Source organism: Salarias fasciatus, unplaced genomic scaffold, assembly GCF_902148845.1.
Source record: "Salarias fasciatus unplaced genomic scaffold, fSalaFa1.1, whole genome shotgun sequence".
In the NCBI taxonomy this organism is placed as follows: Eukaryota; Metazoa; Chordata; class Actinopteri; order Blenniiformes; family Blenniidae; genus Salarias; species Salarias fasciatus.
The window spans coordinates 97256-238818 of NW_021941387.1; the positions used below are offsets into that span (position 1 = coordinate 97256).

General features: G+C 52.3%; 5 protein-coding genes across 15 annotated transcripts in view; 1 reads left to right on the forward strand and 4 right to left on the reverse strand.

The window, feature by feature from the left end:
* Window positions 1-13343: 13343 nt before the first annotated feature.
* LOC115385454 (pannexin-1) lies at window positions 13344-40608 on the reverse strand. Its single transcript, XM_030087463.1, has 8 exons — window positions 40495-40608; window positions 38828-39065; window positions 38615-38727; window positions 38175-38362; window positions 35251-35529; window positions 34658-34886; window positions 21022-21262; window positions 13344-14814 (listed from the first exon to the last, which is right to left on the reverse strand). The coding sequence occupies exons 2-8, from the start codon at window positions 39006-39008 to the stop codon at window positions 14726-14728; spliced, it is 1320 nt and encodes a 439-aa protein (XP_029943323.1). The 5' UTR covers window positions 39009-39065; window positions 40495-40608; the 3' UTR covers window positions 13344-14725.
* A 3060-nt stretch (window positions 40609-43668) lies between these two features.
* Window positions 43669-65484, reverse strand: rsf1a (remodeling and spacing factor 1a). Of its 10 annotated transcripts, none has more exons than XR_003931135.1 (19): window positions 65281-65484; window positions 63110-63201; window positions 62926-63018; window positions 62644-62849; window positions 62442-62575; window positions 61780-61875; window positions 58804-60052; window positions 58512-58707; window positions 58200-58439; window positions 54536-54640; window positions 53556-53635; window positions 53413-53461; window positions 49219-49328; window positions 48788-48852; window positions 48544-48721; window positions 48251-48468; window positions 45507-45704; window positions 44276-45411; window positions 43669-43841 (listed from the first exon to the last, which is right to left on the reverse strand). XR_003931135.1 is itself a non-coding variant. In XM_030087453.1 (18 exons), exons 1-18 carry the CDS (start codon window positions 65432-65434, stop codon window positions 44636-44638), a joined length of 4215 nt encoding a protein of 1404 aa, XP_029943313.1. In that variant the 5' UTR covers window positions 65435-65484; the 3' UTR covers window positions 43669-44635. The 10 variants fall into 10 exon arrangements, 4 of the variants coding, with proteins under 4 accessions (XP_029943313.1, XP_029943310.1, XP_029943312.1 ...); XR_003931130.1 differs by having other exon boundaries at window positions 43669-44209; XR_003931134.1 differs by having other exon boundaries at window positions 43669-43926; window positions 44125-45411.
* A 12135-nt stretch (window positions 65485-77619) lies between these two features.
* Window positions 77620-119268, reverse strand: LOC115385451 (calpain-5-like). Of its 2 annotated transcripts, XM_030087455.1 has the most exons (14): window positions 119156-119246; window positions 110733-110886; window positions 110436-110596; window positions 106394-106525; window positions 91863-92071; window positions 91587-91779; window positions 91189-91382; window positions 86478-86555; window positions 86130-86325; window positions 85785-85907; window positions 82381-82577; window positions 79710-79831; window positions 79176-79312; window positions 77620-79082 (listed from the first exon to the last, which is right to left on the reverse strand). In XM_030087455.1, exons 2-14 carry the CDS (start codon window positions 110755-110757, stop codon window positions 78906-78908), a joined length of 1944 nt encoding a protein of 647 aa, XP_029943315.1. In that variant the 5' UTR covers window positions 110758-110886; window positions 119156-119246; the 3' UTR covers window positions 77620-78905. The 2 variants fall into 2 exon arrangements, with proteins under 2 accessions (XP_029943315.1, XP_029943316.1); XM_030087456.1 differs by lacking the exon at window positions 110733-110886 and having other exon boundaries at window positions 119156-119268.
* On the forward strand, window positions 94573-101197 carry ompa (olfactory marker protein a). Its single transcript, XM_030087457.1, has 2 exons — window positions 94573-94641; window positions 100766-101197. The coding sequence occupies exons 1-2, from the start codon at window positions 94573-94575 to the stop codon at window positions 101195-101197; spliced, it is 501 nt and encodes a 166-aa protein (XP_029943317.1).
* Window positions 119269-133235: 13967 nt separating the features above from the next.
* The window catches only part of LOC115385449 (DCN1-like protein 5), a 9464-nt gene continuing 1136 nt past the window's right edge, over window positions 133236-141563 (reverse strand). Inside the window, exons 2-10 of the mRNA XM_030087449.1 lie at window positions 137442-137494; window positions 137314-137356; window positions 137117-137216; window positions 136341-136506; window positions 136180-136271; window positions 135997-136105; window positions 135657-135761; window positions 135459-135561; window positions 133236-133492 (exon numbers count right to left, since the gene is read on the reverse strand). Coding sequence (XP_029943309.1) covers window positions 133440-133492; window positions 135459-135561; window positions 135657-135761; window positions 135997-136105; window positions 136180-136271; window positions 136341-136506; window positions 137117-137184 — 696 coding nt within the window. The 5' untranslated portion in view covers window positions 137185-137216; window positions 137314-137356; window positions 137442-137494 and the 3' untranslated portion in view covers window positions 133236-133439. The remainder of the gene's footprint in view (window positions 133493-135458; window positions 135562-135656; window positions 135762-135996; window positions 136106-136179; window positions 136272-136340; window positions 136507-137116; window positions 137217-137313; window positions 137357-137441; window positions 137495-141563) is intronic.

Sequence of the window (141563 nt, forward strand, 5' to 3'; positions counted from 1 at the left end):
CTGGTCCACTGTTCCACGACCAGGACGAAAACCACATTGTTCCTCCTGAATCCGAGGTTCGGCTATCGGTGGAATCCTCCTCTCCAGTATCCTGGAATAGACTTTCCCAGGGAGGCTGAGGAGTGTGATCCCCCTATAGTTGGAGCACACCCTCCGGTCCCCCTTTTTAAACAGAGGGACCACCACCCCGGTCTGCCAGTCCAGAGGTACTGTCCCTGACCGTCACACGATGTTGCAGAGACGTGTCAACCAAGACAGTCCCTGCACATCCAGAGACTTAAGATACTCAGGGTGAATCTCGTCCACCCCCGGTGCCTTGCCAACGAGGAGCTTACCAACCACCTTGGTGACTTCAGCTTGGGTGATGGACAAGTCCACCTCTGGGACCTCAGTCCACCTCTGGGACCTCAGCCTCTGCTTCCTCCACGGAAGACGTGGTAACGGGATTGAGGAGGTCCTCGAAGTATTCCTTCCATCGTCCAACAATATCCCCAGTTGAGGTCAGCAGCTCCCCACCTCCACTGTAAACAGTGTTGGCGGAGACCTGCTTTCCCCTCCTGAGGCGCCGGACGGTTTGCCAGAATTTCTTCGAGGCCGACCGATAGTCTTCCTCCATGGCCTCCCCAAACTCCTCCCAGACCCGAGTTTTTGCCTCCACAACCACTCGGGCTGAAGTTCGCTTGGCCTGCCGATTCCTGTCAGCTGCTTCGGGAGTCCCATGAGCCAACAAGGCTCGATAGGACTCCTTCTTCAGCTTGATGGCAGCCCTTACTTCCGGTGTCCACCACCGGGTTCGGGGGTTGCCACCACGACAGGCACCAGAGACCTTACGACCACAGCTCCGAGCAGCTGCTTCGACAATGGAGGTGGAGAACATGGTCCACTCGGACTCAATGTCCCCAGCCTCCCTCGGGACATGGGAGAAGCTCTCCCGGAGGTGGGAGTTGAAAACACCGCTGACAGAGGGTTCCGCCAGACGTTCCCAGCAGACCCTCACAACACGTTTGGGTCTGTCAAGTCTGTCCGGTTTCCTCCTCCACCAGCGAATCCAACTCACCACCAGGTGGTGATCGGTCCACAGCTCTGCTCCTCTCTTCACCGGAGTGTCCAAGACACGCAGCCGGAGATCAGATGACACAACAACAAAGTCGATCATCGACCTCCGACCTGGGGTGTCCTGGTGCCCAGTGCACTTATGGACACCCCTGTGCTCGAACATGGTGTTTGTTATGGACAAACTGTGACTAGCACAGAAGTCCAATAACAAAACACCACTCAGGTTCAGACCAGGGAGGCCATGCGATCCAATCACCCCCATCACAGGTCTCACTGCCGCTGCCCACGTGGGTGTTGAAGTCCCCCTGTAGAACAATGGAGTCCCCAGTCGGAGCACTGTCCAGCACCCCTCCCAGGGACTCCAAGAAGGCCGGGCACTCTGCACTGCTGTTCGGCCCGCAAGCCCAGACAACAGTGAGGCACCTGTCCCCGACCCGAAGGCGCAGGGATGCAACCGTCTCTTTCTCTGGGGTGAACTCCAACACATGGCGCTGAGCTGTGGGGCTTTAAGCAAACCCACACCAGCCCGCCGCCTCTCACGGCGGGCAACGCCAGAGAAGTGGAGAGTCCAGCCCTTCTCGAGAGGTTGGGTTCCCGAGCCCAGGCTGTGTGTGGAGGTGAGCCCGACTATATCTATCCAGTACCTCTCAACCTCCCTCACAAGCTCGGGCTCCTTCCCCGCCAACGAGGTGACATTCCATGTCCCTATAGAGCTCGTCTCTGTGTCCCGAGGATCGGGTCTCCGGGCACCCTGCCATCGGCTGCCACCCAGTCCACACTACACCCGGCCCCTACGGTTCACTTGATGGGTGGTGAGCCCACCGGAGGTCAGGCCCACGTCGCCCCTTCGGGCTGAGCCTGGCCGGGCCCCGTGGGCAAGGGCCCAGCCACCAGGCACTCGCTTACGAGCCCCAACCTCAGGCCTGGCTCAAGGGTAGGGCCCCGGCTGCGCCATACCGGGCGACATCACGACCTTTGTTGTTTTCCTTCTCATAGGGGCTTTTGAACGGCTCTCAGTCTGGCCTGTCACCCAGGAACTGTTTGCCATGGGAGACACTACTAGGGGGCATAAAGCCCCCCGGCAACATAGCTCCTGGGATCCTGGGCTCTCAAACTCCCCCACCACGATAAGGTAGCAGTTCTAGAGGGAGCAACGCAAAGTGATGAACAGTAAAAAAAGCAATAAAAACAAAAGTATAAAAACCGTACCATCAATTAGTATACAACACACACACACACACACACACACACACACACACCAATTTACGCTCAGCTGGAGCATTGAGGCTCTCCTACTCGGGGCACAAACACTAGTTTGCAGTGGCGCGTCTCGTGTAAGGACAGCATGTGGAGCGGCCTTCATGCAGGAAAACTAAAGTTTGCGTGTAGAAAAGTAACAATTATTTTAATTTAACTTAACCTTCTAGGGGGGCGGGGGTTTCCGTTGGGGGGGCGGGGCGCCCCCCTAATATAATGGTAGGGGAAACACTGGGGCTGTATCATGCAAAATTCACTTTTTGTATGTTTTAACCTTGTTATATAGTTATGTACTCACCAAAAACACCCCAAAAGGGTTTTGTTGCTTCGTGCCTGTGTGTTTGAGCTTTCCTCGGTGTTGTGCTGCTTGGAGAGGCAGCCCCTCCCACACCGTGAAAACGCTCTGTTTCCCACGTTCACGTCACACGGTGAAGATGGCTCCCCTGAGCCCCCCTCCTGCAGGCCCTTGGCAATCAGCGTTGCTGCTTTTTGTAACCAGTGTTGCCAGGTGTACGATAATTATCGTATTTGTACGATAATTTTGCCCTCTGTACGATGTACGATCAATAATCCCAAAAAAGGCCAAATATACGATAATTTGACCATTCCGTGAAAGTGTGGTTGTAATTGGTTGTAATCAGCCTGTCGCCACTGTCTGTCGGATTTTTTTGTGAACCCTGAAGGCATCTCTTTCCACGTGACAAGTTTCAAGCCAATCCAGCTTTTCTAAATGTGAGCTGGCCTCAGAACTACGGTGGCCCTGAGGTGCAAAAAACACAACGGCAAATGAGAAAACACGACACAAAAAGACAAAACACAACGCCAAATCAGAAAACACAACACAAAAAGAGAAAACACAACACAAAAAGACAAAACACAACGCCAAATCAGAAAACACAACACAAAAAGAGAAAACACAACACAAAAAGACAAAACACAACACAAAAAGACAAAACACAACACAAAAAGAGAAAGCACAACGGCAAATCAGAAAACACAACACAAAAACAGAAAACACAACGGCAAAAGAGAAAACGGAAATCGGGTGACGTCAGTCTTCTTCTTCTAATGATTTCCGGCAGGCTGTACGCTTGTTTAGCGCAATGCTGCCCCTTCAGGTTAAGTAGTGGGTGACATCAGTCGTCGCTGATTGGACGAAAGAACTGGTCCGTCCTTTGAACCGGAAAGAGTCACAGTTTGCCACTAATCCAATGCCTCGGATCCTTAAGATGCAGTAAAAAACGCCTGTTTTTTTAATAAAATGCCGTAAAAAACGTGCGTTTTAAATCAGCAAGACGCGCGATTTTTACGTCGTTTTATAAGATGTTACTGAGCTCTGCCCTCTGAAAAACACAGCCAATAAGTTTAATTTTTCTGAAGCCAATCAGCAGAGAGCACAGCGACGCCAAAACAATGGATCCAAGACATTGCCAGCTCCTCTGCTAGAATAAATGACTGAAATTCAGAGGGTTAAAATATCGATTTGCACGAATTATAATCACCATGGCTGAAAACGCTGTGCTGAAAACGCTGTGCTGAAAACGTGTGGGTAGTACAAAAAAACAAAACAAAACAACCCTTGATCATCACATTTTCAAAATGTATTAAGTCCATATCTGTACATACTTCTATATATTATAGCTCCAGTTATATTTTAGTAGTAGTAGTGTTATATTTTAGATCTGTTGTATATCAAGTTCAATGTTTTCTTCTTTTTGATTTCGATTACTCTTTATTTGCAAATGTCCTCATTTATTTGCACCAGTTTGTTCTACGAGCCTCCATAACTAAATGTCTTCATGGTGAGATAAATAGTCTATTCTGTTCTTTATGAGGCACAGATCTGCTCATAACTGGGTAAAATTCATAAAAAAAAATTCTGACAGACAAAACAGTTTGCTGTTAAAGGTTTAATTTCAAACCAGTCTTAGGAATTGTGCAGAGACTACATGCTTGTCAACATGAGGCCAGCTCAGAAGAGTTGGTTGATGACAGGAGAATTGTTTTATAAGGCTGTACTTAGTGACAGTGTTGTTTAAAGCTGTAACAGGGTAATATTAAATCAGTACTGGCTTCTCCCTACATGTAGATGATACTGGCTCCACCTTACCTTTCGCTCTTCAACTGCAGTCAGACTGAAGTGTGTTTCCATAAAGCACCCTGTTACTGTAACGTCTCGCAGTGCAGAATTGTCTGGATTGAAGTTCATGATAATCACCACGTAAAATATTCAAAACACCACCATGTACATCCCTTACAAATGGAGTTATTTCATTTCCATTCAGCACCACGACTTAGAAAGAAATGCCAAATGCAAAAACACTGCTGTGCTTGTGTTGAGCAAGAACCAGTGAATTCAGACACATATGGGTGTGAAAACGGTTTTTATTGGAAAGGACATCAACACCACCAGTTGTTGAGTTACTCCTGTGGGTTCTCGGGGTCTGGACCTGCAGAGAGACCTGCTGCAGGGACATCTGAAGGCCTGGCTCTGCTGCTGCTGAGAGGCCAAATCAGCCTCATTCAGCCTCACTGCTTTGCTTCATCTTCAAGGAACTGCAGGTTCAGACGCTGCTCCTCCTGCTGCTCCTCCTGCTGCTCATGCCGTTCATCACGCTGCAGCTCCCAGCTCACCTGAAGCCTGAATTTCTCTCAGGGGCTCCGTCAGGTGTGGTTGGTGCTCCAGCCTCCTCCTGGGTAAAAAGCAAAGGGGGAAATAGAGCAGTTCAGCAAAGACACTACCACCCACACCCTGCCTCCACCCATCAGACCCTGTGGTGCAGCTGGTGGAGACGTTCCTGGACAGTAACATTGCTGGATGTAATTCCCAGGGTGTAAATGCAGTGTGACCTATCAACTGACTGCTCTGCTCTTCTGTAATGGATTAGATATTATCTATTGTCGTTTGTCCAGCAGTTTTTGCTACTTCACCAGTTTGTGTTCACTGTAACACTGGACGAGAGACAGCTGTTCAGCGTAAACATCCACAGTTCACAGAGCAAACTGGAGCTGCAGAAACAGCAGCATAGATTTATTTCACTACTCTGCATCAACAGTACTGCACACTGGGCCCTGTATCCAGCTGGAGCAGCAGTGGTGAACGTATCAATGTGATACTTGATAGAATTCTACTTGATAGAATACCAGTATAGATGCTGAATCGTCTCCTGCATTATCTACAGCATGAACAAGGCTGCTGCTCACCTCCCAGCTGCTGGGGCTTCATAACACAGGAGAGTCCGGCTGGAGGTGGATGCTCCATCCTGACGACGCTACATCTCTCTCCTCCACCCCTGGGCCCAGAGGAGGAGGACTCCTGTCCTCCTGCAGAAACGTTACACAAACCACATGAAACACCACAATGCTACATGGCTGGGTGCAAAGCTATCTAGCCTCGCCGCGTGCTAATGCTAACCAGCTAGCGCGCTGCGTGGATACACTTTTAAGACAAAAACCTCAGATTTCAGTGGTGGATAGCGGCATGGTAACACTGGTGGTTGTACAGTTCAGAGTATTAAAACTTACCATCAGCTCCTCCTCAGCCGCAGTCCACACAGCCTCCCCTCAGTTTCTTGCATTTTGCGCGGTGCTGACCGGGTCTGGAGCCGATAGGGAGCATCCGCTCGGAGACGACGGTGTTTTTTTCCCTTTTTTTTCCCATTTGCGGTGATTTTTTCCCCCCTTTTTTCCATTTCTAACGGCACCGTTCGGTTCCGTTGAACCTCCTCTGCAGTGATGGAAAGCAGCCGCTGCTCCTCCGGGGAAGACCGGTGTTCAGTAGACTTTTTGGAAAGGTTTGCGTTGCTGTCGCGGTGAGACCGGTGGAACAGATCATCAAAGATGGCTGGCTGCTTCGCGGGCTAGAACGCCGCATATCCGATCCGAACTGACCAGACCTGAACCGTACCGACACTAGGCACGTTTACATGGACCACGTATAAGCGGATTGTACGTGGAGCGGATTGTAAAATGTGTCATGTAAACGACCGAGTGGATCCGCTTCACTCGGAGCGGATTGTAATTTGGAGCCGATTGTATGAGGTGGTCTACGCCGATCGATAATCCGCTCCGTGTCCCTTATAAACGAGTCTGACAGCGGAGCGGATTGAACTGGGGGAGTGTTTGTTCTGCGCATGTGTTCCCTCATAGGTAGTGACGTGTGATGTGCCAGTAAACAGGAAGCAGCACAGTCAAAAAACCAGCAGAGGTGGTTGAAAAACACTTTTTTTAGTAAAAAACCCCGACAGAAAAAACAATGGAGAGGCGAGATGGAACCAAATCGCGCAATAGCGAGTTGTATAAAGAGCTCTATAGCAGAATACAAGCGATCGCCGGCTGGTGTTATGGATTAACTGGTTCCCGTGTTAACGAATGACGGCGGAGGTCTGTGTAAACACAGACTGATTACAGCAGTTGTTAAAGTAAGACTCAAAAATTACTTTAAACGTATACACTCACTGTAACTGTCGATAACCGACGTTCGCCAGAACGACTACATTTTTCAATCATGTATTGGTCACAAGTTAACACGGACACCAGTTAATTCGAAACATCGACACGCGGAGCAGAGGCAGAGCTCACAACAAGACGTGCCGCTCGGTGCAGCGGTGCTGCAGCCAGGGGAGCAGCCGCTCCTCCAGCAGCGTATCATGGACTTTTGGGACATTATTTGAGCAGATATCAGCAGATAAAAACTCTCTGCTTGGCGCTGAGGACTGCTGCTGCGGAGCTAAAGACCTACAAGTTCCTCGTGAGACTTTGTGCGCATGTCACAGCACGCTGTATAATCCGCTTCACCCAGGGTCCTTGTAAACGAGGATTCATCGTGGATCGCTTTGTATGCTGTACATGTATACACTCCGTTTAATACGATTGTTTACAATCGGATTGAAAAAAACACCCATGTAAACTGGGCCACTGTGGAAAAGGGGCTTCAGTGGCAAACTGTGACTCTTTCCGGTTCAAAGGACGGACCAGTTATTTCGTCCAATCAGCGACGACTGATGTCACCCACTACTTAACCTGAAGGGGCAGCATTGCGCTAAACAAGCGTACAGCCTGCCGGAAATCATTAGAAGAAGAAGACTGACGTCACCCGATTTCCGTTTTCTCTTTTGCCGTTGTGTTTTCTCTTTTTGTGTTGTGTTTTCTGATTTGGCGTTGTGTTTTCTGTTTTTGTGTTGTGTTTTCTGATTTGGCGTTGTGTTTTGTCTTTTTGTGTTGTGTTTTCTGATTTGGCGTTGTGTTTTCTGATTTCCCGGTGTGTTTTCCCTTTTTGTGTTGTGTTTTCTGATTTGGCGTTGTGTTTTCTGTTTTTGTGTTGTGTTTTCTGATTTGGCGTTGTGTTTTGTCTTTTTGTGTTGTGTTTTCTGATTTGGCGTTGTGTTTTCTGATTTCCCGGTGTGTTTTCCCTTTTTGTGTTGTGTTTTCTGATTTGGCGTTGTGTTTTCTGTTTTTGTGTTGTGTTTTCTGATTTGGCGTTGTGTTTTGTCTTTTTGTGTTGTGTTTTCTGATTTGGCGTTGTGTTTTCTGATTTCCCGGTGTGTTTTCCCTTTTTGTGTTGTGTTTTCTGATTTGGCGTTGTGTTTTCTGTTTTTGTGTTGTGTTTTCTGATTTGGCGTTGTGTTTTGTCTTTTTGTGTTGTGTTTTCTGATTTGGCGTTGTGTTTTCTGATTTCCCGGTGTGTTTTCCCTTTTTGTGTTGTGTTTTCTGATTTGGCGTTGTGTTTTCTGTTTTTGTGTTGTGTTTTCTGATTTGGCGTTGTGTTTTGTCTTTTTGTGTTGTGTTTTCTGATTTGGCGTTGTGTTTTCTGATTTCCCGGTGTGTTTTCCCTTTTTGTGTTGTGTTTTCTGATTTGGCGTTGTGTTTTCTCTTTTTGTGTTGTGTTTTCTGATTTGGCGTTGTGTTTTCTGTTTTTGTGCTGTGTTTTCTGATTTGGCGTTGTGTTTTCTGATTTCCCGGTGTGTTTTCTGATTTGGCGTTGTGTTTTCTCTTTTTGTGTTGTGTTTTCTGATTTGGCGTTGTGTTTTGTCTTTTTGTGTTGTGTTTTCTTATTTGCATTCGTGTTTTCTCATTTGCCGTTGTGTTTTGCACCTCAGGGCCACCGTACAGAACAACGGTAATGATTGACTGAATAGTCCGCCGCGCCCCATGAGTGAGGAAAGGGAAAAAAAAAATAGAAGAAGAAACTGAGCAGGTCCGCGGACGGCTGAAAAGCGCAGCTTCTGTGTTTCTGCAGCAGTCTCCATCGGGCTCAAACAAGTTTGTTTATGAACATCGAGCGATGTTTCTATGTGTTTGCATTTGATAGCCTCCTGTACGTCCAGCTGCCTTGTTCTATATGTTCTTTTTTTCGGCACCAAAATTACTAGATCGCTCAACAGAGTGATTTGATCCCAGGCAGTGCTTTGTACGGTTTGAAAATTGAGTAAAGGGACATTATGTGAAAATCAGCTTATTTTGCCTGCCAAAAACAGATTCACGCCTCTGGTATTGTATACAGAGGGATATTTTGCCCCAAAATTATTTAATATAACACAGCAGAGTCAGATTTACAACATTTGAACACAACCAGTACTTTATACCACTTGAAAAATGAGTACAGACATTACAATGTCAAAATCAGGTTATTTTGCTTGACAAAAACTGATTCCGCCTCCTGGAAATCACTTTCTGGAAAAATCAAGTTTTGGGACGACACAGGTTAAGTTTGCAAAAGTGTAGTTTTTGTTTATTTTATGAACTGTTTTCATTGTGAGGACAGAGACAATGTTGTTTCACTGAAAATAAAATTTCAATACTTGAAGCCAGACCTTTATTTCCTTGTCAGTTATCATGAAAACTATTTACCTTTTAAGCCTGGTGCTATGTCTATTTCCAGACATTGGGTGGCCTCCAGGCCTCATGGTTTGGCTCATTAGTTCCCACCCGTCATTGTTTATAGGGGACATATTCGCCTAATGCAACTGTGGAGCTGCTGATGAATCCATTCAGACGTTCTTTAATCCATTCCATATTGGTGCAAAGCCATGAGTGCCTGTTAGACACTTTTCAACACTAGAGTGACTACAGCGCATCAATAGACTTGTTTAGTTTGATTATGACGGGTGTACGATAATTTTCCTCAGAATACGATAATTTTATGTCTCTGGTACGATAATCCTACATTTCCCACCTGGCAACACTGTTTGTATCTCCGATTACGGAGATAAACTTTAACCATCGTCTGAAAGCAACAGTCAAGCAAGAGCAAGAGTCTGAAGGGTCTGGAGGGTCTGGAGGGTCTGAAGGGTCTGGAGGGTCTGGAGGGTCTGAAGGGTCTGGAGGGTCTGAAGGGTCTGCGCTTGGTGAGTTTCTAACAGGAAAAGACGTTTTCGCGTGTCTTTGCGTGTAAAGAAGCTAGAGCTAAAGAGCTAAAGCTAGCCAGCGTATTTGTTTTGAAGCGCTGATTGGTTGAAGTAGCTGTCAGTCAAAGTCCACAGGGGGAGGCGGGACTTTCAGTGAAACAGAGCGTTTTCTCTTCCGGGTTTCAGAATTAGCCCCAGAAAACCTTTTATTTCACACAAAATTACTTTTCCTTAGCGCCAAAAATAAACTATTACCATGTTAATGCCATTTCTAGGGTTTGGACTAGCTAAAAAAGCAGGATACAGGTCCTTTAAAAGAGAATGGTCTATATATTTAGAAAATAACGACTTGCCAGATACTTCAGCATGTGTTCTTTGGGAGGCAGGGAAAGCGGTGATGAGGGGAAAAATAATTTCCTTCTCCTCACACAAGAAAAAGAAAGAAGCTTCAAGAACTTTAGAATTGGAATTAAGAATTAAATGGCTGGAGGAGGCTTATCATGTCTCCCCACAAGAGAACATACTGAAGGATATAAGGAAAGCTAAACTTGAACTGAATGAAATTCTAGATAAAAAAACTCAATTCCTGATCCAACGAGTCCGTTTAGAGAACTTTGAGCATAGTAATAAATCTGGAAGATTCCTGGCGAATCAGTTAAAAACAAACAAGGAGAAAAACAGGATTTCAGCTGTTAAAGACTCAGAAGGAAACATCAGCCATGACCCGGACAAGATCAATAATATCTTTAGAGATTTCTATCAAGGATTATACCGATCACAAATAGACACAACAGATGAGGAAATTAATACTTTTTTTAATGATATCAATTTCCCAAAATTGCAAGATGAAAATAGAATAGTGTTGGATTCTCCTCTTTCAGTGGATGAACTCCATAAATCTCTGCAGGATATGCCCAACAATAAAGCTCCAGGTCCACATGGCTATCCAGTAGAATTCTATAAAGAATTCTGGACCATGTTGGCTCCCACTTTTCATAAAATGGTAATGGAAATAAAAAATAAACGAACAGTACCCTCAAATATGAACTTAGCCAAAATAACTTTAATACTTAAACCAGGGAAAGACCCCACACTTCCGTCCAGTTATCGTCCTATTTCATTCATAAATGTAGATCTCAAAATAATCAGCAAAGCCCTATCCAGAAGAACAGAAAAGATAACCCCTCTCATAATACATCCTGACCAAACAGGGTTCATTCAAGGTAGACATTCATCCATTAACATGCACAGATTAGTTAATATAATAGATTACAATACATAATCTAGAATCTAGGGGTGTCCTCAGATAGTCGACGATTCGATGATTCGTTCGAAGGGGCCTGATTCGACTACCAATCACGCAGTCGAAGCATCGAAAAAATGTGGTTATTAAATGAGGACCATTCCATCACAGCTGTATGGGGGTGCTGAATGACTGATTTTACATAGTATTGCTTGTTTTTTTTCTCAAATAAACATGATATAAAGCCTATTTGATATACATGTTAGCCTATCAAATACACTGTGGAAAAATTTACTTAACTTGTACTTTTATTCAATATTCTATCTATTTACTGTTTGTGAATGAACCACCATGGTGAGTGGCACAATCCCATTTTGCGCAGAGCTCCGTCACAGAGCAGCATCTCGGTGGTGATTTGGCTGAACTTTAAAAGGCTCAAAATGTCAGAAAAAAAAACAGAACTTCAGACCAAGTCAAAAATGATCCAAAAAAGGTCAAATGCAAGTTGTGTCCTTTCATATCACTTCACAACAACATGGCTTTCCACCTTAAACGAGTCAGTAGCCAGATCATTGGGCTAATAAAACACGGTTCTGTTACTCAATTCTCATTTTTAATGCTGACTTTTATTTCGTTTAATTGTAATATTTTAGGCTATTATTATATTATTATTTTTATTTATCTAAAAGGCTAATTCTATTTAATTTAGTGTTTGTTTTTGCATGGATGTTGCGCTGCGAAAGGGACCGACACAGTGCAATTAAGCCTATTTCATTTAATTTGAGCAGATAATGTGAGAAATTGTTTAGCCAAAAAATGTGAGCTTATCTGCAGAGATTTTAGATAAAAATAAATGACATGCCCGTTTGTTAGAAGTGGGTTTGGTTCTGGTCATTTGAACTATACTTCATTTGTTTGATGTTTAGAGTCACCGACACTTTGTTCCAGTCTGTGTTTCAGTGTGTAGGAAAAAAATAAGTGTTGTTTTACCTGGCTGCACTGCTTTCTTTTATTTATTTATTTATTTATTTTTTTTTATTATTCTTAGTGCAATCAGGGCTGGCTGTAGGCATAGGCGCGCCGACACTCCGTGTACCTTGTGAGCACCGCTCTGCACTGTGCTGCGCTGCTCCGACGCCCTGTGTAGGCACGCTCCGCAGCCCCCGCGGCTCCCCCCGCTCCACCAAAAAACATGATAGATTCGACTATTGGAAGAATCGGACAAATCAGATTCGACTATGGAAATTCTTAGTCGGGGACACCTCTACTAGAATCCATAATTTCTCTAGATGCCGGAAAGGGCTTTGATCGAGTCAACTGGAGATTTTGGTTTGTAACATTAACCAGATTTGGGTTTGGAACGTCTTTCATAGATTGGATTAAAATCTTATATAACAACCCAGCTGCATGTGTGAAGACTAACGAGCAGACTTCTCCAAGCTTCTGTCTGCAGCGAGGAACCAGACAGGGCTGTCTACTCTCTCCTCACTGTTTGCCATCTTTATCGAACCTCTGGCAGCTGCTATAAGACAAAATAAAGACATCAGAGGGATCCTGGCTAACAATAAGATAGGACATAAAATAAGTCTTTATGCAGATGATGTATTGCTTTTCCTGCAGAACTCTCCATCTTCTATCTCCCAGACAATCACACTTATTGACAAATTTTCACTAATATCTGACTATTCTATCAACTGGTCTAAGACTACAGCCATGCCTATAAATGCGCTGGGCTCTCGGCTCTGCCCGCCCCGGGCACCCCGGGGGGGCTGGCTCCCTGGGGCCGGTCCGCGGGGTTCCTCTGCCCTCTTCGGGACCAGAGTGTGGGCGTCTGCCTGGGGGAGGGGATCGGATCTGGGCTTTTGGATGGCCGCCAGTTATCTGGGCCTGAGGGCCTCTCTGGCCTGCTTCTGGCCTTCGCAGGGGTGAGAGGTCATATATGCATGAAAACTATCACCGTTTCATTTGCATGATCACGCTGATCTTTAATCACTCTTCACATTGTACTTGTGGAATTAGTTAAACTGTTTTCCTGTGGTGGGCTAGACTAATGGTGATCTGTTGTAGGGAAGGAAAAAAGAAGATGCCCTTTCTCATACCCCTTGTAGTAGTAGCTTATTGTGCAGTGTTTAACTTTAAAAAAATAACCTGTTCAGGTTCTGTCAGTCCTGGTGTTAGCTATCAACTTTTTGTCTGTCTCTGGTTATAAGTGCTGTGGTTATGGATTGTTCTCTGTCACATGTGATATGTTGTATTGGGAAGGTATACATATATATGTTATGCTACCCCCCCATCTTTATATACAGTCAATGAGAACGCTATGGGGGAGCCACGCTAGCTCCGCCCATCTTTAATATACCGTCAGTGTTCAGACCCTGGTCGATACTGTTGACTGATTAACTTCAAGATAAAGTTGAGAAATCGGTTTCTTGGGACGGAATAGAGACAGCTGAGATTAACTCTTTTATTCCCTTCCAACTGGAGATCATGTGTATCAAAACACACATGGCAAAACCTCACACACTTCTAAACGTCAAACACATGAATTCATTTGAGAGCAGACAGTCAAAACTGAATGTATTTTCACATAGAGAATTTCAGCAATATGTTACGAGTTTGTCTACAGACAAACAGGAGGATTGAAATATTTGGCAACGACATGAACCACAGCAGAACAGTTAATAAACACAATTTTATATCTCCAAATGGCAGCACGACACATTCAAAGCACATAGGCCACATAGTAATTCCCACCATGACAGTTTCATCCCTGAGACCGATCCAAACAGGAAAAGATTTGATAGTTTACTTTAGAATTATTTTTTTTAACCACCATTAAAAATAAATCCACATGCATATCATTTTTTATGCTATCGTACCAAAAAGAACATGACAGAGGAAACATCCAGTTGTAAGCCTGGTAAAGTTTGAGAGTTTTCATTGATGACAGGAGAACAACATTTCCGCCTCCACATCACAGCCCCGACAGTCCTGAAATGTGACCGACAGACTCAAAGCTCCCCAAAAAAAAAACACTCCCAACAGCAATGTGTTTAAGTTCAGATCAAGACTTGTGGGTTAGCGTTATCGAGTAGTTTTTCCTTTTGAGACAGAAAACAGTTTGGACAACACCCAAATCGAAGGACGTCCACCTCAAACACCAAATCAACCTAACAAGGGCACTAACAGCAATAAGCTGTGTTGGAGGTCCAAGCAGAAACGCAGAAACCAGACCAAAGATGCATGTTTCCCGCCGTATTCAGCACTGACCTCTAATTTCAGTGGACTTTGTTCATCTGACTCTTCTACACTCAGTGAGAAGATCATGTCTGTTGAAGCTCTGGAGAAGTCCAAGTGGAACTTCCTTCAACACTGCATTCCTGTGGCATGGTAGTAACGTTGCAGTGAAAACCATTTCACATCGATGTGATGAGGCCCGCTCGCTGGACTGTGTTCCAGTTTGAGGTGGTTGGAGGGCAGCAGGAGAGAGATCTGAACTAAAACATGGATCCAGTCAAATCTCAATCTGACTCAACCAGCTGACCCACTGTCCTCGTCAGTCTTGTGAAAGAGTTGGAAAATGTCCCACTGTGACTTTTTGAAAGTTGCATGGAAATAGGGTCAAAGCAGAACGGTCTTTAAAACAGTCCTGATGCGTCACATGACATGAGTTTCGTACTGTTGGAGGAATTTTCTGTCCTCTTATGTCCGCTGTAATCTCCTGCTCTCTTTATTCACTAAATTCAAAATTCCTCTGCTCCACAGGAAAACTACAACATGAGCAGAGTGGCTGGAGTGCGTTCCCCCTTCAGGAGGTGCTGCTTCACATCGGCCTCTGCCGGAGAACCCCTCCGTCCTCTCCAGGTCTGCTTCCCGTCACGTCGCAGTTCTCCGATAACAAGGGTGCCAGCTCTGGAAAGACAGAAAGGGATTGCATTTCCTCATATGTGTTAAAGTCATTACTGCCACAAAAGAACCATCATCTGAAAAACGCTGCAAAAATCAAAGTTTTACTGAGAAGACAGGATGCAGAAGAGCTTGTCCTGCGTTATGGATTTGGTTTAATACTCTTAGCGGATGATTGTTGTTCCCGTGTCTTTCTGGTATTGATGTATGTGACAGGGCTGGAGACCCTGCAGCACGGTGGACGCCAGCCTCCTTCCTCAGTGTTTCGGTCCTTTTATTCCAAAGTACGTGAGTCAAAAATGCTGAAACAAAACGCACACGGCCCGGAGAGCCTCCCTGGCTGCTCCTCTGCCTGCCGTTAGCCATCGCCTGTGTGGCTCCTCCTGGAGCGGCTCTGACTCTGGGAGAGGCCATCAACACCGATTCACAGGTGGCTTCAGCCCCCCCCAGCAGCTCCCCCCATCCTTCAGCAGCTCCTCCTCCAGCATTTATTCTTAACAGCAGGGAACAACACATTCAAACAGAACAATGCATTAACAAGGCTAATTTAAGGTTCACTGAAACATGAAAATAAGTAAGTGCAGTGTCTGTTAGAAGCAAAGCAAATAGAACAAAAATGAAAGTGACTTTAACTTGAAAATAAATTAGTGCACTGTCTCTTATTTAGCAGTATAATAAAATGCATGAATCTGAAAAGAAATGACATCTGGCTGAAGAAGGATCAATATCTCAGTTTCAAAGAAGCAACATGTTCTTGATCATGTTCCTGGAGAACCTGGCCTTCATCTACGAGGGGGGACCCAAAAGTCCCCGGACTGTGGTTATAACTTATTTTTTCATGTTCACATTCAATCAACACTGTCACCTTCACAGTCCTCTCCTTCGGCTTGAACCCAGCGCTGCAGCCGGGATTTCCACTGCTCAGAACAGTCAGCATGCTGCTGCGTAACGGTCCCTTTAAGAGCGTCCTTCGATTTTTTTTTCACCTCTTCCACGTCATCAAAGCTCCGCCCCTTCAGTTCCGTGTTCATTCTTGTGAAGAGACAGAAGTCTCACGGGGCTGAATGGAGGGAATACGGCGGATGGGGCAGCAGGAACTGTTTTACCGCAGAGCCCTGTGCGCTGGCGCCTTGTCGTGATGGAGCCACCAGTCCCCCTCCCCCACAGCGCCGCCGCTTCAGCCTGACCGCCTCCCGGAGCGCCGCAGCACTTCCAGGTAAAAGTCCTGGTTGACGGTTTGTCCCGGCGGCACAAACTCGCTGTGGACCGTCCCTTTGACGTCGAAAAAGCAGATCAGCTTCGATTCTGCGGACATTGTCCTCTGTGCGGGAGGTGGAGGGTCGGCCGGAGCGAGGCGAGTCTTCGATGGACCTCTGACCACCCCTAAAGCGCCCATAGACCTGTGTTCTCCCCAGAGCCTCATCTTTGTACACGGTGTGGATCATGGTGAGTGTTTCTGTTGCCGTTTTTCCCAGGAGGAAACAAAATCGGGTTCCGCCATTTTCGCATTTTTCAAAGACGGAGGTAGTAAGATAAACACTGGCTGTGAGCTGCCTGTGCGTCTTTGGGAGGTGAAAATGTTCACAGTTAAAGGCTGAAGGCTACGCTGTGGCGACATAACGGCCGAAAGTCTGAAATCATTCCTGGTTTTTTTTTTTATAACCACAGTCCGGGGACTTCAGGGTCCCCCTTGTACAACCCCAACCCCCAAATTCCACCGGACGCCAGAGCGCCGCAGAGCGCCGCAGAGCGCCGCCGCAGAGCGCCACAGAGCGCCGCCGCAGAGCGCCACAGAGCGCCGCAGAGCGCCGCAGAGCGCCGCAGAGCGCCGCCGCAGAGCGCCACAGAGCGCCGCAGAGCGCCGCCGCAGAGCGCCACAGAGCGCCGCAGAGCGCCGCCGCAGAGCGCCGCCGCAGAGCGCCACAGAGCGCCGCAGAGCGCCGCCGCAGAGCGCCACAGAGCGCCGCAGAGCGCCGCCGCAGAGCGCCACAGAGCGCCGCAGAGCGCCGCCGCAGAGCGCCGCCGCAGAGTGCCGCCGCAGAGCGCCGCAGAGCGCCGATGCTTAAGTCAACACACACTGGACTGTGAGCACAGCGCAGCACCGGGCCGTCCGGGTGGGGGGCTGCTCCTCTAGAGGAGGGGGGCTGCTCCTCTAGAGGAGGGGGGCTGCTCCTCTGGAGAAGGAGGAGAGGGGGGGGGGCTGCTCCTCTAGAGGAGGAGGAGGGGGGGGGGCTGCTCCTCTAGAGGAGGAGGAGAGGAGGGGGCTGCTCCTCTAGAGGAGGGGGGCTGCTCCTCTGGAGAAGGAGGAGAGGAGGGGGGCTGCTCCTCTAGAGGAGGAGGAGGGGGGGGGGCTGCTCCTCTAGAGGAGGAGGAGAGGAGGGGGCTGCTCCTCTAGAGGAGGGGGGGGGCTGCTCCTCTAGAGGGGGGGGGGGGGCTGCCCCTCTAGAGGAGGGGGGGGGGTGCTCCTCTACAGGCTCTCGTCTCTCGATATCACACGAACAGATCATCTAAACAGAAAATAAAACACCTCATTTAGCTTCTCCAAGGTCGCTCTGCTCGTCCAGTGTGGGAATTAGTTTTATTTCTAATATTCTTATTCTCATGCTGGCCTGCTTACATACGATATTCGAGGGTAAAGTGCTATAATATGAATGCAATGGCTCCGCTCTGCTTCCACTCGGCGTGCACCACTCTACATGCTCATCCCGTATGCGTGCACAACCCTCCGGAGGAAACACAGCAGAAGCCACTTCGACTCTTTTTTGTTCAAAATAAACGGCCGCTTCGTCTCAGTAAACCAGATGTCACCTCGTCGCTACATGTTCAATGCAGACAGCAGCTTGTTGCTCCTTCGGCTTCCATGCTGGTCTGTTTACCGGTGTCGTGCACGCGCTGAAGACGGCCTGGCTCCGCCCCCCTGCTGCTGCGCTGTGACTGGAGCAGAGAGGGCGTCACGCTGAATCCTCAGGCAGCGCTTTGCGGGGCCAGATATCCAGAACACGCTGAACAATGTGTTTTTTTTTTCCACAGAAATGTAGCATGGACTTGCTAGTACATGATGTGAAAAGCATTTTTCTCGTCGTGGTTAAATTAAAATGGTGGCTAGCGCCTTTAAGTAAAAGCAACTCCTTAGTTGGTTTAAAGTTTAAACCTTAATACCTGTTCAAACTGCAAGGCAAGCTAACTGCAGCATTTTTGGGTTGTTTACAAATGTTTGTTCCTACCACTTGCACTTTAAGTTTGTGTCATTTGATTGATTTATTTTTTGTTCTGGTCAGTGATGATATGTTGAAATGAAAAATGTTGTGTGTCATTAATACAGTTTATTTGTTAAACATGTGATCAGGGTACAACAGGGTATTTCACAGGTGTGGAGATTTGCACAAGCTAGGTTAAAAAGATGTCCAAAATAGGTGGTTAGAAATAAAGAAAAAAATAATCACGATTAATCGAAACAATAATCAATAGATTAGTCGACAACAAAAACAATCGTTAGTTGCAGCCCTACACTGAAAGCCAGAAGTCGTCAGGTCCTTATTGTACATCTTGATTTTGGGATCCAGAAAGGCTCAGTGGGAGGGGAAGCCTCGGCCGGAGCGGCACGGTGGACACGGGCAGAAGAGTTTCACCTCCACACCAGCCACACTGCTCTGCGAGTCATGGACGATGGTTTACGTTTCGATTTCAAACGAGAGCTTTTCTTTATCCAGAACTTTCTTTTGTCTGGTTTATTCTACATAAAAAAGGGTCATTTCCGCGTTTGCTGCTGTCTCGGCCTGTTGACCTGATGCTCTCCTCCCGAGGCGGCGGAATAACAACATTTAGGAAAAAAGTTAACGTCCAAGAAGTCGTGCATTGCGTTTTATTTTGAAACTTCCGGTTTAACTTCCTGTCTGCTGCTTTCTCAACGACAGTGAATTTACGAGGTTTAGAAGTGGCGGCGCAGAAAATAGAACTGAAGCAAAACTCCAGCGCCGTGGCGCCGGCGCTTCTGGGACGCGGCGCGTTCGGTGGAATTTGTCTGACAGAAGAGAACGGGTTGTAAGTGCTGCGCAGTACGATTCAGGAACACGGCGCTGCGTGGAGCAGCAGCCTCACTTCCCTCTACTGATCCTCTGAAGATAAAAACAGCTGAGAGGAGAACAACTCCACGGTGGAACCAACAGCTGAGAACCTTAAAGAACCAGCAGGAGAACCAGAGATGGAGTCTGACTCAGCTAGAAGTGTTTCCTGGACAGGAAGTCTGTTAACCTATAAAACCCGGAGCTGAAGACCAGCAGAACCAGTCCAGGGTTCTCTTTAGCTCTACAGCCAGGCTGACAGGAAGTCCAGCTCTGGAACCTCAGATCCTTTAAATCAAATCCAACTTTATTTGTAGAGCACGTTTCATATTTACACAATACTTTCATATCATATTCATCTGCCCAAAGTGGAGACAGACGGACCAATCACATCCTCAGATCTGTCAGGAGAACCGGACTCACAGCGATCCAGCTCCATCCTGTAGAACTCCGAGTTCTGCATCCAAACCTCGAGCTGGGTGATATATCGAGTTAATTCTCAACATTCTCTTACAAATGAGAAGAGTTCTGTCTTCCTGCCCCGCCGGGGTCAGAGAATGCCCGGCCCCTCCCCCACCGGTCCGGCCGGATCTCTCCCGGCGCCACGAGAATCCCACCGCCTCAGGCAGAGCGTCATTAAAGCGCACACGGCCGCGGCGCTTTTAACGGTGAGATACAGTCCATTCCACATCTTTACCCATAATGCACTGGGCTGAATTATCGGAAAAATAAAAAGGTAAAGGCTGATATAAGGCACAAAATGAAATAAAGAGCGCAAAGATGATAAAAAATGAAAATGAAACTGAAACTTCAATCGTGTGTTTTGCCGGTGCTTAAATTTGATCTGTGTGGGATTTTTTATAAATTCTTTTTCTCCAGTTTTCCTTTTATTTACTTGTAGTAATATGATTTTCCGAAGGAGAATATTCAATTTTCTGTTATGTTTGAAAGATGTAATAATGAGGAACGTATGTGTTTTTTGGTTTCATTAAAGAAAAAATAAGAATATTTCATAAGTTGTGGTTAAAAACCCAGATTAAATATTAAGAAGATTATAATTTTGTGTGAAGCCTATTTAAGGGCGTATTGTTTGACGCTGGGGGGGGAGCAGACCGGAAGCACGACGCTCCGTGAGAGCGTCTGGAGAGCCGGTCAGACAGACACGGAAGTGTGCAAGCCCGCTACAGGCTAGCGTGAGCGGAGCTCGGTTGGTGTGACGGCCTGGCCAGTGACTCCTGTCGTCCCGCGGGCGGCTGAGGAAGACTGACCGCAGCTCGCACCGCGGCGAGAGTCAGTTGAGCCGACAGGACCCGATCAGTGTGGTTAAGGTAGCGTGTGGCTAACACCACTACACCGAGCAGCCTCGTTAAGCCAGAGCGGAGCTGAGGGACGCGCTGCTGTCTGGTTGCTTGAACTCACCTGGGTAAGAGATCGCAAAGAAGAGGGATCCCCTGCGCACCGTGACTCCAATCCGAACTGGAGGAGGTTCTCCCAATCCACTGGTAGGATTACGCCATCCACACAATCGCTGGATCAGAGCTCCAACGCGCCAACGAATCTCGCAAACTCGCGTCAATTAACCCCGGAGTGAACGGTAAAAGGAAAAAACTCCGGAACTGAATTTAGTGAACTTGATGAATATTTTTTTGTTTAGACCTTCATATTTTTTTTTTGTTTATCTGAATATTGCTTCAATACAAAGAATTATCTGCACTGCATAGTGGCATGATTTTTATTATTATTATTTTTCAATGAAATGTCTCTTTTGCCTTAGCGTGTACATTGGGAAGGAAGTGACACTCACTTCCCTGTAGCGAGGCAGCTGGGAAAAGGGTTACATACTTATTTTAATGCAGTGCCCATGCAAGTGTTCTGTTAAAACAACCTCAGTAATAACTTTATTGCCTATACGGTTAAATGCTGACGTTTTAGAATTCAATGAAAAATCCTATTTTTGAAAAATGTTTAATTGTGTTTCTTTACGCAGAAAAAAAAAAGATTAAAATCATTTATCAGATTTCAAGCAAAAACAAAAAAAAGGGGAGATTTAATGCTTTGGCTGTATCGACCGAATATGCTTGATCCCACTTGGTTGACTGTGGTCTGGACAGGTTGGTCCAAAGCCTTTCTGTCAGTACCTTGTGCGTCTCACCTTTCATCTCGGTGTCCGTCGCGCCGCTGTTTAACCCGCCTGGATTTAAACGCCCGGGGCCGAGGTCGGCTGCTTCTTCTGCATCCGTCTTCTCTGGGCTCTGGTTTTGTGCCGCGGCCGCGGCCGCCGCTCCGGTCCCGTCCAGCGTGTCCATCTTCACCAGGCAGAGCGTCTGCAGCAGACCCATGGCGTCAAAGTCCTCCCCGGCACAGTCGCCTCGTCTCTTGAGCAGCTCCAGCACCTGAAACACATTCCAGACACACTCCTGAGCGCAGACACCTTACACTCCCACACCAGTACACAACCGACTTCCTGTGACATATTGAGAGACAACAAGCCAGCAACGCTGCACACATGGTGAGGACGGATCTGACGGCAGAACGTTCCAACACGGGGGTTAGGAACTAGTCCCCTGAATGTGACACCATGCCAACGGCAAGCCAACAGTCCCTCCGCCACCCTGAAGGGGGCCGACTGCGGAACTCCTGCCTGCAACAGAGGAAAGTAGAACTCCTGCTTTTCTCCCTGCTCAGATATCTCCTGATGGCCAACGGCACGGCATGCATGCCTCACACAGAGAAGATCCTGGGCTCAAATACCAGCCTGGACCGTGGGAGGAACCCGGAGTACCCAGAGGGAACCCACGCACACACCGGGAGAACATGAAAACTCCGCACAGAAAGGCCCCGGGTCCCGGCCGGTGTTTGAACCCAGGACCTTGTTGCTGTGAGGCAAAAGCACCAATCACAGCGTCACCGTGCGGCACACGCCAACCGCGCGGTCATAAAATACTGAATGTTGTGCTGCTTGTTTGGCAACCTCAGGAACTCGCATGTGATTGGCTCTGAAAGCCAGACGTGTCAAGGTCTCGCCTCTCGAGACGGTACGATCAAAAATGACTTATGTAAGTATGCAGAAGCACTACAGACTTCTCTCCTGCCATAAAGACTGCCCCGAAGCCACTCAGTCCTCACAGTCCAACATCCATCATTTCATAACAAAGTTCCTCACTGGTAACTGGAGTCGTGCTCTCTGAGATCTCAGACCATTTCCTTATATTATTTCCTGACCTTCCATGAGGCCGTTACTCAATCCTCTTAAAATCAAATCAGGAGTATTTAAGACATCTTAAGACACCTGAGTGAAGATCTGCAGCGCCTGGATTTGCAAAGGGCTGCTATGCAGTCCACAGCTATAGTGAAGCTATTTTTGTATCCGACGCTACGAACCGATTTTAAACCGATTCTTGGTTGCATCCCTCGTCAAACAGGTTTAAATGTCAATCATACCTAAAAAAAGAAAACAGATTCGCAACGGCTTGTAAACAAAGGACAGCGCTAGCGCTGCATGATTATCGCAATCACAATGTCAGCACGTGCAATTACGTAATCGCAAAAGGGGTGCAATTGTGCAATTATTAAAAAAAGTGTCAAAAAAAACCCCCAAAAAAAACCCTAACCCGGAGAGAGAGCAGAGGTCTGCTGCATGTCGTCTACACTCGCTAACAGGACAGCCGCAGCGCAGCTGTTTGGGTGCATTTGTGCATTTTCACAGTGCGTCCCGACGTGGTGTGGGGTTTGTTCGCTGCGTTTCATTGGTCAGGTCAGCACAGGGTGCGCTCGCGAACAACACCAGCGTGTCCAGGAGAGGTGGAACCATAATGGAGGACGCAGAGACGAGCGGCTCCGGGAGTGAAGCTAAAAACTCAGGTCTTTTTTTCTTACACATTGTGAATTTTTTTTTTTAAACAATTGAAGTTATATAAACCAGAGTTTAAAAAAATAAAACGGGACAATGATAAAATGTGACATTTTGATTATTTTTAACCAATTATTTGAATTTACAGGGGAAAAATACATACGGTGATATATAGCGTTACCGTGATGTGAAATTTCTTATGCCGTGATACAAGATTTTATTCATAGCGCCCAACCCTCTCTGTGGTAAAGTGTTGTGTTATCATTCCAGTGTGTGTATCACACAGAAGATCTTCACACTGTTTTCAGTTTACAGAGATGTGCCTTTTCAGTTTGTACAATGCATAATTGTGCTATTTTGAATAAAAACAAAACAGTACTGTTGTTTGTATACCATAAGTTTGGATATTTTGAGAATTATTACACAATTAAAATCCTCAGTAATCCATCACTGCTTTTTCCTTGATTTGTTCTCCGTGATAACCAAGCAAGTCTGTAGACTCATGATGAACCAATTGTTTTTATTAAATCGCAAGCACAATCGCAATATTGTCCACCTAATCGCCAATCGCACCTTTTCCCCAAATCGTGCAGCACTAGACAGCGACATGTAGGCGTTGTCATGTGTTAGTGAGGATTTCCATATCATGTATATTACTTTGTTCAGTGTTATTGAGACAATAGAAAATTGCAGTTTGAAACAAGGACAAAATGGCAAACCTCAAAAAAAAATAATAATATATATATATATATATATATATATATATATATATATATATATATATATATATATATATATATATATATATCCAGAACTGCCACCTTATCGTGGTGGGGGAGTTTGAGAGCCCGCATGTTCCCAGGAGCTATGTTGCCGGGGGGCTTTATGCCCCCCTAGTAGGGTCTCCCATGGCAAACAGGTCCTGGGTGACGGGCCAGACTGAGAGCAGTTCGAAAGCCCCTATGAGAAGGAAAACAACAAAGGTCGTGACGTCGCCCGGTATGGCGCAGCCGGGGCCCCACCCTGGAGCCAGGTCTGGAGTTGGGGCTCATAAGCGAGCGCCTGGTGGCCGGGCCTTTGCCCACGGGGCCCGGCCGGGCTCAGCCCGAAGGGACGACGTGGGCCTGACCTCCGGTGGGCTCACCACCCACCGAGGGAACCATAGGGGCCGGGTGCAATGTGGATTGGGTGGCAGCCGACGGCAGGGTGACCTGCGACCCGATCCTCAGACACAGAGACTGGCTCTGGGGACATGGACTGTCACCTCGTTGGGGGGAGGAGCCCGAGCTTGTGAGGGAGGTTGAGAGGTACCGGCTGGATATAGTCGGGCTCACCTCCACACATAGCCTGGGCTCTGGAACCCAACCTCTCGAGAAGGGCTGGACTCTCCACGGCGCTGGCGTTGCCCGCAGTGAGAGGCGGCGGGCTGGTGAGGGTTTGCTTACAGCCCCACAGCTCAGCCGCCATGTGTTGGAGTTTACCCCAGTGAACGAGAGGGTCGCATCCCTGCGCCTTCGGGTCGGGGACAGGTGCCTCACTGTTGTCTCGGCTTATGGGCCGAACAGCAGTGCAGAGTGCCCGGCCTTCTTGGAGTCCCTGGGAGGGGGGCTGGACAGTGCTCCGACTGGGGACTCATTGTTCTACTGAGGGACTTCAACGCCCACGTGGGCAGCGACAGTGAGACCTGGAAGGGGGTGATTGGATCGCACGGCCTCCCCGATCTGAACCTGAGTGGTGTTCTGTTGTAGGACTTCTGTGCTAGTCACAGTTTGTCCATAACAAACACCATGTTCGAGCACAGGGGTGTCCATAAGTGCACTGGGCACCAGGACACCCCAGGTCGGAGGTCGATGATCGACTTTGTTGTCGTGTCATCTGATCTCCGGCTGCGTGTCTTGGACACTCCGGTGAAGAGAGGAGCAGAGCTGTGGACCGATCTCCACCTGGTGGTGAGTTGGATTCGCTGGTGGAGGAGGAAACCGGACAGACTTGGCAGACCCAAACGTATTGTGAGGGTCTGCTGGGAACGTCTGGCGGAACCCTCTGTCAGCAGGGTTTTCAACTCCCACCTCCGGGAGAGCTTCTCCCATGTCCCGAAGGAGGCTGGGGACATTGAGTCCGAGTGGACCATGTTCTCCACCTCCATTGTCGAAGCAGCTGCCCGGAGCTGTGGTCGTAAGGTCTCCGGTGCCTGTCGTGGCGGCAACCCCTGAACCCGGTGGTGGACACCGGAAGTAAGGGCTGCCGTCAAGCTGAAGGAGTCCTATCGAGTCTTGTTGGCTCGTGGGACTCCCGAAGCAGCTGACAGGAACCGGCAGGCCAAGCGAACTGCAGCCCAGGTGGTTGTGGAGGCAAAAACTCAGGTCTGGGAGGAGTTCAGGAGGCCATGGAGGAAGACTATCGGTCAGCCTCGAAGAAATTCTGGCAAACCGTCCGGCGCCTCAGGAGGGGAAAGCAGGTCTCCGCCAACACTGTTTACAGTGGAGGTGGGGAGCTGCTGACCTCAACTGGGGATATTGTTGGACGGTACAAGGAATACTTCGAGGACCTCCTCAATCCCGTCGCCACGTCTTCCATGGAGGAAGCAGAGGCTGAGGTCCCAGAGGTGGACTGAGGTCTCAGAGGTGGACTCGTCACCCATCACCCAAGCTGAAGTCACCAAGGTGGTCGGTAAGCTCCTCGGTGGCAAGGCACCGGGGGTGGACGAGATTCACCCTGAGTACTTTAAGTCTCGTGTAGTGTGCGGTGTGTTCCGAGAGATTTTTTTCCAGTTGGAGCTTCTCGGGAGGCGTCGGAAGGGGCGATCATAGATAATGAACATGTTTAATATTTCTGATCGCAAATCCTGTGGTGTGCGGTGCGCTCTGAGAGGCGCTGATCAGCTCCGAGTAGAGCTGCCCACACCCTCGAAATAAAGCTCCCTGATTGGCTGGTGCTGCTGCTTAAAAAAAAAATCCCCTACACTACACGAAGATCAGACCCGAACTCATTATCATACTCCCGACAGTCGGACCTTGTCGGCTTCGGTCGGGAGGAGAAGATCGGGGAAAAAATCCGGCCCGATACTTCTGTAGTGTGTACTGGCCTTAAACTGACCCACAGGGTCCCGTGACCCGCCCACTTTCCCGCCGACAAAAACCAAAACACAGACGATAGAACTTCCGGGTCACGGAGATCAAAGAAATTAAAAAATCACATTAAAGTCTGCTCTGTGGCCGTATTTCAACTTTCCTATATTTGATCCGTCTTAACAAACGGGATATTGAAAAACAAACCAATTTTCATTTATTTGTTTTTATTTTAAAAATGAAAAATGGAAAAATGACTAATTTTTCAATATTTTGTTTTTTGATTAATTGAATATCAATTGAACGAATGATACACGGATTGGACTGTCTTGGTTGACACGTCTCTGCAACATCGCGTGGCGGTCGGGGACGGTGCCTCTGGATTGGCAGACTGGGGTGGTGGTCCCTGTTTAAAAAGGGGGACCGGAGGGTGTGCTCCAAATATTGTGGGATGATACTCCTCAGCCTCCCTGGGAAAGTCTATTCCAGGGTACTGGAGAGGAGGATTCGACCGATAGCAGAAGCTCGGATTCAGGAGGAACAATGCGGTTTTCGTCCTGGTCGTGGAACTCTGGACCAGCTCTAGACCCTCCATAGGGGCTCGAGGGTTCGTGGGAGTTGGCCCAACCGGTTCACATGCGTTTTGTGGACTTGGAGAAGGCGTTCGACTGCGTCCCTCGTGGTGTTTTGTGGGGGGTGCTCCGGGAATACGGAGTCCAGGGCCCCTTCTTCAGGGCCGTCCGGTCTCTGTACGACCAGAGTAGGAGTCTGGTCCGCATTGCCGGCAGTAAGTCGGACCTGTTCCCGGTGCATGTTGGACTCCGGCAGGGCTGCCCTTTGTCACCGGTTCTGTTTATAATCTTTATGGACAGAATTTCTAGGTGCAGCCAGGAGCCGGAGGGGGTCCGGTTCAGGGACCAGGGGCCGGAGGGGGTCCAGTTCAGGGACCAGGGGCTGGAGGGGGTCCAGTTCAGGGACCAGGGGCCGGAGGGGGTCCGGTTCGGGAACCACAGGATTTCATCTCTGCTTTTTGCAGATGATGTTGTCCTGTTGGCTTCATCGAACCCGGACCTACAGCATGCACTGGGGCAGTTCGCAGCCGAGTGTGAAGCGACAGGGATGAGGATCAGCACCTCCAGATCCGAGGCCATGGACCTCGCCCGGAACAAGGTGGTTTGCCCCCTCCAGGACGGTGGAGAGACTTTGGCCCAGGTGGAGGAGTTTAAGTATCTTGGGGTCTTGTTCACGAGTGAGGGATGGATGGAGGTGAAATTGACAAGCGGATCGGTGCAGCGGCTGCAGTGACGAGGTCGTTGTATCAGTCCGTTGTGGTGAAGAGGGAGCTGAGCCGAAAAGCGAAGCTCTCGATTTACTGGTCAATCTACGTTCCCACCCTCACCTATGGTCATGAACTTTGGGTCATGACTGAAAGGACAAGATCCCAGATACAAGCGGCCGAAATGAGCTTCCTCCGTAGGGTGGCTGGGTGCTCCCTTAGAGACAGGGGGAGGAGCTCAGTCACCAGGGAGGAGCTCGGAGTAGAGCCGCTTCTCCTCCACATCGAGAGGGGCCAGCTGGGGTGGCTCGGGCATCTGGTTAGGATGCCTCCTGGACGCCTCCCTCGGGAGGTGTTCCGGGCATGTCCCACTGGGAGGAGACCCTGGGGAAGACCCAGGACACGCTGGAGAGACTATGTCTCTTGGCTGGCCTGGGAACGCCTTGGGATCCTCCCAGAGGAGCTGGAGAAAGTGTCTGGGGATGGGGAAGTTTGGGCCATTGGGCTGAGACTGCTGCCCCCGCGACCCGGCTAAGTGGAAGAAAATGGATGGATGGATGGATGGATGGATGGATACATATATATATATTGTAGCAACCGCGGGGGGTCGCTAGGGGGCGCCAGAGGGCCGCTGCCCTGCTGACTGTGTTGGAGCCGCAAAGGCTCATGGGAAGCGGGACTATTTGGGCCAGTTCGGGTCATATTTGTGTGTTTTGTGTTTATTTGTGTTCGTTTTATTATGGGGGAGCTGTGTTTATTGTTGTGTGCTGTTGCCACCCGTTTTGTGTTGTTTTATTTTCATTTTACGTGCACCGTGGGTCAGGGAGACCTTTGTGGGAGGGACCTGGCCTGCGCGCCTCCGGGGAGGGCACTTTATGCACGGGGTCCAGTTGTTCTCACAATAAACCTTGTTGCTTATGAACTAAAGAGCAGATTCTGTCCTTCCTCGTTCTCGCCGCCGCTCAACACATTGGTGTCAGAAGTGGGATGGAGTCACGGCAAACTACAGAGAGAAAACGTCTGGAGATCACAGGAAGGATTGCCGCGAAGTGGGGGACACCGAGCCGGCCCGACGGATCGAGCGATCGGCGGAAGCACCGTCCAGAAGCGGCAAGGATGGCCGAAGATGGTGAAGATCGCGTGGATGCGGGAGCTCGCCCACCCAGCGCCGCGGCGAGAGCTGCCGTCAAGCTGCCGAAGTATGACGGCGCCGGCTCACTGGAACTCTTCATCAAGCAGACACGAGTCGCCGCTACGCACAATGGCTGGAGTGACCAAGACACCGCCGCGCATCTAGCCCTGGCCTTGGAAGGCAAGGCCCAGCAAGTTCTCCTCGATCTGGCGCCGGGAGAAGAGCGGGTCCTCACCGCGTTAATCACCGCACTCGAGCGACGCTTTGGGCGGCGCACCGTAGAGGCTGCTGAGAGAGAAAAACTGAGTAATCGCTGCCGCCGCGAAGGAGAGAACTTGGGCTCCTTCGCCGCTGACGTCCAGCTATTGTGCTGGAGGAACTGGCCCTCCACGCATTCCTGCAAGGACTCACACCCGAGCGGCTGCGTCAGCATGTGCAGCTCGTTACACCGCAGACTTTGGAGGAGGCCCTCCGGGAAGCAGAACGAGCCGAGGCAATCCTCTCCACACCACGGGTCGGCGCCAAATCACCGCCCTGCGTTCGACTGGCTGAACCCGCAGAAGAAGAAGCCGAATCAGCCCTCCAGGCACAGCGCTCCACATCGCCCCAAACAATTCGTCGGAAACGCCATGAAGATGACCGCTGTTACCGGTGTGGCGAGCCAGGCCACGTCGCAAGAAACTGTCCGGCGCCCGCCCCAAAAAGTCAGGCTCTGGGGAAACGGGAGAGGAGCGGCGCAGTGAGGAGGTCGCCGCTCCCCGCTCCAACCCCTTGCCCAGACCCGTGTCCGCTGGTGGGACAATGCGGCCGCGCAAAAGGGCTGCATCTGTCCTGTCACGTAAACAATCAACCGTGCCACGCCCTCGTCGACACCGGCTCCACCATCTCCATCGTGCGGCCTGGCTTCCTCCCCGACACGGCGGGCCGACCCTCCGTCGACTGGGCCCCCACCGACGTCAAGCTGATGACCGTCTCCGGGGAGAAGATTGACTTGGCGGGGAAGAAGCAGCTGACTGTCCGCGCCGACGACCGAGAGATAAAACACGAATTCTGCCTCGCCAATATCCAGGCCCCCTGCATCATCGGTCTGGACCTGCTGAGCTGCTGGAGAGCCAAGATCGACGTGGCCTGAGGCAGCATCATCCTGGGGTCCCACTTCCTCCCGCTCCAGCCTGACCGGGAGAAACACTGCCGAGTGGAGCAGACCGACGACTCCGCCCACTCCGAAAGGCAGTCGTCAACTACGTCCGCGGAACGTGAAGTCAACTCCGTTCCTACAAAGCGCGCACCAATCATAGGGCGGGAGCAGAGCTCCGCCCCCTTCAAGAAGCTGTCTCCAACGACGTCCGCCGTCCAGAGACAGCGCCTCGCCGAGTCCACTGCCACCTTCCTCTCAGTCTCCGCTGCTGAGTTACAGGCATCCCAAGCGGCGGATGAAACGCTGAAATTCCTCCAGAGATGGCTGGAGGCGGGCCAGCGGCCGGAGTGGGTCGAGATGGCTGGCTGTGCGCTCGAGGTGAAGGCGTACTACTCGCAGTGGGGCTGCTTCGAGAGCCATGATGGACTGCTGTACCGCCGCTGGAAGGCGCCGGGTCGAGGGCATGACCTGCTCCAGCTGTTGGTGGGGACCGGACACTCCGGCATCGCCAAGACGCTGCGGGCTCGATTCTACTCGATTCTACTGGCCGGGCTGCCGGCGGGACGTCGAGCTCCACGTCCACTGCTGCGACACCTGCACTGCTCAGAAAGGACCAAGTCAACACTCTCAAGCGCCGCTGCAGCGACATCTGGTGGGGGCCCCCATGGAGCGCGTCGGGGTGGACATCCTGGGTCCATTCCCCATCACCGAGTCTGGAAACCGGTATGTGTTGGTCGCCATGGACTACTTCACAAAGTGGCCCGAGGCGTACGCAGTTCCTTACCAGAGTGCCTCCACAATCGCCGAGCGGCTGGTGGAGGAGATGTTTTGCAGGTTCGGCATGCCGGAGGAGCTCCACAGCGACCAGGGGCGGAACTTCGAGAGCCAGGTGATGGCGGAGGTCTGCAAGCGGCTGGGAGTGAAGAAAACTCGGACCACACCGCTCCACCCCCAGAGTGACGGGTTAGTGGAGCGCTTCAATCGCACCTTGGCCACACAACTCGCCATGCTCACCAGCCGCCACCAACGAGACTGGGACCGCCATCTGCCCCTGGTCCTGTGGTCGTACCGATCCGCGGTACAGGACTCCTCCAAGTGCACGCCGGCCGCCCTGCTTTTCGGTTGGGAACTGTGGACCCCCGTGGACTTAGCCTTTGGGCCACCACCAGAACCAGAGCTCGTTGCAGGCCCCGAGCTGGACTACTTCCAGCGCCTGAAAGAGCGCCTGCGTGTGGTGCACGCTTTTGCCCGGCAAGCCCAGGAGGACGCGGGGCTCCGGCAGAAGCGGGCGTACGACACCCACTGTCGGGGGCCGCCCCTCACCCAGGGACAACGGGTGTGGGTGTACGGCCCCACTCGGAAAAAGGGACTCTCTCCAAAACTCTCCACCCACTGGCGTGGACCAGCCGTGGTGCTGGAGAAACTTTCCGATGTGGTCTACTGGGTCGGGATGCCTGACCGCAGGCACCCGGTGGTGCTGCATCGGGACCGGCTCTCCTCGTACCGGCCTTTGGAGCCGCCCGGGGGGGGGAGAAGCCGGCACCGAAAGATCCAGGACAGACGATGCGGACCCCCGGCCAGGATCAGCGCCGGAGGGTCTGCGGCACTCGTCACGCCACCGGCAGCGGCCGGGACATTTGGACTTGTTCTGTTCGTGGCTCCAGGGTTTCGGGGACGTTTAAACCCCTCGGGTGGGGGCTATGTAGCGACCGCGGGGGGTCGCTAGGGGGCGCCAGAGGGCCGCTGCCCTGCTGACTGTGTTGGAGCCGCAAAGGCTCATGGGAGGCGGGACTATATGGGCCAGTTCGGCCCATTTGTGTGTTTTATGTGTTTATTTGCGTTCGTTTTATTATGGGGGAGTTGTGTTTATTGTTGTGTGCTGTTGCCACCTGTTTTGTGTTTTATTTTCATTTTACGTGCACCGTGGGTCAGGGATACCTTTGTGGGAGGGACCTGGCCTGCGCCTCCGGGGAGGGCGCTTTATGCGCGGGGTTCAGTTGTTCTCACAATAAACCTTGTTGCTTATGAACTAAAGAGCAGACTCTGTCCTTCCTCGTTCTCGCCGCCGCTCGCCACTACATTTTTTATATATATATATATATATATATATATATATATATATATATAGGGATGGGTACCTTTCACATCTGAATCGATACGATACCGATACTTGGTACCTGCGAATCGATACTGGTATTTTTTTCTTTTTTTTGGGAGGGGGGTATGCATTTGGTAATTAAAGTTATTTTGTATATTTAAAAAAACTTGTCAAAACTTCAGAATTTGGACATTTATGCTTCAATAACATCAAGTGAAATAACTCCAACATAGAACTTGAGAAAAATGTGTGTGGGGATAAAGTAAATAATTCAAATAAATAATATAACAAAATAAAAATAAATAGACTCAAAATAAATAACTGTATGAAATGTTTCACATTTGCACCTGCTCCCTGTACAGTAACAAACAACTTTCAAAATAACTGTAGAAAATGTTTCACATTAGCAGCACCAGGCACCTCTACAGTAAACAAACACTTAAAGGTTTACTGGAGGATCCTTAGAACCAATCAGAATTGTATGGTTCCAACTCGTGATTGGGCAGTCATAATGCCAATCAAACGCCACGTGGGACCGCTTTTGCGTGATGACCTATCATGTCGAGTCGCCGCCTCGATGCGCGCTCTTGCTTCGAGCCGCGCATGCGCAGAGCATTTTTTAGGAAGTGACATGCAGCGGGAGCGACCATCACAGAAGCCGCAGAAGCGGCTTGTTCCTCCCGCGAACACCTCCGAACAGGGCGGGGTGGCCCATAGACATATTAAAGATTTAATATGTCTATGGGGTGGCCATCAGGAGGTTTCCCGAACGGCCGGTGTGTTCCGGGCCAGTGGGGTCTATTCCGGCCGGCAGCCACAAGCGGTGATCTTTGGCTTCATTGTATTATTTAAGAATTATTCTAACAATAAACTAGGGATGTGAAAGTAGCGATACCAGGTATCGGTATCGGGCCGATACTCAAGGCAAGAAAATCCCAGGCACAGTAAGCCCTCCCCACCAGCAGGTGGCAGTAGTGCGACCAAATGGGACGCAAGCAGCCGTTAACATGAAAGAGGAAGAAGGCCTCCTCTCCAGGAGGGGGCGCTGACGGACTGAGCTCCACTGCAGCGAGTTGATTCTCCATGAGTCTCATCCAGAGCAGAGACAACAGGATGAATCCAGAACGCTGCTCGTCTCACCAGAACTTCACCGGAGTGGAAATTCTTTTATATCAGAGAAAACGAGCCGAGCTTTGCAGAATGCCGACTCTGCAATGCTAAAATAGCTGGAGGAGGTGGCGCTCTTCTCCATTTACCTCCAGTAATTTGTTGAAACACCTCAGAGTGAAGCCTGTGGACGAGAGGCTGACGCTGTTGTGCTGGAAAAAAAAACTCCTGCAGCAACTCGACGGCAAACTCTGCAGAAGACCGAGAAGCTGAAGAGCAGCGATCCGAGAGCAGCGCAGAGAACACCAGCAGCTCTGAGAGCAACTCTTAACACTCTGGGTTGTTCTATCTTTGACTTTAGTTCATAAATAATCATTAAAATGAGAACATTTAAAAACTTTAGTTCATGTAAAGCGTAAAACTCAGAGAAAACTGTTTTATCTTGACTTTCGTTCATTTATAGAACATTAAAATAAGTTCATTTAAAAAAGTGTATAATTTACAGTTTGTTTACATCTTGCACTGTTCATTAAAAAAAAAAACTTAAAACTCAGAAATTGTTTTATCTCGCACGTAATTTCATTTAAATGAGTGTAAAACTGAAAGAGTTGTTTGTTTTATTTTTCAGACGATTATTTTGGACTGAAACATCGTGGCTGTGCTGCCTCTTTTTAGAAATAAAAGTTATTTTTCAAAAATGATCTGTCACTGCATTATTTTAAATTTTATGTATCAAAGGCATCGGTATGAGTATCGGCGAGTACTGGAGATGAAGTACTCGTATTTGGTATCGGTCTGAAAAAAGTGGTGTCGAACATCCCTACAATAAATGGTGACAATAAAATGACATTATTTAATATTTTTAGTTATTTTTTTAAATAACCAAAGATTTGAACTTTAAAAGTGTTAAAGCAAGAGAGAAATGTGAGAAAATGTTTCTGGCTATCTAAGTATTGTGTGGTGAGGGGTTGAGAACTGAGAACAACTGAGAAAAAGTAAAGCTGACTGCTTTGCTGACTTCGACTATTGCAGGTTATTTTTTGAATGTAACCTCGCGATACAGAAATAAACTTACATTATAAGAAGGAGTAAGAGTCATCACTACGTAAGCTCGCGGGTCGACCCGCTGACTATCAGCTTTTAGACTCCTTCCCCACCTCCTGCAGACCCGGGTCTGACCACCTGCAGGCGAGCTGCGTGGCTGCGTTTGACTGACGGTGTCCCACGTTGATGACATCATCAGCGCGACGCAGCACAGCGAGGTAAACAGTGCAGAGGAGCTCAGTCCCTGCTACCTGTGGACGAATCTGCTCTTCCCCCGGATCCAGAGAAGCTCTCTGGTCTCACGCTGTGTCCAGAAACAACAACTAGTGCGCTAACGTAGCCACGCTAACGTAGCCACGCTACGGCGATGTCGTCACGTAAATCACCGCGTCGGCCCGGCTGTGCCTTTCACACTAAAAGCAGATCGGAGGCGAGCCGATTGAAACCCGGGTCAGTTGCAGGGTTGATCGACCCGGGTCGAAAACCCGTCTAAACCCTTTCCCACTGCCTGAGGAGCCAGCGGGGTGCTAGCGGGTTTAAACGGGTTTTTGGCCAGTGGGAAAGGGGTATTAAAGATATTACAGGCTGACTGAGGAATCCTGCAGAGTGCTGAATAAGCTGGTCTCAGAACCAGAACAAAGAACCAGGAGAACATGACTCCGGTGCCGTCCCTCTCCACGGGCTTCCGGCTCGGTTCAGGACTGACTTTAAGATTCTTTCATTTGTTTTTAAGTGGCTGAACGGGCTGGATCCAGATTCCTGATCAGACCTTGTTGAAGTCCATCAGTCCTCCAGAGCCCTGAGGTCTGCTGACCTGCTGACCCTTGACCCTCCTACAAACTTGATCAGGTAGAGCCCTTGTGGTCTTGGCTCCCAGACTGGAACAGTTTACCTCTCAGTACGGTCTGTGGACCGACTGGGTACTTTAAACCAGGCTAGAACCCCCCTGTTGATCCTGGACCCTCAGACCCCCCTGTTGAGCCTGGACCTTCTGTGGGTCTGATATTCTCCCTCAGTGTGTTCCTGCACTGTGACACACACAGACACACACACACAGACACACACACACACACACCTTGATGTACTTGTAGGACTTGAGTTCGCTGACGTTCTCCTCCAGGAAGAGCAGATACAGAGACAGGTCATTGCACTGCCCGGCGCCGGTGGGGGAGGGCAGGACGCTGACGGTGGGCAGCGACTGGTAGGTCTCCAGGAAGCGGGCGTGGCCTCGGAGGAGCAGGGGGCGGAGCCCGGCAAAGACCACCACAGGAATCAGACCCAGGAAGAAGACCAGGTTGACGAGGCTGCGAAGAGTCACACGAGCAGCTTCACCACAAAGAAAGAAGCGAAGCAGGTAACGGTGAGATCGGAGCGCAGAACCAACGGAGCATCAGAGGTCAGCCCCCAGCCACACAACAACGCTTCACGTTTGTTTCGTTGCAGAAAAGCCTGTTTAGAAAGTGACGCTAACTGGAGACGGCAGGCATGCCGAGAGCTGTGTGGTTCTACTGAGTGAACTTGTGGATGTCTGTCGAGGTTTTAGGAGCCAGCAGCCTCAGAAACCAGCCGAGCCGTCTGGCTTCTGCTGACAATTAGAAAGAATCAGAAGTCGTGGAAAGGTTTAGGTGGAGGATCCTCCAGAAGGCCTCAGCGGTGAAGAGATCCTACCTGAGCAGGGAGAAGACGCCCACAGCGATGAGCTTACACTGCACCAGCTCGGGCACGCTGGCGTCCGACTCCAGCAGGCCCACGCGCAGCGAGCAGCCGAACTCGTCCTGCACGGACGCCAGGCGCAGGTAGTAGCCCAGGTAGCAGCAGGCGCACAGCAGCGTGACCAGAGTCAGGCCGCGGCACAGCAGGTAGTACAGCAGCAGCGTCCGCGAGCAGCGCTTGGTGGTCAGGAACTTCTCCACCAGCGGGTAGTTGAAGCAGCCGTCGGTGGGGTCGCTGGGGGGAGGACAGAGGTCAGCTGAAGCTTCTCCCTGTGCAGGACTGACTTCACAGCTGCCAGTCCAGTCACCCTCGTGTTAAGTACAGCATCTTATCCCACCACTCGCCAAACACTGAAGGTGATTGGTCATGTCTTCACTATAGACCAGAATCAAATGTAACACAGATCAAACCAGGAAAGTCCAACTCGGCGAGTTCAGAGGCCACGCAGAGCCTCTTTTCATCTGCAGTGCAGCAGTCAAACAGAACCACAAACATCTTTAAACTTTAAAGGTGCATTGAGGAGTTTTTCATCTTTAAAAATACTTATTTTCCACCATAAATATGTTCCAAACATTCAATGATGTCAACAATGTCCCTGACATATTCACTGCTAGCACCGCTAACGGCGCTAAACTGTCACTTGAAAGTCACAGTGCCGGTCCGGCTCCAGAATGTTTTTGGGGAGAATTTGAGACGATGTGACGTAATGCGCCTCCCACTGGTCTGATTTAAGTTTGGTTTTGTCCGCCATTACTCCGCCAGATGCTCAGCGAGCAACAACTTGAGGATGAATCTTCCAGAAAGTCAGAACAGACCGGCTTCCAGCGCTGCAGCTCCACACTGACCCACCAGGCAGAAGAAGCTTAAATCTTACTCCAGCACTACTAAAAGAGCGAGGAAGGAGTTCCCCTCTTCAGTGCACGTACATGGACGCAAGCCACAGGCACGAGCGTTTCACTAAGCTGCAGTTACACCCAAGGCCTGCAGGGGCGCTGTTTCACATAAAACATGCAAACTCCTTAATGCAGCTTTAACACTGAAGCTTCTCTTTTATATGGTAAAATGTCTACTTTCATAAAAAACAAACAGGATCAAAAACGACTCCAATCTCAACATGAAACTCATTTTAATGAAACCTTGGGCTGTGGCCGATGTGGCATTATGGGTATTTTCCTACACTCTCCTTGACCACATGGCTTCAAGGCTATTTTGACAGCAACAGGGGCGCTGCTGAGCGACGAGCAAGTGGACGCACTCACCTGCCACTCAGCAATTTCAGACAAAAACTCCACTTAAAACAAAACTGTCCAATACGAGCGTCAGGGAGGTTGTCAAATATTGCGTTGAAAACATGAGTGAGAAAGGAAATACCGGACACGGACAAGGAGGAAAACCTGCAAGAAGCCTGGGCCTGAGCTGCAGCGGCAGGAGCCAGCGGCGCCAGCTACAGGCTGCATCACCGACCACGCCCATCCCAGCTGACCACGAGTCAAAGCAGCGCCAGCCTCCACTGGGAAAACGGCAAGATGAAGCCCACGTGCAAAAAAGGTGTATTCTAGGGACACTCCAGCAGGGGGCGATGCTGGTGTTTAAAAAGAGCCCGGGTCTCATTAGAACCCATTAGAACCATTCAAAATGCTGATTTTCAGAGAGCAGATAAACATATAGAGCTCCGGGGTCCAGACCAGGTCCTGGTCTCGGTCTGTGGCTCTCCAGCCTGCTGCTTCACCAGACTCTGGTTTTCACATCAATCATCTGTTGGTTTTATATTACGAGTTAAAGTTCAGCATAAATCAGCCAATCACAGCGCCTCCTCTGTCCACGTGATGCGGTCACGTGACGGGCTGGACCAATCACATGACATTTGGTTTCTGATGTTCAGTGTGGAGACGTCCTGCTGGACTGGCTGGAGTCTTCAGAAGGGCATTTGTGACGCTGTGGGGGACGTCAGGACTGCTCCTCCATCGTATCTACCATCTACGGTGTCAAATCAGAGATCGGCAGCAAGATGGAAGCAGCAGCATCAGAGGAAACCTCCTCAAGAGGCGAACTCGAACACACTGACTGCCCAAAGTGACACTGCAATATCGGCACTTCAAACTGAAATGAGTGTGCAAAGGAAAACTCTGAAGGAGTTAGCTAAAGCTGCTAACAGCGCTTCGGACATGCTGCACGAGCTGGAAAGAAACTCTATGGGAAAGTTGAACCAATGTCAAAAAAGTGCCTCGATTTAAAAGATCACTCCAAGTGGCAAAAGTTGAGATTGGCCCGGATTGGAAGGGAAAGAAAACGGCCAAAACCCCAGAGAAATTATAGCTCAGCTGTTAAAACGGGCTCTAAACCTGGACGATGCACCAGCGGCAGACCGAGCCCTCAGCCCTGCCAGAGCCAGTCGGTGGACGAGCGTCCCCAGCGCTTTACTGCAAGGACACGTCACTGCCATGCTCTTGAGGACATGGTGTCCGTCACAGAGCCAGTGTTCCGGGTGTAGTGGGAAAACTGAGAACCACAGCGAATGAAGGAAGAGCTCACGTCTGAAGCTGCTCAGAGCGACCATGGAGGACGGCAGAGAGCGGTGGAGGAACGCTCGAATAACGTTCAATGAACGAAAACTTCAGTGGTCAGAGACAAGCCTAACCCTCACCCTCTGATGAAAGTAGTAGAAAAAAAATCTATGACATTTAACCAGTGAAAGTCAGACATTGCTTTTCAACCAGGCTTCAACAGAACCATTTTAAAAAATAAACTCAAGAAACAGGCACATTAGTTCAACAAATTAGTTGAGCTAGAATTATTTTACCAGAATGTATTTTCAAACCTCACGTCAAAAGCAGATTCTGACTTCCTGGTGCAGGATGTGGCGTGCTGCGGCGCTCTACCTGTCTGGGGTCAGCAGGCCCGCCGAGGCCATGCGCTTGGCCAGAGTGACGGCTCGGTTGTAGGACCGGTCCAACTCCTCCATGATGAAGCCCAGGTCCGACTGCAGCAGCGGCGCCGCCAGGAACCTCCACAACAAGGCGGGAGTGTACATGAGCACCGCCACCAGCAGCAGGATGTAGGGGAAGAACTGCGGAGAACCAACATTCATCCGTCACCCATCCATCCCTCCATCACAGATCACAGTTTGATTGTCTGGAAACAGTTTGGCTTCTTCACCCACAGAGAACTGTCACCGAACCAACTTTCAAACTGACTTCCATAAACTGGAACTGCGTAAGTAAAATCTATGAGGCGCTTTTCACAGACCGGCAGCACAGAGTGCTTCACACATCAGAAACAAAGCATAAAGGGGTGTGTGTGTGTGTGTGTGTGTGTGTACCTTGTGCAGCCACAGAGGCGTGTGTGTGTGCACCGCCGCCCAGCAGAAGGAGTCCACGTACGCAGCTTGCCTCCAGGAGAAGTTGGAGGGAGCGAAGCAGCTGATCTGACTTCCTGCAGACGGCAGCAGAACGGTTCCTCAGCTCTTTTCAGAGAAGCGCTCAGACACACTCTGGAAGTCACTCCGCCACGACACACACACACACACACTCACCAACGGAGACTTCCTGAGCGAAGGCCAGCGAGATGAAGAGCAGCGGCAGCCCCACCGCCACGCACGTCACCACCTTGTCCACCGCCAGCTCGGTGCGGACGCTGCGGTACCGGGCCTGGCTGGGGTCCTTCAGCAGGAAGTCGCTGAAGACGTACTCTGTGGCCACGTGGGCGATGGCCATGTCTCCGCCCTGCTCTCCACCTGCAGGCAGACGTCACTGCAGGCCAGGGACCACTTCCTGCAGCACCGGGAACTAGCTTAGATGTCTAGTTGCAATGCAAAATGCAGAAGAATGCTTTATTGACTTTATTAAAATGTGAGATGCACTCCTGTTCTTTGTATGGTGTTTCCAAACCGAGTACTGGTTACTTTAAAATTCATTCATTCATTCAATTTCTGCCGCTTTATCCCTTTCGGGGTCGCGGGTGGCTGGAGCCGATCCCAGCTGCTGTGGGCGAAGGCGGGGTCGCCCTGGACAGTTCGCCAGTCTGTCGCAGGGCTGACATATATAGACAAACAACCATTCACTCACACATTCATACCTAGGGGCAATTTAGGGTGATCAATTAACCTACCATGCATGTTTTTGGACCGTGGGAGGAAGCCGGAGTACCCGGAGGGAACCCACGCACACACGGGGAGAACATGCGAACTCCACACAGAAAGGCCCTGAGCCCCGGCCGGTAATTGAACCCAGGACCTTCTTGCTTACTTTAAAATTGAGATGTGTGATTTTGAAAAAATGAAATAAAGAATTACCAAAAGTCTGGATGACTTGAGAATATAAATGAAGAGTGATTCGTCAAAGAAAACAAGTGTTGGCAAACGAGAGCGTCACACAGAATCTGCAACCTGAGTCATAAATATAATGATTCAATTAATATAACGAGAAAAAGTAATGCAGAGAGAATCCTGTCACGAAGCCCGAGGACCCCTCCAAAAAGAGAGGGGTTATCTCAAGGGGTAAATGAATACTAACATTAAGATGTCCATTACTTACTTCAGAATCTACTGGGTGTTATGTTTACTTCTAAGGACAGAAACAGATGAAGTTCATTTCCAGGTAGTTTTCCTGTTGTCAGGAATCTGAGAGACGTTCTTATTCTTCAAATGTGAAACTATGAAGCTGCAGAAACCTGAAAACGTTCCGGCTTGGTCCAAAGACCAGTCTGCAGTTTCTGAGTTCCTTCATTAGCAAGGCAAGGCTGCGGTTCCCGCGTTACTGAGAGTAACGCAGTATGCTCCAGAGCCCCGTCTGGGTGTCCAGGGATGCAGCTGGTCCTGGAATAGATCTGGAGCCTGTCCGCCCGGCCGGTCCGGGCTTTAAATACATGTGCAGGACTGGACTTGTTGCAGCGTGAAGAACGCAGCAGCTGCTCTGTGCTCCAGGAAGAGGACGGTCACTGTGAATCAGCAGTCAGGAGGACATCTGGCTGAAGTCACACTGAACCCACCGCTCCGCCGCGCTCCTGTCTGGCCGTTTTAAACGCTGTTTCGGGGGTTTTCAGCACTTTGCTCCTCGTGGGCAGGCTCACTTTCGCTTAAGTCCTCGGACGCGGTTAATGAAGAGGCAGCTCCGTCGCGAGCGCAACGTCCAGAGTGGTTAAAGAAAGAAACTGTTGCTTAATCAGTAACGACGGCGTTACTTCTGCGTCCGTTACACTGACCTGAAGCTACGGGGTCATGGCGGACGGTCTCCACGGGAGTCTTCGGTGCGGCTGCCGGACCACGACGCTGCTCTCTGCTCGCAGCTCCCGGGCTCCACTGACGCTCGCGCGCCTCTGCTTCCGGTTTCAAGCGCACTCCTTCCGCCATCTTTACCCTGCTGGGGCGTTCAGGACCGCTCGGACTTTCTGCTCTCGTGATGCCTTCAGAGGCAGCTCGAGAATTCAGCTCGAAAATCAATCCTGTGTAAACGTACCGTACTTTATTCAGTGGCGGCTCGCCAACAGGGGGCGCTGTCCCACAGCAGTAGTAATTATAACAGCAGCAGTATCGACGGAAGTAGCAACATCAGGACCTATCAGTCGTATCTGTAGGAGTGGGAACCCACCCTCTTCAGTTCAATGTTTATCTAAGTGTGTGTGTGCGTGTGTGTGTGTGTGTGTGAGAGAGAGAGAGAGAAACCCCTTTTGAGCTGAGCACCACATGGTCTGAGTGTCTTTGTCTTTGTTTTGACAGTGAAAGTGTCCACATGTGTCTGGGGTGGTCTGAGGCCCTCGTCTTCAGTCAGACCCAGGTCCTGCAGCCAGACCTAGGTCCTGCAGTCAGACCCAGGTCCTGCAGCCAGACCCAGGTCCTGCAGTCAGACCCAGGTCCTGCAGCCAGACCCAGGTCCTGCAGCCAGACCCAGGTCCTGCAGTCAGACCCAGGTCCTGCAGTCAGACCCAGGTCCTGCAGCCAGACCCAGGTCCTGCAGTCAGACCCAGGTCCTGCAGCCAGACCCAGGTCCTGCAGTCAGACCCAGGTCCTGCAGCCAGACCCAGGTCCTGCAGTCAGACCCAGGTCCTGCAGCCAGACCCAGGTCCTGCAGTCAGACCCAGGTCCTGCAGCCAGACCCAGGCCGTAGAGTGAGCCCTCCTGTCCATCACCCTGACCTGCACCGGACTGACATCCACCACACGCCAAAGTGAACGGGGTCCCTGGTTCCTGGAGCTGCTGGGCGGGGCTGGCAGCTTTCATTTGGTTTAGTTTAAAAGAGAAAAACGAGGCGCAGACATGAGCAGACTGAGAGGAGACGCCCGGAGCTGCTTTAATAACTTAGAAAACATTTATGTTACAGCAGAACTACAGGAACAGTACAACAGAGAGCTGGGAGAGAGCCGCCTTCTCCATCTGAGACACACACACACACACACACACACACACACACACACACACACACACACACACACACACACACCACACACACACACACACACACACACACACACACACACACACACACACACAGAGCCTTAATCGACTGAAGTATGAAGTCTCAGCAGGAAGATGTTGAAATCAAGCGAAAACGATGCGACTGACTCCAGGAGGTTTCGGCTCCTCCAGAAAGGCCCCGGCTGTTTCCTCAGGTACCTTCCTCACTCATCCCACCTGTCTGCAACTGTCTTTGTTACTAAAAATAATTCTTCCATTAATTACAAAATAAGGCAAAAATAAACTTTGCTGATGATGCAGTGACTTACTTTTGTAAGCTGGTTTCCCGACAGGCAACACTGAACATCCGGTGTTTTCTGTCAACCGTCGACCGGTCATGTGATCTGAGTGTACTCCTGTCTTTTCTCATGATCCCCCTGTCCCACTGCAACTAGCGGGTCGACTCATGTTTTCGACCCGCTTTTGTGTCCTTTCCCACTGCCTGCAGACCCGAGTCTAAACCGCCTGCTGGCGAGCCGTGTCGCTGCGTCTTCCCGCGCTGATGGTGTCCCACGTTGATGACATCATCAGCGTGACGGAGCAAAGCGAAAGTAAACAATGCAGCGGAACACAGTCCCCGTTACCTGTGGACGAATCTCCTCTTCCCCACGGATCAGGAGGAGCTCTCTGGTCTCGCTATCTTGCCAATACTGGGTCATGTTGACGAAAGAAATCTCACGCCGTGTCCAGAAACAACAACTAGTGCGCCAACGTAGCCGCGCTATGTCGACGTCATCACGTAAAGTACCGCGTCGACTCGCGTCTGCCTTTCCCACTCCCTTTCGCCCCTCCCACTAAAAACCCTGGTCGATTGCAGAGTTTGAAGACCCGGGTCTAAAAGCTGATTAAACCCTTTCACGCTGCATGAGGAGCCGGGGGCTAGCGGGTTTGAACGGGTTTTTTGGCCGGTGGGAAAGGGGCTTAAGTCATGGTTGCTGTGGAGTCTGGAGGATCGTGCTCTTTGTGGCTGTTGACTGTTTAGTGTTGAAGAGTTTAGCAAAGTTTTCAGAGTTCTGATTGTAGCTGAAGGTGAAAAAATATCATTCCACACAATAACTTTAATTCTATAAAACATCTTAGAATTTGTTGGGGTTTTTCTACTTGTCTGTCAAATGAATTTTAACTCTATTTCCATCAAGTATTTACACTGGACTGACACACATCAGCGTGAATGGGAAAGAAGCGGATCTGTAACGAGCTCCAGTCTGCTGACCAGAGGCTTCTGGGAGCGCCTCTTCAAGCTTTGATAGATGTCCTGTTTTCACGAAGTGACTTTGAACTGGAAAACACATTCAAATCGTTCCGAACGTGCTGGTGAAGTCAGACTTCAAAATGAGCGGTGACAGTTTTTTTAGTGTACTGAGATCACTGCGTGTGTTTCACCATCAGGAGTTTTTCAGAGAAGCAGACGTTTGCAGCGGGTCAGCCGTGCAGCTGCACAGTGGAGAGAACCAAGTTTCCACAAACTCAAAGCTCTGCTCCTGTCTGAAGCCTGGTGCTTTTCCTCTGCAGAACAGGAAGTGGGACATGTTTTGGGGCCTGTGGCTCAACGTGGGTTCGATTCTCACCAGCAGAGGGCAGCAGCGTCTCTCCTTCATATAGAAAATATAACACTATATTTTACAAGAGGACTAAGAGAACAGAACATCTATTATCTTACAAGGAACAGCGTACAGGTAGACTTATGTACAGGAAACATGTGGACCCAACAGAACCAACACTTCACTCTCCTCTGGGTCAGAAGATCCAGTGACGTCTGTCATTTGGAAACTAAACATGAGCCGTCCTCAGTCGCTCAAAGCTGGAGCTGCAGTCCTCTGGGACCACCAGCAGAGCTGTAGACCACCAGCAGAGCTGTAGACCTCTGGGACCACCAGCAGAGCTGTAGACCACCAGCAGAGCTGTAGTCCACCAGCAGAGCTGTAGACCACCAGCAGAGCTGTAGACCACCAGCAGAGCTGTAGTCCACCAGCAGAGCTGTAGACCTCTGGGACCACCAGCAGAGCTGTAGACCACCAGCAGAGCTGTAGACCACCAGCAGAGCTGTAGACCTCTGGGACCACCAGCAGAGCTGTAGACCACCAGCAGAGCTGTAGACCTCTGGGACCACCAGCAGAGCTGTAGACCACCAGCAGAGCTGTAGACCACCAGCAGAGCTGTAGTCCACCAGCAGAGCTGTAGACCTCTGGGACCACCAGCAGAGCTGTAGACCACCAGCAGAGCTGTAGACCACCAGCAGAGCTGTAGTCCACCAGCAGAGCTGTAGACCTCTGGGACCACCAGCAGAGCTGTAGACCACCAGCAGAGCTGTAGACCACCAGCAGAGCTGTAGACCTCTGGGACCACCAGCAGAGCTGTAGTCCACCAGCAGAGCTGTAGACCACCAGCAGAGCTGTAGACCTCTGGGACCACCAGCAGAGCTGTAGTCCACCAGCAGAGCTGTAGACCACCAGCAGAGCTGTAGACCTCTGGGACCACCAGCAGAGCTGTAGTCCACCAGCAGAGCTGTAGACCACCAGCAGAGCTGTAGACCTCTGGGACTATTTCCTCAAGTTTAGACGACAAATGTTTTCAGGGTTTTTTTGGATCAACCCTCAAAAATCCAGAAGTGACGACTGAGAACAGAAAGCAGCTGGACTTCATGAGCTGCTCCTCCTCTGCTGCCACCCTCAGCCTCTCAGGAGGGTTAGCGTCCAGCCACAGCGCCCCCTAGAGCCCAGGAGGAGCCAGAGGAGTGAGAGGAGGAGGAGTGAGAGGAGTGAGAGGAGGAGGAGGAAGAGCCAGAGGAGTGAGAGGAGGAGGAGTGAGAGGAGTGAGAGGAGGAGGAGTGAGGAGTGGCGTTCCAGAGGGGGGTCTGGGTGGAGGTTCTCAGAGAATCCGTGTTTTCAGCCATCAGGACTGCAGGCTGAGCTGGACCGAGTTCAAGCAGTCAGTCTGCCCCGCCCCCTCCCGCTGCCCCGCCCCCTCCCGCTGCCCTGCCCCATGCCCCGCCCCCTCCCGCTGCCCCGCCCCCTCCGGATGCGGGGGGCCGTTGTGCCGGTCCCGCCCCCCTGCCGCGGCCCCGGGCTTGACGGGGATCCTGGAGGTCTGGTGTCCGTTTGGAGACGAGCCGCGGCCCGTCTCCTGTTCCTGAGCGTCGCTGTCCGTCCTGCTGTCCGTCCTGCTGTCCCCCGCTGGACACTTGTTGGACGCTGGCTTCTCTCCCCCGTCCTCCTCCTCGTCCTCCTCCTCGTCCTCGTCCTCATCCTCGTCGGAATCGATGCGGTTCAGTCTTTTCCGAACGGGTCGGTCCTCCTCCGAAGACGACTCGGAGTTGTCTGTCTCGTCCTCGTCGTCGGTGGACGGCCGCCGTTTCTTCAACATCTGGGCGAGGCGCCTCCGCCGCTGCTCCGACAGGATCTCCCTGCGCCTCCCCCGGCCCATCTTCTGCGGGTCGTCCACCTTTCTGTCCGTCCTCTTTAACCTCGTCCTACGGTTTCGTTCTCCGTCCTCCACTCCTCTTTTCTTCAGCCGCCTCCCTTTCTCGCCGTCCTCCACGGTGTGTCCGGTCCTCCTCCGGAGAGCGTCCTCCACTCTTCTCCTCTTGGTGACTCGACTCCGTCTCCGCTCCTCCTCCTCGTCATCGTCATAATCGTCCTCTTCCTCGGTGTCTCTGGAGGACGGCGACGCTACAGAGAGAAGGTAGAAATTAGTCCTGACACAGAAGATCAGCAGATTTGTTTCACTGTTTCCATGGTGACGCCTCGGCAGGCCGCAGACTGACCGTCACTGAAGTCGCTGGACAGACGCTCCTTGCTGGGTCGCCCTCGGGGGCGGGGCTTCTCCTGGGCGGCCGGCGACTGCGAGTTGTCCGACGACTCCGACGTCTCTCTGTAGTTGACCTGCTGGCTCTGGCCCCGCCTCAGGCCCTGCCTCTTCTTGTCAGAATCGCTGTCGGTCGTGTCGCTGAACTGGTCCGAACCTTCGGGGGACAGGAGGACAGGAGGACGGGGGACAGGAGGACAGGAGAACAGGAAGACGAGAGGACAGGAGGACAGGAAGACAGGAGGACAGGAGGACGGGAGGACGGGGGACAGGAGGACAGGAGAACAGGAAGACGAGAGGACAGGAGGACAGGAAGACAGGAGGACAGGAGGACGGGAGGACGGCATGACAGGAGGACAGGAAGACAGGGGGACAGGAGGACAGGGGAACAGGAGAACAGGAAGATGGGAGGACAGGAGGACAGGAAGATGGGAGGACGGGATGACAGGAGGACAGGAGAACAGGAAGACGGGAGGACAGGAGGACAGGAGGACGGGAGGACAGGAGGACAGGAAGACAGGAGGACAGGAGGACGGGAGGACGGCATGACAGGAGGACAGGAAGACAGGGGGACAGGAGGACAGGGGAACAGGAGAACAGGAAGATGGGAGGACAGGAGGACAGGAAGATGGGAGGACGGGATGACAGGAGGACAGGAGAACAGGAAGACGGGAGGACAGGAGAACAGGAAGACGGGAGGACAGGAGGACAGGAAGACAGGAAGACGGGAGGACAGGAGGACGGGAGGACGGGATGACAGGAGAACAGGAGAACAGGAAGACGGGAGGACAGGAGGACAGGAGGACGGGAGAACAGGAAGATGGGAGGACAGGAGGACAGGAGAACAGGAAGACGGGAGGACGGGATGACAGGAGGACAGGAGAACAGGAAGACGGGAGGACGGGATGACAGGAGGACAGGAGAACAGGAAGACGGGAGGACAGGAGGACAGGGGGACAGGAGGACAGGAAGACAGGAGGACAGGGGGACAGGTTCTTCAGAGTCTCCAGGAGACACGATTGGTTATTTGTTAAAGGTGCTGTAGGCAGGATTTTGCTAGTCACTGCTAATGTTTCTGAGTTTTCTTTGGATTAAATGTCAGAGTACCCATTGATAATCCTTTAGGAGTGTAGCATAACTGCTCTACCGCGAGGGCGCAGCGTTTCCATCTGTCTCTGTTCTGAGCTGAAAAGGAATCTCGGCAGCTCCAGGTATCTTTGACCAATCAGAAGAGCCCCTGAGGCTCTAACCGTGATTGGTCGAGGGGCGTTCGTCACACGTTCTTGTGGGAGGGGCTTAACTTGCGTAAGGGCGTGAAGTCAGAGAAAACAGGACAGGATTGGCTGTGCTGGGTTTCAAATTGCCATCTTAGATGGGTCAAATCGCCATCTTGCTGAGGTAACCCTAAGTAAGATGGCGGAGATGCCGAATCCTGCCTCCAGCACCTTTAATGTGCCTGCTAAACGGCGCCATACTACTCAGGGACAGGAAGTGCAGCTGGGAACGCCACGGCTCCACCAGAACCACCCAGTCCCGCCTGGTGATCAGCGCCTCGCTGCACCGGCTGCAGAGACCAGGAGGGCCGATCCGCCAGCAGACTCCACTGCTGTCTTCAGCCTGTCTCTGTCCTCCTGTCAGCTCCAGTAATATGTATCAGTACTCTAAATAAATGAAATACAGTCAGAAATCATGTCTTCAGCAGGAGCTTTATCCCTATAAGCTGTCAGAGTCAGTCCGGAAGCTTCGTTCTGCTGCCCCCTGCTGGACAGAACAGGCTGCTCTCCCTGTTGCGGTTCATGACAGGCTCCTCATTCCACACCATAGTTTCAGGGTTTTAGCGTGAGTTTCCAGAGGCTGCGATCGGGGCGGAGCTGGTAACGGAGTCAGATCGTCACCCTGAGAAGCAGCAGCTGTCTGGGACCATGAGCTCAGTTCTAACGTTCACGGTAGATGTACGGTGATGGATCGTGGAAAAAATGTTGTTCAAGCAGTCGGAATCAGAATGCGACCCAGAAGGACAGGCTCCCGACAACGGAGAGTGGAAATACTGTGTCTGAATAGCTACTTGGTTAGTTACAGTTACTACCAACTCGCCACTGCTACTCCTGCTAACCGTAGAGGACTGGGAGGGTTCTCAACATCGGACTGAATCAACAGAGTCTATCAGCGAGGTTCCAGCTGCATCTCCAGGAGGCGCACTTATGTCCAACTGTCCTCTTCTGGTCTCCATGTATGTCCCTTCAACCCAAACGGAACAGAAAGTCTGGTTCTGAAGAAAAGAACCAGAAACCACAAAGGTTCTGCAGGGTTCTCCTCTGACCCTGGTTCTGCAGGGTTCTCCTCTGGGCCTGGTTCTGCAGGGTTCTGCTCTGGGCCTGGTTCTGCAGGGTTCTCCTCTGGGCCTGGTTCTGCAGGGTTCTGCTCTGGGCCTGGTTCTGCAGGGTTCTGCTCTGGGCCTGGTTCTGCAGGGTTCTGCTCTGGGCCTGGTTCTGCAGGGTTCTCCTCTGAGCCTGGTTCTGCAGGGTTCTGCTCTGGGCCTGGTTCTGCTCTGGGCCTGGTTCTGCAGGGTTCTGCTCTGAGCCTGGTTCTGCAGGGTTCTGCTCTGGGCCTGGTTCTGCAGGGTTCTCCTCTGGGCCTGGTTCTCCTCTGGGCCTGGTTCTGCTCTGGGCCTGGTTCTGCAGGGAATCAACAGTGACGTCTCACCCATGTCTTCATCGCTGTCCTCCTCTTCCTCGGAGGAGCGTCTCCGCTGCCGTCTCGGCCTCTTCTTCGCCGGGCGTGGCGGCCTGCCGGCTTTGTGTTTGGGCGCCCGCCTGTGCCGGGCCTTCCCGTCCCAGCTGCCCGTCTCGCTGCCTGCGTCTTCATCTTCGTCTTCACCGTCGTCCTCGGCTCCCGACGCCCCGAAGTCCTCTTCCTCTGAGCTGAGGGAAGAGGAAGAGGAGGAAGAGTGTGGGACTCTGGCCACGGAGAGGAAACAGGAAACGGATGCCAGCTACCTGTTGCTGAGCAGGAACTCGTCCTCGCTCTCCGCCACCGTGCTGTCGCTCTCCAAGTCGTTCAAACGCCGCTTCTTCCTGTTCCGGGCAGCGACGGTCTGACTCCTGATTGGCCGCTGAGCGTCTTTCCCGTCTTGGGACAGGATGGCGGCGATGGCCCGGCCTCGCCCGGATCCTGCTTCAGGGCGGTCAGAGTGAGTGGCTTTGAAAGGGACAGTCCTGGAAAGTCCAGCTGTGTCCTCACCCCCACACAGGTCTCGGATGTCCTCCTCGATGGCCTCGTCGATGGCGTCGTCAAAGTCATCGAACCTGCAGGACGGACCGCAGAAGAACTTCACTCTCTCATAACATTCATGCTAACCTGCTAGCGAGCACGCTAACACGGTCCCTGGGTTCTGATCATGTGTTCTCTGCAGCTCAGTTCTGGTCCTGTGTTCCTCTGTGAACAGTGAGACCCCCGGTGGACAAACGAGGAACAGCAGCTCAAGAGACTCTTGAAAAATCAGGAACAACATCTGGATTTTAGCCTCCTCCTCAACATGAACACCATGATGCTCTCAACCGCTCTGGACCGGATGTCTGCTTCAAAGGTACCAGTAACGTTCCTGCTAGAACCTCCTGGAGAACCACAGCAGCACAGCTAACCCGAGTCCCGCAGGAGAGAAGAAGCGTCACCTGTAGCTGATGTGCTTCCTGGTTCGGGTCGACCTCCTTCCCAGGTTCCTGCTCTTCTTGGGATCTTTCTTCTTGGTGGACTTGTCCTCTTCTCCGTCCTCGTCGCCCTCCTACAACACAGGAGACCGGGTGACTCTGACTCACCTGCACCTGGCCGGACCCAGACCCGGACCAGGACCCGGACGCAGCCCGGCTCAGCTCCCTTCACACACCGCCTCCAGGCCCGCCAGCCTGACAGGAAGCGGCCGCTCCACTGATTTCCTCTCAGAAACCTCGTTAGTGATGATTAAAGAAACAATGGAATCATTTGAAACAGCTGGAGTGACGAGTGACGGTCCCCTGATGACGGAGAACTCTGAAAACCAGCATTAACCTGCAGACAAGAGAGCACGAGCAAGAACACACACACACACACACACACACACACACACACACACACACACACACACACACACACACACACACACACACACACACACACACACACACACACACACTCCTTCCATCCAGCTAACAGTGTTTGTTGAGGCTGTTCAGACCTGACCACTGCTGTTAAGCCCCACCCACTGCTGTTGAGCCTGCCCGCTGCTGTTGAGCCACACCCACTGCTGTCAAGCCCCGCCCACTGCTGTCAAGCCCCGCCCACTGCTGTTAAGCCTGCCCGCTGCTGTTGAGCCACACCCACTGCTGTTAAGCCTGCCCGCTGCTGTTGAGCCACACCCACTGCTGTTAAGCTCCGCCCACTGCTGTCAAGCCCCACCCACTGCTGTTAAGTCCCACCCACTGCTGTCAAGCCCCGCCCACTGCTGTTAAGCCCGCCCACTGCTGTTAAGCCCGCCCACTGCTGTCAAGCCCCGCCCACTGCTGTGTGCTGTAGGCAGGGTAACTTCAGGAGCGCCACTGAAAGCACAGGCTGCTTTGCTGAGTTTAGAGAGCTGAATAGTCCCCAGACGTCCAGGCGTCCAGGCGTCCAGGCGTCCAGGCGTCCCGGTCTGTGGGACCACACTGGCTACGTCTCCATGCAGTCAGTCTCGGGTTCAGGTCTCTGTTCCAGCAGGTAAACGGGTTATTCCAGATGTTCAGACGCTTCCTCCTGTTTACAGGACCAGGACCTCCCCATCCAGACCACGGCCACAGACACCATGACTGCATTTACGCCTCCTGCCACTAGGGGTGCTGTTTGCACGTTCAACCTTATTCTACACAGACACCACAGAAGAAGAAGGGCTGCAGGCTCTCTGCATGTTGTTAGGAAGAGTGTTTAGCCGGCAGGACGTGGTGACATGTTCAGTGCTGCGATGCAGCGTTTTTTCAGTGACAGAGAAGAACTGAACCATCGCTTCACGTTTTATTTACTGAGCAGCAGCTAAACTGTGTCAGCAGGGGCTCCTGGACTCAGAAGACCTGATTCCCTGCAGATAGAACATGGCAGAGCAGGATTTAATGTCTCTTTCAACCGGGATATTCCGATGCGCGTTTATATGAGCAGCAAGAAGTTAGAAAAGGAGCAGCACAGGGGTAATATTGGGGTTTTTTACAACCAGAATATGAGCATATTGGGGGTTTTGCAGGTGTTTACATGGCCGTGCTCAACAGGGTTATTGGGAAGATTCCAGTTCAGAGAGGGCTACTGCCTAGGGTTTCAAACACCCAGAGATTGGAATAAGGAACGCCTCTCGCGGGAAGCTGAAAGAAACTGGGTTTTTGGGGGGTGAAAAACACATATATAACAGCATCTTGCCACAGTTATACCTATTACAGACTATAAGAACACATTAGGCGACACACACCTACAGCAGCAAGATTGCAATAACTCATGATCAGCTTGATCAGTTTGTATTTGAGGCCTACAGTGAGACAGTTATCATTCCAGTATCATCATCATGATGGACAGCAGCTCTCAGCCACTGCAGCGGACGGTAGAGGAGCTCAGCAGCTCCTTCAGAGGAGACTGAGACCCTCAGAGCAGGAAGGAGCTACCACAGGCCTCTCATCCCCACCGCTGTCAGACTGGACACTTCTACTGTGTAGAATATGAGCAATAATCCTGGACATTATAATATCCTGCCCCCCCCCCTTAAGAAATTCAGCAACACTTTATCATCCATTCACTCCGCTAAAACATATTGTACATATTATATATCATACTGTATAGTTATATATTGCATCTTGTATTCTATATATTATATATTTCCTGTTATATTTTTAAGATTCAGGTTGTACATACAGTTAGATCTTCATTGTCTTTAGCTTCTATTATCAATCCTACTATGATTTGCACTATAACTTGTTAATTATTGCACCATTCATTACTTTTGCACCCCGCTGTGGGTTCTATGAGCCTATACTCCTGTAAATGTCTCCACTGTGAGATTAATAAAGTCTTCTATTCCTATTCTATTCTATATTTATTGCTGAATGTGTAAAATAACATCAAACAGCTGCTGTCTCTTCTGGATTTTAACATGTTCTTTTTTTATTTTCAACTAAAAAAGTGCAAAATCAAAACTGAAAAACCTTCTGAACAGAAAAACCAACAAGGTTCTGTTTCTAAACTGAAAACACTCCACAGTCTGCAGCAGCAGACACACATCAATGAACTAAACATGATATATCCGATATGGAAACGGCACAAACTTACATGTCTCTGGAAGCCATGCTGCTGCTTTAATGTTGTGATTTACTTCTTCCCACGCCTCTGTGACTGTTGGCCAATGAGCTGCCGCAGCCTGCTAGGAACGGTCTTTTTTGACCAGTGAGATCAGAGTGATTCTGTGTTGTCGAGCCATCTCTGTCAGCTCATTGGTCACAGAACCTCAGAGAGCCGGTGAACAATTTACCCTAAGTTTTCATAAAAAAGCGCAAGTTCCATTGCTCACGTTTTGACTCTCACAAAAGTACGGAACAAAGTGCGTTCCTTTTCAGCTCCATACGGAACGCACACTTTTAGTCCAAATACGGAACGATTCCGTTTTTCAAGGAACGGTTGGCAACTCTACTACTGCCTGACTGTCAACATACTCAGAGCACCTGCGAGTACTCAGTGAGCAGGGAATCAGGTCTTCTGAGTCCAGGAGCTCCTGCTGACACAGTTTAGCTGCTGCTCAGTAAATAAAACGTGAAGCGATGGTTCAGTTCTTCTCTGTCACTGAAAAAACGCTGCATCGCAGCACTGAACATGTCACCACGTCCTGCCGGCTAAACACTCTTCCTAACAACATGCAGAGAGCCTGCAGCCCTTCTTCTTCTGTGGTGTCTGTGTAGAATAAGGTTGAACGTGCAAACAGCACCCCTAGTGGCAGGAGGTGTAAATGCAGTCATGGTGTCTGTGGCCGTGGTCTGGATGGGGAGATCCTGGTCCTGTAAACAGGAGGAAGCGTCTGAACATCTGGAATAACCCGTTTACCTGCTGGAACAGAGACCTGAACCCGAGACTGACTGCATGGAGACGTAGTGACTGAGCCCGGCTGATTCTGGACTCAGAGTCAGACTGAACCTGCAGATCAGCCTGTGATGAGCTGAGAGAAAGCTCTTCTGAAACTAAACCACTTCTTCACCCTCTGCCTGAGAACAACGGAGCCAGGAAGGTTTCCCAGCTCTTCCAGAGGTTCAGACTGTCACCGAGGGAGGGGGGGTCAGGAGGGTCTGGAGGGTCAGGAGGGTTTGGAGGGTCTGGAGGGTCTGGAGGGTCTGGAAGGTCTGGAGGGTCTGGAGGGTCAGGAGGGTCTGGAGGGTCTGGAGGGTCTGGAGGGTCTGGAAGGTCTGGAAGGTCTGGAGGGTCAGGAGGGTCAGGAGGGTCTGGAGGGTCAGGAGGGTCAGGAGGGTCAGGAGGGTCAGGAGGGTCTGGAGGGTCTGGAGGGTCAGGAGGGTCTGGAGGGTCTGGAGGGTCTGGAGGGTCTGGAAGGTCTGGAAGGTCTGGAGGGTCTGGAGGGTCAGGAGGGTCTGGAGGGTCTGGAGGGTCTGGAAGGTCTGGAGGGTCTGGAGGGTCTGGAGGGTCTGGAAGGTCTGGAGGGTCTGGAGGGTCTGGAGGGTCTGGAAGGTCTGGAAGGTCTGGAGGGTCTGGAGGGTCTGGAGGGTCTGGAGGGTCTGGAGGGTCTGGAGGGTCTGGAGGGTCTGGAGGGTCTGGAAGGTCTGGAGGGTCTGGAGGGTCTGGAGGGTCTGGGTTTTCAGGAGTTCTTCAGTAGAGTCACTCACAGGGATGATGTTCTCCACACTGATTCCAACGTAGACCAGCCGCTCCCGCCTGCAGCAGCCAGGGAACAAGGAGCGGCCATTAGCTCTGTGTGCGAGTGTGTGTGTGTGTGTGTGTGTGTGTGTGTGTGTGTGTGTGTGTTCACCTCCTCTCTGCTCTCTCCTTCTTCTTCAGGGCGCTGTCCAGATTCTGCAGCTGCTCTTCCAGTTTCTCACACAGAAGTTTCTGCAGGAGGAAAACCAGCATGAAGCAGACCTGCCTGGCCCGTCAGGTCAGAGGTCAGGCCTGTTTCTGCAGGTCAAAGGTCAGGCCTGTTTCTGCAGGTCAAAGGTAAGGCCTGTTTCTGCAGGTCAGAGGTCAGGCCTGTTTCTGCAGGTCAGAGGTCAGGCCTGTTTCTGCAGGTCAGAGGTCAGGCCTGTTTCTGAAGGTCAGAGGTCAGGCCTGTTTCTGCAGGTCAGAGGTCAGGCCTGTTTCTGCAGGTCAAAGGTCAGGCCTGTTTCTGCAGGTCAAAGGTCAGGCCTGTTTCTGCAGGTCAGAGGTCAGGCCTGTTTCTGCAGGTCATGTCTCCACCAATCCTTCTGGTGTAAAACTGAGTCAAAAGTGCGCTAAGCTCCTCCTGTCACTGTTGCATCCTGGGTGTTTTTCCAAACTCCCAGACAGCAGGACTGAAGGTCATTTGAAGCAGCAGGGTCAGCTGGGGTCAGTGTTAGGGTCGGTTGGGGTCATAGGTCAGTTCCCCTGGCAGTAGGGCAGGTCAGGCTGCAGGCTCCTGCAGGTTCTCCGGGGGAACCCCAGGCTGACCCTGTTCTGGCTCCTGCAGGTTCTCCAGTGGAACCCCAGGCTGACTCTGTTCTGGCTCCTGCAGGTTCTCCGGGGGAACCCCAGGCTGACCCTGTTCTGGCTCCTGCAGGTTCTCCGGGGGAACCCCAGGCTGACCCTGTTCTGGCTCCTGCAGGTTCTCCGGGGGAACCCCAGGCTGACCCTGTTCTGGCTCCTGCAGGTTCTCCGGGGGAACCCCAGGCTGACTCTGTTCTGGCTCCTGCAGGTTCTCCGGGGGAACCCCAGGCTGACCCTGTTCTGGCTCCTGCAGGTTCTCCGGGGGAACCCGGGCGAGGCGGTTCTTACGTGCTGGCAGGGCGGACAGAACCACTCTCCGTCGGGGATGAGCATGAGCGGCGGGCGCAGGCAGGCGGTGTGGAACCCGCCGTCACACGAGTCGCACAGCAGGATCTGCAGAGAGGAGACCAGGGGCCCTGTGGTGATCAGGTCATCGATGGAGTCGCCCTGCTCTGGTTCCGTTAGCGTCACTGGACGGCAGAACCGGGCCAAACACCAAGACTGGTTCCAGGACCCGGAGCTGCTGCCCCCCTCCTGATTCAGCTACACAGAACCACCTCCACCCACCACAAACCCCTGCTCAAGAGAACCAGGGAAGAGGAGAGGAACCTCCCGTCCTCCACACCCACTGTGTGAGGTGTGTGTGAGGTGTGAGGTGTGAGGTGTGAGGTGTGTGTGAGGTGTGAGGTGTGTGTGAGGTGTGAGGTGTGAGGTGTGTGTGAGGTGTGAGGTGTGAGGTGTGTGTGAGGTGTGAGGTGTGAGGTGTGTGTGAGGTGTGAGGTGTGAGGTGTGAGGTGTGAGGTGTGTGTGAGGTGTGTGAGGTGTGAGGTGTGTGTGAGGTGTGTGTGAGGTGTGAGGTGTGTGTGAGGTGTGTGTGAGGGGTGAGGGGTGTGTGAGGTGTGAGGTGTGTGTGAGGTGTGTGAGGTGTGAGGTGTGTGTGAGGTGTGTGTGAGGTGTGTGTGAGGTGTGAGGTGTGTGTGAGGTGTGTGTGAGGTGTGTGTGAGGTGTGAGGTGTGTGTGAGGTGTGTGTGAGGTGTGAGGTGTGTGTGAGGTGTGTGTGAGGTGTGAGGTGTGTGTGAGGTGTGTGTGAGGTGTGAGGTGTGTGTGAGGTGTGAGGTGTGTGTGAGGTGTGTGAGGTGTGAGGTGTGTGTGAGGTGTGTGTGAGGTGTGAGGTGTGTGTGAGGTGTGTGTGAGGGGTGAGGGGTGTGTGAGGTGTGAGGTGTGTGTGAGGTGTGTGAGGTGTGAGGTGTGTGTGAGGTGTGTGTGAGGTGTGTGTGAGGTGTGAGGTGTGTGTGAGGTGTGTGTGAGGTGTGTGTGAGGTGTGAGGTGTGTGTGAGGTGTGTGTGAGGTGTGAGGTGTGTGTGAGGTGTGTGTGAGGTGTGAGGTGTGTGTGAGGTGTGAGGTGTGTGTGAAGTGTGTGTGAGGTGTGAGGTGTGTGTGAGGTGTGTGTGAGGTGTGTGTGAGGTGTGAGGTGTGTGTGAGGTGTGTGTGAGGGGTGAGGGGTGTGTGAGGTGTGAGGTGTGTGTGAGGTGTGAGGTGTGTGTGAGGTGTGTGTGAGGTGTGAGGTGTGTGTGAGGTGTGAGGTGTGAGGTGTGTGTGAGGTGTGAGGTGTGAGGTGTGTGTGAGGTGTGTGTGAAGTGTGTGTGAGGGGTGTGTGGTGTGAGGTGTGTGTGAGGTGTGTGTGAGGTGTGAGGTGTGTGTGAGGTGTGAGGTGTGTGTGAAGTGTGTGTGAGGTGTGAGGTGTGTGTGAGGTGTGAGGTGTGTGTGAGGTGTGTGTGAGGTGTGAGGTGTGTGTGAGGTGTGAGGTGTGAGGTGTGTGTGAGGTGTGAGGTGTGAGGTGTGTGTGAGGTGTGTGTGAAGTGTGTGTGAGGGGTGTGTGGTGTGAGGTGTGTGTGAGGTGTGTGTGAGGTGTGAGGTGTGTGTGAGGTGTGAGGTGTGTGTGAAGTGTGTGTGAGGTGTGAGGTGTGTGTGAGGTGTGAGGTGTGTGTGAGGTGTGAGGTGTGTGTGAAGTGTGTGTGAGGTGTGAGGTGTGTGTGAGGTGTGAGGTGTGTGTGAGGTGTGAGGTGTGTGTGAGGTGTGTGTGAGGTGTGTGTGAGGGGTGTGTGGTGTGAGGTGTGTGTGAGGTGTGTGTGAGGTGTGAGGTGTGTGTGAGGTGTGAGGTGTGTGTGAGGTGTGAGGTGTGTGTGAGGTGTGTGTGAGGTGTGTGTGAGGTGTGTGTGAGGTGTGTGTGAGGTGTGTGTGAGGTGTTCTGGACGTCTGGAACAGTTTTAAGCTGATTAAAGACTCAATCGACCGGCTGTCTCACATGATAAACAATATTCAAACTGAGCTACAGACACTGGAGCCAGGACCACATTTCAACTCGGGGCAACACGACAAAAAAAACAAGCGGGGCGCAGCGCGGCGCAGCGGGGTGCAGCGCGGCGCAGCGGGGCGCAGCGCGGCGCAGCGGGGCGCAGCGGCGCGTCCATCCAGGACTACTAACCCGCTGACAGCGCTGCAGGGCTCCACCTCCATCCAACCACCAGACCCGCTGCAGCACTAACACAAAGCCTGAACCAACAACTTCTTATTATTGTTTTGTGTTTTCCAGCATTTTGGGGAAGTTAACCGACCTGTTGATAAGAGGAACCGACGAGAGACGCCGGGGGGGATGGGGTTTTTCCCTTTCCGAAGACATATGAAACCCTCCGTCCACAGACACCAACGCCCCGTCAGGATGTGAACTCCAAACCCCCCCCTGACTCAAACACGCTCCACACCTAGAATTATTCCCAGGGGGCACAGCCCTGTCCCGGGGGGCACAGCCCTGCCCCGGGGGGCACAGCCCTGTCCCGGGGGGGCACAGCCCTGCCCCGGGGAGCACAGCCCTGTCCCGGGGGGCACAGCCCTGTCCCGGGGGGGCACAGGGCTGTCCCGGGGGGGACAGCCCTGTCCCGGGGGGCACAGCCCTGTCCCGGGGGGGCACAGCCCTGCCCCGGGGAGCACAGCCCTGTCCCGGGGGGCACAGCCCTGTCCCGGGGGGGCACAGGGCTGTCCCGGGGGGCACAGCCCTGTCCCGGGGGGGACAGCCCTGTCCCGGGACTCCACACTCAGTCCGACTCCGGCCGTCCGTCCTGCTGCAGCAGCTGTCACGGCGCCTGTCAGAGACCTTCACTGTTGGTGGGAGTGAGGGGGCGGGGCTTAGTGAGAGGTCAGCTGCTCTGTCTGAACAACAGTCATTAATGACAGCAGAAAACAAAGACTGGTTCTGATAGATAACTTCGTAAAGTTTCTCCATTTACACAAACTACTTCTGGAAATGTCGCGCTGCCTCGATACAGAAGCCAGAGAAGTGATCAGCGCACGGCGAGAAACCAGTCAGATGCTTCCAAAGTGTGAAACACTTAAGGCGGGCCTGACTCGCTCTGATTGGCTAAAACTCCTGAACACTGAGAACCCCTGGTAGTTAGAACTGTCACTTGAACCTACACTAAGGAACTTTTCAACCTAGCCACCATTAGATTCATTTAGATTCATGACCTCGTCGCTATCCGTCCTTCACACAGCCACTGGAAACAAATGAAGGCGAGTTCAGTCCGACAGCACGCCACCGGGAGCAGCATTTTACCACGCCACACGCTAGGCCTCATGGGAACTGTAGTATTCCTTCAGGAAAAACACTACCGCTTATGTCCACTGGCGCCGCCAAAATCAACCAAAACTGAAAGTTCCTCAGTGTTGCTTTAATGACCGGTTACAGAGAAGAAGAAAAAACCCCAAAATATCTCCACACCGGATTTCCGGCACTGTGCCGGAGGTCTTCAAGCCCTGGAGGTGTGTGTGCGTGTGTGCGTGTGTGTGTGTGTGTGTGTGTGTGCGTGTGTGCGTGCGTGCGTGCGTGCGTGCGTGCGTGCGTGCGTGCGTGCGTGCGTGCGTGCGTGCGTGCGTGCGTGTGTGTGTGTCCTCTCACCAGCTCGGGGTGGTTGGGCAGGCCGCAGTGAGAACAGGCGTCTTCACTGTGGATCTCCTCTGATTTACAGGACTCGGAGGAGGAGGAGGAGGAGCTCCCTGCTTTGCTGTCGTCCTCTCCTCCTCCTCCTCCTCCTCCTCCTCCTCCTCCTCCTCCTCCCTCCAGCTCCTCCCCCTCGTCCAGTTTGCGTCTCTTGGCCCGGATGTTGGACCAGCGGGGGTGTCGGTGCCGCCGTTTGCCCTGCAGACAGATCCTTCAGTCTGTGAATCACTGTTTCAGTTTGAGTGTCGATCAGATCAGAGGAAGTCTTACCCTTCGTTTCCTGACCGGTCCCACTGCTTCAGCTTTTCTGTTTTTCAAGCCGCGTTCCTCCTCGTCTTCGTCCCGGTCCCGGTCCCGGTCCTCGTCCTGCCTGCCTTTGGTGGGAGGAGCCTGCTTGCCGCGGGGCTTCTTCCTGGCGCTGGCGGCGGCCTTGGAGCTCGGCCTGCAGGTTGGCAAAGCAGATGATCTTCCAGGAAAAAGGTGCAGATGAGGTGAACCAACAGTCAGAATCAAGCAGCTGCAGCAGCTACAACCGTCAGATGAAGTTCCCTGTGAGACACACCTGCAGATCCTGGCCGACCTCCTCAGAGGCCGCCCCCCCTCCTCCTCCTGGACCTCCGGCTCGGCCTCCCTCTCCGGCGCTCTGCCTCCCCTCCCCCGCAGCTTGTTTCTCCGGTGAGGCGGGATCTTGATCTTCAGCCGGATTCCTTCTTTCTGGAGTTCCGAGGAGGCCTCCTCTCTGGGAACCTTCCTGCCCTCTGATGCCGCTACAGCGTCCTTACCTGGGGCTGCCAGCCCGCCGTTGAGCCCCTCCCCCTGAAGGGTCTTTTTATCCTGATGGTCGACCTTCAGAAGCGAGACGCTGCAGCAGCGCGTGTCGTTTTCCCGGTCGCCTGTCTTCGGCCTGTCTGCGGCGCGGACGCTCGTCTCCGTCCTCCCGTCAACGCTCTGGGCGTCTTCCCTCCGCGGACTCCCGTCCACACCCGTCTTCCTCTCCTCCTTCGGCTCCTCTTTCGTTCCTCTCCCTCCGTCGTCCGGCGCCGGTCTCGGAGACGGGGAGACGGGGTCCCCCGCGGTCCTCTGTCCGCCGTCCGCGGCTTCGGGGATCCGGTCCAGGTCCCTGGGAGCGGCGTGAGGAGGAGGAGGAGCGGCCTTCCTCACCAGCACCGACTGCCGGCCCGGCTCCTTCTCCTCGTCCGCTCTGCCGGGCCGCGGGCCGTTCAGGCGCTCCGACGGGCTGCGGATGACCCCCACGTGGCCCACCGGACCCGCCGGTCCCACCGGACCCAGAACTCCATTCTGCCCCTCTGTGTGGGGGAGGGGCAGGGACGGCCTGCCGTTGGTCTTCTGCTGTGGGACAGCCAGGGCAGCGGGGGGCGCTGTGGAGTTGGACAGCTTCCCCTCTCTGGCCTGACTGTCGTTGGTCTGAATGACCGAGGGGTTACACACGATGATGCTGCAGCCGCCGCCGCCGCCGCCGCCGCCGGGCAGGCTGCTGGGGAAGCTCTCGGCCAGCTTCAGCTCTCTCTTCTTCAGGGGGATCTTGGCCTGCTGGTTGCTCCTGACGACCGCCCGCTCTGCCTCCTCCTCCCTGGTCGCCCCTGGTTTCAACACGGTCTTGCTGGGCGCCATGACGACCGACACGGCGTTGGCTGGGCCGTCGGCGGAGTCCCTGGACTCGGATTTGATGACGGTGGTGATGGTGCTCACGCGGTTGTCAATGACGGACGGCTTGTGGTCGATTCTGGTTTTGTCCACTTCGGCTTGGGTGTTTTCCTGCTTCACGGACTGCGGCTGCTCCTGCTTCACCACTGAAAGACAGAGGACCAATCAGATCGCTGCAAACAGCCAGCCGCACAAGAAGCATCCTGCATCCATCACGTCAACACTGGAGGGAAGTGTCTGCCTGTTAGCAATGGAATAATTAGCATTTGTGTTTTAGAGCTGCGACCATCAAGTATTTTTGGAATCGAGTACTCTGTTGATCACTTCTTTGAGTAATGGAGTACTCTACATTTGGGTCACGTGGTGTACGTTCCACACATGCGCACTGATCCACGCCTCCTCGGGGAGCTTTTCTGTTTATCTGCTCTTTTATTACAGAATATTTATAGAAAATGAAGCTCATACATTGTTAGTCTATTATCATTTCGTTTATTTTTTAGCCTTTTCTATTTCTGAATCGCGGGGCGGCGCCCAAGCGATTGCACTTTCACTTTCATTTCTATCTCATTCCTCGGGTCAGAGGCTGCTCTCGACGTTCACCAGTTTTCCATTCTCTGGAAGTTTCTGTAGACGGAGCAGCAGCCTGATGGCTTCACAGTCACTTTACTGCATGGTTTGTGTGCAGTGGCGCTCTGACACAAGTCTACACCGGCGCGACCGGCACGTACTGTACACGCAACGTGGCCACGCGCAGGGCTGCGCGCGGACCCCAGCGGACAGAAATTCACGACGGGACAGGCGTCAGGACCCGGTCCAGCATCGCTTGGATATGTCAGCCAATCACAACAATCCGGGTGACACACGCGCACGCCACATCTCTCTCTCTCCCTCACACACAAATGTGTGCGCGCACCCCATCACCACGTGATGTTAATTAAACAAAGCCTCGAGGTATAAACTTTGCCTCGATCATTTTTTGTACTCAAGGTACTCGAGTTACTCGAGTAATAGTTGCAGCCCTATTGTGTTTTGTATTTAGTCGGTGAAATGTTTCTCATTTTAACGTTTCTCACAATACTTCCATGACCACTGTGCTAACTGTTAGCATGCCAATGGGTTTTCCCATACACGTTAGCATAGAGCTAGCAAGACTCTTTTCATAGAGCATGTTGTGATTTACGGTGTTTTACAGCGTGTCGTCTGTGTTGACAGCAGAATCCAGCCCTTAATGATTAATCTGCCCCTGAGAAGAGCGATGTCTTCTCTTCAGAGCGGATTTCACTGAAGAAGCTTCTTCACTCCTGCCACTATGCACATACATCTATGGCTCTCTGCACGTATGTCTATGGCTCTGCAGGCACTGTGCTGATTGGCTCTTAGCCCTGCCCACTCTGAATGTAACCAATCAGATGGTGCTGTGGGCGGGACGATGCTGGAGGCAGAGCGGACTCCAGGCAGAGAGACGAGGCTGAAACCGAGTCAAAACGATCCGTTTCATACTGATCCCTTAGACTCTGGTTCTGTCAGTCTCTGAGTTAGCTATCGGTTCTGGTTTGGTTCTGTCCAGATAGTGGTTTCAGATTGTTCTCTGTATTATATGTTGTGTGTCTGTATTATGCTCTCTCTCTCTCTCTCTCTGTGTTAATGTTCTGGGGATGTTGATCAGCACATTCAGTGAGGACATGGCGGACTGTCTCTGTGGTCGGTGCTCTGCTCAGGACTTGGTGCTTGAGGTTGAAAGTTGAGGACAGACTCACTTGTTGCAGCCGATAGAGAAGTCTCAGCATATGTTACACGGATAAAGGGATCAGTGGACACTGTTGAAGGACGACTGTTTCAGGTAAGAGTGAGCTCTCTGCTTCCTGCACCCCACCTGGAGCTGAAGGCCCCTCCTCCTCCTCCTCGGGGCGGAGCCTGCAGTCGGTGGGCTCTTCTCTGTTGGAGGGCTTGGAGTCAACCAACTCTTCATCTGCATGATTGAAACAGAACCAACAGAACATCCCGGCACGTTTACACCTGTTCAATTCAGTGGGAGCCAGTAGAACAACTAACACTGGTTAGTTGAGAAGCATGACAACTGTTCAACCTGTGGCCCTGGAGAAGTTTGTGGTTGGACTGGATTTTAATAACATTAGTTGATATCATTTTCATGGCAGTTCTGCAGTTTTATAATATAAATGTTTTAGGACATCCGTCTTCCCCAGCTGATATTAAAGGAGGTGGTACGGTCCATCACAGTGCAAACACACCTACATGCACGTCACCACTCAGCCTAGGAAACATGCTCTGGGTCGTGGGAAGCCAGAGAAAAACCCAGCTCAGGCAGAACATGTAAACTCCAGACAGAGTCACAGCTGGGTCTTGAACCTGGGTCCTCCTGCTGTGAGGTGGCACAGGGTAGAGGTCTCCTCTGGGGACAGGTTCCACGATCTCTGGTGCTTCCATGTACATGAGCAGATTCCTGAAAGCTCTCAATCCTCCGACTTATTCCTAAACTTCACGGCCAAAGGAACAACGGCTCTTCACCGAGCATACCTGCATCTTTCCCTGCAGGGCTGCTCCTCCTGGACGCCTGGCTCTGGTTCTGGTCCTGGTCCTGGTCCTGGTCCTGGTTCATGCCAACCTGAGCCTTCAGCAGCTCCAGAGCCTCGGCCAGGTCATTCCGAGTCCTGCGGAGGCAGGAAGCGGTCAGCTGGAGCGGCGCCGCAGGAGGAGGCGCGGCCAACGGGAGCGTTACCTGACGATGCACCTCCAGGTGGACCCGTCCAGGTCGTCCTGCTCCTCCGTGTACAGCCGGACGTTCTGCTCCTGGTCCAGCTGCAGCCAGTACATCAGGCCCTGCCGGTCCCGCCCGATCGGCTGCAGGCGCATCTTCTCCGGGTCCTCCTCGTTCACCACGGTTTTGAACTTCAGGTTGTCGTCGAACTGACACTCACACAGATACTGAGGGGCGAAACGCAAACTGAGCAGGATGACGAGCGCCGCGGGGGAAGAGACCGTCGGGGTCGTTACCGCCTACCTTCAGGATGCTGGATTTACACTCCATGGACATCTCCTGGTAGCCCTTCTGCTCCAGCTCCCACGCCCACGTGCTGTTCAGCTCCTGACAAACCTCCAGAGAGAGAGCACAGCGTCAGACCAGGCCCGGCTCTGGACCTGAACCCGCCACTCACCCCGGTGGCACGAGTCCCCCGAGCGCTCACCTTTGCCAGGTATTTCTCCCAGCGGTCGGTCGTCACAGACCTCCCCAGTTTCCTGAGCAGCTTGACGTGGAGCTCCACTAGCGGTTTAGGAACTGACAACACAAAACCCAGATGGAAACGTCACTGCCTTCAAGAATCTGCTGTAAGTTCAGCAGAACAAACGGAAGAACCTTTAATCAGCACGACTGAAGCAGCATTACATGTCAGCGAGACGTTTTTATTGATCACACTACTGCAGAGAGATCTCTGCTCAGTCTGGACTCAAGTCTTCAGTGACACCTGTGGATTACTGAATTCAGGTGTTTTAGCAAAACCTCGTGCCACAGCTTTTTATCATCACGCACATACAAAATAAACCTCTTGGACAATGCTACGCTTTAAACCCTGTGGAAGCAGTTTGGGGAAGAACCATTTCATTCCAAACATGAACGCCGTCTCGTGGATGAAGCAAGGCCCTTAAAGGCTCTGACGGCTGAGATGAGCTGGAGTGGAGAGCACGCTTCGAGCAACCAATCTCTATTCCAGAAAAACGATCTGGGTTCTCTGAAGACGCCACAGCATGCCTCCTTTACCCAGCACACTTCATCTGGACAAACTCTCTGCTCAGGAAACATTAAACTGAAAAATCCACACCCTCAGACATCCCAGAAACAGTGCTGTAAAAATATAAATGAGAGCTGTACAAAAATCTGAAAGAAAGTAAATCAGAGCAGAAAATCTGATGAGGCTGATTTTTAACCCAGTCTTCACCCACAGCTGGCTGAGACCGTGAGCTGGATGAAGGGGTGAAGAGGATGGATGGATGGATGATGGCTGTAATGATGCTGGTTAAATAGTGGATTCCTGCACATGCTTCCTCTGTCTTGAAATCTGTCTCTGATCTTCAGAACCCTGAGTGATGATCTTTGTTAGATTTGATCAATACATTTTTTAAGGATGTTGCACAGAATTTTTGGTCACTTTGACTTGTGTTTTACAAATAAAGTCAATTCAGTATTTTATATGTTGACTAAGATATTTAGAAAACATGAGGACCCTCCAGTAAAGAGAACACGGGGAGGATTATTCATTATTATTATTTCTTCATTTGTCTTTGTAATGCTTTCACTGAACTCTTCATTTACAGGAAATTAGTTTTCCTGCATGGTTTATTTTGCATGAAACAGTAAACCGAAATTCATGTCGCTTGATTAATTAAAAGTCATCATAACCTAAATATCTGCACGTTTATTACGACAGAAACCATAAAGTCATGGAAATGATGCACACGTGACAACACTGATTATTTTAAATAAATATGTGAGGTAATTAGGGGCTAGAAAAGCGTAATAGCAGAACTATCGAGGATGTAAGGCTAGTTGTTAAAAAGATAAAGTAGTAGGAATGTCAACCATCCCTTTCTAGAGAACTATAAGGTTCTAAAAGTCCTCCGGAAGACAGAAGTTCAGATAAACGCTGCGAGTCTTCAAGCTAACTGCTGTCTGCTAAAGCTAATGTCCACACTGCGCATGCGCACATCTGACAGCCAAAAAATAACAGTGTTTGAAACTAACGTCCCCGCTGGGTCCAAACTGCGTCCCCGACGCGGGACAAAGTGTCCCTGAGCCCCCGCAAACACACCCAGACCCGCAACGAAAGCACCGCCAACCGCCCCGATGCAGCCCGGCTGGCGTGAGGCGAGGCCGGTGAAAAATTCCACCTGACAGCCGTCCGGAGCTAGCTGCTGCTGCATCATGGCTCCCACGGCAACTTTAACGGATCGATGGCTCCGACGACACCGACGACCCGCCGCCCCGCGCCGGCCCGGACCCCGCGGGGCGGCGGGCCGAGGGTCCCCCTCGCCCGGCCCCCGGAGCGCGGCTAGCTTCGGGCTAGCAGCCGCCCGGATGTCTCCACACTACTTGTGCCGTGACGGTGCTCTCCGCTCCGAGGCGGACTCTCAGCCCGGCCACGACCCGGCGGGGCAGCCCTGCGTCCCAACCCCGGGCGTGATGCTGCCCCGCCGGGCCTGCCGGCCCGCTCGCAGCGCGCTCCCCGCCACCCTCGCCGTGGTGGTGGGGGTGCCGGTCGTGCCGGCCGCCGCTTCCTTCGGTTTCAAGTGTCGCAGCTCTCCAACGCTTCGCCCCGCGGACCGCGGCCACCGCGGACCCGCTCCGCCGCCGACCTCCTACCTGTCGTCGTGTCCCGCAGATACCGCTCCATCTGCGGGAAAGTCATCTCGGGCAAGTCCAGCGCCGGTCCGTACCGGTCCAGGAACGAGCAGACCTCCGCGAAGCTCGGGCAGAGCGGCGGGCCGGAGCTCATCACCACCGCCGGAGCAGCCATCTTTCCAGGCGGAGAGAAACGGGAGGGGAGGGTCGCTGCTGGGATGCGGCTCCGCGAATGAAATGAATGGAGGGAGTGGAGCGTCTGCCGGCGTCAGGCTGCGGGGGACGGGGGACAGGGGACGGGGCGGGCGCTCCCGGGTGACCCGGGCCCCCGGTCCGAACCCGACCCGACCGGACCGGACGGGCAAAGTGAAGCAAGGACGGACACGACGACAAGGACCATAGTGAGGATGAAGAGTTTTAAAAAAAGAAAGGGATAAAATATATATATGTATATGTATGTGTGTGTGTGTGTGTGTGTGTGTATATATATACATATATATATATATATATATATATATATATATATATATATATATATATATATATATATATATATATATATAGATGTGTGTGTGTGTATATGTATGTATGTATGTGTGTGTGTGTGTGTGTGTGTGTGTGTGTGTATATATATATATGTATGTATATATATATATGTATATGTATGTATGTATATATAAATATATGTATATGTATGTATATATATATATATATAATTTGTTTTTCCTTTTTTAAACTGGAGGAACAAATGATGGATTCAGTTGAGTCAAACATGTTCCTGATTTTAGAAGATTACAAGAAGGAGGTCCTGCAGGCCTGTTTAATGTGGGAGTTAAAGGTCAAAGGTCATTCCAGGTTCCTCTGTGTTACTGGAGGTTAAAGCAACACCATCAGGGTCACTTAAAGCGATACTTCAACATTTTGGCAAATTGGCCCATTTAGCGCAATTCCTTAGTCATCTAGAACAGCAGACTTACTGTTTTTGTGAGGGTGAGCTGTTGTTTATTCAGATTTGAGTCGGGGAAGGTTTTTGGGACGGACACAATGGAAGTGGATGGTATTTTTGTTCCCCCTCGTCAAACTCATCAAATACACAATCCAACAACCCCAAAACACTTTGGTGGACACGTTATAATCCGCACATTCACTACGCTGTGGAACACCAGCAAATAATATTGTAGCGTTACGACACTGAAGCAAATACTGGGAACTACTTTTTCTTTTGAAATCACTACGCCCAGACGCTATGTTTAGTAAGTAGTTCCGTCTTAGCAATCTTCGCATAAACAACTCAATCTCGCAATTTTGCATTAATATTCCACAGCGTAGTGAATGTGTGGATTATAACATGTCCACCAAAGTGTTTTGGGGTTGTTGGATTGTGTATTTGATGAGTTTGATGAAGGGGAACAAAAATACCATCCTCTTCCATTGTGTCCGTCCCAAAAACCTTCCCCGACTCACTTTTGGATAATAATCATTTAATGGATCAGCTGTTTTGATTGATGCCCAATTAGAACTGATTGTACCCACTGAGTCCAGGTTCTCATTAAATCAATGGATCAGCTGATTGATGTTCTGTATAAGATCTACAATCACAGCTCTAGTCCACCTAAGACGGGGTCGGCAACCCGCAGCTCCAGAGGCGCATGCGGCTCTTTAGCGCCCCCCAGTGGCTCCCTGGAGCCTCTTCAAAAATGTATGAAAATGGAAAAATATGGGGGGATATATTTTTCGTTTTAATATGGTTTCTGTGGGAGGACAAACATGAAAAACATTCTGAGCGTTTTACAATGCTGTAAAGGCGTGCATAACAAATATTACATTTCAACATTTCTGTCAACGAAGATTTGCGTCACAGCCTGCGACGGCGCGGCGCTGTCATGGGCCACGGATCCCAAAGGTAAAAAGAGAAAGATAGATATTCAAGTAAGAATGGACTGAATGATTTGCTTTTATTGCCAATGCAGAAGGATTGCCTGCATGTTTGCTTTGTAACCAGAAGTTCTAAAGACATTTTCAGGGAAGGCATGCTAAATTAACCCAGTTCACAGGGAGAGAAAAAGTGCTTCTGAAGAAATTAGAGGAGCGCAAAGATGGATTTAAGAAGTGGATTTCATCTCCAAACTCCACTACTGCTGCAAGTTTTGTTGCAACCCGAGAGATAACGCGAGGAAAACCGCCTCTCTCCGCAAAGACGGTGAGAGAAAGGTCAGGTCAAACACCGCCGCCTCAGAGGAGAGCTGCAGTCCTGAGTAGAGACTGAAGTTTCATCTTTCATGCCCGATGTTGAGGAGCTGTCCAGTGATGTCCGAAAACAGAAGTCACATTAAACGGGTGAGAACACAATCCTGTCAAAGGCACATATTTATCATCAAAGTGCCTGTTTTTAAAAAGAGATTTTTGACTGTTGTCAGTATTTTGAACGACACGCAGGGATGTTATTGTGTTTTATTGCTCAGGTCTGAGGATTGCTGCTGGTGTTGTGCCGTCTGTTGCTGAGAGAGGAGGAGGAAAAGAGAAGAGGATGCTGCCTGATCTTAACTTTATGCTTTGCATTTTCAGAAAGCTATTCTACTGTGGTTTACTTTTTTAAGCAAGCTGCCTTTTAATTGCAGGCTGTTTTATTACTCGTTTGCAGTTGTGGCCTTTTCATTTGTGTCTGTTGCTGCCATCGGTGGGGAAATAGAAAAGGATTGTTCTGCATTTTATTCATTTGCACTGACTTAGGCTGCCTAACTTTGCATTTGCAGAATGCACAGAAATGCACTGAAATCAAAATTAAACTGCTTATTTTCATTTTATATGACCTATTTACCTTTCCAAAAGGCTGCTGTTGTATTTGTATAGTTACAGACTGTGTTTTAACTGCAGGTGTTTTATTGCACGGTTACCCAGATAATGGAAAAGAGAAGAGGATTGTATTGTTGAAGTTTGAAGAGGATTGCACTTTACTTACATGGGAAGGTCTGACAGGAGGCCTGTTAATAATAGGCACGTTCCATTTTGGGGTTTTTTAAATCCTCAAAATAAAAATGACACCAACAATCTGATTTCTTGACTGTATTTCTATAATTTCATCAATGTGACAAAACATAATACATTAACATTGTAATGGAAGTTAAACGTAAAGCACCAAGTCTGGTACAGCAGGGTCATGTGGTGTTTCATTCTCTCCAGGATGCTGCAGGGAAAATAACATTCAGTTACGATGCTCATTATGTATTTGAAGCTCATTACTCATTTTGATAGCAGGCTAATATAGCTAATATACACTTACAGCTGTGTTGCCTTTATATAAGGCTTATATAAGACTTAAGTTTTTGCGGCTCCAGACAGATTTGTTTTTTGTTTCTTTGGTCCAATATGGCTCTTTGAACACTTTGGGTTGCTGACCCCTGACTTAAGAGAACCTTAAAGCGATACTTCAACATTTTGGCAAAATGGATGCAGGAGGTTTACTTAACCCGGGCTCCCACCATGTGGAACCGGCTCCCAGTTCTGCTCCTTTCTCTCCATTCAATGTAATGTTTCATAACTACATGTCATTGACGATTGTTCCTCTGGTAGCCTGTGTTCTCTGTTTATATATGAAATGTATGTAGATAGAAGAACCTGTCTGAACCTGCTCTTTCTCTTTCTGTCCCCTCACCCCAACCAGAAGAGCAGAACCACCTCTGATCTGTTGGGTCTGCCCTGTAAAGTGTCTAGAAACGACTATGTTGTAACTGGCACTTTATAAATAAAGCTGAATTGAATTGAATAAATAAACACACCAGAGCAAAATGGCTCAAATGTCCAGTCTTAAAACAAAGAAGAATAAGTTAAAACTGCAGCTTGACCAAAACTGATGAAATGTGTACAGTGAAAGATTGAATTAAAACAGAAGACTGGAATATCCAGAGTTCAGGTTGTCTACAATCAGCCCCGGCCCGAGCTTGTTATGCGCCCCAGACGAGCCCCAGACGAGCGCCCTCATTCAACGGGGGTGCCCCACATGTGGCGTCGGAGCGGGCCACCTAGTTCGCCCTTCTTCTTTCCCATTTGTGCTGTTGGCACGGCGGCGCTGGCGCCCCCTAATGGACGGCGCCCTCAGCATCTGCCTATACTGCCTATGCCACGGGCCGCTGTCCTCTCAGGCTTTGCTAACCATCGAAAACTGCTACTTTGCGGCGATGCGCACGCGTTCCACGTCATTAAAATCACATCCATAATTATTTGCTCCCTGTCTGAGTTGGCCCTGAGACTGAGCATCGTGAGCAGGACAGGAGAGCTCTCGGAGCACTGAGCACTGGGAGCGTTATTTGATGGGTGCAAGTGAACTATCAAAGTATTCTACCACTCTAAAGTACGTATAAAACACACCAAAACTAGCTGGAATTAAGGATACGGGGCATTGGGGGTGAATACTAATGATTTAATTGTGCACTGAGTACTGGGAGCATTATTTGGGGGATTGTTTTATTAAAATATGCTCCCCTACAATTTTGGTTAAAAAAAAATAGAGGAAGACTCAAGAAGATTTTTGTTGTTGTTGTTTTTTTTTAACATGGTAACTTAATTGTAATTAGATAAACAACTGTAATGGACAAAGCCATAGGGAAAAAAACTATAGACACGTCTTTCAGAAAATGCAACGGCAGCAAAATGTGACAGAACACTGGCTCTGTATACAATCCAATAAGTAACATGTCAAAAGTAGAATTCTAGAATAGAATATGGATGCTTTCTGAAGAATTATTTCTTTAATCAACAGTTTAACATTTTTGTGAGGGTTTTAACACATCAACAAATTCATGTGCTTTTTAAATTAGAATAGAAATACTTTATTATTCATAGAGGGCAAATCTGTAGAGCATTCTTCCGCACAGAATAAATAAACTCCAACTGATATCTCAGATATCAGATACCTAAATGTCTGTTTTCTAGAAGAACAGACCAAGATATCTCTGTGTTTTCTTGAACAGACCCAGATGTCTCTCTGTTTTCTGGATGAGCAGACCCCCCCCCAGATTTCACTGTCGCTGCTCATGTGGGCCTTGAAGTCCCCAGTAGAACCATGGATCATGGAGTCCCCAGATGGAGCACTGTCCAGCCCCCCTCCCAGGGACTCCAGGAAGACCAGGTACTCTGCTCTGCTGTTCGGCCCAGAAGCCGAGACACAGTGAGGAACCCGTCCCCGACCTGAAGGACCAGGGACCAGACCCTCTGGTTCTCTGGGGAGAACACATGGTGGCTGAGCTGCGGGGCTGTAAGAGAACCAGACCAGACCACCGCCTCTCACCACGGCAACGCCAAGAAGTGGAGAGTCCTGGTCCTCTGGAGGGGTTGGGTTCCAGAGTCCAGGTCCTCTGGGGGGGTTGGTTCCAGAGTCCAGGTCCTCTGGAGGGGTTGGGTTCCAGAGTCCAGGTCCTCTGGGGGGGTTGGGTTCCAGAGTCCAGGCTGTGTGTGGAGGTGAGTCTGGCTATATCCATCCGGTACCTCTCAACCTCCCTCACCAGCTCAGGCTCCTCCCCCCCAACCAAGTGACAGTCCATGTCCCTGGAGCTTGTCCCTGTGTACAGGGACCTGGACCGGGCTGTCTGTTTGAAAACAGTCCTGAAGGAGGTGAAGACTGGATACTGTGGACAGTGTCTGGTGTCTCTGGGTCATGGGGTATGAGGGGTGTGGCGAGTGGGCGGGGCTTCCAGGCAGTCAGTGGGGGTGTGGCGAGTGGGCGGGGCTTCCAGGCAGTCAGTCAGTGGGGGGTGTGGACTGTGTGCTGAATGTTACCAGTTAGACTGGAGCTGTCCAGCGGCTCGGTGAAGTCAGTCCTGACCACAAAAAGCAGGACGGCTCCAGAAAAGGTTAAAACTGTCGATTAAATAAAAGTTATGAGCTGAGCAGGAGAGCAAGATGACACACGCAAGTGTCTTATTGTGCCGGTCCCAAGCCCGGATAGGACGACCCTGGTGGAGAAGAAGATGAGGAGGGAAAAGGCAGAGCAGAGGACCAAATGGTGGAAGCTGAAAAAGGAAGAGTGTTGTATGGCTTTCAGGAAAGACTTGAGACAGGCTTCGGTTGGTCAGGAGGTCCTTCCAGGTGACTGGACACCTCCAGCAAATGTGATCAGGGACACGGGTCGGGGAGTACTTGGTGTGTCATCTGGAAGGAAAGTGCTGACGTGGACGATCACCCAGCCAACAGTGGAGGGACGGACTGCAGGAGGTCAGTGACGTGGGACAGAAGAGGGGACGAGGCGGGGCGGGACAGGGACAGAAGAGGGGACGAGGCGGGGCGGGACAGGGACAGAAGAGGGGATGAGGCGGGGCGGGACAGGGACAGAAGAGGGGACGAGGCGGGGCGGGACAGGGACAGAAGAGGGGACGAGGCGGGGCAGGGACGTGAGACAGAAGAGGGGACGAGGCGGGGCGGGTCAGGGACAGAAGAGGGGACGAGGCGGGGCAGGGACGTGAGACAGAAGAGGGGACGAGGCGAGGCGGGACAGGGACAGAAGAGGGGATGAGGCGGGGCGGGACAGGGACAGAAGAGGGGACGAGGCGGGGCAGGGACGTGAGACAGAAGAGGGGACGAGGCGGGGCGGGTCAGGGACAGAAGAGGGGACGAGGCGGGGCAGGGACGTGAGACAGAAGAGGGGACGAGGCGAGGCGGGACAGGGACAGAAGAGGGGACGAGGCGGGGCAGGGACGTGAGACAGAAGAGGGGACGAGGCGAGGCGGGACAGGGACAGAAGAGGGGACGAGGCGGGGCGGGTCAGGGACAGAAGAGGGGACGAGGCGGGGCGGGTCAGGGACGTGGGTGTCCGGGGCCGGGGGGGCGCTCTGCAGGAGCAGCAGCCTCAGACCCGGGGTGATGGTTCTGATGGATCTGAAGGTTCTGAAGGTTCTGGCCCTGTCCGGGTGGAAGTCCTCCCCGATGAGCCTCCGGCGGCTGCGGAGGTCGAGGCCCGGGGTGGCTGCTGCATCAGCGTGACCGCGGAGGAAGGATCCGGCTCCGGGACAACCGAGCAGCGAGGAGGCCTGTGTCTGGTGGCAGAGCTGGAACCAGGGACGCCGTGGCCGCCGGATCACGGAGGCGCTGGACACACGTCACGTCCTCCAGTGTCTTATCAGCTGTGGGGATGGGCTGCCTCTCAGACAGTGGCTTCATTTGCTCTGTGCATATCTACACAGTCTGGGCTCTTTCTTCCCATGGACGACAGCTCATAGCAACACCCGTGGTGTTGGTCCAGGTAGTCTTTCATGACTCCCACTGCCTCTTTAACTTGTTTTCTGACAATAAACGGCACTCCATGAACACACTGGGTGACCGGGTTTACAGTATCATCCACTGGTCCTCTGAACTGAAAGTCTTTTAGTTTGCACTGATCCCTGAAAACACTTCTTGTGTTTCTAAAGTGTTCCGGCTGTGAAATCTCCTGTTTTATTTGATTAAATGGTCCTCACCTGATCCACACAGCCTATGTGTGTCAGCCCCAAATGCACAACTGTTTTCCTGATCAACAGACAGATTTGTGCCTCTTCTCAAGCTTCTGTCTTTGCATTGACAGTGTCTGATCTCTTGCTAGTCTTGAACTCAGCTGTGAACATCCCTTTAGATCCAAATGGATGGACTTTTCTGTCGCTTGTCACTTGATATTGTCCCCTGATTGAATCATTCTGAATGTGGACCTGTTCACAATATTACAGGAAGCATCGGAGTATATCAGCAATTCCAAAGGTTGCTCATCAGTAGGGATGAAAATCGAGAACCAAGTCTTTGGTAGAACGGGTTCCCAGTGACTCTATTCCAAGGAATTGTTTAACTGTCTGCTTGACGATTCCGCTGTGTGCGTGATGACGTAATATCCGTAAAGCGTAACGCCGGGCTCAGCCGGCTCACACTGGCCACAGGGCGGCTGCGGTCCGGCTGCGGTCCGGCTGCACTCCGGCTGCACTCCGGCTGTGGTCCGGCTTCGGTCCGGCTGCGGTCCGGCTGCACTCCGGCTGTGGTCCGGCTGCGGTCCGTCTGCGGTCCGGCTGCACTCCGGCTTCGGTCCGGCTGCACTCCGGCTGCGGTCCGGCTGCAGTCCGGCTGCACTCCGGCTGTGGTCCGGCTGCGGTCCGGCTGCACTCCGGCTGCGGTCCGGCTGCGGTCCGGCTCAGGCGCCGTTACGGTGTTTGTCCAGCGGTCTGGACACTTTCAGCAGGGTTTTCCGGACCCCTGCTGCGTCAAACTAATCACAAGCCAGTCGGGTGCCAGAAGGAAACTCCATACATTTTCCAAAATAAGTGATTTCAAAATAAAATCTTTGTCGTGTTTTTGCCTTAAAGGGATAGTTCGGGATTTTTGACATGAATCTGTATGGCATCCCTGTCAGCAGCACTGACCCCTGACCCCTGACAGCATCCAGCGAGCGGAGATCCTGTGGGTTTCGGTCCAGACGAAAGTAGTCCAGCAAGTTTGCTGGGGTTCTTCTTTTCAAACCAGTATGTGATATATTTGCATCACAAACCGTTTACCAGGAAAAAGTCAGACCTCGTAAACACTTGACACTATTTTCTCTCCCTTCATATCACTCCGCGCCGCCCTCCAGCTGGCAGCTGGTTTCACTTTGTTTACCGCTGGTAAAGTTAGATCCAGAACCTGTTCTGGAACCAGGGTTTAAGATGTTTATTTCATTGGGATTAATAAAGTAACTCTCTATTGACACTCTGAAATTCACCATTTGTGAATGGGTTCTACTCAGTCAGGGGTGTCCAGCGTCGGTCCTGGAGGCCGCAGCCCTGCATGTTCTCCATGTTCTCCCTGCTTCAACACCCGAGTCTCAGGAAGATTCACGGCCCGGTCCAGCAGGAAGCCTGACAACGAGCCTCATGCAGACATGGGAACCATGCAGGGCCAAGGCCCTCTGGGACCGGCTTCAGAAACTCTTGTACTGAGTTCTAATGGGACTTCAGTTCTTTTTGAAAGATACATCATCGCCCCCTGCTGGAATAGCTCCAGAATCACAGCTTGGCGCCCAGTTCCATCCTTACTGCCCTCACAGCGGAGAACACGTAGTCAACGTCATCCTCGCCACTTCCTGACAGAGACTGAAGCTCACTGTGCTCATTTCATTCACTGTCTTCCACGTTTTGCCAAAGTGTCCTTGTTTTCCACACTTGTTATGGTACAATCTCTGCTCACGTGACCTGCGAGACCACAGCGACAACACACCTCACCCTTCACACCAGGCCTGCTCCACCCTTCACACCAGGCCTGCTCCACCCTTCACACCAGGGCTGCTCCACCCTTCACACCAGGCCTGCTCCACCCTTCACACCAGGCCTGCTCCACCCTTCACACCAGGCCTGCTCCACCCTTCACACCAGGCCTGCTCCACTCTTCACACCAGGCCTGCTCCACCCTTCACACCAGGCCCGCTCCACCCTTCACACCAGGCCTGCCTGCTCCACCCTTCACACCAGGCCTGCTCCACCCTTCACACCAGGCCCGCTCCACCCTTCACACCAGGCCTGCCCCACCCTTCACACCAGGCCTGCTCCACCCTTCACACCAGGCCTGCCTGCTCCACCCTTCACACCAGGCCTGCTCCACCCTTCACACCAGGCCCGCTCCACCCTTCACACCAGGCCCGCTCCACCCTTCACACCAGGCCTGCTCCACCCTTCACACCAGGCCTGCTCCACTCTTCACACCAGGCCTGCTCCACCCTTCACACCAGGCCCGCTCCACCCTTCACACCAGGCCTGCTCCACCCTTCACACCAGGCCTGCTCCACCCTTCACACCAGGCCTGCTCCACCCTTCACACCAGGCCTGCTCCACTCTTCACACCAGGCCCGCTCCACCCTTCACACCAGGCCCGCTCCACCCTTCACACCAGGCCTGCCTGCTCCACCCTTCACACCAGGCCTGCTCCACCCTTCACACCAGGCCTGCTCCACCCTTCACACCAGGCCTGCCTGCTCCACCCTTCACACCAGGCCTGCTCCACCCTTCACACCAGGCCCGCTCCACCCTTCACACCAGGCCTGCTCCACTCTTCACACCAGGCCTGCTCCACCCTTCACACCAGGCCCGCTCCACCCTTCACACCAGGCCCGCTCCACCCTTCACACCAGGCCTGCTCCACCCTTCACACCAGGCCTGCTCCACTCTTCACACCAGGCCTGCTCCACCCTTCACACCAGGCCCGCTCCACCCTTCACACCAGGCCTGCTCCACCCTTCACACCAGGCCTGCTCCACCCTTCACACCAGGCCTGCTCCACCCTTCACACCAGGCCTGCTCCACTCTTCACACCAGGCCCGCTCCACCCTTCACACCAGGCCCGCTCCACCCTTCACACCAGGCCTGCCTGCTCCACCCTTCACACCAGGCCTGCTCCACCCTTCACACCAGGCCTGCTCCACCCTTCACACCAGGCCTGCCTGCTCCACCCTTCACACCAGGCCTGCTCCACCCTTCACACCAGGCCCGCTCCACCCTTCACACCAGGCCTGCTCCACCCTTCACACCAGGCCTGCTCCACCCTTCACACCAGGCCCGCTCCACCCTTCACACCAGGCCTGCCTGCTCCACCCTTCACACCAGGCCTGCTCCACCCTTCACACCAGGCCTGCTCCACCCTTCACACCAGGCCTGCCTGCTCCACCCTTCACACCAGGCCTGCTCCACCCTTCACACCAGGCCCGCTCCACCCTTCACACCAGGCCTGCTCCACTCTTCACACCAGGCCTGCTCCACCCTTCACACCAGGCCCGCTCCACTCTTCACACCAGGCCTGCTCCACCCTTCACACCAGGCCTGCTCCACCCTTCACACCAGGCCCGCTCCACTCTTCACACCAGGCCTGCTCCACCCTTCACACCAGGCCTGCTCCACCCTTCACACCAGGCCTGCTCCACCCTTCACACCAGGCCTGCTCCACCCTTCACACCAGGCCCGCTCCACTCTTCACACCAGGCCTGCTCCACCCTTCACACCAGGCCTGCTCCACCCTTCACACCAGGCCTGCTCCACCCTTCACACCAGGCCTGCTCCACCCTTCACACCAGGCCTGCTCCACCCTTCACACCAGGCCCGCTCCACTCTTCACACCAGGCCTGCTCCACCCTTCACACCAGGCCTGCTCCACCCTTCACACCAGGCCCGCTCCACTCTTCACACCAGGCCCGCTCCACCCTTCACACCAGGCCCGCTCCACCCTTCACACCAGGCCCGCTCCACTCTTCACACCAGGCCCGCTCCACCCTTCACACCAGGCCCGCTCCACCCTTCACACCAGGCCTGCTCCACCCTTCACACCAGGCCCGCTCCACCCTTCACACCAGGCCTGCTCCACTCTTCACACCAGGCCCGCTCCACTCTTCACACCAGGCCTGCTCCACTCTTCACACCAGGCCCGCTCCACTCTTCACACCAGGCCCGCTCCACCCTTCACACCAGGCCCGCTCCACTCTTCACACCAGGCCCGCTCCACCCTTCACACCAGGCCTGCTCCACTCTTCACACCAGGCCCGCTCCACTCTTCACACCAGGCCCGCTCCACCCTTCACACCAGGCCTGCTCCACCCTTCACACCAGGCCTGCTCCACCCTTCACACCAGGCCTGCTCCACCCTTCACACCAGGGCTGCTCCACCCTTCACACCAGGCCTGCTCCACCCTTCACACCAGGCCTGCTCCACCCTTCACACCTGCTCCCCCACGATGACGTGCCAGACCTTTCACATCACTCGGCGGACTTTCTCCGGGACCGGCTGTATGTAATCTTGCTTGGTGCTCCCCCTACCATGTTTCTCCACTGCATTAGTTGTTCACCTCTCCATCTTTGCGGCCTGTTGATCGGTCTCTCCACTGCTCTTGTAATTTCTTGGAGTCCTGCCAACTTCAAATCCTTCTAAAGCAACAGCCTGTAAGGGGTGAATTTGAATTGCACTTCATTTGTCAACACCTTCATGCCGTATGAAGTCCTCCTTATTGTCTCCAGACTCCAGTGGATGCCAGCTGCTTTAATCTTCTTACCAAACTGTCCACGGACTGGGACAGATGTTGATAGAGAGACGAGGCCGCTGGAGTGGACGCTGCACTCACACCAGCTCAACACCCACATCTTCAGGACCTATGCTTCAAGAGCTTCTGTCAAACTGGTCCTCACAGGATTTCCGCTGAATGGCCCTGAGGAGAAGTTATGTGTTTCTTGCCACTGCTGCAAAGGACGGTCCAACGTCTCATAATCCTCTGCTTTAGGAATGAGATGTCACTCAAGAAGACAGGTGAACCAATACTTCTGGCAACGGAGCGTCACTACAAAACCAGGAGTGACTGGCTGAAAACCCCAGACAACGTGACTCTGACCTGAGCAGCACAGAAACAGAAACTTGTGTTTGTAATGGAAGTAAACTTTATTTCTGTGTAAACTTCAGTTAAAGTGGTAAACTGGCTCTGACAGGCCTGTAAATACGTTATACTACCATCACACTGAGCTGAGCGGTGTGATTTCGGCTTTGGGGTGAAAAAGGCTTCATTGGTTTGAAGGTCTTGAAGGATTCATCCTCAAAGCGGTAGGACATCCTCAGGTTCTAACACTGCTTCCCACATTTAGTGTGACAGATTAGTGCATCAACTCAGTGGTAAATAAAGGACTGAAAGGTGAGAGCAGATGGAGATGTTCTGAGTTCTTCATCAGGAACAGTTCTCCATTCCTGTGGGATTTCTGTGGCCTTGACAGTTTATATAAATTCATCCTTTCATCAGCAAAAACATGAAAGATCTGAAAACTGGATCACAGCGAGAATAGCAAAAAACCTGACTCCTGCTGTTCAGAAAGGTTGGTTCTTGAAGGTCCATGAGCAGCGCCTGGCAGCTGAAGGCAGATGACGCCGGCTGAAAAGCTGCTGGAGTGAAAACATGTTGATCCACAGATAAACCTCCAGACTGTCTGGCAGCAGCAGGACATCTCTGCTTCTGCAGCCCTGCGATTCTGGACAGAAACAGGACCGCAGAGAGCTCCCCGGACACGAAACCAAAAACAAGGCAGCGCTGAAGAGTCACGCCAGAGCTCATCAGGATAAAAACAGACGGAAATAAAAGAGGAAGAGGACAATTCTTTCGATCAAAAATGACAACGAAGAGCTGTGACCCACATGAGATCTGATCAACGTTTCGGAGCCACTGGGAACTGGGAAAGTTCGCCTTCAGCAGGAAAACTGGGAATTTTCCACCTGGAGGAGTTAAAGCGTCACACAGCAGAGCGGCAGGATTCAACGCCGCTCGCCTTGGTGTGGAGCCAAAGGTCAAGGACCTGCAATCAGCTGGTCTGCCACAAGGGGCTCCCCAACCAAGACATCTGACAGATCACTGGAGATCACTGCTGATCACTGGAGATCACTGCTGATCACAGGAGATCACTGCTGATCACAGCTGATCACACGAGATCACAGGAGATCACTGCTGATCACAGCTGATCACACGAGATCACAGGTGATCACTGATGATCACAGGTGACCTCTGGCAATCACAGCTGATCACAGGAGATCACTGCTGATCACAGCTGATTTTGGGGACTTTTCCCAGTTCCCAGGGGCAGATCCAAACCCTGCGGGATGTCAGGACAAACTTCCTGCTCACTCCCTGTACTTAAACCTCCGGGACGTCCGTCTCAGATGCTGGACAGCACTGTGCTGGTCACCATGGAGACTGTGATGGTCCCGGGGAGGTCGTTGTCACGGCGATGGGCCTTGTCCTTCAGGTGGAGCGTTCTGTGGATCTCCCCTTCCTCGGTGGATAACGTCAGCTGACCCAGGAAGGAGTCCGACAGAATGTTGTGGTTGAAGATCTGAGAGACACAGATACCGTGATCACAACACACACACGCACGCACGCACGCACGCATGCACACACACACACACACACACACACACACACACACCTGGATGCTGACTGGCAGGTTGGCCCTCTTCCTGTAGAAGAGCCCCTTGGTGTCGAAGGCCGGGCTCCGGGTGTTCTTGTGGACTGGAGAACAAACCTTTTGTCCCTCACAGCGAATGATCACGTAAGGATCCGACACTGGACACACACACAGTGGACACACTGCTGGGACACATGCTGCGCTGACAGGTGAAATGGAACAGGCGTCTGCGTCTGACAGGAAGTGGCTGTTAGCGGATGTGACCTGCCGGCCTGGTGCCGCCTCACAACGTCCCCCTGACTACACTGAGCTGCTTTCTGTGGATTTCTCATTATAACATGTGCTATAAACATGTGTGATAAAAACTTTTACTCCAGTTTGACTTTTTGATGTGTGGACACGAGGCAGTTCTTCGGAGTGCTTTTGTCCCGACACGCTCATGTTCCAGCTGTTGAATGAGGTCTGGCTCTGGTGCCTTCGTAAAGACTCAAGTCCACAAAGACCTGTTTGAATCTGCCTTGTGACGTGCGAATGTTATGCTGGTTCCTGATTTACCTCCGTCCGAGTCCTGACCCGCGAGCCCGTCAGCCTGCAGGACGTGGACCTGAGTGACCAGGGAGGGGTAACCACACAGCCCAGACCAGCAGGTCCTCGGAGGCTCGTGCAGAGTCAGCTCCCTGCAGGACAGAGGGAGACAGACAGGCGTGTGTGTGTGTGTGTGTGTGTGTGTGTGTGTTCTTTTACAAGCTGTGAAGTGAATCTGGTTTCACCAACAGAACATTTGGTTCCTCACTTTAGAACCACGACCGGCTCTCTCTGTTGCACCACGCCTGCATTTAAACTGCTGGCAGTGAAAAGCTGCTGGTGAAGAACTCCTGGCAACGATTTACTGAGAATCAGTCGACTGACGGAGGAAAGCAGGTTACAACAGCACAACTACACTGACACACTCACAACACACACTCGGCAGTAAACGGGGACTCCAGCCAGACTCCAGGTCCAGGTCTGCCCAGACGCTTGTTCCAGTCCTCTCAGCCGTCCAGTCATGAACACTCTGAACTGCGCCTCCTGGGTCGTGCACGGAGCTGGCACGAGTCAAAAGAGATGAAAGGTGCAAGACAGTCTGGCTGCAGGACTCACAGGCGGACATTGTCTTACTGCCGGAAACCCCTTAAAACTCATCAGCAGGTCTTCTTCCATCAGCAGTGTCCATGTGTCCTCAGCCTGGGACGAGTCCAGGAGCAGAGCAGCTCTGATCAGCAGGACGTTCAGCTTCTCTGCTGAGAGTCCCACCATGCACGGAGAAGCCAGGCTTCCTCTTATCACACTGTCTGTCTGCACTGGACCCGCTGTTGACCCCTCCTTCTCTCACTCCCTCCTCTCCTCACTGACCGACCACTCAGCTCACACACTGACCGACCACTCTGCTCACACACTGACCGACCACTCAGCTCACACACTGACCGACCACTCAGCTCACACACTGACCGACCACTCAGCTCACACACTGACCGACCACTCTGCTCACACACTGACCGACCACTCAGCTCACACACTGACCGACCACTCAGCTCACACACTGACCGACCACTCAGCTCACACACTGACTGACCACTCAGCTCACACACTGGTTATAGTAGGGGGTTCCAGCATGGTGGGACTCCAGAATGGAGGCTCAGGACCACAGGAAGCCTCAGAATCTCCACCAGGACATGAAGGATGCTGGTCTCAGTGATGCCTGGCGCTCTCACCCCCACCGCCAGACCAAACACTTCACCATTCCTACTCCAGACTAGATTGTTTCTTAGCTAGCAGCACACTGATGAAGGACCAGCCACCCTATGATGTTCCAGATTGTGAATTTCGACCTGAATGTTCAGATTTTGTCTCCAGTTCAGGTCTGGGTTCAGATCAGGTTCTAGTTTAGACTTTAACACTCATGTCGATGCTGATCCTGAGCCTCAGCTCCTCAGCTGCGCTCTGCTATGTCCAGAGACGGGGAAGCTGCTGAGGGAGGGGGACCGGGTTTGGTGTGGACTACCTATCAGGATGGCTTCTGTTTTGCTACTGTTTAGTTGTAGAAAGTTGTTCGTCATCCATGCCTTTGAAGATAATCTTGATGGATCAGTCCCTTGAATCTGGTCTCAGTGTCCTCTGACAGACGTCTCCTGGATTTAAAGCCACTTAATGTGAACTCAGTGATTCCAGGAAGAGATCAGACAGGACGGGGTTCTGGATCAGACAGGACGGGGTTCTGGATCAGACAGGACGGGGTTCCCTGATCAGGGTCAGCACCATGAGAGAGGGTGGAGGTCTGTCTGGAGCCAGTCGTATCAGTGAAGGCATCACCGTGCCATCCTCAGTTAAAAATCTTGGAGTCATGCTGGACTCTCACCTTACCTCTGAAACCCACATTCACCATCTCTGCAAAGTCTCTTTCCTCCATCTAAAAGACATCGCCAGTCTCCGCCCCTCCCTCTCCCAACCGGACGCTGAGAGGTTGGTCCATGCCTTCGTCTCCTCCAGACTGGATCACTGTCATGCGTAGTCCAGCTCTGGAACCTCAGATCCTTTAACCTGAAGCAGGAAGGATCTAGAACCTTCTTTAACCACTAAATGAGAACTATTAGAGCTCAAACTGAAGGCACTCTCCCGAAAGATCGACCAATCAATTCAGTTCAGTTCAGTTCAGTTCAGTTCAGTTCAGTTCAGTTCAGCTTTATGTGGACTCAGTCTCCTTGTTGTCTTGGGACTGGTGGACTCTGGATCAGGTCTCTCCTAATGTCCTGGTGTTTAATTTGACACCTGGATCCTCAGCTTCACTGCCAGCGGTGTTCTCTGGCTACAGTCTGAAGGAGGTTCTCTGTTCTCTCTGTTCTGGTTCTGGAGTGTGGGTTGTAGTTGAAGGATGGTGGAACCTTTGCTCTCTTCCTTCTCTACTCTCCGTTTCCTTCTCTCTCTGTCTGTCCTCCTGTCTCTCTGTCCTCCTGTCTCACTACTCAAAATTAATGAGATAAAGTAAGAAACCATGTTAACAAGAGGAGCTTGATGCTGGTCTGGAACCTTCCAGCAGCAGAACCTCCGTTCTGCTGCTTCCATGCTGGACAGGGCCGGTTCAGTCCTGTCCCCAGCGGGCCCCAGAGCCAGAGCCTGGACACCGCTGTCTTCAGGGATCACTGGAATCCTGTGGAGCCGCTGGATCAGAGCCAGCACAGCGCCGACCTACCTGCAGTCAGAAGGCAGGTCGGTGAAGATACGGAGCAGGAAGTCTCCCTCCAGCCCGGGGTCAAAGGTCGTGGGAATGATGACGTAGCGGCCCTCCTTCAGGTCGGTGCGGAGGAACACAGACCTGGAGTTGATGTAGACGCTGCCCTGCACCTTCTGCTGCGGCACGTGCATCCGGTAGGTCCGGTTCAGCTCCACCTGACACAGCAGACAGCAGGGGGCCCGTCTCACTCTGCTCTGTCTCACTCTGCGCTAACACCTGTCTCACTCTGCCCTAACACCTGTCTCACTCTGCTCTGTCTCACTCTGCCCTAACACCTGTCTCACTCTGCTCTAATGCCTGTCTCACTCTGCTCTAATGCCTGTCTCACTCTGCTCTAACACCTGTCTCACTCTGCTCTAATGCCTGTCTCACTCTGCTCTAACGCCTGTCTCACTCTGCTCTAACGCCTGTCTCACTCTGCTCTAACGCCTGTCTCACTCTGCTCTAACACCTGTCTCACTCTGCTCTAACGCCTGTCTCATTCTGCTCTAACGCCTGTCTCACTCTGCTCTGTCTCACTCTGATCTAACACCTGTTTCACTCTGCTCTAACGCCTGTCTCACTCTGCTCTAACACCTGTCTCACTCTACTCTGTCTCACTCTGCCCTAACACCTGTCTCACTCTACTCTGTCTCACTCTGCCCTAACACCTGTTTCACTCTGCTCTAACGCCTGTCTCACTCTGCTCTAACGCCTGTCTCACTCTGCCCTGTCTCACTCTGCTCTAACACCTGTCTCACTCTGCTCTAACACCTGTCTCACTCTGCTCTAACACCTGTCTCACTCTGCTCTGTCTCACTCTGATCTAACACCTGTTTCACTCTGCTCTAACGCCTGTCTCACTCTGCTCGAACACCTGTCTCACTCTGCCCTAACACCTGTCTCACTCTGCTCTGTCTCACTCTGCTCTAACACCTGTCTCACTCTGCCCTAACACCTGTCTCACTCTGCTCTGTTTCACTCTACTCTAACACCTGTCTCACTCTGCTCTAACGCCTGTCTCACTCTGCCCTAACACCTGTCTGACTCTGCTCTAACGCCTGTCTCACTCTGCTCTGTCTCACTCTGCTCTAACGCCTGTCTCACTCTGCCCTAACACCTGTCTCACTCTGCCCTGTCTCACTCTGCTCTAACACCTGTCTCACTCTGCCCTAACACCTGTCTCACTCTGCCCTAACACCTGTCTCACTCTGCTCTAACGCCTGTCTCACTCTGCCGTCTCACTCTGCTCTAACACCTGTCTCACTCTGCTCTGTCTCACTCTGCTCTAACACCTGTCTCACTCTGCTCTAACGCCTGTCTCACTCTGCTCTAATGCCTGTCTCACTCTGCCCTAACACCTGCCTCACTCTGCCCTGTCTCACTCTGCTCTAACACCTGTCTCACTCTGCTCTAACGCCTGTCTCACTCTGCTCTAATGCCTGTCTCACTCTGCTCTAACACCTGTCTCACTCTGCTCTAATGCCTGTCTCACTCTGCTCTAACGCCTGTCTCACTCTGCTCTAACGCCTGTCTCACTCTGCTCTAACGCCTGTCTCACTCTGCTCTAACGCCTGTCTCACTCTGCTCTAACACCTGTCTCACTCTGCTCTAACGCCTGTCTCATTCTGCTCTAACGCCTGTCTCACTCTGCTCTGTCTCACTCTGATCTAACACCTGTTTCACTCTGCTCTAACGCCTGTCTCACTCTGCTCTAACACCTGTCTCACTCTACTCTGTCTCACTCTGCCCTAACACCTGTCTCACTCTACTCTGTCTCACTCTGCCCTAACACCTGTTTCACTCTGCTCTAACGCCTGTCTCACTCTGCTCTAACGCCTGTCTCACTCTGCCCTGTCTCACTCTGCTCTAACACCTGTCTCACTCTGCTCTAACACCTGTCTCACTCTGCTCTGTCTCACTCTGATCTAACACCTGTTTCACTCTGCTCTAACGCCTGTCTCACTCTGCTCGAACACCTGTCTCACTCTGCCCTAACACCTGTCTCACTCTGCTCTGTCTCACTCTGCTCTAACACCTGTCTCACTCTGCCCTAACACCTGTCTCACTCTGCTCTGTTTCACTCTACTCTAACACCTGTCTCACTCTGCTCTAACGCCTGTCTCACTCTGCCCTAACACCTGTCTGACTCTGCTCTAACGCCTGTCTCACTCTGCTCTGTCTCACTCTGCTCTAACGCCTGTCTCACTCTGCCCTAACACCTGTCTCACTCTGCCCTGTCTCACTCTGCTCTAACACCTGTCTCACTCTGCCCTAACACCTGTCTCACTCTGCCCTAACACCTGTCTCACTCTGCTCTAACGCCTGTCTCACTCTGCCGTCTCACTCTGCTCTAACACCTGTCTCACTCTGCTCTGTCTCACTCTGCTCTAACACCTGTCTCACTCTGCTCTAACGCCTGTCTCACTCTGCTCTAATGCCTGTCTCACTCTGCCCTAACACCTGCCTCACTCTGCCCTGTCTCACTCTGCTCTAACACCTGTCTCACTCTGCTCTAACGCCTGTCTCACTCTGCTCTAATGCCTGTCTCACTCTGCCCTAACACCTGTCTCACTCTGCTCTGTTTCACTCTACTCTAACACCTGTCTCACTCTGCTCTAACGCCTGTCTCACTCTGCCCTAACACCTGTCTGACTCTGCTCTAACGCCTGTCTCACTCTGCTCTGTCTCACTCTGCTCTAACGCCTGTCTCACTCTGCCCTAACACCTGTCTCACTCTGCCCTGTCTCACTCTGCTCTAACACCTGTCTCACTCTGCCCTAACACCTGTCTCACTCTGCCCTAACACCTGTCTCTCTCTGCTCTAACGCCTGTCTCACTCTGCCGTCTCACTCTGCTCTAACACCTGTCTCACTCTGCTCTGTCTCACTCTGCTCTAACACCTGTCTCACTCTGCTCTAACGCCTGTCTCACTCTGCTCTAACGCCTGTCTCACTCTGCCCTAACACCTGCCTCACTCTGCCCTGTCTCACTCTGCTCTAACACCTGTCTCACTCTGCCCTAACACCTGTCTCACTCTGCTCTGTCTCACTCTGCCCTAACACCTGTCTCACTCTGCTCTGTCTCACTCTGCTCTAACACCTGTCTCACTCTGCTCTGTCTCACTCTGCTCTAACACCTGTCTCACTCTGCTCTAACACCTGTCTCACTCTGCCCTAACACCTGTCTCACTCTGCTCTGTCTCACTCTGCTCTAACACCTGTCTCACTCTGCCCTAACACCTGTCTCACTCTGCTCTGTCTCACTCTGCCCTAACACCTGTCTCACTCTGCTCTAACGCCCGTCTCACTCTGCTCTAACACCTGTCTCACTCTGTTCCAGCACCTGTCTCACCCTCTGATCACCACGAACAGCCATCTTACTCTGTGGATTTCAAAGCCGATGGCCAGGTTCTGTCCCCGGCCGTCTCTCAGGGTGGCTCTGCGGTCTCTCTGCTGCAGGCAGATCAGAGCCTCATCCTCCCACTTCTTCACATCAAACACATACTACAGTGCAGAACACACACACACACACACACACACACACACACACACACACACACACACACACACATACACACACACACACACACAGCCACAGGTCAATCAGTGTGACCAGCGACCTTAAACCAGATCAAGCAAAGAACAAGTCCGATGGAGCAATACAGACTATAGAAGGATGGAAAGAAGGACAGAAGGATGAATTAGTGGATGAAGAACAGGAGAGACCTGTGGGTTCTGGAGGAAGGAGTGCTTGTTGTTGGTGCAGCCTCCGGCCCGGTTGAGTCGCGGGTCGTCATGGCGACACCAGGAGCCCCGCAGCACGGCCTCCTCCCAGGTCTTGTGGAAACTCAGATAGGACGTGTTGATGAGGCGACACAGGATGAGGTCAGTGAAGTTACTGATGAAGTCGGTGAACGTCATCCTGCAGGGGGAAGACGGAGGAAACAAACGATTCTATCTGACCAAAGAAGCACAAACACACAGATACTCCAACCAGCCAGTCAACGAATCTGGAGGTTTGCTGTGCAGTGCAGTGTGTCTGCCAGCAGGTGGCAGTGTTGGACCAGAACTCACCAGAACTCTCCATCGTCCTGCACTGTGACGCCCATCTTCTCCCTCTCACTCTGACTGACCTTCTTCCACTCTTCAGAGCTGGAAAACACAAACAACCAAAACAGGGTTTGTGCCATAAGGTGTCCTCCACATACCTTCAAAGGAAAATAATCAGGGCTGTCAATCGATTCAAATATGGAATCCTCATTATTGGCATGAGTGTCCATAGTTAACTTCTGATTAATCACAAACTGATCACATGTTTTATCTGCTCTAAATGTACATTGAAGTGAAAATGGTCCAGTTCTTCCTCCTCTCATCAACATGCTGCTTTATGTAAACACATGTTTACTGCTGTTTCCACAGTCAGGTCAATATCGGGTCCTGTCCAGAATCATCTCCTCACACAGTCTGCAGCCTCAGAAAACAGGCTGGAAGGACATCTGGACCTGAGTGGAGCATCACTGAGTAATAATCTCACCATGTCGCGTCCAACCAGCCACATTTCCCGTTTTCAGCCCAGACTGCTGGACCTGCTGGACCAGAACCAGACTGCTGGACCTGCTGGACCAGAACCAGACTGCTGGACCTGCTGGACCAGAACCAGACTGCTGGACCTGCTGGACCAGAACCAGACTGCTGGACCTGCTGGACCTGCTGGACCAGAACCAGACTGCTGGACCTGCTGGACCAGAAACTGCTGGACCTGCTGGACCAGAACCAGACTGCTGGACCTGCTGGACCAGAACCAGGCTGCTGAAGAGAACCAGCTGGAGCCGTCAGGAGGAACAGATCCTCTCTGCTCCTCCAGCCTGTCGTCACCACAGACACCATGAACTGGACGCTGCCTCGCTGCTACGTGGCGGCCATCTTGTGGAGGGGCCACTCGCTGCCACGCATCACATACAGTGGTATGAAAAAGTCTGGGCACCCCGATCATTTTCTAGATTGTCCTTTATAAATCATTGGTTGCTTTTTTTTCTTTTTTTTTTTTTTCATAAAAAAATTAAAAAAAAAAAAAATAAATAAATCATTGGTTGCTCGGATCAGCAATTTCAGTTAAATACATCATCTAGCAGACAAACACAGTGATGTTGGAGAAGTGAAATGAAGTTTACAGGATTAACAGAAAACGTGCAATATTTACCGAAACAAAAGTAGGCAGGTGTATAAATTTGGGCTCAACAACAGAAAGAATTTCATCCACATTTAGTAGATCCTCCTTTTGCAGAAATAAAAGCCTCCAAACGCTTCCTGTAGCTTCCACTGAGGGTCTGGATCAGTCTAAATGGAGGCAGGATTACTACTGCAACACCACATCAAGGACCTCTCAGTTTCCCAAACTACGGAGCGAGACGAGGGTCACAAAACACCTGCCGTCAAATACGTCAAATAAATCAGTGACGTTAATAGGAATTTGACTCAACTTGTTATTATGGCACTAATTTTGACAGCCCTACTGATAATTAATCGGACAGCAGACAGGGAAAACAGTGGACTGACGTGTTTTCTTGTTGCTCTGTCGAATTATTGTATTCCTGGTGCTACTGTCTCCACGATCCTCCACAGGCTCCCGGAGCTCCCGCAGTCCCTCCCCTCCACTGTTCGTCCACGTCGGGACGAAGGACAGGGCCTGGCCGCAGTCAGAGGACCCAGCAGGACTTTAAAGACCTTGCTAACCTGTTGGAGAGCTGTGGGAGGTCGGTTTGTATCTCTGGACCTTTGACGACCTTCTGAAGGGTCAACACCTGGCTCTCCAGCTCTCCTGCTCAGCCGTCCAGCTTTCTGTGGTCAGGACCTCCACCCAAGCCGCTGGGCAGCTCCATTTTAGAAGATAACAACGGTTGCGTTCGACGTGAGAAAGCCAGAGGCAGACTTTTAAGACTTTTGAGCCGCCCCGCCCAGATGTGGCCCGGGTCACTGATACGTAGGACCTACGTAGGGCGTCGAAAACTGGCGAGACCCAAACCAGATCGGTCCCAGAGGAGCCACTGTGAGCTGCTGGAGAGCAACTCACCGCTACCTGGCCCACCGCTCTGGTTCAGACAGGCAGGGGATTGGACCCCAGCCCTCTCCTCATCAATGATAACACGCTTCATTTGCATAAATACACACCCCCCACGGTGGGAGTCATGAGAAACACAAACATGGAGAACATAGGGCTGTCCAAGTTGGAGGCAGACTTATAACTCCGCCCCACGCTGCGCCATCTCCTTCGTCTAGCTCCGCCTACCTCTGGCTTTGCCATCGTGAACGCACCTATTCAGCATGCAGTACACCCCCCCCCCCCCCCCCCCCCCCCCCCCCCCCCACTGACTGACTGCCTGGAAGCCCCGCCCACTCACCACATTGCCACACACACCCCTCACACACCTCCACCACCCCCACACACACAACACACAGCATCCCAGTTAATCCCTGAACATCCCCTGCCTTTTCTGGAGGAGTCAACTGGCTGGTACTCCATGGATATACCTGCAGAGAGCCATAGATATACCTGTAGTGATCATAGTGAGGTCATATATCTATGACTCTCTGCAGGTATATCTATGGCTCTCTGCAGGTATATCTGTGGCTCTCTGCAGGTATATCTGTGGCTCTCTGCAGGTATATCTATGGCTCTCTGCAGGTATATCCATGGCTCTCTGCAGGTATATCTATGGCTCTCTGCAGGTATATCTGTGGCTCTCTGCAGGTATATCTATGGCTCTCTGCAGGTATATCTGTGGCTCTCTGCAGGTATATCTGTGGCTCTCTGCAGGTATATCTATGGCTCTCTGCAGGTATATCCATGGCTCTCTGCAGGTATATCTATGGCTCTCTGCAGGTATATCTGTGGCTCTCTGCAGGTATATCTATGGCTCTCTGCAGGTATATCCATGGCTCTCTGCAGGTATATCTATGGCTCTCTGCAGGTATATCTGTGGCTCTCTGCAGGTATATCTATGGCTCTCTGCAGGTATATCCATGGCTCTCTGCAGGTATATCTATGGCTCTCTGCAGGTATATCTATGGCTCTCTGCAGGTATATCTGTGGCTCTCTGCAGGTATATCTATGGCTCTCTGCAGGTATATCTATGGCTCTCTGCAGGTATATCTGTGGCTCTCTGCAGGTATATCTATGGCTCTCTGCAGGTATATCCATGGCTCTCTGCAGGTATATCTATGGCTCTCTGCAGGTATATCTATTAGGAGTGTAACAGTATTTGTATTCGTCCTGTACCGTCACGGTACGGGGGTCACGGTTCGGCACACACAATCACACGACGAATACACCAGTGAGTAAAAAAAAAAAAAATGCCAACCTTAGATGGCGGTAATGAGCCTAAAAGCTGCCGGCAACCACCATTATCACAGAAGAAGAAGAAGTACAACAAGCAGGTCCAAACATGAACAAATGAAGAAGAAAGTACAAGCGGAATGAGAGCTGCAGCGTGTGGCGGAGCGGATTAAATGGGAGAGTATTTGTTCCGCGTGCGTTCCCTCATAGGGAGTGACGTGTGACGTGCCAGTAAACGGGAAGCAGCACAGTCAGAAAACCAGTAGAGAACGCCACGGTGGTGGAAAAACACTTTTTTAATACAAAACCCCGACATAAAAAACATTGGAGAGGCAAGATGGAACCAAATCGTGCAACAGCGAGTTGTATAAAGAGCTCTATAGCAGAATACGAGCGATCGCCGGCTGGTGTTATGGATTAACTGGTTCCCGTGTTAACGAATGACAGCGGAGGTCTGTGTAAACACATGCTGATTACAGCAGTTGTTAAAGTAAGACTCACAAAAGACTTTAAACGTATACACTCACTGTAACTGTCGATAACCGACGTTCGCCAGAACGACTAGATGTTTCAGTCATTATTGGTCACAAGTTAACACGGGCACCAGTTAATTCGAAACATCGGCATGCGGCGCAGAGCTCACTCCGAGACGTGCTGCTCCGCACGGCGGTGCTGCGGTCAGGGGAGCAGCCGCTCTTTCAGCAGCGTATCATGGAGATTTTGGGACATTATTTGAGCAGATATCAGCAGATAAAAACTCTCTGCTTGGCGCTGAGGACTGCTGCTGCAGAGAGGAAGACCTGCAAGTTCCTCGTGAGACTTTGTGCGCATGTCACAGGGTCCTTGTAAACGAGGATTCATCGTGGATGCTTTGTATGCTGTACATGAATACACTCGCGTTTAATACTATTGTTTACAATCGGATTGAAAAAACACCATGTAAACTGGGCCAATAATGTGTCGCATGGGAAAGCTTGGGACAAATGTTCTGGTACATTTGTGAGCTTTTTTTACTTTTTCCCCACTGTACCGAAAAACGTACCGAACCGTGACCCTTACACCGAGGTACGTACCGTACCGTGGCTTTTGTGTACCGTTACACCCCTAGTGTCTGGATAACAGCAGTCAGTGTGGAAGACCGCCGTCACGCCCGACGTCTCTGCAGCCTCCACTGTTAAATGATCAATTCCTCCATGAAAAGTTACTGGATGGTTCTCTGCAAAAGACTCCAGTGTTATATGAGTGAAGCGGCGCTGAGGCCTGGTGAAAACCCGAACCCGAACCCTGGGCATCCAAGCCACCCACCATCCAGGAGGAAACATCCTCCCTCCAAGAATACGTCCAGAAAATCACCTGAGCACCCACACACACACACACACACACACACGCATACTGTAAGTGTATGAACACACAAGCAGGACTTCATCTGTGGAAGCTGGCCTGCGTCCTCACCCGTCGCTCCAGGGCCCGGTCCACTCCCGCTGTCCCCAGGGGTTCCTCATGCGGATCATGGTCAGTCTGTCCGACCTGAAGAAGGCCAGCAGGCCGCGGCCCAGCCGGACCCGGCGCACGTCGGTCACGGCGTAGGCGTGTCCCTTCACCAGGCCGCAGGCCAGCCGGGCCTCCATGTCCGCCGCCGAGTCGGCCTGGAGAGGACAGGGGGGGGGTCAGAACCCACTTGGACCTGCAGGAGCTGTCTGGGGGAGGGCGCAGAACCCACTTGGACCAGCAGGAGCTGTCTGAGCTGTCGGGGGGGGGGGGGGGGGCAGAACCCACCTGGACCAGCAGGAACTCTCTTGGGGGGGGGGCTTACCTGGATGGAGCAGGAGTCTGGGGGGCTTGGGACTCACCCGGATGGAGCAGCTGATGAGGCCTCCCCTCTCATGAACCTTCAGGACTCTCTCGAACAGCTGGCTCTGCTTGTCCTCCTGGTCTCTGTATCCGTCCTCCAGTAAGTCCAGCGGCTCGGACACGCCGCCGGTGAAGTCCACCAGAGCGTCGGCCGTGTTGCCCCCGTCCAGAGCCTCGTAGCAGCCGCACATCCTGGAGAACGCACACCGAGCGTCAGGCCGAGGCGCCGGGACCGGGACCGGAGTCCGGGACCGGGACCGGAGTCCAGCACTCACTTGGCGTAGGCCTTCTCCACCAGCGCGCTCCAGAACTCGTCGCGGTCGTTGGAGTGGCAGTACACCAGCTCTCCGTCCAGCGTGGGCAGCCGGTCGTCGATCACCACGTCCACCCACTCGCCCAACCGCCAGAACCGGAAGTGGAAGATCCCGGCGTACGCCGCGGGTCTCGTCTCGTCCCACTCTTGGTCCTTCCAGTCAGGAATCACCTGTTTCAGGAGACCAGGCAGACGACAACATGAATCCAGAGTCCAGGAGTTCAGGAGCGAAGCTTCCAGCAGCTGACACAGTGGGAGGACACACTCTAATTAAATCAAAGTGAGAACGACCACTATTCCAGGGTTGTCAAACCTAAGGCCTGTGGACTGAAACTGGCCGGCAAGCGGCTGCAATCTGGCCCGTAATCTGTGACCATTTCAAAGAAACATTGATTTTTAAGAGCAGCGACGGAACAGTGCGAGCCGAGCAGAGATCTGCTGCTGAGGAGGCTGCAGGGCTAGCGTTAGCCTACAGGGCTAGCGTTAGCCTCAGAGCCACGCCGGCAGGAGACGCTAAAGCCCCTTTCCCACCGGCCAAAAAACCCGTTTAAACCCGCTAACCCCCGGCTCCTCATGCAGTGTGAAAGGGTTGAATCGGCATTTAGCCCCGGGTCTTTAAACTCTGCAATCGACCCGGGTTTTTAGCGGGTCAGCTTTCTACCAGCTTTTAGTGGGAGGGACACATCTGGGAAGTTACATGACGTCGACGCAGCGCGGCTACGTTAGCGCGCGAGTTGTTGTTTCTGGACACAGCGTGAGATTTCCTTCAGGATGACCAGCACTGCAGGACAGGAGACCAGAGAGCTGCTCCTGATCCAGGAAGAGGAGATTCATCTACAGGTAACAGGGACGGCGTTCCGCTGCATTGTTTACTTTCGTTGTGTTCCATCACGCTGATGATGTCATCAAGGTGGGACACCATCAGTGCGGGAAAACGCAGCGACGCGGCTCGCCAGCAGGCGGCTAGACCCGGGTCTGGAGGCAGTGGGAAAGGAGTCTTAAGCCGATCGTTAGCGGGTCGAAAACACGGGTCGACCCGCTAGCTGCAGTGGGGACGGGGGACTAGAGGACATTTCTCTGGACTGTCCAGCAGAAGCGTTCTCTAAAATCCTCTTCATGTTGAGACTGGATGCAGTTCCGGCCCGGCCCGGCCCGGCCCGGCCCGGTCCAGATGGCATTGAGCTGTATGTGGCTCCAGAACCAGAGTGTGTTTGAAGCCCCTGGTCCTCACAGCAGCAGCAAACATCAGTCTGGCAGATAAATGGAATGGAATGCTCTTTATTGTCATCACAGCAAGTTACAGAAGTTACAAGTTACAACGAAATGACGGGTTTTAAAGACGCCCAGGCAGTCAATCACGGCGCTCCGTCTTGAAAAGGAAACAGTTAAAGGAACTCAGACAGAGATAGGTGGGAGGGGGGGGGGGTATGTCAGTCCAGATCACGGTTCCAAAGGGAGTCGAGATTAGAAGTGAGAGACCAAAAAAAGCCAACCTGCGCACAAACACAGCGAGCAGAGACCAGAGGGAGGCAGAGCAAAGAAAGAAAGAACACTGACAATCCCACTGAAGTGAGTTAATGAGCCGCCGATCGGAGGCGTGGCCTCTCCACGGAGACCCTCTTTCAGGCTCAGCAGCATCCGCTCTGTTTGATCCTCAGAGGTTTGACGCCATTATTTCCACCGATTCCCCTCAACTAACCTTCACCGTCTATAATTACCGCGAGCAGCGGAGCTGTTCAGCGCCTCCAGCGGGGGACTCGTCCATCCACATCCTGCCAGAGTCCCGGCGGACGGCGCGCCGACGCCGACGTAACCCCCGGGCCCGAGGCGGCCGGGGGGGAGGAGCCACGCAGCGGGCCGGGACCGGCCCGGCTCCCAGAAGCCTCCAGGAAACTCCCAGAGTTCCCTCCCCACGTCATGCCGCCGGCTGTTGCCCGGCAGCCTCGCTTCACTCACCTGCTCCACGGCTCCGGAACCCCTCAGTGGAACCGACTTCACTGGCAGACATTTACTGTTAGACAGGCTGAAACCAACTTCACTGCCACATATTTACTGTTAGACAGCAGGCAGAGAGACGGGGGGGAAGCTCGCTCCCTCTGGGAGCAACGTCTCCCACACCAGCCCCACAGCCGAGGTGAAGCTGGGTTCAGGCTGGAAACACCCCGAGAGCCGAGGTGAAGCTGGGTTCAGGCTGGAAACACCCCGAGAGCCGAGGTGAAGCTGGGTTCAGGCTGGAAACACCCCGAGAGCCGAGGTGAAGCTGGGTTCAGGCTGGAAACAACACGAGAGCCGAGGTGAAGCTGGTTTCAGGCTGGAAACACCCCGAGAGCCGAGGTGAAGCTGGTTTCAGGCTGGAAACAGTCTGGGTGCTGAGATGAAGCTGGGTTCAGGCTGGATGGAGTTGGCTGCATCAAACTCAGAGTAATTATCAGTTTGCATCGATCCTCTCCCTCGCTCTCTGCCAATCAATGTGTCCTCACCAAACCCCCCTGGGCCACAGGGGGGCTGTGATGGAAACAGTCCGGGGGGGAGCATGACGGAGGAGGAGAGAGAGAGAGAGAGAGAGAGAGAGAGAGAGAGAGAGGGAGCTCTAACCTCCCACACAGTTCCAGCTACATTCGTCCTCACAGCAGCTCTCAGCTTCCTCCAGGCTCCAACACGGGACTACAGACATGGACAAGGACGACTGTCCCTCCGACGCGCTGCAGCTGGACTTTAAAGAGGACGTGGCGTTGACTGAGGTGAGGCTCGCACCACCTTCACTGAGGAGAGAGCACAGCTTTAAACCTGGGGGGCTCGAGCCCGGCAACCAGAGGGCAGACTGACAGAGACTGGTCCAACCTGGCTCTCAGTCCAACCTGGCTCTCAGTCCAGACTGGCTCTCAGTCCAGACTGGCTCTCAGTCCAACCTGGCTCTCAGTCCAACCTGGCTCTCAGTCCAGACTGGCTCTCAGTCCAGACTGGCTCTCAGTCCAACCTGGCTCTCAGTCCAGACTGGCTCTCAGTCCAACCTGGCTCTCAGTCCAGACTGGCTCTCAGTCCAACCTGGCTCTCAGTCCAGACTGGCTCTCAGTCCAACCTGGCTCTCAGTCCAACCTGGCTCTCAGTCCAGACTGGCTCTCAGTCCAACCTGGCTCTCAGTCCAGACTGGCTCTCAGTCCAACCTGGCTCTCAGTCCAGACTGGCTCTCAGTCCAGACTGGCTCTCAGTCCAGACTGGCTCTCAGTTCAGACTGGCTCTCAGTCCAGACTGGCTCTCAGTCCAGACTGGCTCTCAGTCCAACCTGGCTCTCAGTTCAGACTGGCTCTCAGTCCAACCTGGCTCTCAGTCCAGACTGGCTCTCAGTCCAGACTGGCTCTCAGTCCAGACTGGCTCTCAGTCCAACCTGGCTCTCAGTTCAGACTGGCTCTCAGTCCAGACTGGCTCTCAGTCCAGACTGGCTCTCAGTCCAACCTGGCTCTCAGTCCAGACTGGCTCTCAGTCCAGACTGGCTCTCAGTCCAGACTGGCTCTCAGTCCAACCTGGCTCTCAGTTCAGACTGGCTCTCAGTCCAGACTGGCTCTCAGTCCAGACTGGCTCTCAGTCCAACCTGGCTCTCAGTCCAGACTGGCTCTCAGTCCAGACTGGCTCTCAGTCCAACCTGGCTCTCAGTCCAGACTGGCTCTCAGTCCAGACTGGCTCTCAGTCCAGACTGGCTCTCAGTTCAGACTGGCTCTCAGTCCAGACTGGCTCTCAGTTCAGACTGGCTCTCAGTTCAGACTGGCTCTCAGTCCAGACTGGCTCTCAGTTCAGACTGGCTCTCAGTCCAGACTGGCTCTCAAAGCACTGCAGTTCTTGTTTTTGTGTTTATTATTTGAGATGCTTCTCGGTAGAATCTTCTGCATTCGTCGTTTCTCTTGGTCAAATGGAGAAGGCTGTGTGCAGTGTTTCCGTTGACCTCGGGGTCAATAAAGGATTCGGCTCAGGAGAGCAGAGACTGCAGGGGTCACAGCAGGGGTCACAGCAGGGGTCACAGCAGGGGTCACAGCAGGGGTCACAGCAGGGGTCACAGCAGGGGTCGCCCTCCTGCCTGGAGCCTCCCCTCGGGGGGTTTCATGCTCAGAACGGACGCAGCCTTTACCAACGCAGCTGACATTCGGCCGTGTGAGCAGGTCAGAACAGGGCTGCTCAACCCGCGGCTCTGGGGCCGCCCGGGGCTCCGTGGAGCTCTCACACCAGCAGACATGAGTTAACACTGAACTTCTTCTTGCTCCGCTCACATGCCAGTCAGTTTGAAACACACTCTTTATCCTTGGGTGAAAAGAGATCTCAAAAAGAAAATGAAACCGTTAAACCACAAGAAATGGGAGGGAGAAATATGGCAAAATGCCAATAAAAAATATGAAGAACAAAAGAACAAAATCACAATGGGGAATAAAAAAGTGCAAAGCGTCTCAGAGCAGGCCAGAATGATTACAGTTTGTACCCATTGCTTGAACACTATAGACACATGCTTAAACTAAAGTAACATAACTTGAAGTTGTTGTGACTGTACCTTAAACAAAGTGTAACCACACACTAAACAAAAGCGCTGCTTTGCACTTTAGTTGCAATTCTGTAACACACTTGCTCCTTTTTGCAACACACTTGCTCCTGCACACTACACACTATTTCATACGTAAGACACTTAGTTCAAAAATGAAATCTCAAGGTACCATTGAGAAAACACATCTATTCCAAATACAACACACATTCACACACGTTCAACACACACTGGTTCATTGAAAACACTGAGGCGTGTGCCTGAAAACACTGACTTGAAAAACTGAACACCAATCAGCCGCTACAAAAAGGCCTCCGTTAAGCCATTTGGAGAACCTTGCAAGCATGGAGGCAGGGAGAGCGAGAGGCAGAGGAAGAGGAGGACAGAGAGAGAGAGGAGGACGTGGTCCAAGAGGCTGAGCAAGGGACATTACTTCCAATGACATGAGAGCAACGTTGGTGGACCAGGTCCTAGACATGGTCCGACTGTGAGGGAAGCTGGCAGAGAGTCCAGCCTGATCTGAGCCGTTTCACACTTTCATCCATAATCAGGACATTCTGACTGGACAACAGGTATGTCTTCAACTCTCTACTCAGACTGTAACTAGAGTATTTACAGTACTGTACCGTATCACGTTACCGTGTCACATGTGCTGCACTGCAGGGTGGCTAACGCTCTCTTTCAAACTAAAGTGGTTGCTTTGTGAAACATTCCGTGATAACGTGTTGAGATGTTTCAGTACTGTGGATGGTAAATACAGTTCAGGACAGTATACACAGTACTGTAAAAAAGAAGCAAACAGTAACTATTTGTGGTTGCATTTTTCTACAGAATGGCTAGAAGACCTCCTGGGGGGGGGGGGGGGGGGGGGGGCAGCGCCTGTCCACCCAACAGCAGGACCTGTCCATCGTGAACCCAGTCAGAGCAAACAATGCAATGTGTCTCCACCAGCTCCAGCAACACATACCTGCAGATCGGCACGTATTCAACAACACAGATCGAAGAAGCGTTTCCGCTGTCGGACGCATCTGGGTAAAGCACAACATGACCATGAAGCGACTGTACAGGCTCCCGTCTGAGAGGAACAGTGTCAGGGTGAAAGAACTTCCACATGAATAAGTACAGCTGACTGTTACAGTCCTTTACATTTACAGGACAGAATGGGTGCAATTGTGAAAATTGTGCCAAATTTTTGCTTTTTGTGTTTTAGCAATCGAAAAAAACTAAGCCCACACACAACTGTGCTTTTCTGTGTTGACAGTATATTTTTAGTTTTATTTTTGCTTTAACTGAATTGACTGTACTGTAAAATGCTCTACTGCAATGTAATGATTTTAGGTTTAGTATTTTATTTTTTGGTTGTTGTGAAAACGTGCCTTCTGTGGAACTGAGTAAAAACAGTGAAAACGAAAGACGGCAGTGTTTTATATAAAGTAGACGAGTGTGTTGCTGCTGATCTGAAAGTGCTTTCATAAGATGCAAGTGGGGATCATTTTGTCATCAGAGAGACATTTTGAAAAGGATTGTCAGGTTTTGAAAGCAGAGTTTCAGTTTGACACAGATGTGAATGGTTCATTTCCCAGTGTTGTGTCTCATTTGCTTGTGTGTAGAGTTTTGACACAATGAGCCAAGTTTGCAAAATGTGTTCAAGCAACGGGCAGAAACTGTAAAAGAGCGGACGCGCCAAGACCGGCTCTACAAAGCCAGTCCAAACGTCCAAAACCAGATCAAACGTCAGGAAACGTTCCCCATCCCGGATCCTGACTGGAACTTGAGAAATGCAGTTTTTGTGCGTGAATTAAATGGACACACGGCCCTGCGTTCGTCTCGGTTTGAAACATAAATGTGTTTTGAGACTTCAGTCAAAGCTGACTTGGTGGAAACTCAGCGCCGAGTTCTGACCCGCTTTTCCAGCAGTAGAGGCCGGACTGGACGGCCAGAGTGGACGGCCGGACTGGACAGCCAGAGTGGACGGCCGGACTGGACGGCCAGAGTGGACGGCTGCACTTCCTCTGCACCAGGAAGACTTCAGGAGGACACTTCCACACCCACCAGTGGACATCCAGGGGGAGGACATAGAGACAGGGGACAGTTCCAGTCTCTGTGTTCACCTCAACACTAAACTGGACTGGTCCCACAACACCAGAGCCCAGAGTGTCTCCACCTTCTGAGGACACTGAGGTCCTTGGGACTGTCCAGACCTCTGCTCAGGACCTGTTATGACTCTGTGGTTCCTCTGCTGTCCACTACGCCGCCGTCTCCTGTCCCCACGCAGCACAGAGCGGGACAGGAAGACACTCAACAAGCTGGTCAAGAGGACCAGCTCTGTCCTGGGATGTCCTCTGGACAGGAGGACCAGCTCTGTCCTGTGCCGTCCTCTGGACAGGAGGACCAGCTCTGTCCTGTGCCGTCCTCTGGACAGGAGGACCAGCTCTGTCCTGTGCCGTCCTCTGGACAGGAGGACCACAATATGGGCAACAGCCCTGGACATCATGAAGTCCTGCTACCGTGGACACTTTAACTATAACCCCGTCCCTGAGCTGCAATGAGACATGTCTGAACATCCTGGACGTCTCAGAGCTGCTCTCAGACTTCAGTCTCATGTTGTCCAGACACCTGGTTTCAGTCTTCTCTTATCGTCCTCACTACCATTTGCATCTTACTGGTTCTGTATTTGTACCTTTCAGTACTTCTTGCCCCCCTGTGTTCTCTGGCCTGGTGCTCCAGTAAACGTCTTCTCTGTGAGATTAATGAAGTCTATTCTATTCTACTCTATTCTATTCTGAAACTGCAGAACCCTTCCCCTCTGTGTCTAGCTGACTGTACCCAGGTGACAGAGCTGCATAGAGCCACGTCTCTACATAGAGCCACGTCTCCAGAGCCACGTCTCCAGAGCCACGTCTCTACATAGAGCCATGTCTCCAGAGCCACGTCTCCAGAGCCACGTCTCTACATAGAGCCATGTCTCTAGAGCCACGTCTCCAGAGCCACGTCTCTAGAGCCACGTCTCTACATAGAGCCATGTCTCTAGAGCCACGTCTCTACATAGAGCCACGTCTCTAGAGCCACGTCTCTAGAGCCACGTCTCTACATGGAGCCATGTCTCTAGAGCCACGTCTCTAGAGCCACGTCTCTACATGGAGCCATGTCTCTAGAGCCACGTCTCTACATGGAGCCACGTCTCCAGATAGAGCCACATCTCTACATAAAGCCATGTTTCTAGTTTCTAGAGCCATGTCTCTCGAGCCAGACTACCCAGGCTACCTTTCACTCTGAGGTCATCCCAGGTCAGAACAGATGACCTGAGGTGCTGGGGGTCAACCTGGAACCAGAGCCTCTCATCAGACTGTTTAGAGCCATAGGAGGGGGGTCAGGCAGCCTGGCCTGGACCTCTCTTCCTGCCTGGCAGTTGAAGCTCTTCAGGTGTAGAGATCTGACCCCGTCCACTCTTAGAGAATAGTTCAGGGGAACCTTGAAAGAATGACATTCACTTCAAAACTCACCCTAAACCCTAAACCCCAACCCCTAACCCCTAACTCTAAACCCTAAACCCCAACCCCAACCCCAACCCCTAACTCTAACCCCTAAACCCCAATCCCTAACTCTAACCCCAACCCCAACCCCAACCCCTAACCGCTAACTCTAATCCCAACCCCTAACCCCTAACTCTAAACCCTAAACCCCAACCCCAACCCCTAACTCTAACCCCTAAACCCCAATCCCTAACTCTAACCCCAACCCCAACCCCAACCCCTAACCGCTAACTCTAATCCAACCCCTAACCCCTAACTCTAAACCCTAAACCCCAACCCCAACCCCAACCCCTAACTCTAACCCCTAAACCCCAACCCCTAACCCCTAACTCTAACCCCAACCCCTAACCCCTAACTCTAAACCCTAAACCCCAATCCCTAACTCTAACCCCAACCCCAACCCCTAACCGCTAACTCTAATCCCAACCCCTAACTCTAAACCCTAATCCCGAACCCTAAACCCTAACCCTAACGGGGACTTCTGGAAGGCCTGGGGACCGTTTGCTGACTATGTTTCAAACCCCGTTAAGGCTTGACATGAGCGAGGAGAGCGAGGAGAGACGGAGAGCAGGGAGGGACAGAGAGAAAGGAGTACAGATATTCCTCATGTCTGTCTTCCTCTGCAGATGTCCCTCCTCTCATGTCTGTCTTCCTCTGCAGATGTCCCTCCTCTCATGTCTGTCTTCCTCTGCAGATGTCCCTCCTCTCATGTCTCTTCCTTGTCTTCCTCTGCAGATGTCCCTCCTCTCATGTCTGTCTTCCTCTGCAGATGTCCCTCCTCTCATGTCTCTTCCTTGTCTTCCTCTGCAGATGATGCGTCTTCGTGTGTCGTCCCTGCAGAAGTCGGGACAGAAGCGTCAGGACGGGGAGCGTCTCCTGCTGCCCTACGAGGCGGTGTACCGGCTGGACTTCCCCAGCCAGGAGCTGAGCTTCTCGCGGTGGCGCTTCTCTCTGCGGGGTCACGGCAGGGTCACCGTCACCGGCATCTGCCAGCTGTGGACCCCCGACCTCACCCACCTGATGACCCGCCAGCTGCTGGAGCCCGTCGGCACCTTCTGGCGTAACGCCGGCGATCCGGAGGAGCTGCCGCTGAAGTTCCTGGAGGCGGACATGCAGGAGTTCGGGGAACGGATCGCCGAGCTGGCCAAGGTCAGGAAGGTCATGTACTTCCTGCTGGCCTTCAAAGACGGAGCGGCGCCAGCGAGCGTCAGCTGCTCGGTGGAGTTCGCTCCGGAGAACTGAGCTTCTGCTGTCCTGCAGTAGAGTCCTGCTAGAACTCTGGCTTCTGACCTAGAAGAACCACAGTAGAGCAGAAAACCCCGCAGCTCCTTTCAAAGAACATCAGCTAGAACCTCTTAAGCTCCAACCTGACACTCCATCCACGAGTCACTCACTAACACTCACCTGAAAACCAGCTTCAGCAAATCTCCTCTTTCTGACAAAAAACTGTATGTAAAAACTGAATGGATGAAATCTAAAGGACTGCACTCCGTTTCACTTTCCTCCTGATGCGATTGAAACTACAAACGAGGCGAAAATAAATGAAATTCCTCCTAAAATTCTTCAGCATAACATCGAATGACTTTGTGTTTTTTCTTTTTCTGTAAGTTAAAGGGAGTGAAAAGATTCTTCCTGTAAGTGACACGGACGCCGTCTGTTCTCACAGCTGTTCAGGTTGTCTTTCTGTATTGTTTTGCAGCTGTTTGGTGTGACGGTTGAAGGGAAACAGAGTGTGAAACAGTGACGCTGCATGAGCGCCGACCTGACAGCAAACAGATCAATAATGTCCATTAAATCTTCACTGAAAGCTTCCTGTGGTCTCCTGTGGTCTCGCGGCTGCTGATTGGTATTGGTGTTTGTGGACCGTAGGACGAAGGACAGCTTCATGAGTTCAGGAGAGGGTGGAAAAGATTTTCTCTGAGTACAGAAACTATTCTATGAGCCGAGATCACAGAAGTGAAACGTGGACATAGAGGTGGAGCATCAGAAGAGGAGCGTTCGCAGGACGATCCCCTCATTTCAGTGATTAGTCCATGATGTCCTCGTTATCCTCCATCATCAATTCTTGCTTGTGTTGTACGCCGCTTTGGACAAAAGCGTCTGCTAAATGAAACTGTGGAATCATGCTGGAGACCAGCATCAGAGAGTCCTGAACCCTGAACGCAGTGCCGGCTCCTCCTCCGCCGCTCTCTCTAAGCTCCGCCCCCTCCTCGTGTCTCTGCTGGCTGCTCAGCTTTGTCTCGACTGTTGGACTGCAGCGATCGCTTGGCTTTGGATTTCTCAAACATATCAACACACCAACAGCTCCACCTGGTCCCGAACGGTCGGGTCAGGTCCCGCCCGGTCGGGTCAGGTCCCGAACGGTCGGGTCAGGTCCCGCCCGGTCGGGTCAGGTCCCGCCCGGTCGGGTCAGGTCCCGCCCGGTCGGGTCAGGACCCGCCCGGTCGGGTCAGGACCCGCCCGGTCGGGTCAGGTCCCGCCCCGTCGGGTCAGGACCCGCCCGGTCAGGTCAGGGCAGGCCAGAATGCATCTGGGCCTTCATTTAGCAACCTTGCACAGAAATGAAAGCAGATCTGAACTCTGACTTCACCGGACGACGAGACACATGGAGGATTCAGGAAACGGTCGGTGTGACGGCCACAGCGTCCGGACGAGCAGCGCTGACATCGATCGTCAGTAACATGTCAGGCCCTGAAATAGGCATGGTTCAGAGACCCGCCCACTGAAACCTTGCCAAAAAAACAACACTTTTTGATCCGCTCACACCTGAGGTGGAGGTAAATACAGAGGAGGGTGGAGGTAAATATGAGGGTGGAGGTAAATATGGAGGAGGGTGGAGGTAAATATGAGGGTGGAGGTAAATACGGAGGAGGGTGGAGGTAAATATGAGGGTGGAGGTAAATACGGAGGAGGGTGGAGGTAAATATGAGGGTGGAGGTAAATACAGAGGAGGCTGGAGGTTAGGAAGGACGAGCTCTTTGGAAGTCTAAAAACTAAAAACTCGAGGAAGAAGATCAGAGCAGCAGTGAACAACCGCGCCGGGTCTCCTCCCCAGAACAATGCTGGTCCCACCAGGACCCACGACCGAGCCAGAACCGGGACCAAGCCCCTCCACCTCCGTCTCCAGTACTAAAGGCTCAGACGCAGCAGGAGGCTGAGGATTTGCAGAAGCCTGGCCTTGGAGCTGTCCTGTAGTGCTGAAGTCTGATGGGACGCCACGCTTCTGTCCTGACTCCAGGACAGCCAATAGCGTCGCTCCGCCCTCCCCCCATGTGGAGGCTGTGTGGAAGAGTGTGGAGAAGCTCTTCAAGGTTACTGGTGAGTTCCTGTGACGGACCGTGTGTTCTCGTCAGCCCGGACAGCTTTTCACAGCCTTCATTAAATTCTAAACTGACTAACTTGACGATCCTGAATTAAAACCCTCAAGTTCACACAATCCAGTCCAAAGAAGAGAAATCACCTACGGATCATATGAAGAACTTTCCGGATTGGAAGAGACTGGTAAAGGCCGCTGCAAGATTAAAACGCTTGGCGAAGCGTGTGAAGAACAAAACAGAAACGTCCAGCGAAACGACGACATTGGAGGAGAGAACGGTGCAGAACGATTCATCACTGGCACTGTGAAGAGCAGAGAATGGGTGACCTCCCACCGGAGAGGGCGCAGTCTGCTCCTGATCGGACGGCGCCGGGCCATTCCATGTGAAGGAAGGAAGAAAAGCAGCGAGGAGATGCGGACTTTCACCCACCTGCCTGCTCCAGGCCCGGGCGGCCTCATGCTGACTGTTTGACCCACGCTCTCCGCTGCTTTACAGCGATACGCCGCCTGCAGATCAGCTGCCATGTGACCGAGACGCACACTTACAGGTGCGAGGAACGAGCTTCAGAACGTGATGGAAACAAGTGAGGAGAAACTGAAAGGCTCAGGGTGCGAATGAGTTCTCAAGCCGCCGGCTTCCAGCCACATGGACCGTAAGAAAGCAGTCCTGGATCCATCAGCTCAAAGGCTCGATCCTTCATCACGAGAACCGTCATTATGAAGCCATGGCAACCGGCAACTGGCAACGACCCTGTGGGACCTGAACCTTGACCCCAAACCACACATTAACCATGAAGTCTGCGATGGTCACCGCCGCCTGGAGAGCTGGTCAGGGAAGACCTGGATCTGCAGAACGAGTTCTGGACCAGGTGGAGGAAGGAAGGCCTGCAGCGTTTCCAACAGAGAAGAAAATGGAGCCAGACTGGCAGGGAAACTAACGTAAACGCCGTGGCGTTACTGCCAGATGACTGGTTCCGAGAAACAAGTGGAATCTGGCAGAAGTTTTCCCAAAAGCCGACAGGCAGAAAGGTCAAAGGTCTTGTTAGTGACACACATTAGATAACTAAAGAATGCACACAACTGAAACGCTCTTAGAGAGACCGATACACAAGACAGGACTTTTACTCGAGGCTGAGTAATCCGATTTGCAGTGTATGCTGGAACTGGGTCAGGACTGTGTTGAGTATTGAGCAGAATCCCAGTGTGATGGCGGGAGTGTGACGGATGGAATGCCACGTAAAATCCAGTAGGTGGCGGTGTTGCACTGTAAATAATTTGATACTGCTGTTACTTGGATGTTGTATTTATGAAGAGGCACGGTCAATACTGTCTGTTTTGTATCTCAACTGAAGCATTTTGCTAAGAATTAAAGTTTCAGCTCTACTTATGTATTGACATGTTGGGGAAATTCTTTTTATTGGAAGGTTAGGGTTCCTCTCCCGGGGGAAGCTGTGTCAGCGGAAGGTCAGCTGACGCAGAAGGTCGCCTGGATGTGTAAAGTTTGTCACATTAAGCCAAGATGTGGAGGGAAAGCAGAGCCCAGCCGGGGCCACGAGCGCGCCACAGCTACGTCTGAGCTTCCCTCAGTGAACGTGTGTGTGTGCAGGTGTAGCGGAGTGAAAACTGATTTCACTTGCCATCTATTATTGTGCAGTATTATAATTTTCCCACGGTGACCGGATGTGACGTACACTCGGGCCCCTGCAGACTTGGGGTGTTTCACCCTACATAACTTTCTCAGTCTGCTGTGTCCTGCGCCGTGGCAAGTGGTGGAAATGAGATCTAAACAAATTTAGCATGTTTTCTTCATTGTTAAAGCTATAGTGCGTAACTTCGGTCGCCCTCTAGCGGAATTCTGCGTTATTACAACAATAAAGCCGGCGCTTCCATATGACGTACGCTCGGGTGTCCCCAGTGCCCCCCCTCCCCCCAATCTGCCACTGTGATTCCCGTTTCCACAGCGCAAATCACAGTTGGAAACGGTTTTTATTCTGCGTGAATAAGGACAGCTGGTGAAAAAAAGATGGGATTCTTTCAAAGAGGTAATTATTATTTTCTTTTTTTTGCCACAGAAATGTAAATAGCTTATTAAAACGGGAGACAAGGTGCCTGCTAATTTGTAACTGACAGGTTAGTGGATGAAAAGACCCAGTGGTAGTCAGCAGAAATCATTTATTGGCCGTTGGACTCCAGCAGCTTCTTGATGGAAAACGAGGTGTTACACACAAAGTACAGTGTTTCCTACAGGAAAACAGTTTGGCGGCGGGGGGGGGGGGGGGGGGGGGGGGGGGGGGGGTGGTGGTAGCGTATGGTGTTGCTGCTAACACTGCTGGCTGCTAATGCTGCTAATGCTGCCGGTGTTCGCCGTCTGAGAGGTTTTCTCTTTTTCTTTTCCCCCTCTCCGTTGTCCGGGTGCTGCAAAACTTAGCGCGGGCGGGGCGCCCGGACTGAACCCTGAAGTCGCATGTGGCTTCCTTGGTCTGCCTGACACTGTGAGCTGAGCCTGTTGCTATGAGACCCTCCACGCGTCCTCCCCCTCCCTTCTTGTTGTGACGTAAAATGCGTAATTTCCTGCGCGCCAGCGCGGGAATGTCGCCGGTCGACACGCAAAGCAATAATTATATATACTGAAAAATCCCGCGACATGTTAGAGGATCCAATCGGCTTAATCTGCATTTTGTCATCTCCACTAGTAGTGGCTTGGCTAAAACGGACATTCATAGACATTTAAAAGTTACGCACTATAGCTTTAATATTTTCTTTTGTATTTTTAGCATGTTTTCAAACTTCACGTGCGCGACTGTGAGAGTACATGACGACGTGGGTTTTTGCCGGAATTAAACGGCGGATCGATACCAAAGAGATCGAGTGTCCTGGCTGATTCCATCACAACGCCAGAAAGAGTACAGAGCAGCGACACAGGTACTGGGGCTCATGCCTCCTGCACCAACAACCATCTGTGGAGAAGGACGTCACGTCGTCACGTTGTGGCCCAGGCCGCCCAGGCCGCCCAGGCCGCCCAGGCCGCCCAGGCCGCCGTGGCGGCGCTTTCACGTTTACTGCCACTTCACTGTAGCGGCAACGGACTCCCAAAAATGATAACTGAATCTGTTCTGCCTCACCTTCTGCCACAGAGCGTCCCTGGAGGCCAGGCTGGAGCAGGCGGCCACGAACCAGCAGTTTCCCAGCCGGCCCTGGTGAAGGTCGTGAGCGCTGAGGCCGTCCACGAAGAGACGAGGCTTCCTGCTCAACTCCTGCGAGGACAAGAGCGTCTCCGTCACTTTGAACTGTACTGAGACTCCTCCAGCCGTGTCAGGGTCATGGGTCATCTAAACTGAGACTCCTCCAGCTGTGTCAGGGTCATGGGTCATCTAAACTGAGACTCCTCCAGCCGTGTCAGGGTCATCTAAACTGTACTGAGACTCCTCCAGCCGTGTCAGGGTCATGGGTCATCCAAACTGTACTGAGACTCCTCCAGCTGTGTCAGGGTCATGGGTCATCTAAACTGAGACTCCTCCAGCTGTGTCAGGGTCATCTAAACTGAGACTCCTCCAGCTGTGTCAGGGTCATCTAAACTTTTACCTCATTTTCAGCTCATTTTAAAGAAAACAGGACTGTTTCCAGAGTCTAAACCAGGCGAAGCGAGCGGCCGGACGCTGCTGTCCGGTGTTGACAGCCTGTCCTTCCCGTCCCTCTGTGAGGTCCGGACCAGACCAGGGAGGGACTCCAACCAGCACTCTGTAATCCAGCAGCTAACGCCCAGAAAAAAACAGAGCGGCCCTCAGCGGCCGCACAGCTCCGCAATTACAAGCCACTGCTTAGGGTGGAGACCCAGGCATGCCTAAATATACACCACACACACACACACACACACACACACACACATCTGTCCAACCACAAAAACACACCCAGAGCTGCTGAATGGAGAAACACACCCACTGGGTCTCCTCCTGAAATCCAGGCCTCAGTCCTTGTCCCGGAGGCTGGATGACCTTTAACCTTTAAACAGTGTGTTTACTGGCAGAGCTCAGAGCTTTATCTGCTGGGAGTGTTTCACCTGAACCCTCGACTCTCACAGCCACTCACCGACGTCTGACTGAACCGTACACTGCTCAGAAAATAATGAAACGCTGGCTGAAGCCGCCTCCCACCGAGGAAGCGCTGCTGCTGGAGGGCGTGTTCCTGAGAGCGCTGTGGAGCAACAACAGCATGACTGGCTCAATGAGAGAAGGGGGCGGGGCTTCATTAGTTTTTTTTTTTACTTCTTCCTGCTCCATTTGATCAAACAGGCTCCGATTCTCTATTCTCCATCCAACCTCATTTCAAAATCTTCCACCAAATTTACACTGAGCTTTACCCCCGATGCACACTGGATGTGGTCCGGCTCCGGTCTGGACACCGCAGCTGATCCGTAGTCATTAAAATCAATGCTGTGATGCACACCGGCCGCGGTCCGGCCGCGGTCCGGCCGCGGTCCGGCCGCGGTCCGGCCGCGGTCCGGCCGCGGTCCGGCCGCGGTCCGGCGGTCCGGCCGCGGTCTGGCTGCGGTCCGGCTCCGGAGCCTCTGCGGAGCTCCGGTCTCTTTCCGCAAAGATCCTATTTTTCCGCATGCCGGAGCCCTACCACGTCAATTCAGACGGAAGCAAGTCGGGTGCCGGAAGGAAACGCGACACGTGTTCCAAAATAAGTCACTTCATATTTTTTTACTTCTTCTGGTAGGATACAGAACAAACAACGTCATGTAGTCATCATACGCTTTAGAAGAATGAACCGTTTTGTACTTCGTCACTGCTGAGAAGCCAAATGACACCAAAATGGCTCAAAACAGCTCTGTGACCGGACCGGAGCCGGACCGGAGCCGGACCGGAGCCGGACCGGAGCTGGAGCCGGACCGGAGCCGGACCGGAGCAGGAGCCGGACCGGAGCCGGACCGGAGCCGGACCGGAGCCGGACCGGAGCCGGACCGGAGCAGGAGCCAGACCGGAGCCGGACCGGAGCCGGACTGGAGCTGGAGCCGGAGGACCGGAACTGGATTGCATCCAGTGTCATGAGGGGTTAAAGTGTGCAGAGAGTTTGGGCTGTTTCTGGAGTTCATAACGGTGTGTGTTGGAGTGCACTCGCTTTAAACCAAAAACAAACAAACAAACAAACAAACAAACAAACAAACCACATTTTTGCCTCAATCTTCACCAATGTTATCTCTAAATGAAGGTATTCTCTTTGTGATTGCCTCATGCTTTCATTCTGTCTCTCTCTCAGACCACTCACTCTGTCATTGTGTGCACTGTGATGTTTTATTTTATTTTCTGACATTACCAAGAGTTTGCAATCAGACTGTACACAGTGCAGTTACTTGGTGGTGGGTTGGACCCTGTTGAAAAGCTCCAAGCTTCTCGGGTGTCCATTTTCACAATATGCAATGCAGTTTTTGTAAGTTATAGTTTTGTAATGATTATAAAATTGTGAAATAAACGCACAAACAAACAAACAGACGGCTCTCTCTCCAGAGGCTTCTGTTTTAGGAGAATTCAGAATCTTCTCCCATCTGCTGCAAAGCATTCAGAGAGATTTTCTCCTGAATCCAGACGTTCACACGTCTTTACACACTCTCTGTGGATGAATGGATGAATGGATGAATGGATGATCCTACAGACAGGAAACCTCCGGATGAATCCATGAAAGGCTTCTGGTGCTCACAGTGGAAGAAACTTCCAATCTCCCTTCTCAGCTCTCCAGAAAGACTGCTGAGCAGCTGGTCTCCACGGCAACACACACACACACGTTTGTCTTTCTATCCTTGTGGGGACCTTCCATTGACTCCCATTCATGTCTAACTCCTAACCCTGACCCTTACCCTGACCCTGACCCTGACCCTGACCCAGACCACAACCCAGCCGAACCCTAAAGAAAGGTTTCTGACCTTTGACTTTTTTCAGTAACAACAACATGGTCAAGAAAACACTGTTTCTCCTCATGAGGACTGGAACAAGGTCCCACAAGGCACATCGAGCTGGTTTTACTATCCTTGTGGGGACATTTGGTCCCCACAAGGATAGAAAAACCTGTACACACACACACACACACACACACACACACACACACACACACACACACACAGAGTTATGTTCTGTTATTTTGAGCTGTTGCTCAAATAAACAGACAAACTCAAACCAAACAGGTGAAACCGTCTCCCAGCGCCGCAGGTGGCACCAGGTGGGTTCTCATCGGTCTCTGATGTGGTCTCTGATGTGGTCTCTGATGCGGTCTCTGATGCGGTCTCTGATGTGGTCTCTGATGCGGTCTCTGATGCGGTCTCTGATGCGGTCTCTGATGTGGTCTCTGATGTGGTCTCTGATGTGGTCTCTGATGCGGTCTCTGATGCGGTCTCTGATGTGGTCTCTGATGTGGTCTCTGATGTGGTCTCTGATGCGGTCTCTCTGATGCGGTCTCTGATGTGGTCTCTGATGTGGTCTCTGATGCGGTCTCTCTGATGCGGTCTCTGATGTGGTCTCTGATGTGGTCTCTGATGCGGTCTCTGATGCGGTCTCTGATGTGGTCTCTGATGTGGTCTCTGATGCGGTCTCTGATGTGGTCTCTGATGTGGTCTCTGATGCGGTCTCTCTGATGCGGTCTCTGATGTGGTCTCTGATGTGGTCTCTGATGCGGTCTCTCTGATGCGGTCTCTGATGTGGTCTCTGATGTGGTCTCTGATGCGGTCTCTGATGTGGTCTCTGATGTGGTCTCTGATGCGGTCTCTCTGATGCGGTCTCTGATGTGGTCTCTGATGTGGTCTCTGATGCGGTCTCTCTGATGCGGTCTCTGATGTGGTCTCTGATGTGGTCTCTGATGCGGTCTCTGATGCGGTCTCTGATGTGGTCTCTGATGTGGTCTCTGATGTGGTCTCTGATGCGGTCTCTGATGTGGTCTCTGATGCGGTCTCTGATGTGGTCTCTGATGTGGTCTCTGATGTGGTCTCTGATGTGGTCTCTGATGCGGTCTCTCTGATGCGGTCTCTGATGTGATCTCTGATGCGGTCTCTGATGTGGTCTCTGATGTGGTCTCTGATGTGGTCTCTGATGTGGTCTCTGATGCGGTCTCTCTGATGCGGTCTCTGATGCGATCTCTGATGCGGTCTCTGATGCGGTAACCCGTCCGGAGTCTCACCTTGGGTCTTTTCCAGGCCACCGTGCCGATCTGGTTGCTCTGATAAAACAGAGACCGGTCTGTCGCCGGGAACAGGGGGTCCTCAAAGAGACGCCCCTCCGTCTGGCTCCGCCCCCTCAGAGCGGAGAAACACTGGCCTTCGTATGGAGTCGCCATCCGTCCTGGACAGAGAGGAGCCGCCACGTCACGGCATGGAACACACACACACACACACACACACACACACACACACACACACACACACACACACACACACATCTGGAACACACACACACACATCTGGCACATGACACACACCGCTCACATGGACCCCACAGCACATGAAGCCGGCGTTCGGCTGCAGCTGAGTTCCTCCCTGCCCCTGAGCAGACGTTCCCTCGCTCCCTCTCCCTCTCGGTAAACGTCCTGTTCTCCAGCAGAGATGTGCGGATTGCGGTTGCGCCCGCGGAGCCTGCAGATAACCGCGGATCAGCGGACGACAAGTCGAAAAATTCAGATTTGAATGACATTCGGGCGGGTTGCGGTTGAAGCACTCAAATAAAAAAATGAAACATTTTAAATGCCAAAACACTCTTCTGCGGATGGCGGCGGGTTGGGCTTTGAACATTGATAAAAAATCTTTGGTGCGGGCGGATGGCGGGCGGATGGCGGGCGGATGGCGGGCGGATGGCGGGCGGATGGCGGGCGGATGGCGGGTGGATGGCAGGCGGATGGCGGGCGGATGGCGGGCGGATGGCGGGCGGAGGGAGGGCGGATGGCGGGTGGATGGCGGGCGGATGGCGGGCGGATGGCGGGCGGATGGCGGGCGGATGGCGGGTGGATGGCGGGCGGATGGCGGGCGGATGGCGGGTGGATGCCGGGTGGAGGGAGAGTTTAAGAAGCGGTTGCGGATGGAAAAATGAGTCATCCGCACATCTCTGTTCTCCAGGTAAAGCCTGATCCAGATGATCCAGATGTTTGCGGATGTGGGTCTGAGACCTGTGAAGGCTCCACGAAGCCAGCAGGCTTTGAGAAGAACCTGGTTGAGTAAAGAGAGCAGGTCTGGTCCTGATGCTGCACTGACTGAAATCACAACACAACAGCTTGAAAAAGAAAAAATGTCTCAAACAAAACCAGAAAAGTAAGAACAGAAAAAAAAAACCCTGGAAAGATTCAAATGGTTGAAACTACTGAAACACGCAACCGTTGGAACCCGCAGATGATTGGCTTAGAAAGCAGGAAGTGGTGACAGCTAGCCCCGCCCACCCAAGGTGTTCCTCTCAGTCTGCTGACTGCTCCTTCAGGCTGTGAGGTCCGGCGCCGCTTTGCCTCTGACCGCTTCTGTCTGCACCAATCAGCTGACACCAGCCGAAACCCCCGAATCAGGAGCACAGCGTCTGGACGCTTCAGACCTGAACCGGGTCCAGGAGGTCCTGCAGGTCCTGCATGTCCTGGAGGTCCTGGAGGTCCTGGAGGTCCTGGGTCTGCTGTGAAGAACTTGGAGCTAGGACACCGGCTTCACTGAGGTCGGTCTGTCACAGTAACGCGCAATGTGCTTCTTACGTATCCCAGTCATCGTCAGCAACCAGAAAAGACGCGTAGTCCTCCGCAAACGCAATCCTCACAACCTGTCGGCTCTCTCTGGAAGTGGTCCAGCCCACACTCAGTCACCTTCGGTCTCTGGAACCGTCAGTCCGCAGTTAATAAGACAGAATTCATCAGTTCTCTGATGCAACTCTCAGACATTCAGGTCCTCGCCCTGACTGAGACCTTGACCCGCCCAGAAAACTCGGCTACACCAGCTGCACTCTCTGCATCCACTGCGCTAAGCCACACCCCTCGCTCTGCTGGCCGAGGAGGCGGTGCTACGTTAAGCCACGCCCCTCGCTCTGCTGGCCGAGGAGGCGGTGCTACGTTAAGCCACGCCCCTCGCTCTGCTGGCCGAGGAGGCGGTGCTACGTTAAGCCACGCCCCTCGCTCTGCTGGCCGAGGAGGCGGTGCTACGTTAAGCCACGCCCCTCGCTCTGCTGGCCGAGGAGACGGTGCTACGTTAAGCCACGCCCCTCGCTCTGCTGGCCGAGGAGGCGGTGCTACGTTAAGCCACGCCCCTCGCTCTACTGGCCGAGGAGACGGTGCTACGTTAAGCCACGCCCCTCGCTCTACTGGCCGAGGAGGCGGTGCTACGTTAAGCCACACCCCTCGCTCTACTGGCCGAGGAGGCGGTGGTACGTTAAGCCACACCCCTCGCTCTGCTGGCCGAGGAGGCGGTGCTACGTTAAGCCACGCCCCTCGCTCTGCTGGCCGAGGAGGCGGTGCTACGTTAAGCCACGCCCCTCGCTCTGCTGGCCGAGGAGGCGGTGCTACGTTAAGCCACGCCCCTCGCTCTGCTGGCCGAGGAGGCGGTGCTACGTTAAGCCACACCCCTCGCTCTGCTGGCCGAGGAGGCGGTGCTACGTTAAGCCACACCCCTCGCTCTGCTGGCCGAGGAGACGGTGCTGGGTTCTCATTCCGGACAACTGGTCCTTCTCCTCACTGCGCCCGTCGAACAACAACACAACGTTTGAATATCATGCTTTAACGGTCACTACTCCCATCAAAGCATATATTCTGGTTGTGTACCGCCCACCAGGGGGCGATCTGGACGGCTTTGTCTCTGAAATGGACATGTTACTCTCTGACATCCCTGATGATGGCACACCACTGATTGTCATGGGAGACATGAACATTCACGTTGACAAACCTCAGGCACAGGACTTTTTGGCACTGATGGCTTCTTTTGCACTTGTACTGGCTCCGCCTCCTCCCCCCCACAGAGCTGGCAAAATCCTCTACTTGGTGCTGACTCGTAACTGCTCCATAGCAGAGGTGACAGTTACTCCACTACACCTGTCCGACCATTTTTTGGTCAAATTTGCGGCTGCCTTTCTGCCACTGCAGACACCGACACAGATGGTCTCCTTCCAGAACCCTGAAGTCCCTCACAGCAGCTCAGCTGTCTGAGGAGGTGAGCTCTGTCCTGCCGGACCACTCTCTCTCACTTCTCATCACTTCCTGTTAATGAGGCTACAGAAACACTCCGTTCCTCTCTGGTCCTCTTTGGTCCTCTTTGGACAAACTCTGCCCCCGGGTGTCGAAACCAGCCAAGAAAAAACAACCAAGTCCATGGCTCTCAGAAGTTCTGAGAGAACAAAGAGCTGGACTCAGGGCAGCAGAAAGAAAGTGGCATAAATCCCACGAGCCGCTGATTGGTCCTCATACAAACAGAAACTTGCTTCCTTTACCTCCTGCTTGCAGTCCGCAAAGAAAGCTTTTTATCAGAACAGGATCTGTGCAGCTTCTGATTCCAGAAAAATGTTTATGGCGTTCAACTCCCTGCTTCCTCCTCCAGCTGCTCAGCCGTCCACTGAGCTGACTACACCCTGCAACACCCTGCAACACCCAACAACACCCTGCAACACCCAACAACACCCTGCAATGCCCAACAACACCAAACAACACCCTGCAACACCCAACAACACCCTGCAACACCCAACAACACCCTGCTACACACTGCAACACCCAACAACACCCTGCAACACCCAACAACACCCTGCTACACACTGCAACACCCAACAACACCCTGCAACACCCAACAACACCCTGCTACACACTGCAACACCCAACAACACCCTGCAACACCCTGCAACACCCTGCTACACCCAACAACACTCTGCAACACCCAACAACACCCTGCAACACCCTGCAACACCCAACAACACCCTGCAACACCCTGCAACACCCAACAACACCCTGCAACACCCAACAACACCCTGCAATGCCCAACAACACCAAACAACACCCTGCAACACCCAACAACACCCTGCAACACCCAACAACATCCTGCTACACACTGCAACACCCAACAACACCCTGCAACACTCTGCAACACCCTGCAACACCCAACAACACCCTGCAACACCCTGCAACACCCAACAACATCCTGCTACACACTGCAACACCCAACAACACCCTGCAACACTCTGCAACACCCTGCAACACCCAACAACACCCTGCAACACCCAACAACACCCTGCAACACCCTGCAACACCCAACAACACCCTGCTACACCCTGCAACACCCAACAACACCCTGCAACACCCAACAACACAACACCCTGCAACACCCCGCAACACCCAACAACACCCAACAACACCCTGCAACACCCAACAACCCAACACCCTGCAACACCCCGCAACACCCAATAACACCCTGCTACACACTGTAACACCCAACAACACCCTGCAACACCCTGCAACACCCTGCAACACCCTGCAACACCCAACAACTCCCTGCAACACCCAACAACACCCTGCTACACCCTGCAACACCCTGCAACACCCAACAACACCCTGCAACACCCTGCGACACCCAACAACACCCTGCAACACCCAACAACACCCTGCTACCCCCTGCAACACCCAACAACACCCTGCAACACCCAACAACCCAACACCCTGCAACACCCCGCAACACCCAATAACACCCTGCTACACACTGTAACACCCAACAACACCCTGCAACACCCTGCAACACCCTGCAACACCCAACAACTCCCTGCAACACCCAACAACACCCTGCTACACCCTGCAACACCCTGCAACACCCAACAACACCCTGCAACACCCTGCGACACCCAACAACACCCTGCAACACCCAACAACACCCTGCTACCCCCTGCAACACCCAACAACACCCTGCTACACCCTGTAACACCCTGCAACACCCAACAACACCCTGCAACACCCAACAACACCCTGCAACACCCTGCAACACCCAATACCCTGCAACACACTGCAACACCCTGGAACACCCTGCAACACCCAACAATACCCTGCAACACCCTGCAACACACTGCAACACACTGCAACACCCAACAACACCCTCCTACACACTGCAACACCCTGCAACACCCAACAACACCCTGCTACACCCTGCAACACCCAGCAACACCCAACAACACAACACCCTGCAACACCCCGCAACACCCAACAACACCCTGCAACACCCAACAACACCCTGCAACACCCTGCAACACCCAACAACACCCTGCAACACCCAACAACCCAACACCCTGCAACACCCCGCAACACCCAATAACACCCTGCTACACACTGTAACACCCAACAACACCCTGCAACACCCTGCAACACCCTGCAACACCCTGCAACACCCAACAACTCCCTGCAACACCCAACAACACCCTGCTACACCCTGCAACACCCTGCAACACCCAACAACACCCTGCAACACCCTGCGACACCCAACAACACCCTGCAACACCCAACAACACCCTGCTACCCCCTGCAACACCCAACAACACCCTGCTACACCCTGTAACACCCTGCAACACCCAACAACACCCTGCAACACCCAACAACACCCTGCAACACCCTGCAACACCCAATACCCTGCAACACACTGCAACACCCTGGAACACCCTGCAACACCCAACAATACCCTGCAACACCCTGCAACACACTGCAACACACTGCAACACCCAACAACACCCTCCTACACACTGCAACACCCTGCAACACCCAACAACACCCTGCTACACACTGCAACACCCAACAACACCCTGCAACACCCAACAACACCCAACAACACCCTGCAACACCCAACACCCTGCTACACACTGCAACACCCAACAACGCCCTGCAACACCCTGCAACACCCAACAACACCCTGCAACACCCTGCTACACCCTGCTACACACTGCAACACCCAACAACACCCTGCAACACCCAACAACACCCAACAACACAACACCCTGCAACACCCCGCAACACCCAACAACACCCTGCAACACCCAAGAACACCCTGCAACACCCTGCAACACCCAACAACACCCTGCAACACCCCGCAACACCCAACAACACCCTGCTGCACACTGCAACACCCAACAACACCCTGCAACACCCAACAACACCCTGCAACACCCTGCAACACCCAACAACACCCTGCAATGCCCAACAACACCAAACAACACCCTGCAACACCCAACAACACCCTGCTACCCCCTGCAACACCGAACAACACCCTGCAACACCCTGCAACACCCTGCAACACCCAATTCCCTGCAACACACTGCAACACCCTGCAACACCCAACAATACCCTGCAATACCCAATACCCTGCAACACCCTTCAACACCCTGCAACACCCTGCAACACCCTGCAACACACTGCAACACACTGCAACACCCAACAACACCCTCCTACACACTGCAACACCCTGCAACACCCAACAACACCCTGCTACACCCTGCAACACCAAACAATACCCTGCAACACCCTGCAACACCCAATACCCTGCAACACACTGCAACACCCTGCAACACCCAACAATACCCTGCAACACCCAATACCCTGCAACACCCTTCAACACCCTGCAACACCCTGCAACACCCAACAACACCCTCCTACACACTGCAACACACTGCAACACCCAACAACAACCTGCTACATACTGCAACACCCAACAACACCCTGCAACACCCTGCAACACCCAACAACACCCTGCAACACCCTGCAACACCCTGCAACACCCAACAACACCCTGCAACACCCTGCAACACCCTGCTACACCCTGCAACACCCAACAACACCCTGCAACACCCAACAACACCCTGCAACACCCTGCAACACCCAACAACACCCTGCAACACCCAACAACACCCTGCTACACCCTGCAACACCCAATACCCTGCAACACACTGCAACACCCTGCAACACCCTGCAACACCCAACAATACCCTCCTACACACTGCAACACCCTGCAACACACTGCAACACACTGCAACACTCAACAACACCCTCCTACACACTGCAACACCCTGCAACACCCAACAACACCCTGCTACACACTGCAACACCCAACAACACCCTGCAACACCCTGCAACACCCTGCTACACACTGCAACACCCAACAACACAACACCCTGCAACACCCCGCAACACCCTGCAACACCCTGCAACACCCTGCAACACCCAACAACACCCTGCAACACCCAAAAACACCCAAAAACACCCTGCAACACCCTGCAACACCCAACAACACCCTGCTACACCCTGCAACACCCAACAACACCTTGCAACACCCTGCAACACCCCGCAACACCCAACAACACCCTGCAACACCCTGCTACACCCTGCAACACCCAACAACACCCTGGTACACCCTGCAACACCCAACAACACCCTGCTACACACTGTAACACCCAAAAACACCCTGCAACACCCTGCAACACCCTGCAACGCCCAACAACACCCTGCAACACCCAACAACACCCTGCAACACCCTGCAACACCCAACAACACCCTGCTACACCCTGCAACACCCTGCAACACCCAATACCCTGCAACACACTGCAACACCCTGCAACACCCTGCAACACCCAACAATACCCTCCTACACACTGCAACACCCTGCAACACACTGCAACACTCAACAACACCCTCCTACACACTGCAACACCCTGCAACACCCAACAACACCCTGCTACACACTGCAACACCCAACAACACCCTGCAACACCCTGCAACACCCTGCTACACACTGCAACACCCAACAACACCCTGCAACACCCTGCAACACCCAACAACACCCTGCAACACCCAACAACACAACACCCTGCAACACCCCGCAACACCCTGCAACACCCTGCAACACCCTGCAACACCCAACAACACCCTGCAACACCCAAAAACACCCAACAACACCCTGCAACACCCTGCAACACCCAACAACACCCTGCTACACCCTGCAACACCCAACAACACCCTGCAACACCCTGCAACACCCCGCAACACCCAACAACACCCTGCAACACCCTGCTACACCCTGCAACACCCAACAACACCCTGGTACACCCTGCAACACCCAACAACACCCTGCTACACACTGTAACACCCAAAAACACCCTGCAACACCCTGCAACGCCCTGCAACACCCTGCAACACCCTGCAACGCCCAACAACACCCTGCAACACCCTGCAACACCCTGCAACGCCCAAAAACACCCTGCAACACCCTGCAACACCCTGCAACGCCCAACAACACCCTGCAACACCCTGGAGCACAGCCGACTGCAGCGAGTTCTCCTGACAGGAGCTTGGGGTGTGCTGAAGCGGACAGGAAGCTGGTCCTCCCCCCTGCTGATACTCCACCTGGTTCCTGAGTGAAGCCGTCCCGCTGAGCCAGCGCCCCCTGCAGGCAGAGCAGAGAGGAAGGAGCCCCCTGCTCTCTGGGGTGAACACAAGACGCTTCAGCTCGACCTCCACTGCTTCACTGCAGCCTCGTTCTCAGTCACGCTCCTCGTTAACGTCTGGGCTTCTGAACAGATCCATCCTGGATCCCGGATCCCGGATCCCGGTGCCTTCCCACCAGTTTTTCCTCCCACTGCTGACTTTGTCACACTCACCACACGTCCCGCCTGCACTGAGCAGGACTGGATCATCAGGAGGGGGTTTCGTTTGAAAGCGGCTACCGGAAGTGCGTTCGCTTACACGAGTGAGCTTGAAAGCCGAAGTTTCAGTTTTAGTTTTTTTTTAAATTTATCTTAAAATCAAACCAAAAACACCAAGAAATGAGGTTTTTGGTGTTGAAACTCTTCTTTTTTCTGCTGATGCTGCATTTTCTCCTGAGTGAAAGTCTGAATCCGCGCTGTGTTCCGTTTTTTATCTGGTTTTTAGCTCCTGACCTGCTCCGGACCGGTTCCGGTTCCACGGCCGCTGCCTGGTGCTCTTCTCCCGGGAGGATTTCTGGGCTCGTCCCGCTGCTGCTGCTCGGTGTCCGGAGCTCCGCGACTGACGCCCCGACAGAGGAGGAGGGAGGGGGGGGGGGGGGGGCGGGGGGGGGGGGGGGGGGGGGCGGGGTGTGTGTGTGTGTGTGTGTGTGTGTGTGTGTGTGTGTGTCTGAGGGGGGCACGGAGGAGGCGTTCACGCTCCGCTCGGACAGACTGAATTTCCATCACAGTTCCTTCTCCGGGCCTTTAATCAGATCTAACAGAGGAACCGGACCGGACCTGGACAGGACCGCCTTCTGATGAGGCTCTGAGGGTCTGGGGTCCACTGCAGCACGTTCTGACCCACTCTGGACCTGGTTCTACCCCCCTGGACCTGGTTCTTCCCCCTGGACCTGGTTCTGACCCACTCTGGACCTGGTTCTAGCCCCTGGACCTGGTTCTAGCCCCTGGACCTGGTTCTACCCCCTGGACCTGGTTCTAGCCCCTGGACCTGGTTCTGACCCACTCTGGACCTGGTTCTGACCCACTCTGGACCTGGTTCTACCCCCTGGACCTGGTTCTGACCCACTCTGGACCTGGTTCTAGCCCCTGGACCTGGTTCTACCCTCTGGACCTGGTTCTGACCCACTCTGGACCTGGTTCTGACCCACTCTGGACCTGGTTCTGACCCACTCTGGACCTGGTTCTAGCCCCTGGACCTGGTTCTGACCCACTCTGGACCTGGTTCTGACCCACTCTGGACCTGGTTCTGACCCACTCTGGACCTGGTTCTAGCCCCTGGACCTGGTTCTACCCCCTGGACCTGGTTCTGACCCACTCTGGACCTGGTTCTAGCCCCTGGACCTGGTTCTACCCTCTGGACCTGGTTCTGACCCACTCTGGACCTGGTTCTGACCCACTCTGGACCTGGTTCTGACCCACTCTGGACCTGGTTCTAGCCCCTGGACCTGGTTCTAGCCTCTGGACCTGGTTCTACCCCCTGGACCTGGTTCTACCCTCTGGACCTGGTTCTGACCCACTCTGGACCTGGTTCTACCCTCTGGACCTGGTTCTGACCCACTCTGGACCTGGTTCTAGCCCCTGGACCTGGTTCTAGCCTCTGGACCTGGTTCTACCCCCTGGACCTGGTTCTACCCTCTGGACCTGGTTCTGACCCACTCTGGACCTGGTTCTAGCCCCTGGACCTGGTTCTACCCCCTGGACCTGGTTCTACCCTCTGGACCTGGTTCTGACCCACTCTGGACCTGGTTCTGACCCACTCTGGACCTGGTTCTAGCCCCTGGACCTGGTTCTACCCTCTGGACCTGGTTCTGACCCACTCTGGACCTGGTTCTGACCCACTCTGGACCTGGTTCTAGCCCCTGGACCTGGTTCTACCCCCTGGACCTGGTTCTACCCTCTGGACCTGGTTCTGACCCACTCTGGACCTGGTTCTGACCCACTCTGGACCTGGTTCTAGCCCCTGGACCTGGTTCTACCCCCTGGACCTGGTTCTACCCTCTGGACCTGGTTCTGACCCACTCTGGACCTGGTTCTGACCCACTCTGGACCTGGTTCTAGCCCCTGGACCTGGTTCTACCCTCTGGACCTGGTTCTGACCCACTCTGGACCTGGTTCTGACCCACTCTGGACCTGGTTCTAGCCCCTGGACCTGGTTCGAGCTGATATGGAATAATGCTTTGTTTCCAAGTGACTTCAGACAAACAGAGCGGCCTTCACACTGAGTTCCTGAGAACTTTGAAACCAAAGCATTATTCCACATCAATCCCTCCTGTTGTTAAATTTCAATTTAAACAAAACCAGACACACAATAAATTCGAATTTTAACAATAATCTAACTCACTATCGGAGACAGTAAAGCCAGACAAAGTAAAACCACTTTTCATTTGCGTCACACGTCAATATTAATGTTCTCCATGAACATCAATAAGATCAGTTCCTCCAAGTGCATCGTCATTTTTATTTTATATGTCCTAAGTTACCTATGTTTCAACGACCATTTCCAACTGACCCACTGTCACAAAAACACCAAGCGACACTCAGTCATGGATGCACAATTTAAACCAATCAGCACCATGGGACAGTGACAGCTGCAAATACCTTCATGCCAAACAATCAATCCTGGTCCAGGCCGATCAACCAGGAAGGCAAAAGACAATCAGTGGCCGCGATGTGTCCAATCAAGCTAAACTAAGAAAAGAAAGAAAAACCCTTAAGATCAGCAAAAACATTGAACACAACAATAAAATACTGAACATCTGGTCGTTCTCAAAGTCAGTCATCAATGTCAATGTTAGTTTGTTAGTAAGTTAGTTTGTCAGCCGTAACACAGTCATAGTCACATTCACACATATTCAGTTGAGCAGATATTTCCAAGGTAAAATTAAAACCACAGAACATGGCTTCACACCCCGACCCCCCTGCTGACAGGCACTCTGTGCTTTATTCACCAGCAGCAGAATGTGACGCATGTACTACGCATCCGTCGCCCCGAACCAAAACCTGCTGCAGTGATAATCTCTGCTGGAGCATCAGCTGCTCTCAGACTGTTTAGGAGCCCAGGATCACAGTCAGGAGTCTGCAAGAGAAACAAGCATCAGGGTGAAACCGTGATCCATGATCCGAACCAGAATACCTGTAGAGAACCGTCCTTTCTCCTGGAATAGAGCTGACAGGGCAGTCTGTAGCCAGGTAATCCCAGACCAGAGGCTGATGTTTAGTCTTCTTCCAGATGTTAACCCTCACGTGACCTGGTCTCTGTTCACTCCAGTCCTGCAGAAACATCCTTGTGTGGTTGTTCCTAACACAGAGTCTCCAGCTGCAAACCAAAAATCCAGTGACGACAGCATTCTGCCAGACCTAGAAAAGACAACGTCTCTTCTTTTAGTCTGTAGCGGCAGATTAGACCACAGTTCAGGTCTTCCCGAAGACCAGGACCGGTTCTTCTCCTCCAGATCTTCTCCTCCAGAACCTGTCCAAGGAACGTCACTTTCAGCTCAGCTGGGCTCAGGATGCTCGGCGGCCTCCCTCAGGAAGACGGTTCAGGAGTAGAACAGTGTCAGGCTCTTCAAGCTTCCTTCAACCTTTTGGTGTGAAAACATCCTCCTCATACTGTATCAGAGTTCCACCTGACAGGTCCAGATCCAGATCCCCTCACTGCCGATGCACAAACTCCCAGACTGGAGACAAAGTCCTGGGCCAAATGTGAAGCATTATTTACCTTTTTAGGTGAATGCAGGTAAATATTGCCTTTCAGGATCCAATCTGAGTGAAAATAATGCAGCAGACAGGTCAGACAGGTCAACGACTGGACAGCAGCATGAGTCAGAGGTCCAAAAGACAAAATGATTTTAAAATCAGTAGATTTTGAAGTAGCAGATAGTACAGTTCAGTTGATTTCTATAAAATCTTGGAAAAATGTCCACCCATCAGGTCCTCCTCGTCTTGGTGTAGAAAGAGTCGGTACTAAACATCACTGAATCATTCAATGACTTCATAAGACATTCAATACCTCCCATGACTTCTGGACAAACATTCTATTTTCTATCTGTAGCAGTTCAACGTTTAGCTCCAGTGTGATTCTGTGAGGTTTAGTCGATGCTAAATCTGAGTAATCTCTTTATAGTTAGTCCACAAATTCTCCAACTAAATCAAATAAAGGTGCAAATGTAATTCATTTCAGTAGATTTCTGAGTTAAGAATGTAGATTCATAGACAGTAACAAATTCTTGTAGCACAGTCATGTAAAAACATTGTCATGCTAGTTTTGTTATGTCGAAGGGGAAGGTCGAGATAAACCTGTTGCTTCTGTCTCCCCCTCCACTCAGTTTGAAAACCCGGAATGTGACCTCCAAGTTATTTCATTGAAACTGTATTGAAACAAATTCATTTGTACTCGGCTCTTCCTCTCTTTTCCACCTGACGACACCACAGTCTCAGCTCGGATATCAGCATGTCTGGCTGATATCTCCACCTGGATGAAGGAACGTCACCTTCATCTAAATCTGTCCAAGACTGAACTGATGGTCTTTCCAGCTTGTCCATCTGTCCAGCCTCAGGTCAGTGTCCAACTTCACTCCAGCCTACTTGTGCCCACTAACTCAACCAGAAACGTGGGTGTCAAGATTGATGACCAGCTGACCTTTAAGGTTCACGTGGCCTCAGTTTCTCGGTCTTGTCGTTATGCCCTCTACAACATCAGGAAGATCAGACCCTTCCTGACCCAACAGGCCACACAGCTTCTGGTTCAGGCTCTCGTGATATCATGCATTGACTGCTGCAACTCTCTTCTGGTGGGTCTCCCTGCATGTACAGTCAAACCTCTACAGAGGATCCAGAATGCAGCAGGTCTGGTCTTCAACCAGCCCAAAAGAGCTCAGGTCCTCCTCTGTTCATCTCCCTTCATTGGCTTCCAGTTGCAGCCAGGATCAAATTCAAATCTCTCCTCCTGGCTTACAAAACGCTTACAAGAACGGCTCCGGCCTACCTGGACTCCCTGATCCAGGTCTACTCTCCTTCACGCCCTCTTCACTCTGCATGTGAGAGACGCCTGGAGCTTCCAGCCCAGCTCGGCTCTAAACCTCCAGCCAGACTCTTCTCCTCTGTTGTTCCCAAATGGTGGAATGAACTTCCTAACTCTGTGCGTTCTGCCGAGTCTCTTTCTACTTTCAAGAGACAATTGAAGACTCAATTGTTCAGAGAACACCTAGGGACTTAATCCGACCACGTTTGGGGAAGAATAGGTCAGGTGTTCTAAAACCAGCACTTATGTACCACTGACTAAGTTGAAACACACACACAAAAAAAAAAAAGGGGGGGGGTAGTGACTCCTCTTCTGCAACTTGATGGCAGCTCCCTTGACCAATCGCACTTGAAGCAATTGAAGCATTTACTGAAGGTTTCTTTCTTTCTTATGTCTGTATTCTTGCTTGTGTTGGACGTCGCTTTGGACAAAAGCGTCTGCTAAATGAAATTGTAGAATTGTAGAATTTAATTAATTCACTTCAATTCTTCACCCAACTGAGCAATCGTTTGATAATTAAAACCATTTCACTAGAACTAGAAGCCCCGCCCCCTGTGTTCAGGTTACAGTGATGTGGGGGAGAAGTGACCATCATGGAGGCTTCCTGCTGCCTCTGGTTCAGTCTGATCAGGACTGTTCAGCCCGACGACCCACTGATATCTTCCTAGTGACTTATAAAACAAACAAAAACACATAATCCATTCAAAAGTTCATAAAATAAGGAATCTAAAACTTTTTTAAAGTCTAATCCCTCTTCCCCCCAGTGTGTGTGTTCATGGCCTGACCTTGTCGCGGTCATGCTGCCTCATATTTTCCATCACGTTATGGTACGCCGTTATCACGTCCGATGTTTTCACGTCTGATGTTTTCACGTTGTAATCAAACCACCACCACCAAACCCACCGCCTCCACAGCCTCCTCCCAGCAGCCACCAGGAGCAGCCGTCTCCGAGAATGTGTCCACTGCTTCCACAGTCACAACATCTCCTCTCCTGTATGGAAAGTCTCAGCAGAACAGAAGAACAGAGAATCACCACACATGTTATCATCATAGAAAAAACAATTTTCTCACTAAAATCTGAGCCTCGTCACTCCTGTGTGTGTGTGTGTGTGTGTGTGTGTGTGTGTGTGTGTGTGTGTACTTTCCGCTGCTGACAGAGCTCCCCCTCCTGGTTGGCTGGTGCAGTGCAGCTGGCCGTGAGGATCGGGGCTGTGGATCAGAGCGGCGAGTGCCTGAACAGGACTTTATAACAAAACAAACACTCAAGAGAGAAAAACATATTAGTATATGATCATATTTGTCTATCAAACAGTGTGACTGGTGGACCTTCGTCTCCATTCTCTCACTAGTGCTGATATTTTCTCTGGATTGTTTCCTGTTCAGGGTCCTCGGCTCCTCAGCAGTCTGATAAGGAGGAACCACTGAAAGAACTGCTTTCTTCAGCTCACTTTGGAGGGTTAAAATAAACTGGAAATTCACGTTTTTTTTCATGTTGTGATCCCAACAAGTTGAACTCCATGTTCAGCTTGTTTTTAAAAAACAGACGCTATGCGGGTTAACAGTTTGTCAAAAGAAATTTGACTGCTTTACAATTCCAGGTTGTCTTTTCTCTTTAACATAATCATGAATAATCATCCTGAGAGTTTGTCCTCAGGGAACCGTCCTCAAACCTGTCAATGGCTCAAGCAGTGACCTCTGACCCTGACCTCTGACCCTGCACACAGCTGGCAGTCTTGGAGAAATCAGTTTTCTCTTGAACAGGCCTGAATCACTGCTTTACAGCACTATCCAGGAAACGGTTCACAGGTGGCTCTCCTGGCCTCTGACCCTACTGAAGATGGAAAAAAAGAAATTTATTTTGACAAATTTCCAGAGGTGGAGGTTTCTGAAAATTTAGCACTGAAGTACAAATACTGCTACACTGGTTAATGCTCAGTTACACGTAAAAGTACCAGTGTCAGAAAAATACTTATGAGTGCAAAGCATGTCTCCAGACAAGCTGCTCCAAGTATTGTTACTTTTAACCAATGGATGTTTAGTGTTGTCAGTAGCAGACATCTTATTTGATTCTTCTGATAAAATGCTGCATTCAAAGTTTGTTCCTCAGAGGAATAATGAAAAACTATGTCAAGACAGCTTGTCTTGTGACCAAATGTAGATATAAGCAGGAATCTATTTCTACTGTATTCCCTCTCTTTAGGAAAAGGTTACTGTTTTTCCTTTATTTTGGTTTAATCTGCAGATGAATTCAATTTTTAGATTGCAGAGTGAATCCCTCTCAGAGAACCAATCATCAATCAAATCATAGATTAATCAACCCGTCGTGATCAGACAGGCTGTTAGATTGAAAGATTTGAATATAAATTCAAATCGTGGGTGTCCTCAGTAGACTTCAGGTTAAAATAGTGGAGTAGATCACATGTTGTAAAGTTTATGCAAGTATGAGTAATATACTAAAAATAAAGGTACAAAACTCAGTAACATTACGATGAGTATTTGTAGTTTGTTACTTCCACCCCTGCAAATTCTCACTCAACAAGCAACTTTGTTGACTCATTGATGGATTCTTTGTTTTAAACATGTAAAAAATACGAAACAAAACAAACAGGTTGAAAACCTTCCCTTTGGTTAAAACCTGCTTATTTTTCTTAACTCGCTGTTCTTCCTCCCTGTTCATCAAACTCTTCCTCTCTTCACTTCACTCTGCCTCTCTCTCTTTCTCTCTCTCTCACTATGTCTGTCTCTCTGTCTCTCTCACTCTGCCCTCTCTCTCTCTCTCTCTCTGCCCTGTCTCTCTCTCTCTCTCTCTCTCTCTCTCTCTGCCCTGTCTCTCTCTCTCTCTCTCTCTCTCTGCCCTGTCTCTGCCTCTCTCTCTCTCTCTCTCTCTCTCTCTCTCTCTCTTCAGCATGTCTATCCTCACACTTCTCTTCAACAACCGGTTTTGTGGCACCAGTGAGGATCTCAATCCGTGTTTTACACAGAACCAGCAAATCAAAACCACCATGCATTAAAGTAAACTTTAACTCTCTCGGTGTTCTCAGATCACTCGGTTGTCTGCGTAACCAGCCAGAAATCATCGCTCGGGCCGTAGATTGTGACTCTTCTAAACATTCCAATATCTTGGTCCTGCCGACCACCCCGACCGGTGTGAACTCATCGAATAGTTGCTGAAAACTTTCAACGGGATCAGACCACGCCGTGCTGTTCTACTTCCTGTCTCTTCTTTTCCTGTGTTTAACACTTTGGTGTTCACCAAACGGTTAGCACAAACAATAACTGCAAACAAAACAGCAACACAAACAGCAACACATGTCCTCTACAAACCTAAACAACCTCCCAGCATCATGACCTTCTTCTTTATTTACCCCCTTTTCTTTTAACGTGAAAGAGAGAGTCAGAGTCGTGAGGTGACCTGCAGAATCACACTCACCCAGTTTTCAACAAGCTTCACCAGCAGAAACTTCCACACGCGACGCCACCCACAGTTGCAACAGTGCAGGTCAGCCCGTTAGGGAAATCATCCACCCTTCTGTTACATGCACCAGGCCCGCCCTGGTGAAGAGGCCATCCCATAATACCCCCCAAGCTCTGTGGTGCGTCAATCTCGGATCCAATCCGAGTGAAAACAAAGTCGCTTCAGGGACTCAGCCCTTCCACGCCAGTGGCCCCCAGGGCCGTCCAGACTCCAAGTCTAGAAACTCTTCCTAAGCTCTCTCAGCCACAGTTCCAAGTTAGAATTAAATTATTATTACAACTCAATTGTTACTAATCATTAGCAACTGATTGATAAGAATCAATCAAAAATTTAGGGACATCTTTGGCTCTTTATGTTTAGAAATTTGCTTTAACAATTCCAATCAACTATGAAATAGTTCTTTTATCTAGTCAAACATCCCCACAGGTAAGGCATTACTTCCTGAGTTAAATATTTAACAGAGGAAACATTTGCACTTACCTCGTTTATGTTGTATTTAGATCCCAGACGAGCCCCAAACTGTTGTGGAATTTTTGGTGAATCAGAGCCAAAGATGAGGAGTCAAGGTGTTGACGCTGCACAAGGAGGATTTATTGAGGACTGCAGAGGAAGCACACACAGATCAGCTGATTGAGAGCAAGGCTGTTGCTCCGGAAGTCATGCCAGAGTCGGGTTGGATTCTCTCCGGAGCAACAGCCTTGCTCTCAATCAGCTGATCTGTGTGTGCTTCCTCTGCAGTCCTCAATAAATCCTCCTTGTGCAGCGTCAACACCTGGACTCCTCATCTTTGGCTCTGATTCACCAAAAATCCACAACACTAGCCCCTGGACCTGGTTCCAGCCCCTGGACCTGGTTCTACCCCCCTGGACCTGGTTCTAGCCCCTGGACCTGGTTCCAGCCCCTGGACCTGGTTCTACCCCCCTGGACCTGGTTCTAGCCCCTGGACCTGGTTCTACCCCCCTGGACCTGGTTCTAGCCCCTGGACCTGGTTCTACCCCCCTGGACCTGGTTCTAGCCCCTGGACCTGGTTCTACCCCCCTGGACCTGGTTCTACCCCCCTGGACCTGGTTCTACCCCCCTGGACCTGGTTCTACCCCTCTGGACCTGGTTCTACCCCCCTGGACCTGGTTCTACCCCCCTGGACCTGGTTCTACCCCTCTGGACCTGGTTCTACCCCCCTGGACCTGGTTCTACCCCTCTGGACCTGGTTCTACCCCTCTGGACCTGGTTCTAGCCCCTGGACCTGGTTCTACCCCCCTGGACCTGGTTCTAGCCCCTGGACCTGGTTCTGCCCCTCTGGACCTGGTTCTAGCCCCTGGACCTGGTTCTACCCCCCTGGACCTGGTTCTAGCCCCTGGACCTGGTTCTGCCCCTCTGGACCTGGTTCTAGCCCCTGGACCTGGTTCTACCCCTCTGGACCTGGTTCCAGTGGTCTTTCCAGTGGTCCTGGTGTGGCCCAGGCTGTTTCACCACTGAGTGTTCCCCAGCAGGGGGCGCCGGTGTCACCCAGCAGGTCTGCACACTGCCTGCGTGCCGCCATCTTGGAGAGGGGCCGCCGCCGCCGCGGCGCCTGCTGGATGGAGCTCAGGGCTTCTCCTTCCTTTAAGGGCGGAACACAGGATGTTGACTTCCTGGTGGATCACCTGAATAACTGGTGGGTCTGTTTGTCAGTCATTCTGACGAGCTGCTTTCGGAAGGCGGTTCTCCGTGCTTGCGCCCAATCAGCTTCTCCCTTCTGCGCATTCAGAGTGTTTCTGTAGCCGTGAGCTTCTGAGCTAGTACTGACCAATGGCGAGTCTGACATCATGAAACTGGACTGTTTCGGAAAACAAACTTTATGTATGAGCGAGGCGGATCGCAGACACTGTAAACAGAGCCGTGCACGCCGGAGAAGAGGAGGTCGCGCTCGCACGCTTCCACGTTTCCTGGGAGAAGCAGGAGAGCCGGGCGATGGTCTGGAGCATGGCGTTGTTCAAACAGTGAGGAACAGACGTTTGGCTTCGTCTTTTGGAGAAAATCCTGTATTACACCTTTAAAGCAGAATCATTCCGTCACCGCCGCGGGAACGTCTTCTCAACGGAGGCTGCTGAGAGAGAAAAGCTCAGCGCCCGAGACGAGCATGAAGACGGTGGGGGGGTGACGGGCGTGACACGGGCGCCCTCATCCGAAGGGGGGGCACGAGCGGCGCACCAGACAAGTTTACCGGGATTGGTTTTTTCATTGTGAGAAATACAATATGTGGCGTGAGAGTGTGACAAAAGCCCGGGTGCTGGTCAGGTTCTGGAACCAACCGTGAACGTTACTGACCCAAAGCTCCATCCAGTCACCACATGGTTCCTTCTGATACCTTCTGAGCTTTCAGGTGTTTTATTTTCTCTGTTTTAGGTTTTTTGGAGGGGAGGTTAAAATTGCTAAACTGCAGCTTTTATTCCTCCCAGAGGAGGCTGACTTCAGAGGATGCTGAACCTGAGCTGAAGAAGATGCTGGAAGAAGACAGGAGGAAGATCAGACTGATGCTGGACGCCTTCATCAACAAACCACTACTTTCTAGTTCTGGTAGTTTATAGTAGTTTTTCTGCGAGGCGTGGATCTGAGGCTCAAGCGCAGGAAGCAAGCAGAGGCAGGTGAGGGCAGCAGTTCCACTCCGACCAGAGTAATCCACAAGGAGGGAGCTTCAGAGGTCCCAGCAGCGCGGGGGGGGGGGACTGGAGAGCCGGCTGAGGCTGGATGAGGCTGGATGCAGGCTGGATGCAGGCTGGATGCAGGCTGGATGCAGGCTGGATGAGGCTGGATGCAGGCTGGATGCAGGCTGGATGGAGGCTGGATGAGGCTGGATGCAGGCTGGATGCAGGCTGGATGAGGCTGGATGCAGGCTGGATGCAGGCTGGATGGAGGCTGGATGGAGACTGGATGCAGGCTGGATGCAGGCTGGATGCAGGCTGGATGAGGCTGGATGCAGGCTGGATGCAGGCTGGATGGAGGCTGGATGGAGACTGGATGCAGGCTGGATGCAGGCTGGATGCAGGCTGGATGCAGGCTGGATGCAGGCTGGATGAGGCTGGATGCAGGCTGGATGCAGGCTGGATGGAGGCTGGATGCAGGCTGGATGCAGGCTGGATGGAGGCTGGATGAGGCTGGATGCAGGCTGGATGGAGGCTGGATGGAGACTGGATGAGGCTGGATGCAGGCTGGATGCAGGCTGGATGAGGCTGGATGGAGACTGGATGCAGGCTGGATGCAGGCTGGATGCAGGCTGGATGCAGGCTGCTACTCAGTCCAGAGTCCAGCAGGGTCTCGTCTCCTTCCTGGGATCCTCGTCAGGTCAGGTCAACAGACCCGCCGTCTGACGCCTCAGCCCATGGGGGTTAAACATCACTGCCCCCTGGTGGATAGCACTGCTAACTACAGCAGTAATTCCAACCTGCTTGATCAGAGAACATTGTTATCTGTCGATGGTTTAAAACAGGGTTTCCCAGCCCTGGTCCCCGGGGAACACTGTCCTGCATGTTTTGCATGTGTCCCTCTTCCAACACACCTGATCCAAACGGTCAGGACTGTGATCAGGCTTCTGCAGAGCTTGGTGACGAGCTGGTCCTGTGAACCAGGTGTGTTGGAAGAGGCAGGACAGTGTTCCCCGAGGACCAGGGCTGGGAAACCCTGGTGTAAATGACGAATTTCTGGTGTTCCCTGTCAGTTAATTCCACCACCACCAGAGGCGCCGCTGAGCTGAACACTGATCTTCACAGAGAGAGGGGGCTGCGGGGGAGGGGCAACATGGAGGTGATTTTAGTTTAGGCTGAGGATGTGTTCCCATGAGACCGAAACCACTGCAGTGACGCGTCGACACGACGCTGCAGTGATGGCGTGGAAACAAACTGCAGTACAACTTAGTTACCAGTAATTAAATTACTTTTCCCAGTGTTATGTCGTCAACGTTACTGACCGATGTGAGACAGTTCTGTTTCTGTAATTCACTGACGAGCTGGTTCTTCCTCCTCTGGAGTCCAGAGCAGAAAATTCAGTTCAGCTTTATTTATAAAACGCCGATTACACTGACAGAGAACCCACCAGGTCCACACTGCAGGAACCCTGCAGAACCAGGCCCAGAGGAGAACCCTGCAGAACCAGGCCCACATGAGAACCCTGCAGAACCAGGTCCACACTGCAGGAACCCTGCAGAACCAGGCCCAGAGGAGAACCCTGCAGAACCAGGCCCAGAGGAGAACCCTGCAGAACCAGGCCCACAGGAGAACCCTGCAGAACCAGGCCCAGAGGAGAACCCTGCAGAACCAGGCTCAGAGGAGAACCCTGCAGAACCAGGCCCAGAGGAGAACCCTGCAGAACCAGGCCCAGAGCAGAACCCTGCAGAACCAGGCCCAGAGGAGAACCCTGCAGAACCAGGCCCAGAGGAGAACCCTGCAGAACCAGGCCCACAGGAGAACCCTGCAGAACCAGGCCCAGAGGAGAACCCTGCAGAACCAGGCTCACAGGAGAACCCTGCAGAACCAGGCCCACAGGAGCACCCTGCAGAACCAGGCTCAGAGGAGAACCCTGCAGAACCAGGCCCAGAGGAGAACCCTGCAGAACCAGGCCCAGAGGAGAACCCTGCAGAACCAGGCTCAGAGGAGAACCCTGCAGAACCAGGCCCAGAGGAGAACCCTGCAGAACCAGGCCCACAGGAGAACCCTGCAGAACCAGGCCCAGAGGAGAACCCTGCAGAACCAGGCCCAGAGCAGAACCCTGAAGAACCAGGCTCAGAGGAGAACCCTGCAGAACCAGGCCCAGAGGAGAACCCTGCAGAACCAGGCCCACAGGAGAACCCTGCAGAACCAGGCCCACAGGAGAACCCTGCAGAACCAGGCCCAGAGCAGAACCCTGCAGAACCAGGCCCAGAGGAGAACCCTGCAGAACCAGGCCCAGAGCAGAACCCTGCAGAACCAGGCTCAGAGGAGAACCCTGCAGAACCAGGCCCAGAGGAGAACCCTGCAGAACCAGGCCCAGAGGAGAACCCTGCAGAACCAGGCTCAGAGGAGAACCCTGCAGAACCAGGCTCAGAGGAGAACCCTGCAGCTCGACCTGCCAGCTTCCTGGAGCTCCAGCAGGTCAGACCAGGCCCCCTGTATCCAGATCAGCTGTTCCAGGCCCCTCCAGACCCTCTAACCCTGCAGAGGAGGGCTCCACCAGTGCGACCGGCAGTACGGCCCCCTCCTGGAGGCCCCCGCGGTCAAACCACTGGCTCTCTCCCCGCCTCAGGGCCGTCTCCTGAAGACCAGCGGGGACGGCGGAGACGAGCCAGGTTTCCATAAGGACACCTGAAAGACAGAAGGGACCAGCACACGGGACATGTCTGGTGCCACAGATGGTATGGACAGAGGTTTGGTGACGTCCCCCACAGCGTCCCACACCCTGTTCTGAAGACTCCAGCCAGTCCAGCAGGACGTCTCCACACTGAAGATTTGAAACCAGCTGTAATGTGATTGGTCCAGCCCGTCACGTGACCGCATCACGTGGACAGAGGAGGCGCTGTGATTGGGCGATTTATGCTGAACTTTAACTCGTAATATAAAACCAACAGATGATTGATGTGAAAACCAGAGTCTGGTGAAGCAGCAGGCTGGAGAGCCACAGACCGAGACCAGGACCTGGTCTGGACCCCGGAGCTCTATATGTTTATCTGCTCTCTGAAAATCAGCATTTTGAATGGTTCCAATGAGACCGGGGCTCTTTCTGAAACCAGCATCATCGCCCCCTGCTGGAATTTCCCTGGAATTGCATTTTTTTTTGCACTTCTACATGGTCTTCCTGTTTAAAGAGCGGAGGCGGCGCTGGGTCGGTGCTGTATGGGGGGAGGCGTGGCCACATCCCGGGGGCGTGGCCACATCCCGGGGGCGTGGCCACATCCCGGGGGCGTGGCCACATCCCGGGGGGACATGAATGTGAAAGTGGACGAGCTGAGCGGAGCTCCAGCGGCCTGGAGGACTGGTCCTGTCCACAGTGCTGGAGCCGCAGCGTGGGGACGTCCAGGTCTCCAGGCTGGACATGCTCATGGAGCCACAGTGCTCCTGCTGGTTTTACTTTATTTATTGAGAAAACATCTACAAACAAGACATAACGAAAAAACAGGAAACTGGCTCCGGTCGTTCTGCGGCTCTGCGGGCAGCTGGAGTCCAGCACTGTCTGTCCTCCGCCGGTCCTCCTGCCTCCTCCAGGGGTTTCCAGAGGCGTCCAGAGGCGTCCGGGGGTCAGGACGACCACGTCTTCTGCCACTGCACAAACTCGTCCAGCAGCACCGGCCCTGAAAGCAGAGCGGAGACACAAGGTCACGGCGGGGTCACCGAGGTCAGTCCTGCTCCAGAGCCCCACAGGAGACACCACCGTCCCCCACAGGAGACACCACCGTCCCCCACAGGAGACACCACCGTCCCCCACAGGAGACACCACCGTCCCCCACAGGAGACACCACCGTCCCCCACAGGAGACACGGCTGATTAGTCTTTGTGTATTTTCGGAGTATTTCTTCCTTTGTTTGTTTGCATGGTGTTTTCTTTTGTTTAGACTGATTATTTTGAATGTAGGTTTTGGATTAAATGACACATTGTACACATGTGGCGCCGTGGAGGACGGGAGGACGGGAGGACGGGGCGCCGGAGGGCGGGGCAGAGGCTGGAAAACTTTCCCAAGTTTGCAAAGTTTGAGGACATTTGACTCGAAATAAAAAGAAACACGTCAAACACAGACAACAGCCGGACCGCCGGGGGACGCGGACAACAGCCGGACCGCCGGGGGACGCGGACAACAGCCGGACCGCCGGGGGACGCGGACAACAGCCGGACCGCCGGGGGACGCAGACAACAGCTGTTGAGTAAAAGCAATGTGATGATGGTGATTAATGGAAAACAGAAGTGTTAAAGGGCAACTCCGGTTTTTTGACACCTGGACCTTATTTCTAGGTGAGTCATGCTCATATACTCACTCAGACAAACATGGTGCAGCTCGGAGTCCTTCAGAAGTTATTTAGATCCAAACGATGTAGCCGCACTAGCGGGGGGCCACAGCAATGGAGCGTTAGCGCGGGACATCATCTCTGCACAGTCGTTCATTTCGGCTGTATTTCTTCATCCATCGCCAGTGTTATCATAAAGTCAGCTCGTCTACCGTCTTCAGGTGGGTCAGCTGAAGAGCCGACAGTTTTCGCTAACTTAGCCACAATTAGCTCGGATGGAAACGTTGCGGCGCTCCTCTCCCCAGCAGAGAGGCACTTTGAGTCGGCCTCGGCTGTCACGGCGCCCCGGCGTCTGACTTCCAGGGGCCGAGTTGGAAAACGGCCCTCAGCTGCTCCACGGAGGCTCCGGACACCCGCGAAGACGCACGGCTCACACGCGGCCGCTGGGCCGCTGGACGTCTCTCCTTGCCGGGAGGAAGCGTATCTCCGCTTCCCGGCAGATGCGCGCTCCACGCCGGCCGCGGGACGCACGACGGCCCGGAGCTCTCTCCTCGCCGGGAGGAAGCGTACCTCCGCTCCCCGGCGGATGCGCGCTCCGAGCCAGGCCGCGGGACACCGCCGGAGGCCCCCCTTCCGACCGAAAGGCAACCCAGCGCTGATGGATGAAGAAATACAGCCGAAATGAGCGACTTTGCAGAGATTATGTGCCGCGCTAACGCTCCATTGCTGTGGCACCCCCGCTAGTGCGGCTACATCGTTTGGATCTAAATAACTTCTGGAGGACTCCGAGCTGCACCATGTTTGTCTGAGTGAGTATATGAGCATGACACACCTAGAAATAAGGTCCAGGTGTCAAAAAACCGGAGTTGCCCTTTAATTAGTGGGACAGCTAGCTGAAGCTCCAGGTAGAGCGGCTAGTCGGACGGCTAGCTGAAGCTCCTGGTAGAGCGGCCGGTCAGACGGCTAGCTGAAGCTCCTGGTAGAGCAGCTAGTCGGACGGCTAGCTGAAGCTCCTGGTAGAGCGGCCGGTCAGACGGCTAGCTGAAGCTCCAGGTAGAGCAGCTAGTCGGACGGCTAGCTGAAGCTCCAGGTAGAGCGGCCGGTCAGACGGCTAGCTGAAGCTCCAGGTAGAGCAGCTAGTCGGACGGCTAGCTGAAGCTCCAGGTAGAGCGGCCGGTCGGACCCGTCGGAGCGTAGTTCTTCATGTTGTTATTTGCCGTTGGTTTGTAAAGACTGAAGAACGCGGGCTGAGTTGAAGGTCAGCTGGATTCCTCCTTCAACATGTGGAGCCATGAAGGAAGGCCAGAGGTTCACTCACACGCTCCGTCCTCGTCGTAGTTAGTCAGGTCTGCGTCGACGGTTCTGCTGAACTCCAGGACGTTATACCACTGGTCCTTATTCAGGCCTTTGTACTTGGACTGCTGTGGGAGAGAGAGAGAGGACACAGAGGACGGGTGAGGACTCCCTTCCTGCTCTCAGCAGGAGTCACTCCTGAAGTATTCCACAGACCACCTACCTCCAGGAACCGGTGGAAGACGGGGAACAGGGGCCAGGACCTGGCCAGCAGCAGAGACAGCATGGACTTGGCGGTGTCCATATCTAGACTTCTCTGGTGTTTGTCCTGTGAACAGAGGGGACCACAGCCGTCCATTTCATGAGGAAAGGTTTGGACTTTTGGGTTGTTGCAGTGCCGTCTGACATCTGGGCAGACTGCTGGTAATCGATTCATTCTGTATTGTCTTTGTTCAGAGGGTGCATGAGCAGCAGTGTCTGGCCTGATGGAGATGACAGCGTCTCCCTTTGGAAGGGACAACAGAGACATGACGGAACCTCCTGGGACAGAGAGCAAGACTCACTCTGGCAAAGTCAAAGGCGTATCTATAAATGTTCCTGAAGGCGGCCGAGTCGCTGAGTTCACCCCGCAGGTCGTCCAGTTTGCCCTTTAACCTCTCCATGCAGTCACATCTAAGAAGACACAAGAGACAAGTCACCGTCAGCAGCTTCAGGTCCTGCAGAGACTCGGCGAGGACGGTCCTTACTGCAGAGCCGTCATTCCCCGGAGCCACTCGTCTTCTGTGAAGAATCCCATGTGAGCGGCTTCCAGATGCCAGGCCAAGACCAGCATGATGACCTGCGACGGGGGAGGGGGGCAGAGGTCACTCCACGAACCCTGGAACCCGTTAAAGAAACAGACACTCACGTTCTCCGGCTCCACTCCCATGTCCCGACAGAACCTCTCCATGGCCTCGGGTCCCACCACGTTATCAGAGCCGGCGTACTGCTGGAACCAGGACCGGCACTTCTTCACGGAGAACGGCCTGACGGGCGCCGCCGGCCTCCCCCCGCAGACCTGAGGCCGGGCGAAGCTGCAGCACAGACCGACAGAGGGGGGACACATGGACCGGACTTCTGACGCCTCGCTGTAGACCACACCTTCAGCTAATCCTCACTTTCAGCCCCGGGCCCCGCCGCCAGGTCGGCCCCGGCCCCGGCCCTGGGCCCTGCCGCCGCCAGGTCGGCCCTGGCGCCGCCACCAGGTCGGCCCCGGCCCCGGCCCCGGCCCTGGGCCCTGCCGCCGCCAGGTCGGCCCTGGCCCCGGCCCTGGGCCCTGCCGCCGCCAGGTCGGCCCCGGCCCTGGACCTGGGCCCTGCCGCCGCCAGGTTGGTCCCGGCCCCGGCCCCGGGCCCTGCCGCCGCCAGGTTGGTCCCGGCCCTGGACCTGGGCCCTGGCGCTGCCAGGTCGGCCCCGGCCCCGGCCCCGGCCCTGGGCCCTGCCGCCACCAGGTCAGCCCCGGCCCCGGCCCTGGCGCTGCCAGGTCGGCCCCGGCCCCAGACCTGGGCCCTGCCGCCACCAGGTCGGCCCCGGCCCCAGACCTGGGCCCTGCCGCCACCAGGTCGGCCCCGGCCCCGGCGCAGCCAGGTCGGCCCCGGCCCCGGACCTGGCGCCGCCTGCTCAATAAACGCCTGCTGTGCTTACTTTGGAATTTTACAGTGGCACTCATGATCACTTGTGTCAGGCTGCTTCCTCCTCTTCTTCAACGGCATCACTGCTCCTTTACTGGCCTTCGTTAGCTGGGCTACACACACACACACACACACACACACACACACAAAATCAATCAATCAATCAGCAGTATCCGGAGAATCAAACGCTGCGGACGTGGACGCTCTCACCTGTGTTCCTTGGGCTGCTGCTGCCATTCCAATGGAAGAGGTTCTGGAACAGAGACAGGAAGCAGTACTTCAGAGACCATTGGTCCCTCACTGATCAATCACTCTATGTCCATAACTTGTGTACATACAAGCCTGTCCAGTGTTTGTTAGCGTGGTGTTTTCCAGTCGAGACAGGCTCCTCCTAAAAACACAACAACACAAATCGTCAGAGAACCTCCTGTACGGTCACTCCGAGGAATCGAACCAGTCCTCCAGGATTCCAGCTCCTCCAGGTTCAAAGTCACCACAGAGGAACCCTTCAGTCCACTGCCAGTCCTCTTCATGCTGCACTGCCTTGGCTCATCTGACTTTCCCGGCGTTCTGGTGGAAGTGGAGAGACGGGTGTTCACCAGCGGACCTCGACCGACTCTCTGCGGACCCCTCAGCTCCAACACCTGGCTCCTGAACAGCTCACAGCCTCCCCCAAACCCTCCACCACCTCCATCACGTGCCGCCACTGCGGCGGCTAAGAGAAGGGTATGGCTGCAGCCGGATGCTGCCGCACGAATACGACCCTACACTTCCGGAAAGTTTAGACCACTTTCTAAAGAGAGCGCCACCTACCGCCCAGCACGAATACGGCCCGACCGCAATTTACGTTTTGAATTGGTGAACTGAGCGATTCAGTTTTCATATCATGAACGTGAACGAGAGCGCCGCTCACTTTAGCAAGAACGAGCAGCACACGCAGTTCACGCTCACGCTCATTTGAAAAGTCCGGCTTCACGGCTCCACAGTGGAGGGCAGCGGGGACGGGGCAGCGTTGCGGATTAAACGGGGAATCGCCGTACGTAATGACGTGATGACGTGCCAGTAAACGGGAAGCAGGACCGTCAAAAACAAGCAGAAAAACACTTTTTTAATGAAAACCCCGAGAGAACAAACCCTGGAGAGGCGAGATGGAAGCAAACTGTGAAACAGCGAGTTGTATAAAGAGCTCCGTGGCAGAATACGAGCGATCGTACGGCTGGTGTTATGGATTAACTGGTTCCCGTGTTAACGAATGACAGCGGAGGTCTGTGTGAACACCTGCTTATTACAGCAGTTGTTAAAGTAAGACTCACAAAAGACTTTAAACGTATACACTCACTGGAACTGTAGATAACCGACGTTCTCCAGAACGACTACATGCTTCAGTCATGTACTGGTCACAAGTTAACACGGGCACCAGCTAATTCGAAACATCAGCATGGAGCAGAGCTCACACCGAGACGTGGCGCTCGGCGGCGCTCCGGCCAGGGGAGCAGCGCTCCTTCAGCAGGTATCATGGAGATGTTGGGACATTATCTGAGCAGAGATCAGCAGATAAAACTCTGCTGGGCGCTGAGGCTGCTGCTGCTGAGAGGAAGACCTGAAGTTCCTCCAGAGACTTTGTGCGCACGTCACAGGACGCTGTAGAGTCCGTTTCACCCAGGTTCAAGAATTTTGTTTAGTTTTGGAGCAGCAGTGACTTGTGATGGATGGTTAAGAAGAGGTTTTTATTGAGTACTAACAAAAGTAACAAATGAACTAGTTCATTTTTAGATGCCGGAAGTGCAGGGTTGTATTCGTGCAGCATCCGGCTGCAGACACGTACTACTGGCGGCTGCTGCTGCTGGCCCCGCCTACTGCCTCCGCAGAAGCTGGGGTATCTCAGCGGTCTGATTCTGCCCCGAGCCCGCCACACAGCTTTTCACTAAACCAGAAATATCGTCACCATTTCATCCTGCTCTCCTCACACCCTGTCCTCTGCTGACCATCAGTCTGAATCCTCACATCATCCTGAGTCCTGGACCCGACCCCAGACTCCGGTCAACTGGGACCAGCTCCCAGTTTCAGATTCAGATTCAGTTTATTCATTTGTCCCTTGCAGGGCAATTCAGTTTGCAGTAGGTTCACATTCATACAGAACATAAATATATAAGATAACATGGAAAGCATTACAGACCTCGGTGCAGTTAGCTCCAGTACAAATAAAAAGCAGATCAGCAAGCTGGACCCATCAAACCAAGCTGTGAGAAACATTCCAGACCAGTAGTTAAGAAACGACAAACTACTGTCAGCAAATATACAGTAGTTGTATAGTAAAGCATGGAAAGTGGTAGACATGCTTTTACTTCCTCTTCTTCTCGGCATTTAAAGCGCGGATGGAGAGAGGCACAAGGGAAAATTTATATCTGTTTTTAGCAGCTGGAGGGACAGTGAAGCGGAGGCCAGAGGGGAGGAGCTGATACTCCTGATGCAGAGGGGGGGTTTCGTCTCTCCCAATGTTCTTGGCTTTCTTAAGCAGTTGAATGTTATAAATTTCCTCCAGGCTGCTGAACTTCACCCCGGCTACTTTGGAGGCAATGCGCACAATTTTCCCTAAGGACAGCAAGGTTACCGTACCAACAAAGGATACAGAAGGAAATAACAGACTCGATAAAGGCACAGTAACATTTTCATCAGGCTTCTGTCTACCTGGAATTTGGCGAGCTTCCTCAGACAGAGGAGGCGCTGCTGACCCTTTTTACAGAGCATGTCACAGTTCTCATCAAATTTGAGCGAGTTATCTATTATCATGCCCAGATAGGGGTGTGCGATATGACGATATAAGATCGTTAAGGATTATAACGTCGGGACGATCTCATAAATCAGAAAGATGGTTAAACCGTCTATAGGGCACGTTCTCCTCGTTCTTTTCACCTATATATAATTTTTGGAGTGATGATGTTTCCTGAAAGCTTCAGATAATATTAACTAAATATTCCCTCTAGTGCAGTTATCCACATACACAATAGATACATGCGGAGCAACATTAATGATAATTAAAAAAAAAACAAACAAAAAAAAAAAAAAAAAACGCAGCCACATCCAGTGCTGCGTTCGGGGACGCAAAGGCAGCTAACAGCGAGCGGAGCGCTGTGGAGCTTCTCTGACTGGAGCTGCTGCTGGGTGGAGGCTGGGTCAGGCAGAGCTCCCCAACAAGCTGGAGGGAGAGACGCTGAAGCTAGCACCGATGCTAATGCTAGCTAGCGAGCTACCGCTAGCAGTTCACAAGCTAGCATGAGGGATTTTATAGAAAACAAATCACAGAAATGTGAAAACATACTTAGTGGACATACCATCAAGTTAACAGCTGAAACGAACCTTTAGTCTGATCACTAGTGGAACCTTTGATTTAATGGGATGATGAGGGGCTGTATTTCAGTGGAGACAGAGCCCTCTAGTGGTCATACAGCGCAACTATTAAAACTATATCCCATTAAAACTGCTAAAAAGCTATTTGATGTGTTTAGTTTCTTGTGTTACAAAAGTGTACTTTATTGTTCATTATCTTTTACCTCATTTTTAAAAGGAGATAAAAGCTTAGATCTATGAACAAAACATTGTTCTCAAGCAGCTGTATTATTCACTCAGGTTATAGATATTAAAGTTAAATTGTTTTTGTTCTAAACTGTTGCCCTTTAAGAGGTAACCAGCTGAGTTTGCATTTTTATTGACCCTTTTTAATAATCTATTTGGTGTGTTTAGTTTTTGTGCTACAAAAGTGCTCTCTATTGCTGTTCATTACTTTTTATGTTTGTGTTCATTGCACATTTTGATTAGAAAAAAACCTGTACTATTTAAATTAAAGCCAGTTTCTTTAGCTTAAATTGTCAGTTTTTTTTCTTTTAGGGGTTTACATGTTTAAATACATTTTATACATTTTATATGTTTAACATTGGGGGAAAAAAATGGTCAAACTTGCAAATTAGTCTAGAAAAAGCAATATAAAAAAGAATTGTGATAAAATCGTGATCGTGATATTGATTTAAAAAAATCGTGATATGACATTTTTGCCATATCGCCCACCCCTATGCCCAGATATTTGTAACTGCTCACCAGTTGAACTTCCTGATTGTGAACAACACTGTGATGAGGAACCTGAGTCGCTCGTCTGAAATCAATACAGACTTCCTCTGTTTTCGTAATGTTGATCTGTAAAAAGAAATCATCACACCAGGATACAAAATCGTCAAGTACCTGGCCGTGGCTGGCCTCCTCATCAGGGAGCAGGCTGACTATAACAGTCGTCTGCGTACTTTATGATGAATCTGTTTCTGTGACGACTACGACTGTCATTAGTATACAAAATGTAAAGAAGTGCAGACAGAACCCAGCCTGGAGGTGAACCGGTTGAGGATGAGAGAAGGCTGACAATGTTCCAGTCTGTAGTACAGCTGACCGAACTGACTGCAGGGCCGGCACCG

Bases quoted from the DNA above. Each gene is read 5' to 3' on its own strand.
- LOC115385454 (XM_030087463.1), bottom strand. From the start codon at position 39,008: ATGGCCATCGCCCACGTGGCCACAGAGTACGTCTTCAGCGACTTCCTG. The intron at 38,363-38,614 runs GTACACACACAC...GGTTCTCCGCAG, and splicing joins CGCCTCTGTGGCTGCACAAG to TTCTTCCCCTACATCCTGCT. The intron at 14,815-21,021 runs GTGAGACGCACA...CTGTCTTTCCAG, and splicing joins GACGGACACCGAGATGAAAG to AGCTGGCACCCTTGTTATCG.
- ompa (XM_030087457.1), top strand. From the start codon at position 94,573: ATGGACAAGGACGACTGTCCCTCCGACGCGCTGCAGCTGGACTTTAAA. The intron at 94,642-100,765 runs GTGAGGCTCGCA...CTTCCTCTGCAG, and splicing joins AGGACGTGGCGTTGACTGAG to ATGATGCGTCTTCGTGTGTC.
- rsf1a (XM_030087450.1), bottom strand. From the start codon at position 65,434: ATGGCTGCTCCGGCGGTGGTGATGAGCTCCGGCCCGCCGCTCTGCCCG. The intron at 62,576-62,643 runs GTAACGCTCCCG...CTGCCTCCGCAG, and splicing joins ACCTGGAGGTGCATCGTCAG to GACTCGGAATGACCTGGCCG. The intron at 61,876-62,441 runs GTATGCTCGGTG...TCAATCATGCAG, and splicing joins CCCTGCAGGGAAAGATGCAG to ATGAAGAGTTGGTTGACTCC.
- LOC115385451 (XM_030087455.1), bottom strand. From the start codon at position 110,757: ATGTGCTGTGGGGTCCATGTGAGCG. The intron at 110,597-110,732 runs GTGTGTGTCATG...CTCTCTGTCCAG, and splicing joins CTGTGGGGTCCATGTGAGCG to GACGGATGGCGACTCCATAC. The intron at 91,780-91,862 runs GTGAGTGCTGGA...TGCGTTCTCCAG, and splicing joins GTGGAGAAGGCCTACGCCAA to GATGTGCGGCTGCTACGAGG.